General features: G+C 44.3%; 1 protein-coding gene and 1 pseudogene across 4 annotated transcripts; both read left to right on the forward strand.

Annotated features, from left to right (window-relative positions):
* Positions 1-4,826: 4,826 nt before the first annotated feature.
* On the forward strand, positions 4,827-5,679 carry LOC124529403 (F-actin-capping protein subunit alpha-1-like; annotated as a pseudogene).
* Positions 5,680-23,750: 18,071 nt separating this feature from the next.
* On the forward strand, positions 23,751-107,378 carry GCNT2 (glucosaminyl (N-acetyl) transferase 2 (I blood group)). 4 transcript variants are annotated; one of them, XM_047101733.1, is made up of 4 exons: positions 23,751-25,667; positions 50,942-51,700; positions 99,608-99,700; positions 105,042-107,378. In XM_047101733.1, the coding sequence occupies exons 1-4, from the start codon at positions 24,743-24,745 to the stop codon at positions 105,230-105,232; spliced, it is 1,968 nt and encodes a 655-aa protein (XP_046957689.1). In that variant the 5' UTR covers positions 23,751-24,742; the 3' UTR covers positions 105,233-107,378. The 4 variants fall into 4 exon arrangements, with proteins under 4 accessions (XP_046957689.1, XP_046957692.1, XP_046957690.1 ...); XM_047101734.1 differs by lacking the exon at positions 50,942-51,700 and having other exon boundaries at positions 23,977-25,667; XM_047101735.1 differs by lacking the exons at positions 23,751-25,667; positions 50,942-51,700 and adding an exon at positions 74,334-75,960.
* The last annotated feature ends 34,504 nt before the right edge of the window (positions 107,379-141,882 follow it).

Here is a 141,882-nt window from a genome sequence, read left to right on the forward strand (position 1 = left end):
TTGGGTGCCATATATATATATATATATATACGTATATGTGTGTGTGTATACGTGTATATATGTATATATACATCAGGTGTTTATTTGGCTCTCCACATGAAAGCGTCAGTCGTGGAATAGGAAGTTTAATTGAATGAAATGAAATGGTAACTCAGTTTACAGTAGCTTCTCCTAGGAGCGTCTTGATTATCATTAAGGTCTCTGGCCAGCCTTAGAAAGTGCCCACGGAGCAGCAGTCACCTATTTGTGAAGTCACGTCCTGGCAGCTGAAAGCCAGGCGGCTCCTCACATTTGTTCATTACTTGGCTGCTTTCGGATCACCATACACATGGCTCGAGTCCTGTGATCTCATCGCCGGGGCTAGTTGGCTCCATCAGGCTGGTACCAAACGTGTTAGGCTAGCGCTAATGAATTCTCGCAGGCGACGTTCGCCAGTAGCAATCACTTGCGCTTTCTGGCAATGAAAGCAAGAAATATCTGGAATCCTTAGACTATGAAAAAGCCATGTTTTCTCCAGAGCATGCATACATACATATTTCTCTGTCTCTGTGTGTGCTATGAGGTGCATATGATCTGCTCCAGAGCCTGGTCTGAAGTGGGTTGTTTTTGTCATTGTATTGCACGCTTTTGAGATGAATTACATCTCCACGGCATCGGACAGGGAGCCCACCCCCAAGCACACACAGCCCTCATTGACCTACTCACCCAAACTTACGTTTATTTGGAGCTCTACAACCTGTCTCCTGTTCTGAGAAGGACAACTGTTATTAGCATAGAATAATGCCGCTTACATTTTTTTTTTAAGTTTATTCATTCATTTTGAGAGAGAGAGAGAAAGAGAGCATGAGTAGGGGAGAGGCAGAAAGAGAGGGAGGGAGAGAGAATCCCAAGCAGGCTCCACACTGTCAGCGCGGAGCCTTCGCAGGGCTTGAACCCACAAATGTGAGATCTTGATCTGAGCCAAAAATCAAGAGTCAGACGCTTCATCTACTGAGTTACCCAGGCACCCCAGAACTCTGCCCTTCTTACGAGAGCAGCAACCCCATAAAGCCGAGACAGTTTTTTTGTACTTTATTCCAAACTTTTCTAGAATGTTATCAAATCAGATTATCAATGGATTCCACGATTAATGAAAGAACACCCACCCTTATTCTCTTTATGGACTCAAAAGACCTCACGACAATTTTCTACTTAGAAGCTGTCAATGTTTAAGCTGCCCCAACAGAATGTTAAATGTCAGCCAATTGGCATTCTCTGGACTTGGGGCTTGACCTTGGAGACCTGAGTGCGGGACCAGAGGATCTGTCAGCGGTGCTGGATTGTGTCTGAAAGCCAGGCTGCATCCACAGTGCCCCTAAATATCTCACTGTGCAACAAGGGTCCGAGCTCTGCTTTTGCCTGAATAAGAGCTACTAATCCAATTTTTTAAAAAAATAAATTCTATTTTGGAATGACCTTAAATTTACAGAATAGTTATAAAGAAAGTACAGAGAGTTCCTATATACCGGTCACCTGGTTTTAGTTTTCCACTAATGTTACAATCGCACGTTACTTTGGTAGTACCTTTGTCAAAACTAAGAAATTAACACTGATACATTGCTACCGAACTCCAGACTTTATTTGATTCCACCCAGAGTCCCACCCATCATACCTTCATCGCATTGAGTTGTCCGTGTCTCCTTGGTCCCCTCTGGTCTCAGAGTTACTGTTCTGCCATGTTTTCGTGACCTTGATAATTTTGAGGAATACTGGCCGGGTATTTTCTAGAATGTCCCTCAATTTGGATTTGTCTGATGTATCGTCTCTAAATTATCCCGCAATTCTGAGTTTTGGGGGGAAGGTTCAAGTGAAACGCCCTTCTCATCACAGCTTATCAGGGAGTCCCCGACATCCATACAATGACACTGAGGTGTTAATTTTGATCACTTGGCCAAGGTAATGTTTGCCAGATTTCTCCACAGTAATGATTTTTCTCTTTCCATACTCCGTAATTTGGAAATGAGTTACTCAATCCAGCTTACCCTCGGGAATGGGGTTTTGAACTTAAGCTCCTGAGGTGGGAATAATTAGATTGGGTTTTTTTTCGAGAAGTGGGGATCACTCTCCTCAATCCTACTCTCCGTATAATTTGCCACTTATCTGTATTACGTGACAGAGGATGTGTCTAATATAACACAGCTGATTTAGGGAAGAAATTGGGCCTGTAGGACATGAAGGAGAACAGGAAATAGACTAGTGAGCATTCGTATTATATCCACTTTTTTTTTGCTGTTACAACTAAAGATGCCCTGCTCAGCCATACCCTGAACAGACTATGCATGAAGATATGCTTTGATTTCTCTTCATTATTTTTTTTTAATGTTCATTTATTTTTGAGAGAGAGAGAGAGAGAGAGAAAGAGAGAGAGAGACAGCACAAGTAGGGGAAGGGCAGAGGGAGAAGGAGACACAGAGTCCGAAGCAGGTTCCGGGCTCCAAGCTGTCAGCACAGAGGCCGACACGGGGCTCGAACCCATGAACCGTGAGATCATGACCCGAGCCAAAGTCGGACGCTTAACTGACTGAGCCACTCAGGCGCCCCTGATTTCTCTTCCTTATTAATGGGTTTGATACTTGCAAATTCACCTACTCACTAACATTTGTAACCCCAAATCAGTACCCGTGGTCATCTGCCCACATGTGCAGAGCAAAAAAAAAAACGAGTTTCCAGACTTGCATATTCCCAGCCAGAGTCAAACAAGACAACACTCTGTCTGATGCTCTGCCTTCTTGTTTCTTCTGTCAGAGATGACCAGACCGTTCAGAGGTGTACGTAAAGCTCCAGACCCTGGGGTCAGTTGAATAGGGATTGAATCCCCACTCGGGCACCTGTTAGGGGGGTAGCCTCAGTCCGTTCACTTAACATTTCTGAACTTCGTTTTCTTTTTTGTAAAATAAAATAGAACCTACTGGGATGAGTTGTCTTTAAGATTTAAGACAATAATCTATGTGACATATATATATACACATATGATATGTATCTCTTTATATCTTTTATGTATGATATATGTATCTCTTCGAGGAGCAGTGATTCACTGTTAGCTAATTCAGACTTGGTTGTGCCTTTATAGAAATAACTCCCTCCAATAATTAGAATCTGCTGTATGGTACTACTGGAATGGGTGGGTCTTACAGATGTTATATATTTAACATTTGAAGAAACTCCCAGGGCGCCTGACGGGCTCAGTGTGATCAGTTTTGTTTTGTTTTTTTTTTTTTTTAACAAAACGAGACTCTGACGTCAATGATTTTTTTTTTTTTCTATTTTCCCATAGACCTCCTCTGTTTTCGTTTTCTGTTTCTACTTTAGTGGTTTCTGCAGGTATTGTTGACAATAGGCAAAAGTTTGAAACAACCCAAGTGTCTATCAACAGATGAATGAAGAGACAAAACATGTAACATACATACAACGCAATACTATTGTGCCAAAATAGAGTGAGATTCTGACACATGCCTCAACATGGATGAGCTTTGAAAACATTATGCAGAGTGAAAGAAGCCAACCCCCAAAGGACAAAGATCATTTGGTTGCACTCATATGAGGTATCTAGAATGGGCAAATTCATAAAGACAGAAAGCAGAATAGAGGTTAGCAGGGGCTTGGATGGAGATGGGGAGATATTGTTTAAGAGTACAGAATTTCTGTTCGGGATGATCAGAAAGTTCTGGAAATGGTGGTGATGGTTGAACAACATTTTGAGTGTATTTAATGCCATCGGATTATACATTTTAATCTTATGTATATTTTACACAATAAAATAAAAACTAGATTGGTAAAAAAAAATGAGGTTGGACAACACTGAATCGAATACCACATGGCATCTCAGAATCTTTTTTTATTTTATTTTCTCTTTATTTAGAGAGACAAAGTGTGAGCAGGGGAAGGGCAGAGACAGAGAGGGAGACACAGAATCAGAAGCAGGCTCCAGGCTCTGAGCTGTGGGCACAGAGCCGGATACAGGGCTTGAACTCACAAACCACGAGGCCATGACCTGAGGACGTTTAATCAACTGAGCCACGCAGGACCCCTGGCATCTCAGAATTCGTTAGAATTGTCAGTCTTGGAGAAGGGGAGTTAGCACGTCTCAAATCACCTGTTTTTGCAGAAGTAATCCACAATAAAAGTTGATAAATAACTTTTAGGCATTTAAATTTGAAATATAAGACAGCAGAACAAAATAGAACAAGCATTGATCTTGAGCACTGTTTTCATTAATCAGTCCAGGGTTCCACTCTATAAGCATTTGGCCAGGAAGGATATAACAGGCGGCCTGCGTGCCGCACTCTGTGGCCCAGAGGTCAAAGTCAAGGAGAGGGCAGATGGAAGAACTAAAGGAAATGAATGCTTCTACCCACCCTCCCCCACCCCAGCAATCTTTCTCGGCTCTGGAAAGACTATGTAGAAAGAAAGACAGTGTTTTATTTCTTCCTGACTAATCTCTTAATTTCATTAAACTGAATCAAATTATCCAGGACACAGAAAAGAGCTTAATAAAAAAATCAGATACTATTTCTTTTTCTTCTCATTGATATATGCCACCAGAAGTCTCTGGGCAGTTCTCTTAGGAATTTCAGATCCACAGTCATTTTGAAACAGGAGGCCCACACTTAGTGCTCCGCGAAACTCACCTCCACTTTGATATTTCTGGATTCCAGTATTTACCTCTTAAAGACGAGACGAAACAAAATGCTCCCCCCCCTGAATAAAAGCAACGCATACTCTGGAATAGAGTGAAAGTAACAAAAATAATCCATAATCCTGGCCTGGCTGGGCCAGAGCAGTCCAAAATGGCCGACTTCGAGGATCAGACGTTGGATGTGGAGAAGGTACTCATAGCTGCTAAATTCATCACTCATGCACCACCAGGGGAATTTAATGAAGTGTTCAACGATATCCGGCTACTACCTAATAATGACAATCTCCTCAGGGAAGGGGCAGCGCATGCATTTGCTCGGTATAACATGGATCAGTTCACAAATGTGAAGATAGAAGGGTATGAAGATCAGGTCTTAATTACAGAACATGGTGAGCTGGGTAATAGCAGATTTTTAGACCCGAGAACCAAAATTTCCTTTAAGCTCGATCATTTACAGAAAGAAGCAAGTGACCTCCCAGCCAGAGGACACGGACGGAGGTCTGCAGTCTTGGAGAGAACCCTCTGACGGTGCTTTCAGGGCCTAAGTGAAAGATCGTTACCCCAACGGCTTCCGTACTGCTTGTGCTAAAACTATAGATGGGCAACAGACCATTATTGCCTGTATTGAAAGCCACCAGTTGCAGCCTAAAAACTTCCGGAATGGTCGTTGGAGATCAGAGCGGAAGTTCACCACCACACCACCTACAGCCCAGGTGGTCGGAGTACTTAAGATTCAGGTTCACTGTGACCAAGATGGCAATGTTCAGTCGGTTAGTCAGGAAGATGTACAGGATGCAGGAACTGTTTCGAATGCAGTCCGAACTGCCAAGGGGTTTCTTCACATCACAGAGCATGCAGAAAATGAACGTCAGACAGCAATTAGTGAAAACTATCAAAACAACATCAGACGCCGCATTCAAGGCCTTGAGCCGGCTACCCGCACCGAAATCGACTGGAACGAGATCCTTAGCTACAGGACTGGCAAAGAAATGCAGAATGCTTAAAGGCTGAATGTAGGATTCTTCAGTCTGTGGAAAGAAAGGATTCAACATGCAGTCCTAGGATAATAAGTGATTTATAAAAGAGAATGATATTTTGCTAGGGTTTTCAAAGTTAACAGGTTTTCTAGCTTCCTGGAATACTGTTGAACGTTATAGCATCATCTTGATTCTTTTGTGTTCTCTGCCTTGTAATTTTCAGTTTTCACTATACCCACTTGTACTTGTTTTTTTTTTAATTCTGTCACGTTTAACAATGGAGAGAGAGAGAGCTATACTGGAGTCATTTTACTGTTTAGAAAATTTTCCTAGCCATGAAGCCCTGTTATTGAAGTCGACAGTTAACAAGCTCGCTACTTTTCTACCCCTATCCTTCAAAGCAATTCCGGTACTTTAGTGCTTTCTCCTGATCCACCAACAGCTAAAGAGGTTATGCTACAGGGGCTCCTGAGTGGCTCAGTCGGTTGAGAGTCCGACTTCAGCTCAGGTCACGATCTCGCAGTTTGTGAGTTCAAGCCCCGAGTGCTCTGTGCTGATGGCTCACAGCCTGGAGCCTGCTTTGGATTCTGTGTCTCCCTGTCTCTCTGCCCCTCCCACGCTCATTCTCTGTCTCTCTCTGTCTCTCAACAATAAACATTAAAAAAAAAATTTTTTTTAAAGGCTATGCTACAATGGAAGACACATTCATCCTTCTCCCTCTGACTGCTTTGATCATCATTTACAGCATCTCATAACTACTTTTCAATAGTTTGGATTGGGCTTTTCAGGTCCTTTTGTGGGGGCAGAGGAAGTTTTCTGGAAATTCCATTATAGCCAGCTTCTCTGGAGAAGTTGTTTTAAATCCAAGGACTTGAACCACATTCCCTGCGCGTGAACGTGTTTGCTTTTTTCTCTTCCCTCATTGTCTCCTTCCCACCTGGTACCATCATAGTTATAGACATCTGCATTTTTAGAAGAGTTTTACCCATTTATTATTATTATTATTATTATTTTATTATTCAAGAGCTGCTGACATACTAGGGATGTAGTACAGTATAAAACTTGAAAAATGCAGATGTTGAAGCGCTGACAGTATCTTGTGCTTTAATACTTTGTGGCGGGATTGTACTACAGGCAGATGCTTCAAACAACTACGTAAATCACAAAAACCAAAAACAAAGCCAAGTGAAAAGGATACGCTCCAGGCTTTCTCTTGTAACCTGTTATTTAAGGGAATACAAGTGATTTGTTCTAAAGAGGATGTAAAACTTGTTCCAAGTTACTCTTCCTCCTTCCTGCCCTGCCAAGAACTTAAATGTAACTGTGATACAGCAACCCTTCCCGGGTATATTGGCAGGTGTATGTGTGATCTCAGAATACACAGGTGACATAGATATGCTATGACAGCTGGTCATGGTGGATTCATTTACATTGTTTACACTTCTATGACCCGGCCTTAAGGGAAGCTGAGTTTTTTAAAAAAACAAGCAGTGGCTTACCTACTTATCCAAATACATGTCAAAAAAGAAGGGTGTTTGTGTTTCAGCTTTGTTTTTGCTCAGTAATACAGTCAAACAAGTTTGTTTCCAAGGGACCTGGTGAGCTGTGTAAGCATTTTTGTTTATTTCAAATAAACTATGTTTGTATATTGAAAAAAACCTGTAATCCTATAACTTAGAGATGACCACTATTCACAAACCAATGTACATGTGTGTGTGTGTGTGTGTGTCTAGAAAGAATCTATCACTCACCCCTGTCTCCCAAGCACTGAGAACCTATTGAGCTCAATCCCTGTTGTGCAGAAGTTATCCAATAAATCGAACTAAATATTCCTGCAGAAATGATCGTAAAATTATACACGTTCAATTTTATATCATACTCCCTTTGTATGACACCTTGAGAATAAGCAAATCTATAGAATCAGGAAGTAGATTAGTGGTTGCTGGGCTCTGAGTTGGGGGAAGGTTAGAGCAGTGACTGTTAACAGGCATATGATTTCTCTGGGAGATAATAAAAATGTTATCGAATCAGATAGCGGTGATGGTTGTACACTTCAAATGGGGGGATTCTATGGTGTGCGCACAACATCGCCTTAAAAACATTACAAAAAACACATCGTAATGGCAATGACCTGTATTTGTAGTAAGTTTAAACTTTCAAAGTCCCTTCCTTTTCGTATATAATTTTAATCTCATTATAATCTTATGAAGGACACGGGGCAAGTTTATCTAATCTCCTTAACAGGAGGTGGGATTGAGACCCAGAGGGACTGACTCAGTGATTTTGCCAACATCACACAGCAAATTAGAAATAGAGCCCAATTAGATGTAGAATAAAAATATGGCAGTTCCCGTCCAGTGAACTTCTATTGTCCAATGTCATAGTAATGAGTCATAATCAATATCCGGCTAATCATTTTTATCTCTTTTATATAACATTGTTATTAAATGATGACTCATTTCTTAGGTGTTTGCTGCTGGCCAGGTGGCTTCATTCAGTATTGACTAGTCATTATACGAATCTCGTGAAGTAGGTAACAGCTCCATTTCATGGCTTTTAGAAATTAGCTTACTGGGGGTGCCTGGGTGGCTCGGTCGGTTGAGCGTCCAACTTCGGCTCAGGTCATAATTTCACAGCTGGTGAGTTCGAGCCCCAGGTTGGGCTCTGTGCTGATGGCTCGGAGCCTGGAGCCTGCTTCGGATTCTGTGTCTCCCTCTCTCTCTGCCCCTCCCCGACTTGCACTCTCTCTCTCTCCCTCTCTCCCCCTCTCAAAAATGAATAAATATTACAAAAAAAAAAAAAAGAAAGAAATTAGCATACTTGTCCAAGGTGCCTCACAGAGGACATTTGACAATGTCCGGGAATATCTTTGGTTATCACAGCTGGGGGTGTGCTACTTGTATCTAGTGGATGGGCCAGAATTAAAAAAAAAAAAAAATGTTTTTTAAATGTTTATTTATTTTTGAGAGACAGAGAGAGACAGAGAATGAGCAGGGGAGGAACAGAGAGAGAGATACAGAATCTGAAGCAGGGCTCCAGGCTCTGAGCCGTCAGCACAGAGCCCGACGTGGGGCTTAACCCACGAACCATGAGATCGTGACCTGAGCCAAAGTCGTTTGCTTAACCGACTGAGCCACCTGGGTGGCTCTTCTTTTTTCTTTTTTCTTTTTTTCCTAATGTTTATTTATTTTTGAGAGACAGAGACAGAGAATGAGCAGGGGAGGCACAGAGAGAGAGGGAGATACAGAATGGATGGGCCGGAATTTTTATGCTAAACTTCCTGCAGTGTATAGGACAGCCCCCCACAACATAGAATTATCCAGCCCCAAACATCAACAGAGCTGAGACCGAGATACCCTGCTTGAAATGATACAATGGCATAATATATGTGAAAACACTGTATAAATACAAACTACTCTGTTTGTTGTTTTACTCTCTAGTATGATAGTAATTCCCGGGAACATTCGCCAACACCAGGCCCTCACCTGGTGATTGCTGGATAGAGCGGTGCCTGCTAAAACGTTTTGGCGAACATTACCTGATCAAAAAAAGTCAGTCACAAGAAGACAGAGACTGCGAGATATCACTTAAATGCGGTATCTAAAGTAGTCACATTCATAGAAACAAAAAGCAGAATGTGGTTACCAGAGGCGGTGGGGGGGGGGGGCGATTTGGAAAGTGTTCCGTGGGTACAGAGTTTCAGTTACGTAAGATGAAAGTTCTAGACCTTTGTTGCACAATAGATGTATGGTTCACGCTCTGTACTGTGCGCTTAAAGGTGGTGAAGAAAGGAAGTTTTATGTTGTGTGTTTTTATATCGCAAAGGAAAATGATTTGGCGAGTCGTCAACGTCAGTGACTAGGGACAGAATTTGAATCTTACAGGTTTCGGACCTCAGTACTAGGGGTTAGAAAACGATTCTGTGTCAGATTTTCCCGGGGCAGTAGGCACACCTGTTCCAGCCAATCAGACAGAAATGCAAGCATTTGTCAGCCGTGGAAGGACGGAGTGCTGGTGACGGAGGGAAGAGGGGTGAAAAGATCCGCAGTGGGACCTCATGGTGGAGACATCAAACGTATGCTTGGAAGTGGGCTCGTGTGCTGGGTTCGTTCTTGTTTTTACCAGAAATATTCTACTGACAAGATTGGGCACCTGGGTGGCTCGGTCGGTTGAGTGCCGGACTTCGGCTCGGGTCATGATCTCGCAGTTCGTTGATTCAAGCCCCATGTCGGGCTCTGTGCTGACAGCTCGGAGCCTGGAGCCTGTTTCAGATTCCGTGTCTCCCTCTCTCTGACCCTCCCCTGTCCATGCTCTGTCTCTCTCTGTCTCAAAAATAAATAAACGTTAAAAAAAAAAATTAAAAAAAAAAATAAAAGCACAAATGTTACCTTTGGCTTGGGTTCTGAAGATAGAAACTGAATATAAGAACAAATCTTATGAAGATCATCTCAGCCCTTGTTCAATTGTCTTTCCGTTGGGGGGTGAGCTGGGATAGGCAAGCGCTTGTGAAATGTTGTTTTCTGAAGTCTTCTCTGTCGGACAGAGGAAGGAAACACTTTGGAAAGTGGCTGACTGCATTGGCCAGCTGGTACTCTTGGGGCCGGCATTCGATAGCCCTGTGAATTGAGGCAGGTCCCTTTCTTTCTCAGGACGGCACCTTGCTTTCCCGTGTAAAGCGGCAGCATGGGATAAGATGACCCTGCCTTCCTTCTTATTCTCTTCTGTAGCCGTTTAACTTTCCTAGAAAGGACTAGAATTGAAAATGTAATAGTCAAACGACACGAAAATAATTACGACCAAACTTGAATTTCGAGGCGAGCGGGCCTAGGACGTTAGGGGAAGACTGCATGTTTAAGGCATCTCTAATTCCGAACATGATAACATAAGTGATGGTGCATGACCCCAGACTTCATCTTCCTGCTTTCGTATTCCCTCCTGACTTCCCTTCCTGCCAGCACACTATGAAGGATGCCCGATAGCACCCCACACCCCAGAGCTCGCTTGCTTTTCTTCCAGCTAAGCCAAACTGCCACTCGTCCCATTTTCTCAGACCCTCTGTTGAGTGGCATTGGTTGCTAATGGCTTAATGAGATGGAGAAAGGGAAGCTGTGTCACCCTTCTTGGCGAAATCACTTAAATCATGGGCTTCCTAATGAGACCTCTTCAATAGCATTCTGGACCCCTTGGCTGGCTGGTGGGACTGAGACCTTGAGGGAGACACGCTTTCCAGAGCCCCGCTGATGCCCCATTGAGCACTGTTCCTATGTCTTTGAAGACATGTTCTTTCCTCCAAGTTATGCCCACTCTAAGGGGGAACGCAATGCTATAATGGCCTGAATATTCTTTTGTCCTCTCATTCACGAGATTTTCAACAACGGAGAGGAAAGGAAAGACATGTCAAGCTACATGGTACAGGGCCATTGTGTGGCAACACCACATCTTGTCGATGTCTGTGAACGACAGAGTCAGGCAGAGTGCTGTCCTATGAATTTCCCATTCCCTAGGGGTGCTGGGAGACTTTAAAAGTGACCATATGCAGATAATAATAACCAGTAGTTGGAGAATATTTTCCATGTGTCAGAGTCTGCACAAAGTGCATGCCACTTATGAACTCATTAACTCACAAAAAACCCCTACTGGTATCGTCTTTATTTTACAGAGGCTAAAACTGAAACAGAAAGGTAAAGCAGCTTGCTCAAGGTCACCCAGCGAGGAACCAGCACAGCCACATAAGCCTCTCTTGAAAACCCGTGCCCTGCTATTAAATATGATGTTATTCTAGCATTCACAAGGAAAAAGAGTAAAGCAAGGGAAGTAATCCAAAAGTTGTAAAATTGTACGAAGTCCACAACAATCATCTTGACGTGAAAAAAATACGACTTCTAGAGACGTCAGTAATTAACAGGGGAGGGATCAGCAAACTTTTTCTGGTCAAAAGCCAGAGAGTAAGTGTCTTAGGCATTGGTGGTCAGATGGCTTGTGTTACAACCAGTCAACTCTGCGCTTGCAACGGGAAGGCAGCCAGAGCCGATTTGTGAACAAACGAGTATGTATGAGTTCCAATAAAACTCTGCTGATGGACCCTAAAAGGTGAACTTCCCATCATGTCCATCCATCACAAAGCAGTTTTTTCTTCAGATTTTCTTGCAACAGCTTAAGAATGTAAAACCATTCTTAGCTCACGGGCTGTAAAAAAGCACATGGAAGCCTGCATTGAGGCCCCGTCCCCACCCCCTGCCATAGTCTGTGTAGAGGGAAAAGGAGACACCAGACTTAATTCAATGATGAGTGTCTACTATAAGGTAGGTGCTGAAAATACAGTGATCGGTAGACAGAAGGACCTTCCATGGGCTAATGGTGGAGCAAACAAGCAATTAGAAGGATACAAAGTCCTATACGGAAGGTGGAAGTTCTTCTAACCCAGACTGGGGAGAATAGGGAAGGGACACCAGGGAAGTAGAGCCCCACGGGGACCTGATGGGTGGGTAGGACTCAACAGGAAAAGGTAGGGGAAGAGAATATTCCTGGAAGAAGACCCATGTAGTCAGAAGAGTTAGACTTGAGAATCGATGCTACCATTAACTCATTATTGGCTACCAGGCAAGTCAATGTACATGTGGGCTTCCATTGGTGCCTACTGGTGTGCCAAATGGGTATAATGTCGATGCTTACCTCACCAGTTGTCAGTGAGAAAATGGAGACCAGAGTGTGAAAGAATATTAGCTACAGTTCATTGTCAGTGTTCCCCGTGAATTGAATGAGTTGGTCTGAATAATCTGCAACACTCCCTCCAGTCCGGAAGTTCTATGAATTCCTGATTTTTATTTCTTATTTTTATTTATTTTTTTAGTGTTTATTTATTTGAGAGAGAGAGAGCGCGCGAGAGAGAGCGCATGAGTGGGGGAGGGGCCGAGAAAGAGGGAAACAGAATCTGAAGCGGGCTCCAGGCTCTGAACTGACAACACAGAGCCCGTTGTGGGGCTCAGACTCACGAACCGTGAGATCATGACCTGAGCTGAAGTCGGATGCATCCAGGTAACCCCTTGATGTTTATTTATTTATTTAAAAAAAAATTTTTTTTAATGTTTATTCATTTTTGAGAGAGAGACAGAGCAGAGACAGAGCATGAGCGGGGGAAGGGCAGAGAGAGAGGGAGACACAGAATGTGAAGCAGGCTCCAGGCTCCAAACTGTCAGCACAGAGCCTGAGGTGGGGCTCGAACTCACGGACCACGAGATCATGACCTGAGCCGAAGTAAGACCGACTGAGCCACCCAGGCACCCCCTCCTTGATATTTATTTTTAAATAAAGATAAACGCTGCTATTGAGCAATTCTGGATGCCGTCAATGTTAATGTCAATAGTGACCTGCCTTACCACAGCTGAAACTGCCCAAAGTTGAAGAAATATACTGTCCCTTGTATTCAGAGATGACATCAGTGATTGTGATGGTGGCCCTCTCTGGAGTAAAAGGGCTGCAAGATGGAGAAACGACCCCCCACATGGGAAGACCCCCTGGAATGGGCAGCTGTGACAGATTCGTCAGGGTCTTCACTGGAGGTTGACCTGGACGAAGGTAGTCAACACTGCCCCGCTCTTGCTCTGTCGGCCCCAGTGGCTCATGTTCTCAGATCTGCTCCCCACCTTCCTTGTAAGAGAGGAGCTGCAGACTTGCGGTTGATCCCCTTCAGTGAGTGGCACCATTTCTCCTCTTGCTCAAAATCACAAGTGGGAGTAGATTTCCCAACAATCTCAGGATAAACGTGAAGACTGACGTCAGCAGCGGTATGAAGTCCAGCAAGGGAAAAATAAAAAGAGATGATGGGGAAAATGAAGGTGAAGGTGTTTGGGTTTGTTGAAGGGCTTCTAGCCATTTCTGTAACTGTTGTGTTCCTGTATGCCAATTTAGTTTCACAAAAATACCCGCGAATGAGGAAAACCTCAAACTTCAAAATTTCTCTAGTGTTTGCAGAAGTCCATGACAGGATGGTGACAGGAAAGGAAAACTTCTGGGATGAAACTATACCAGCGACACTGCAGGGGAGAGGAAAACTTTCCCCTCTTCCCTTCTAGGTGCTTTGGCTGGTCTAATAATTAAATTGACGTAAGAGAGATGAACAAGGAGAAAAACAAATTTAATTTCAGAGGTGCGGGAGCTCATAGAAATTTGATACTCAAAGAAGTGACCCACGGAGGCAGCTTTTATATCTTTTAGACAAAGAAATAATGAATGCGTGAAGAATTCAGAAGATGACGTTTGGGCTGGGGTAGTAAATTAGTGACAAAGATACAAGGTTTGCTTATATGGCCTTCCTTCTTGGCCCTCAATTCCTTATCTCTGGTGATAAGAATGTCTCCCCTTCTCCTGGTACAAGGAGGGTAACTTTCGCATGAGAGATTTATCTTCTGCTTTCAGGGGAAAAAGGAGAGCCAGTGCATTCCTCTTGAACTACCTTTTTTCAATCTTAATTCAAAATAATCAATATGCCCAAGAGGCATATTTGGGGCAGGCTGTTCTGAATCCCATCAACACCACTGAGAAACGTAACTTGTCAACAATACTGGATCCCAAATCACTACCTACTGAAGCCTCTGCCTGAAGGTGAAGCTGAGTTCTCTTTGGTATAGGTCGTGGTTATCCCCAAAGGCTTGAATATATTTGAAAGGCTCTTTGAGAGTATTTGCACACCTCAAAATTTCTACTATGTTCATGCAGATGAGAAAGTCATCTCCACTTTCAAAGATGCAGTGGGAAGGCTATCGAGCTCTGCTAACCGTGGATATTCCTGTGTGTTTCTTTTTAAAAGCTATTTGAATTAGGGGCGCCTGGGTGGCTCAGTCATTTAAGCGTCCGACTTCGGCTCAGGTCGTGATCTCACTGTCCGTGAGTTCAAGCCCCACATCGGGCTCTGTGCTGACAGCTCAGAGCCTGGAGCCTGCTTCCCATTCTGTGTCTCCCTCTCTCTCTGCCCCTCCCCTGCTCGCACACTGTCTCCCTCTCTCTCTCTCTCTCAAAAATAAACAAACATTAAAACAAAAATTTTTTAAGCTATTTGAATTAAAGACCAAAGGAGTTGCATTATTGTTTTTCTTTGCAATTCAGCGGAGGTGAATTTTTAATGCATATTAGCCATTTTTCTGTGTCTGTCAGTTACCAGTTTTCTCCATGGTGGGCGTGGAATTTAAATGTTGTCTTGCTAATTATGGAGAAAAGTAGGTTAGGTGGGTCCCTAGAAGAAATGATAAGGGTATTTAGAGGAGAGAATGCAGCTCCTAACGAGCAGGGAAGGCCTGAAGTTATTTGAATGGGCGGGACCTGTTAAGGAGTATGGTGAAGTAATTAGGTCATCGCCAAGGAATGGAAAATCCATTTGGCTGACATCATTTGGCTTGACTGGCTCTTTAAAATGAGAGGACCCAATCCTTAGCCCTCAGAAGAGCGACTTCTTCCCCTCTTCCATCTTCATAGGCTGGAAGGGTCTGAAAAACTCCGATGTATACAAATACAGATATCTGGTGACTTTAATCCTTTGTTGGTAAAAGATGTAGACTCCCATAAAGCATTTTATTTACCTCTGGAGCAAGAGTCCTACGGAGTGGGCTCTGTTTTTTATACTTTTGCAAGTGGTACAGAATGCCAGGCTGTGAAGAAGTTAATGAGGAAGTTGAATACAAATAAGGAAGTTGAACTGTAGATCTGTGTCTACACAGAGCACAGTGTAGGATGAGGGAAAAGATAACCAGCCAAAGCAGTTACAATTTTTCTCTTCAGATTAGAAAAATAATCCATGACTATAAACATGGAAAACAGGAATAAGTATATAAGGACAATAATTTCTCATTATCCTTACACTCAAGAGAAAATTCTATTAAAACAGTTGGGCTTCTTGGGGCATCTGGGAGGCTCAGTCGGTTCAGCATCTGACTTCGGCTCAGGCCATGATCTCCCAGTTCCTGGATTCGAGTCTCATGTCAGGCTTTGTGCTGACAGCTCAGAGCCTGGAGCCTGCTTCCCATTCTGTGTCCCCCTCTCTCTCTGCCCCTCCCCCTCTCATTCTCCCTCCCTCTTTCTCTCTCTCTCTCTCTTTCTCTTTCTCTCTCTCTCTCTCTCTGTCAAAAATAAATAAACATTAAACACACACACACATACACACACAGTTGGGCTGCTTTTAGTCTTTTCAGGAGAAAGTTGTTTTAAGAATTGCTGGGGCCCCTGGGTGACTCAGTGGGTCAAGCATCTGACCCTTGATTTCAGCTCAGGTCATGATCTCACAGTTTGAGATTGAGCCCCGAGTCAGGCACGGAGCCTGCTTGGGATTCTCACTCTCCCTCGCTCTCTGCCCCTCCCCCAACTCCCCCTCTCAAAATAAATAAATACACTTAAAAAAAAGAAAGAATTGCTGATTTGCTATTCCTTTAGCTTCTGTTGACTCTACTACAAATTTTGAGTTTGAAAACCTATTGGATTTTATAAGTTGCTTCTACCCATTAATGGGAAAAGAGGAACTTGGGTAAAAGCGTAATAGCACCTAGCCTGTTCCCTGGAACGTGAATCATAATTCATTCCTGGAAGAGTACCTTAAGAGCACTTAGGCCCTCCTGTTTGCCTGGCCTGAGGCTCGGAGTGAAGAAGTAACTTGTTCAGGTACAATTTGCATTGTGGATGGTAGAATCTTCCCTCCTAATTCCTAATCTGGGGCATTTCCTATGAATTGCCTCCTTGTGATTCCCCTTCCTTCAGTGGGCTGATGTGTGTGAGGAGAACGGATCTAAATTCCTTAGAACTCACTCTGGATCTGAGACTATAGGATTTCCCAACGGAACTAAATTTAAGGGGGAATCTTCAGCACAAATGATCTGTGAAGAGAACCCCAAAATCCCTTCTCTGGCAAAAGCGAACTTTGAGTGGGGGAAATGGAGGGTAGTCTCTGAAAAATACCAGAGAATAATGCTTATGCATCCTACCTCAGGGAGCCCTCGTGGGAGCTCCGGTTATATCAAGGACGACTATTTCCGTATGCAACTTCTTATAACCTCTCTCGGGTTGGAAGCCTTAGATTCAAAGCCCTTCGGGATTCTGTAGGGAAGGGATCAGCTGGTAGTAACCCGATTACAGTAACTTGAGACATCAAAACTCCAGCCACAGTTCCTTCTTGTGTTCCCAGGCCAGCCCTTTGAGGGTGGGACTAAAGGCGAGCAAAACTTTGTGCAGCCACGTTCCAGCTTTTATTATTCTACTTCTAAACACCAAGGGTAATTTGGTTAGGCTGCCTTTACCTTAAAGAGAACAGGTATTTTCTGTAGGGTGTTTCTGGGCAACTTTATCCTCCTGGGAAGGAGTGAGAGAGAGAGAGAGAGATTAATTTGGGGAAAATGACCAGAGAGAGGAGATTGAAGGAAGAGGCACACTGCACTACCTCTATTTAAATTTTTTCAAATATTTTTTTAATTATTTATTTCTGGGAGAGAGAGCATGAGTGGGGGCGGGGGATAGGGACAGAGGCAGGGGCAGGGGGAAGAGAAGGTCCAAAGCAACTCTACGCTGAGCAGCAAGCCCGACAAAGGGCTCGAACTCACAACCCACGAGGTCGTGATCTGAGCCGAAGTCTAAGCGCAACCGACCGAGCCACCCAGGAGCCCCGAGTTACCTCGATTTAATCCTGAGAGCCGTGTACGATCCCATACGATTGTACTCGTGTGGGCTGCCTTTACGTTGTAAATTTCCAGAACCTAGCATCCTGCCTGGCCTAAAGGAAATCCACAAAACATGTTGAACAAGTGAATGAGCCCTTTGATAGTGGTACATGGGATTTCCATGCCTCAGGGTTTCTCAAAGAACAGCTCGGGTTAGCGTGGTGTTTCATTATGTGATGTTCTTCCTGGGGACTGTGATTTTTCATTTGTCTTGGTAAATCGTTGGTGTCCATATATGTTTAATTACAACTTTAAAGTTTTTATTAAAGGACAACATTCATTTCTAATTTAATGGTTTACATTATGTTCCCCGGTTTCCTTGAGGCAAGGGGAAAGTGTTTCCAGAATTTAATAAAATGCTTGGCACCGTCTGGTGGTTAAAACGTACTTTACTTAATCAGTCCCCACAACATTCCTGTGAGGTATGAACTTCAGCTGAGAATAAGGATCACTGAAATGGAACGCTGGACCAGCTAGAAAAAGAACGTAGTTTTGCAAGTGATTTCTACGACAATCCATCTCGCAGAACTACAGACGGATCCACTCAGTAAGTTGGGGTTTTGCCAAACGGGGAGCTACTGTTCTATTTTTCTTATTTTTGCAAGCTGGGCCCGTGGCGAGCGCGTTAGGAAGGCGCGTCCTGAGGTTGTCGTCTTTCTACAACGTTGGCTTTATTCAATCCTGAGTCGAGGTGAACATACTTGTAAAGCAGGTTGGGGATTCTAAACTCCCGGACGTTTCACCGCGCATTTGACTTGGCTTCCACCCCAGCACACGAAACAAAGCACAGTACAAAGTCACGCAACAAACAGGATGCAATACGGAATACGACGCGAACGAACCACACGCGAAGTCAATCCGCGGGCGCGCCGTTGGGGTGACCCCTTGGTCTGGTCTGGGTCAGCTCTCGGTGTGTACCACAGCGGAGGATCTCTGTCGTGTTCAGAGATCGACCAGGCACATAGCCTGTGGTGGCAGTTGCCTTTCAAACGCGGTCAGACGTGTAAGAGCCGACGTGTGGAGCATTGGGCAATTTGCCGCGAGAGTCCTTCCTTTTTAAGAGTTTAATCAGGCCTTTGCAGGCCTCTTCTGATCCTATTGATGATCAGCTCTGGTTCTTCCAGGTTCGTGTAGCCTTACAAATTAACCGTCCTTCGTCCTGTCAGTCTGTGCTGCACGGGGGGGGGGGGGGGGTATCTGGTCTTAGCTGCAGCACCCTTGGCTGCTTTCCTGATCGCCTCACTACTTGACATGAGTGACTCCATCTTGCTCTCTACAAAGCCTTTGACCTCTTGTAAAGAAGGTTTTTGTTTTTCGAGCGAGAGCACGCACACGAGCGGGGGAGAGGGGCAAAGAGAGAGAGGGAGAGAATCATAAGCAGGTTCCACGCTCAGCGCGGAGCCCGACGCAGGGCTCAATCCCCCGACCTGGAATCATGACCCGAGCGGAAATCAGGAGTCAGATGCTCAACCGACTGAGCCACTCAGATGCCCCAAGAAGGTTTTTCCCATCCAGTGGGGTATTGGCCAAAGAGGGAATAGGCATTAAGAGTTTCTTGTAGACTGTGGGCTTTGGGAATTAAAAATGGGGACCCTGTAACTCCAGTGTCCGGGCGTCCTACAGATGAGGGGCTCACTTCTTTGCACTCTGTTCTGATCGAACAGCATATTGCAGTCGGAAGAAGGGAGGCTATGCTCTTTCAGCCTGTTATTCTCAGTGATCAGAAGCACAGGGTCTCCCCTGTCGTAGGATCACTTGCTGCAGCAGAGGCCTTACGTTCCTCTAACTTCAAAATCAAATTGACGACTTTCTGAGGAATAGAGCAGAAAAGAGAAAGCAGAGAAATCTAGAAAGGCACCAGGATTGGACGGAGCCCTGTTCTATTTTCTCTCCTGACACCCAACCTCTAAAATCCAACCAGAACCCAAACCTGAGGATTTTCTGAACTGGGGGGAGGTCCGCTGTTCAAACATCCGAAGTCCGTGGGCTCAGACTCCTCCGTTGGCCCTTGGCATTGAAACTGAGGGTTGCCCATTATCTCTTCGTGTGTAAATGAGCTGGAAAGTGTTTGGGCTCAGAGACTCAACTTGACACTATTGAAGTGCTGTTCACTTTTCAACATGTTTCCTCAGCTCTGCATCGTCCCAGTGATGTTTAATTTTTTTTTTCAACGTTTTTATTTATTTTTGGGACAGAGACAGAGCATGAACGGGGGAGGGGCAGAGAGAGAGGGAGACACAGAATCGGAAACAGGCTCCAGGCTCCGAGCCATCAGCCCAGAGCCTGATGCGGGGCTCGAACTCACAGACTGTGAGATCGTGACCTGGCCGAAGTCGGACGCTTAACCGACTGCGCCACCCAGGCGCCCCTCGTCCCAGTGATGTTTAATTGAGTGCTTGAAAAGAACCAGCTTTTCCGTGCCTTTCCACACTATCCTATGTCCAGTTATTCTGTGTTAAACTACCACAGCCTTCCTCATTTCCTCTCTGCACCCTGCTTTTCCAAGCCTTTCCCTCAAGGTCTGACTCCTCCGGCCAGCCCCGAGCTCGGTGCTGTATTCCTTCTAGAATCCTCTCAGCTCCACCAGGAGGTTGATGTTGCCTAGATTTGGGATATGAAAAACCAAGACTCGGAGGTGCGGGTGACATGGCTAGGAAGGAAACAGCCGTTGGGAGTTAGAACAGCTACAAGGGTGTTTTCTCAAATTTACCCACAAGGAAGCTGTGAAGTGTGAGACTAAATGTGTCGTTCAGGGGCTCCAAGCTGTCCACGTTGGCGTTGGTCCAACTGGAGACTTTCTGACACGCGAACCCGGGCTCTTTTTGTCTATTTAAAGCCCTGTTGCTTCAGGCTATTTCCTGTGGTTAGAAAAAAGCACCGATGAGGATTAAACAGGGTCCTGAATTTAACGATAGTAAATACAGAAATAAATAGAGGAAGACAGAAGAGGAAGAGAGGAGAGCCAAGGCAGGGCAAGAGCTGGAAGAGTGAAAAAGGGCAAAATGTCAACTGCATGTAAAACCAACTTAATCCAAGACGCTTGTTTCCTGCGACCTCACCCAGGCTTTCGTAGATTCCGAGCAAGTCTCCATGTGGCTTCCCTGGTTTTGCTCACTTGGGCGCAGAGGTGATGTCACGACGATACTACGCAGAAAGCGCTTTGGGCATCATGTGGCCCCCAAAACAAGTAAGGTGAAGATCACGACAGCTTATCCACCTCCGTAGAAACGAAGCCCTTCTGCTCCCTTCTACAGACAGTTGTTGAGATTACACTCTAAGTGCAGTTTTCTTAGAGGAACAGAAATTCATTGATGTCCAGGGGTGAGAATTTATAGTATGTGTAATACTAACAAAGCAAGCATAGGTTGAACTGTGGGACATAAATATGCACCCTGCAATTTATTGAGTGACCAAGCCACAGGTCTGTACTGGTTCCCATGTTTTTCAGAACTCCATCCCACCCAGTCGCTGCCTCCAACTTAGAATTTGGGACACGAACGTCGATCTAATGCTCAAGCTGGGATGGAGAATCATCTGTTCTTTTTGGTCACCCATTACCACTCCCTTCTATTATTTCGCACAAACGCAAATGCATCAGAGCTCAGGACTTAAGAGAATGAATGGTGCACAAGAGAGAGTATGTGAACGAGAGGGGAAGGGGCAGAGAGCGGGAGAGAGCGAATCCCGAGCAGGCTCTGTGCTGGAAGCACAGAGTCCCACACGGGGCCCAAACTCACAAACCATGAGATCATGACCTGAGCCGAAATCAAGAGGCGGATGCTTCGCCAACTGAGCCACCCAGGAGCCCTGATACTAGTCTTTAAAAATGTTGGGGCGCCTGGGTGGCGCAGTCGGTTAAGTATCCGACTTCAGCCAGGTCACGATCTCGCGGTTCGTGAGTTCGAGCCCCGCGTCAGGCTCTGGGCTGATGGCTCAGAGCCTGGAGCCTGTTTCTGATTCTGTGTCTCCCTCTCTCTCTGCCCCTCCCCCGTTCATGCTCTGTCTCTCTCTGTCCCAAAAAAAAAAAAAAAAAAAAATGTTTAGCGTTGTTGAAGATTCTATTTGACATAACTGTGAATGCTTCTCTGGCGTCAGCGGGCTTTGTAACAGTGCCAAAAAGTTCAGGTGAGGTGCAATTAAGGATTCAACTGCAGCAAAGCACTAAATTATAAATGGTCTTCGCTCTGCAACTATAAATTCAGGGAGCTGTAGATTCAGAGAAAAGTCAGCCAGCCGTTAGAGATGCATTTCCGTACAAATCCAAACCACAATGAGATACCACCTCACCCCTGTCAGAATGGCTAACATTAACAACTCCGGCAACAACAGATGTCAGTGAGAATGCAGAGGAAGGGTCTCTTTTGCACTGCTGGTGGGAATGCAAGCTGGTGCAGCCACTCCGGAAAACAGTATGGAGGTTGCTCAAAAAATTAAAAATAGAACTACCCTACGACCCAGCAATTGCACTGCTAGGCATTTATCCACGGGATACAGGTGTGCTGTTTCGAAGGGACACCTGCACCCCCATGTTTATAGCAGCACTATCAACAATAGCCAAAGTATGGAAAGAGCCCAAATGTCTATCAATGGATGAATGGATAAAGAAAATGTGGTATATATATATATACCATGGAGTATTACTCAGCAATCAAAAAGAATGAAATCTTGCCATTTGCAACTATGTGGATAGACCTGGAGGGTATTATGTTAAGTGAAATTAGTCAGAGAAAGACAAAAATCATATGACTTCACTCATAGGAGGACTTTAAGAGACAAAACAGGTGAACACAAGGGAAGGGAAACAAAAATAATATAAAAACAGGGAGGGGGACACAACAGAAGAGACTCATAAATATGGAGAACAAACAGAGGGTTGCTGGAGGGGTTGTGGGCTAAACAGATAAGGGGTATTCTCGAATCTACTCCTGAAATCATTGTTGCACTGTATGCTAACTAACTTGGATGTAAATTAAACAATAAAGTAATTAATAAAAAAAAACCATTTTTTCATACAAGTTTTCAGTGAATAAAACTTAAAAGGGCACATCGAAGGAAACACAAGCCAATAAAATTTTTGAAGAACAGAAAAGAAAAAACAAAAGGAAAGAAAAGACATGCATTTCCCGGGGCGGTGCCTGGGTGGCTTAGGCCATTAAGCACACAAGAAATATTATGTAAACAGGTATTTGGGTTGATCCAATTCTATTTTGGGTCCTATTGACAAGACTGTATGCATCTGAATCATGCTCTAGAACTGGATTTAGAAAACAAGTAAGACTTGACTCACCTAGTTCTGGAGAATTTCCACAAGAATGGCCCTATCATCGTTTCCTGCTCCTGAGGCTTACAAAATAAAATTGACAATCACCTCACCAACGCGTCAGCTTTCAACTGGGGTGGGAAAAACTACACGAGATACTAACTCCAGTCTTGTGTTCTAAGGTGATGATTGGGAAGACAATGCCCGATGAGGACCCGGTGGCCCCGTGGCAATGATAATAAACGCAAGACACGGGCTGCACACGGGCATCGCCCTGGTGTTCTCGGGAAAAGTCAGAACGTGTCTGTCTATGGGCAAGAGGTAAATAGATTTCCCAACATGAAAACACTGTGTTTACAAAGTAGTCTAAAATATTATGTTGTCTTTTAGAAAAAAAAATTTTTTTTAATGTTTATTTATTTTTAAGAGACAGAGAGGGAGATACAGAACCCAAAGCAGGCTCCAGGCTCTGAGCTGTCAGCACAGAGCCCGATGCGGGGCTTGAACCCACCGGCAGTGCGATCGTGACCCGAGCCGAAGTTGGGCGCTTAACCGACTGAGCCACCCAGGCGCCCCTATTATGTGGTATTTATAACGAAGATGCATTGAGAAAATAGAGACGTCGGCTGTACCCACGTGTACATACACAAAGATGAGAAATCCTTAATACTTGGAATCTCACACTAATGTGATCAGGGAAACAAGGGAAATGAAAACTAGAGCTCTCTCGATCAATAAATATTTGATCGTCTAGCCCGGGCAGACAATGGTGGGAGCCAGAAACAGACAAGAGAGATGTGAGTGCAGCGCTAACTTCTGTGAGTGGGCGCAGCATGCTCTCACCGCCACATGCATCAAGCTACCAAATAAAGTAAAAGTGATCCATGCTGTCTTTGACAGATCATCTAGCTGGCATAGACTCACGGAGCAAAGAATAAGGGAAGTGTAAAAAAGGTTGCAAAGGAGAAGTGATGATTGTGTCATTTTCTTGACTCATGACGGGGGAGGGGGCTTTTGTTCCCTCTCCTCTCTGCAGCCCTGGGTGTCGCTGGGCGTGGCCATGAACTCTTTATATGTTATCTCATGACTGATCTATGAAGGCGGTAAAATTCATTTTTTTTACGCAGGGATATTCCTTTGGAAGCGCTCGTACGTTTGTAAAGCCTCTCTCCTTGAGTTCTGGAACCTCCCAGACCGAGACAACCTTTCTCTCCTACCTCTCGGGGTCAGTCTACTCCAAGGGTACCCAACTTGGGCCGGGTGTGAAATCAACCTGACATTTCACTAACTTCAGTTTTAGCCTTTACACAATTTCTGGGTGACCACAGCTGTTCCTTTTGGGGGTGGCTTTTTTTTTCTTAATTAACCTTTATTCACCAAGTCCCCCCAGTCGCTTTGTGTAGTAAGTTAGGCGGTGACGTAAGTTTGCTAATGTACCTTTTAAAGGACCTCACCTCGCCGCAGAGAAAATTAAGCCCTGGAAAGAATTTGGCTCAGCAGCCGGCCAATATAGGGAGGAGGGTGTGTGTGTGGAAAAAGACAGGGTTAAGCAATTAATTTTTAAGCACTAAATATTTATTGACAGAGCGTCTCTCCAGGCAGTGTTCACATGCTTAGAGCTGAAGCTTTTAACTTGGCAGTGCTGTTTAAGCAAACAAAGTCAGTCAGTTGAACGCAATGATTAACAGGAAGTTGGGGAGCTGACATAGTGGGCAACCTTTGGCCGGGAGAAGAAGCTACGGTAGAAATCTTAGAGGGATCACTTGCAGAATGGTGACCTCACCCTTCGGTGATTTTAATGTGGGGACGGGGGGACACATCAGAATCAGAATCTTCCCGAGGCGGCTGGTTTTCGTGTGGTAACAGGTGGCAGGTTCACCGGAGAGAGAGCAGAGCAGATGTCCCCAGGAGCTACTTCAGAAATGTGTCATAGAGAGGTTGAAATGAAACACAGCCGCGAATGAGCCGGAAAGGAAGAAAGAAAAAGGACAAAACCGTCGCCTGGAAGGGCCCAGAGCAGTCGATCAGAATTGCGAGTCCCCAGAGGATGATTTATGGATTCCGGAGGCAATGTAAGTTAAATATATCTACACTCTGATCCGATCTCAAGAGGCGTTTACTCACTTTCTGGCTTTGAATGATGGTCTCTTCGAAGCATTGTCTTTTTAGTGTGTCTCTTATCATGGCCCTGATCTTTGTATTTGTTTATAAGAACGAGTTAAGGGAGGATAAGCGTTTTCTGAGGGCATCTCTGTCCAATGCCTCGCTGTTAGCAGAAGTCTGTCATCAGATTTTTAAGGGGAAGGTTTTTTACCCAACAGAGAATGCCCTGAAAACTACCCTCCGTGAATCTACCTGCTATGACTACGTGGCTCAAAGTCACTATATAACAGAAACGCTCTCTAAGGAAGAAGCGGGGTTCCCTTTGGCTTACACAGTGACCATCCACAAAGACTTTGGCACTTTTGAGAGACTCTTTAGGGCGATTTACATGCCCCAAAACGTCTACTGTGTTCACGTGGATGAAAAGGCGACGGACACATTTAAAAATGCGGTGAAGCAATTACTAAACTGCTTCCCAAATGCTTTTCTGGCTTCTAAAATGGAGCCAGTGGTCTATGGGGGGATTTCCAGGCTCCAGGCCGATCTGAACTGCATCAAAGATCTTGCGGCCTCCGAGGTGCCATGGAGGTACGCCATCAACATGTGTGGGCAAGATTTCCCCCTGAAAACCAACAAGGAGATAGTTCAGTATCTGAAAGGATTTAAAGGGAAAAACATTACCCCGGGGGTGCTGCCCCCCAGTCATGCTATCGGACGGACTAAATATGTCCACCAAGAGCTATTACACCAAAAAAACTCCTACGTGATTAAAACGACAAAATTAAAACCTCCACCTCCCCACAACATGACCATTTACTTCGGCACTGCCTATGTGGCCCTCACGAGGGAATTCGCCAACTTTGTCCTCCAAGATCAGCACGCACTCGACTTGCTTTCCTGGTCCAAGGACACCTATAGCCCCGATGAACATTTCTGGGTGACGCTCAATAGGATTCCAGGTACGTATGTGTCTCTTAACTTTTGTTCTTGTGAGTAAACGTTGCACGATCCGTACTGAATAAACCGCTTTCAAAAATAGTAAAAAAAAAAAAACCAAAAATGTTGAATGGGGAAGACCGTTACCGTTTTAAATGTTAATCAAAAAATCTTTCCAGCAGTTCTGCTCCCAGATGTAACTCATGATCCGACTCATCTCCATGCCACAGTTGAGGAAACTGAGACACAGTGATGAGCAGGGCAGAGCTAGAGCTCAACCGTCTGACTTGATTTTGCTGCTATGCCTCGCTGCCTTTTTGGATCCGTAGACTCACTTCAAATGTGTGTGGCAGTCTCGAGACAGGGCAAAGGGTTGAGGGGAAAGCTGGCTGTGCCTATAAAAGATCAAACCCAATTCTCCTTTAAGGGTGATGTTATTTACAATCGGGAGTAAAGCTCATAAAGTAAATTTGAATGGCAGTTCGGACACTTTTTTTTTTTTTTTAATTTTTAACGTGTATTTATTATTGACAGACAGACACGGAGTGTGAGCAGGGGAGGGGGCAGAGAGAGGGGGAGACACAGAATCCGAAGCAGGCTCCAGGCTCTGAGCTGTCGGCACAGAGCCCGACGCGGGGCTGGAACTCACAAACTGTGAGATCGTGACCTGAGCCGAAGTCAGTCGCCTAACCAACTGAGCCACCCAGGCGCCCTCGGACATTTTAATAATACTTTTGCTCCTGTTGCAAATTCCCATCCTTTCAACATGGGAGCAGGGGACGACTTCAAAAATTTTTATTTGCAAGTTCTTTCCTGGAATCAAACCAGACATTTAGAGGGCCTTAAAGGAATGTGATTGCATGAATGTGCTCAAGGTACCCAGCTAGCACGCGATCCTGCCAATTGTATAAACCAGGTCTCGTAAGCCTGGTATTCCTTTAACTTGATTTCAATTAGCTCTCCGTGGTTACTAAATTAACGGTACCTTCCCTTTGGTCCACGTTCTAAATGAGTTGAATGATCTTAAGTTGTTTACACTGAACTGATTCAGTCCTGCTAGTTCAAATCAAAATAGGAATTCAGATTCACAGCCAAGGGAAAAGCAACTGGAATCAATATGATGATCAGATTCACGGTTTCTTGAGCTTGTTGCTTCATTAAGGCCAAGTACCATTTCCCAAAGGGCCTGACCACCTGGGTGGACCTTGCCTTAAGTGTTCATTCATTCCGTGTCCAGGTAATTCTCAGAGATGCCCAGGGCTGCGAACCAGGTGCCTGTTTTAGATGTTGTTATACAAAACTTCATAGACCTAGAAACCTGTTTTTTCTCCCCAACCACTTGAAAACAACCTCTTTATTTATTTTTAAGATTTTTTAAAATTTTTATTTAAAAGAAAAATTTTTTTCAATGTTTATTTAGTTTTGAGAGACAGAGACAGAGTGTGAGCGGGGGAGGGGCAGAGAGAGAAGGAGACACAGAGTCCGAAGCAGGCTCCAGGCTCTGAGCTGTCGGCACAGAGCCTGATGTGGGGTTTGAACTCACGAACCGTGAGATCACGACCTGAGCCGAAGTCAGACACTTAACCAACTGAGCCACCCAGGTGCCCCTAAGATTTATTTTTAATTGAGGTATAATTGATATATAACCTATTAGTTTCGGCTGTAAAGCATGGCTTACTGTTTGTAGATATTGCAAAATGGTTACCACTATAAATTTTATTTTTCCCATGATGAGAACTTGTTTGTATGTGTGATGAGAACTTTTAAGAGCTTTCTGAATAGCAATTTTCAAATATATTGTCAGAGAGGAAAAAATTTACCTCTTCTCTTCGAAGTTCTTCTGGCTGGTCTAAAAATTCATTTGACATGAGAGGAATTAATGGGAAGGGGGGAAAAAAAACCCAAAATTTAATTACGGCATGAAGAGACCCAGTAATGAAAGTGAGACCCAGAGAAATGACGAGGGCATCCAGCTTTTATCCATTTTAGACAAAGAGACAATAAATCTGTGAGGAATTGACAGGACAAATAAAACTTATTTTGGGGAGCTTCAATCAGTAAGAAATTCTAAACAGGATTTGGGCTGAGGTAGTGAATTAATAGAAGTACCAAGGTTTGTTTATGTATTCTTCTCAGCTCTGAATTTCCTACCTCTGTTGATAAGGATGTGTCTTCATCTCCTGATACAGGGAAAGTAGCTTTCACATGGGAGATTTACTTCCTGCTTTCTGGACACAAAGGGGAGAGGGGAGGGTCAGGATGTTGTTTTTGCACTGACTCTTTCTTAAGTAACTTTTATTCAAAATAATCAAAATGCCAAAATGGCACATTTTGAAGTGGACTGTCCTTGGCCCCCACAATACAAAATGCTGTCATTAACCACAGTCACCATGCTGAACACGCTCCAAACTTATTTATTTTAAAACTGGAAGTTTGCAACTTTTGACCACCTTTACCCATTTTGCCTACCCGCCCCCCCGCCCCCATCTCTGGAAACCATAAATCTGGTCTCTGTATCTGTGACTGTTGTCTTGGTGGGGGTGGTGTTGTTTTTTCCAGATTCCACATATAAGTAAGATTATATGGTATTTGTCTTTCTTTGTCTGACTTACTTCATTTAGCATAATGTCTTCAAGGTCCATCCATGTTGTCAAGAATGGCAAGATTTCTTTCTTTTCTATTTTTTTTATGGCTGAGTAACATTTATATATAAAAAAATACTAATATATATAAAAATTTAAATATATATTTAAAAATATGTTATTTATATTTTTATATAATATATAAATATATATAAGTAATAACTATATTGTTTATATATTATTCATATATTTACATAAAAATATAACGTATATTTAAATATATTAATATATAAATATAATCTATGTATTATAAATATATTTTATATACATTAAATATATATTTAAATATATATTTTTATATGTAAATGTTACTCAGCCATAAAAAAATAGAAAAGAATGACATCTTGCCATTCGTGACAACATGGATGGACCTCGACGACATTTATTTATTTGTCCATGCACCCACTTACGGATACTTAGGTTGTTTCCATGTCTTGGCTATCGTAAATAATGCTGCAGTGAACATGGACTGCCATATCTTTTTCATTTAGTGTTTTTGTTTTTTTCAGATAAATATCTAGAAGTGGATTGCTGGATCATAGGATAGTTTTATTTTTAATTTTTGGAGGAACCTCCATATTGTTTTCCCTGGTGGCTGCACCAACTTACAGTCTTACCGACAGTACAAGAAGGTTCCCTTTTCTCCACATCCTCGTCAAGACTTGGTATTTCTTGTCCTTTGATAAACAGCCATTCTAGCAGGTGTGAGGTGATATCACATAGAATGCTTTTTAAAATGTGGTTTTCCAAAAGCTGGAAGACGTGACGTTGTAGAGATAAAAGAAATCAGGACTCAAGAAAGTGTGGTGGGGGAGTCATGACCATATAGTTGTCTATGTGGAATTCAGTGTCCAGAATGAAGGAGGTAAAAGCCCCACTTCTCTCTTACATGTTGCTAGGATCAAGTATGATGCAGACTGTTCAGGTGTAATCACCATGCTTTAAGGGAGGCATTGACAAAGCAGCTTCCAAAGATAGCTTTGGAAAGAGGCCAAACCCCATTTTTTCTCTACAGAGGACCGAGACAAACAAAAAGCATATTCGATCTGAAAAAGATTTGAAGAAGAATCGCTATCCTCACATAATGAAAAGATTTGTGCATTTGGGAGAAGAATCCAGGGTTAGTGGTGGGAGATATAAAAACCCATTGGTCTGGGATTAGAATAGGTAGTTTCCTCAGTGGTGCACAAGCCCAAGGGACATGGAGACACAGAGAAGGAGAAATGCTGTAAAGGCGCCTCATTTATCAAGTGTTAGACAAGATGGCTTGTCTTTTCCACTCCGAGGGTCTGCGATTCTAAAGGAGGATTCTAATCAGACGCCCCAGCTTCTCAACCTGATTTATCTGTTGGAAATGGACTTTTACGCCTCTGGTTAGCAGTTACAGATCAGTGAAACAATGGAAAACAAATGTGCTGCTCCATGCTTTTCAAAAATGTAGAGGAGTGAGCCCTTGAAGTCGTTTCTGTCTTATGTGTATGTCGGATCCTTTCTGGAAGCCAGTGTCCCTTCCCTGGGGCGGGCCTGAGTATAGTGCTTGGTCATGAGGAGGGAAGGGAACCAAAAACTTAAGTGGCTGTCTTGTTTAACTACTGCTCTTGCTGTGTGGAAATCTGAGTCCGTTCTATTTTGAGGGCACTTCTAGTTGACATACGAATTGGTGGTTGGTTGTTTGGGACATTTTAAGATTATTGTAGTTGACTGTAGCGATTGGGGGCTTATTAGGCTTCTCAAAGGAGTCATAGGTCAGGGGAAAGAAATCTCACAGACAAAATGGCCTCATGGGGAACTAGAGCAACGCCACCCAGTAGAAATATACTGTGAGCCATAAATGTAATTTTATTTTATTTTTATTTTTTAATGTTTATTTTTAAGAGAGAGAGAGAGAGAGCGAGGAGGGGAGAGGCAGAGAGAGACGGGAGATGTAGAATCCGAAGCAGGCTCCAGGCTCCGAGCTGTCAGCACAGAGCCCGATGGGAGGGGTGGCTCGAACCCACGAACCGTGAGATCATGACCTGAGCCGAAGTCGGACGCCTAACTGACTGAGCCAGCTAGGTGCCCCCATAAATGTAGTTTTAGATTTTCCAGCAGCCACATTAGAGAGCAAGAAAAATCAACAGGTGCCATTAATTTAAGTAATATATTCTATTTAACCCCGTATACCCCAAATATCATTTGGACACGTGGCTGGGAGCTACGGTAACGGGTGTACATGTACCAGGCGCCCTCCCCACTCTGGGTAAAATGGTCGGATGATAGCAACGCCATCGCAGCAACGTTGAGAAGTCAGCCATGCTTGTGTCCCAGCGTCTTCATCCCTGTTCCCTTCCTTTGCTTTGCCTGCTTCTTTTTCCTTATCTGAAATTCCTACCCCTGCCTCAGAGCTTCCACTCGTCTCTGGTGCCCCCTGCCCCATGGCTTATACTTTCTGCGTCTTTCCACTCTGCTGCCAGAGTCTGTGCCGTTCTGTTTACACCAATTTCTCGCTGTGTCCCCTTCAGATACACCCAGAGTCTCGCTTTGCGTCACGTGGGAACGGCACGGGTGAGCATCTTTGTTCTCATTTCGCGTCACTTCGTAGGGTGCCCCGGCCTTCTCTATAGATGACTGACCTTCATCTGGGTCCCAAGTTGCTGCAGTCATCGTGACCAGGGTGGCCGGGTCATGTGGCTTAAAGCACAAAACGAGACGTGGCCCCCCCCCTGTCCATATAGTAAGTTTCCTCTGGAAAGCCTCAGAAGGGAAGAACTTGTGCCTCGTCCAGAGGAGAAGGTGCTCAGGAGGACAAAAGGGGCACAGAAAGGGGGTTCGCGTGTGGTCTTGAAGTGATTGCTCCCCACCCGCCACCCCCAATAAATAGAAATTTAAAAAAATAAAGAAGTTGCCTAATAAATTTCACAAGCTGTTGTGAAGTCAGGGCTTCCTGCCCTTCCTGCTTCCTCTCTCTACCTCCATCTCCCGCCCCCCTCTAAACTCTCTCCTCCCCCACCTCTTCTCTTTATTCCAGTCCGCAACAAGATGGCACCCTCTTAATCCTCTGACATAGCTGGGCATGGTTTCCAGTTGCGGAAAAGATCCATCTGTAGACACCTCCACTTTCCTTCTGAATTACTTCTGAGTTGCTCACCTGGGTTGCGTGGTTTTGCCTGGGTTAGGGACTTTCAGGGGGTGTTGCGCTGGTCGAACGTTCCCTGGATTTAAAGATTTAAAAACTGACCAATGATTTCTGCCTCACTTGCTACAAAGGAGCATTCGTAATATGATTCCGTGGGAGTTTCTTTGGAATTCACATTAAAATCTGAATGAGTGAAAAAAAGAAACCTGACAGCAGGTTTTGTTGGAGATGGGGTGGGGGGTGGGGGTAGGAAAGGAATGTCATGGTGCCTGGGGGGATGAAACAGAGAAAGGAAGAAAACTGGAGATCATGGACCTGGAAGGCAGACTCCCTGCTTCTCATTTTTCTCTCCCCCTGGAGCCAGCCTATGGACCAGAGCTGATGGTTTTCTGTGCCATCCATGTACCCCAATGCCCTTGGTAGGGGAGGTCTGTTGCTGTAGATTCCATACTAGCTTGACTCTACCATTATCTGAGATTGACTGATCTCTTTAGTTCCAGTCTTGATAGAAATGCGATGTTGAGATGCCAAGCTCTTGAGTCAGGGAAGAGCGGATCTGAGTCACAATGGTCCTGGGAACTCATGCTTGTGGCCCCAGTGACTGGGCTGATATCTTCTAGACCCAGACCGAATTCATGTTCCTCAAACGCATTATGTTCACGGAGCTTCCAAGATCCACTGGGCGTAAGGGGTGGGCTTTCAGGGGGAGGAAAGTTTGGGGAGGTAAGCCTTACAGGTAGCTTGAACAATCTCTTCATGTATCTGTTAGAAAATACCAATTTTTGTCAGCTTCCAGGAAAGGGAATCGGTGAATGGGGAATCGGTTCTTTTCAAGGAAATGTGGTCTCTTGAGAAGAGGATAAATGGTGTGACAGACTTCACCTTTATGTAGATAATCAAGGAAATGCTAGTATTAGGGTTTTTTTTTCTCCAGAAGAGATGGGGGCACGTCAGGGGGAAGTAGTTTGTAACCTGTGAGTGGTCCCATCTGTGCTGCATTTTTGTCTGCCCTCCTTCCCTGATCAATGGATTTGTTCTTGGGGTGTTCTGTGGTTCATATTCTCTCCTGAATTTTCTATTTATCCTTCCTCATGAAGTTAGGCTATTTTTTCCCGGTTCTTTTCTCTGAAAAGGATAATTCAGACCTGTGTCATCTTGCCAATTTCACCCTGATAGGAACAGGGCACCTAGAAATACAGTGTCTTCTATGTTATAAGTTATGGAATAACAAGCTTACTTGCTTCTGATGACCCAACGGAACCAAGGACCGCTGGAGATTTTGACTGGCTTTTTTTTTTTTTGAGTTTTTAAAAAGATTATAATTTCTGCAAATCAGAAATTGCCCTACGATGTAGTTTAGTTGATTAATGTGCATTTTACATAGCCCCAAGTATTACTCTCAAAAATGGTTGGCCTAATAATGATGATGTACATGAACAAGTTTGCTTTGTTAATTATGCCATCTTCTGGGATTTCTGAGGAAGAACCAGAGACATGACCCTAACTTCATTAAATTAAGATACTAATATTTGGACTTAATCAATGTAATGAAAATATTATGGATACTTAATGTTCAGAAATGACATCTCTTTCTTCGGCGACTCATCTCAATTTTATACCGAGGAAGATCAAAGTCGATTGAAGAGAAAGAAAAAGTAAGGGCCATCAGGCCTCACGGAACTGGAGTCAGGGGTCAATTAGAATGCATTCCAGACTGAAGAGGTCTGTGAAGTGCGTTGAATAAATGATCTAAAGATCTGTTTACCCCGGGGAGTCAGAGGTGGCTGCTATTTGCTGGTGGGATTTAAAGCAGACATCTTGGCTCCTTGTCAGCCTGTTGGAAGGATCTGGCACATTGTAGGAACTCGGTGTTCAAAAAGAGGGGACACAGACTAACTTCTTAGATACTGATTTTTTGAAGGTTGAGTGTTACTATTCCAAAACTTCTGTGTGTGACAACAAACAAAGAAGCAAATTAAAAAAAAAAAAAAAACAAAAACCATGAACGTTTGGTTTGGAAGGTGCAGGGATATTTTGCTAGAAATGGGGTCTGTGGCCCACGCGGTGACCCTCCCGCTCCCCCAGCTGTAGCTTTTCTTAGCCATGTCAAATGTGTAGAGCCTTAAGAAGTTGGTCTCTCTTTCCTCTTATTAGGAAGGAGGGTTCCGTGACTGGTTGAAAGCCTCCCACTCTGCTAGGCTTCTGTCATCCAGATTGGTCCAAAGACAAATGGTCTCTCCACCCTTGCTGGGTACCATCCGCTTGTTCTAGAATGTTCTTCACTCTCCCTGTTCGTGCTCGGCACTTCTTAAGATTCAGCTGATATGTCACTTCCTCAGAGAAGTTTCCCTTCTCCTTTCCTCCCCCACCGAGGCAGTCACCCTCCCCACCAACTCTACTCCTGGGTGGATTCTAATGTCTCCTCCCTGCATTTTAACTAAATGTGTGGATCTCAGGCTCCCACCTACCACACGTGCCCCAGATGCGAGAACGTGAACTCAATGATCGGCACCAGGACTGAGACATGTGCCTAGCCTTATCATTCTGCGGAGTTCCCGTATAATGTTGACTGAGGAGCGGATGAGTCGGACAGAGGAGCCCTGTTGAGCTTGTCTAATACAAGATTTTCTACAGATGAGGACAATCCTTTTTTTTTTTCACATTTTTTTTCCGTTTCTTAATTTAATTTTATTTTTTAAATTTACATCCAAATTAGTTAGCATCTAGTGCAACAATGATTTCAGGAGTAGATTCCTTAGTGCCCCTTAGTGTCCCCTTTAGCCCATCCCCTTTCCCACTCCCCCCACCCGCCGCCAGTAACCCTCTGTTTGTTCTCCATATTTACGAGTCTCTTCTGTTTTGTCCCCCTCCCTGTTTTTGTATTATTTTTGCTTCCCTTCCCTTATGTTCATCTGTTTAGTCTCTTAAAGTCCTCATATGAGTGAAGCCGTAGGATACTTGTCTTTCTCTGACTTAATTTCACTGAGCATAATACCCTCCAGTTCCATCCACGTAGTTGCAAATGGCAAGATTTCATTCTTTTTGCTTGCCGAGTAATACTCCATTGTACATATGTACCACACCTTTATCCATTCATCCACCGATGGACATCTGGGCTCTTTCCATACTTTGGCTATTGTCGATAGTGCTGCTATAAATATGGGGTGCATGTGTCCCTTCGAAACAGCACACCTGTGTCCCGTGGACAAATGCTTAGTAGTGCAATTGCTGGGTCGTAGGGTAGTTCTATTTTTAGTTTTTTGAGGAACCTCCACACTGTTTCCCAGAGTGGCTGCCCCAGCTTGCATCACCACCAACAACGCAAAAGAGATCCTCTTTCTCTGCATCCACACCAACATCTGTTGTTGCCTGAGTTGTTAATGGTAGCCATAAAAGGTATAATGTGGTATCAGATGACGACAATTCTTAAGCTTTGCAGAAAGTTTATTTTCTTTTCACTTCTGGTTCAGCTGTTAAGCGGTCCACAAGGCAAGGGTCCTGTCCCCCAACTTCCCATCTCCTTTTCCAAAGGACAAGCCTATGCTGAATCCGCTGGAAAACACTCTTGGGAGTGCAGTTGGCCTGTGGGAGTTCTCAGCCATTGGATTGCTAAGGTCAGCATAATTTACCCTCTTTATGCATTTTGGAGATGGAAGTTGTACCTTTCAGTTTGGGTCTGGAAAAGTGAAATCAACAATGAAGGGAATTCGCCAGACTCATTTTGGCCTTGAGAGGCTTTGTTTTAAAATATCCAGAAAATAAGGGCGCCTGGGTGGCTTAGCCGGTTAAGCTTCTGACTTCGGCTCAGGCCGTAATCTCCGGGTTTGTGAGTTCGAGTCCTGCATTGTGCTCTGTGCTGTCAGTGTGGAGCCCACTTGGGATCCTCTCTCCTCCTCTCTCTCTGCCCCTCCTGTGCTCTCTCTCTTAAAAATAAACTTTATATAAAAAATAAATAAAATATCCAGAAAATATAGTCAAAGATATTTGACTACAACTTGAATTCTCTGTGTAATTGTAAGGCCCCAAACAGGCCCCTTGGCCTTTATGCCAGATCTTCCCCTGGGCCCTTCTTTGCCTGGAAAAATCCTGATTTTCTTTGAAGGGTGGAGCTGAGTTGTACGGTCGCTGTGAACCTTTGACAAGCCCCAGCCCCAGGCCGAATCCACCTTTGTCCTCTGTGCCCCGGCTGCTCTGTTTTTGCCAAATAGATAGCCCTTATCTTTGGTTTTGTCATTTTAGCAGCTGCCTGGCCTCATGGAATGCAGGCGTGGAGGGTCCTGAGGGCTTTACCTTTTTGCCAGCCTCAACCCACACAAAGCTGGGTGTCAGATTGAATTTAATTCACCTTATGTTGTCACTACGAAATAAATAGGGTGTTGCTTTCAGGCAAATCCAGAAGTTTCCTACTGTCCATGTCTGGACAGCCTACAAGAGGCTGATGGAAATTGCCAGCTGCTTTGTCAACCCTGGGTTTAGGTGCTGTAAAGCCTTTCCAGAAGCCATGAGTCCTGACAATGTCAGGCACTGGACAGATAACCTTTTCTCTTCCCCTAAATTCACAGCTTCTTTGAGGCAGTGTTTACATATCGCAAAATTGAGGTATGCAATTCAGCCATCGGGTTCACGCACCTCGAAGCACCAAATTCCCCCATTTCAAGTCTTCAACTCAATGAGTTTTAGGATATTTATAGAGAAGTGCAACCATGACCCCAGCCTAATTTAAATCATTTTCGTCACCTCGTGTGCATTTACGGCCACTTTCTATTTCCACACCCAAACCCCACTTTTCTGTCTGCCTGGGTGTGCCTTTTTTGGACATTAAATATAAATCAAATGATATGTGTTTTGTCATGTCTGGCCCTTTCTACTTTGTGTGCTATTTTGAATCAGTACTTTACTCCTTTATATGGACGACCTACTATTCCATAATATGGTTATAACACATTCTGTGTATTCATCCGTTGATAGAACATTTGGGTTGTGTCCACCCTTTGGCCCCTAGGAATGATGCTACTGTGAACATTCCCGAACGAGTCTTTGTATAGACACGTGCTTTCTTTTCTCCTGGATAGATTCCAAGAGTGAGATTGCTGATCCATATGGTAACTCTCTGGCACTTTGAGGAGCTGTCAAGCTGGTTTCCAAAGCAGGTGCAACCTCTCACGTTCCCAAGGGCGGTCGGTGAGGGTTCCAATTACTCCAAAGCGTCACCAGCCCTTGTTACCGCCTGTCTTTTTTATTTACACCATTCTAGAGGGTGTGAAATTATATCTGCGGTGTAGGTTTGCCCCACTCAAACGAACAACAACGTTGAACGCCTTTACACGTGCTTGGTGGCCTTTGGTGTATCTTCTTCGGAGAGGATGAACTCCCTTTTGGACATTATTTCTTTGAATCTTGGTATTATTGCAATCCTATTTTATAGACAGAGAAACAGAGGTATGGAGAATTTGCAGTACTTGCCCAAGGACACCTGGCGTGGAAGTACCAGAGCCAAGATGGTTAAATTCATTTTGAAGATGGTGTGGATTAAGAGATGAATTTGTCCAACACTGAGTTAAGGACACATTGCATGGCCAGAGAGTTAGGGTTTCTGCCTCTTGAATCCTCTGACTAAGCAATCGGCTAAGACTCTTTTAAAAAATAAATATGGCGGGGGACCTGGCTGGCTCCACTGGTGGAGTCATGTTGATCCCCTGGTCGTGAGTTCGAGCCCCATGTTGGGTGTAGAGACTGCTTAAATAAATACGCTTAAAAAAAAGAAAATCTTTAAAAAGTAAGTAAAGCAACCCTTGTAATTGAGACGCTCTTCGAATACGTGGTTGCGGTGATATGACCCTTTTTCTCTGGGTTTATGCATACCATAATTCCTCCTCTTTTTAAGAACTGAATGGCTGCAATTCCTTCCTTTCTAATAAAACCCTGTTGGCTATTTCAGTCCATGTCCTTATCTTTGCTCTTCTCTAGAAATGAGAAGAAGGGTTTTTGCGGGAGTCCTGGTTAGAGTTTCTACAGCTTTGAGTCTTTGTTCCTTTCATTTCTCAAGAGTCACCCGATGGCTGTGGTCTCCATTTTGGGGTGTGTTCACTGTCATTCGAACACCAAGAAAAGCAGGAGGGGGGTTTGTTTAAAGCCACATCGGTCTACTGCTTCCAATACTAATTCTTGTGTTACTGAGCTTGACAAATTTAGGGCAGTGTCTGACAGGGTTTCGTAACCATTTTTTACCTCCGAGGATTTGTAAATGTGTCTCTGTGTGTAGTTTTCTCCTTATTAGGAACGAAGTGAACTTCAGATTCCTGCAATGCATACAATCCTGCCTCACCCCCTTCTTGCCTTGGTGAAAGATCGTAACAATTTTTATGGAAGGTAAAGCCACCCTTGTAGAATTTTCCATTCACATGCTGAGCCGTGTGCAGCTGTTTTTAGCAGCTCTTGGGACTTTACAGGGCTCAGTCCTGTTTTGTCTGACTCCAGTGTCTTCGGTCTCATGAATCAGGCAAAAGCCAGGCGAGGGATGAGGCTTGAGGCTCTGGTTGTTTACTCTCTCTGAAGCCATAAAAGGGAAGGTTGAGACAGGAGGGGAAAGGAAATCAATGACAAAGCAGCACTGGGGATGAAAGAACTCGCAATGATAGGTCGCTATTGACAAAATGAGAGAGTAGAGACCTTGACTTGTTCTGAAGGTCATAGTACCCAGCACAGCCGAATGCACAGTGCAGCTGGAAACAGCTGGGCCTTTTTCCAAAGTGTGAGCGTGCTTTAGCTTCTTCCCGAACTGTCTCCTGTAACAGCAACCTCGTTCCTGGTTATGGTTTGTGCTCGCAGCTGTGCCTGTGTGTGCCAGTGGGCTGGCGGTTGTCACAGACAAGCTGCATGTTGATATATATATATATATATATATATATATATGTGTGTGTGTGTGTGTGTATATACACATATATTTTTAAACTGGTGCCAGACAAATCATTGTTTTCAATATATGTCATGGGGTAAAAACTGCGGAAAAGTATTCCCTTAATAAAGAGTCCCGCAGTAGATCCTACATTTCAGAATCTCAGAGGGGCAACATTTCCAGTTGCTCGTAAAATGTAGGGAAGAACTGAATCCAGTAACGGAGCGTCGATCTTCAGGTAGCATCATTATCCTCTGTTAATTCCACAAAATGGGGATATTTCCACATTCTGGACAGCCCCAACATTGGCAGTTTTGTTGGCGTCAGTAATGCACATTGTATCAAAGAAGAAATTCTGTAGACCAAATGCTTTCTCAAGGAGAAAGCAGAAAGACTTGACATTGAGGCTTCATTGAGGGAGTCATTTAAGTGCCACAAAAATCCTCTGAGGGAGGTAGATATCATTACTTGCAACTTGCAGATGTGGAAACTGAGGCCTCGGAAGGTAAAGTGATTTAATCTAGGTTTGTTTGACTTTTAATTCAGGATCGGTCTAATCCGCCATGCTGCCCTGTAAGAGCTCCCACAGCTGAAGCAGGGTATTTAAAATTTGTTTTTTTAACGTTTATGTATTATTGAGAGAGACAGAGCGTGAGCAGGGGAGGGGCAGAGGGAGAGGGAGACACTGAATCCGAAGCAGGCTCCAGGCTCTGAGCTGTCAGCACAGAGCCCGACGCGGGGCTCGAACTCACAAACCGCGAGATCATGACCTGAGCTGAAGTCGGATGCTTAACCGACTGAGCCACCCAGGCGCCCCTGAAGCAGGGTATTTAATGGAAACATGACTGGGGGAAAAAAAGAGAGAGAGAGAGAGAGAGAGAGAGAGAGAGAGAGGAACCAAAAACCAAACTCTTAATTAAAGAGAACTGATGGTCACCAGAGGGAAGGTGGATGGGAGAATGGGTGAAACGGGTGATGGGGATTAAGGAGTGCACCTGCGATGAGCACTGGGTAAAACCGTTGAATCGTTGAATCGCTCTATTGTGCACCTGAAACTAATACAACACTGTATGTGAACTCTACTGGAATTAAAACCTTTTTTAAAAAAAAAACAAAACCTAACCAAAAGATACTCTCCTACGTGCTCTAGCACAATGATCCAATGACACATCACCACTCTTTCAACCAACCACAGACCCTATTCCAGTCTTACTGGTTATCCTAAAAATGTCCTTCATAAACCTGGCATCTGATCAACACTCTCAAGCTGCCCTAGCGGTCCTACCTCTTTAGTCTCCTCAAATTTGAAACAATTTCTCCGTCTGTCGGTGTCCTCTCACATCTTTCATTTTCCAAGAGTGCAGTCCTGATGTTTCCTCATGATTAGATTCAAGTTATGCCTCTTGGGTAGAGATACCAAAGAAACGATGCTGTGGAAACACGTTAGTTGACATTCATCTATAAGGTAGAGCCTTCTCTTCTTCCCGTGTGTTTGTTTGTTCATATCCCTGTAAACATGGATTCCCATTTCACTCACTGGGTTCCAATCCATTACAACTTGTAGTTATCTTTCTGCTGAAATTATCCCAGGCTTAGCCAACGGGGGCTCCTTCAAGCTGGCTGTTGTGTCCCTTCAACACCGTGATTCTTTGAGAACTTCCTTCCTTGCATTTAACCTGTCTTGGAACCAGTCATTTTCTTCAAGGAACCCAGTTCCATTTCACAGAGAACGATATTTAGAAGCCACGGTCTGGGCCCTCAAGCGCATGATTACTTCTACGTCCTTTCAGGGCTCTGAGCTAGAAAAAAATACACATGTGTGTGTAGGCATAACATCTGTCTCCGCACATGACACACACTCATGCGTGTGCATTCTCGAACAGGTACTCCAAGTCATTCACATATTCACACACACATGCCCGTCTGTAGTTTAGGTTTCCAAATACATATTACAACCATAAGTTCACACTGAGATCTCCAGTTCCAATCCAACAACACGGGGTTTCTTCCCTCCACTTCCTTCCCTGGCAGTGAGGAACCCAGCCCTGGTTCGCCTCAGTGCCTTCACGGATTTCCTTGCTCCCGCCCTGTGAGATCAGTCCTCCTCAGGGTGCTTAGCTGAAATGCCCACCCCACAACGTGCTCCCAGGATCCTCCTCCCCCTGGCTGTAGCTTTAGCCCCTGGGAGAGACCGGGAGCTCGGAATGAGTTTTGATACTTTCATAAACTTAGTTGTGTTGGGAGGCCGTTCAGTACGTCGACATGTAAAATACAAAGTTTGGCTCCAACTCTACCTGACATCATGAGCTTTGGTAATATGTTGGGCCTCTCTGAGTCTCACTTGCTCATCTGTAAAATGGGGCTAATAACGGTGCTTACTTTGCAGAGTTGCTGTGAGCCTTGAATGATGCTCTCTGTGAAATGCTGACTGACGACTTGGCACCTGCCGAGTATCATCTCAAGAGTTATCTTTATCAGTGTTGTATGGGTCAGAGACCCAGCAGGAAACCCACAGCGTACTTAGAAATTAGGCTAAGCAAGAAAGACTTACCACAGGGACTATTTCTGAAGGTGTGGGCAGAGTGGAGGGAAACTCTAAGGGGTATTACAAAACCGAGGGCCAGTAATAGTGGAACTATTACCATTTCTCGACCTGAAAGGAGTGGTTGGAAAAAAGTGCTGTGGCCAGGGGCCCTTTGAGAAGAACTTCAGTCAAAGGAGGCAGCTCTCCTGATGAGGATGGCAAGAAAAGAGCTGGGGAGCCAGCCACTTGAGCCTGTCTTGTGCCCTCATTGGCAAACCCAATGGGAGCCAGAGCTGCTTGATCCACTCCCTATATGTCAGCCCTCTTACAGGGTGGAGAACAGAGGGAGGCATCTGCAAGGGCCAAATGGAGGGGTGTCTGGCTGGCTCAGTCCGGAGAGCATGTGACTCTTGATCTCAGGGCTGGGAATTCGAGCCCCACATTGGGTGTAGAGGTTACTTACGAATAAAATCTTTAAAAATATATCAATGGGGGTGCCTGGGTGGCTCAGTCAGTTGACCGTCCAACTTCGGTTCAGGTCATGATCTCGCGGTTCATGAGTTCAAGCCCCACATCGGGTTCCCTGCTGTCAGCCTGTCCGTGCGGAGCCCACTTCAGATCCTCTGTCCCTCTCTCTCTGCCCCCTCCCCTGCTTGTGTTCTCCTCCCCCCCACTAAATAAATAAATAAATAAATATATATATATATATATATATATATATATATATATATATAAAGGGGCGCCTGGGTGGCTCAGTGGGTTAAGCATCTGACTCTTGATTTTGGCCTAGGTCATGATCTCATGGTTCATGAGATCAAGCCCCATGTCAGGCTTTGCACTGTCAGCACAGAGCCTGCTTGGGATTCTCTCTCTCCCCCCTCTCTCTGCCCCTCCCCTGTGCTCTCTGTCTCTCAAAATAAAAAAGAAAAAATTAAAAAAAAAATATATATGGGCCAATAACAATAAAAGGGCCAAATGAAAGCTGTTCAACTCCATTATTCAAGTTGTGGAGCAGGGGCATGTTTTGCAAACTGGTGACTGATTCTGGCAGAATTCTTGCAATAGTGTATCAAACCCCTGTCAATATACCAATCATGTGGATGGCCTCAGACTTAGTCTTCCTGTGAAAGGAAAGCTTAAATAAAAAAAAAAAAAAAAAAGAAAGAAACTTGGCAAAAGTCTCCGGGACAGCAGGTGTCTGAGAACTGCGAAGGGCTGGGGATCCAGGAAGCCTGAGACAAGATCTGAGCACCTGGTGTCCCCAAGTCAGAACGGAGGAGGAAGAAGCGATTGGGCACATCCGGGTACTGATGCCATTCCGGGGCCTGCGTGCAGAGGCGCAGGATGGCACAATGACTCACATTCCAGCCCTGGGTCACCCCTCCTCACCGAGTGACCCCAGACCGGGAGGTTCTTGAGTGTCAATTCCACGTCGGGCAGGTGGGCTGGTGTCAGGAGCCAGAGGGGGAACCCCCTTAACAGGTTGCTTAAGGAACAAGTAAGGGGGCTCCAGTACGTGCTACTGGAGAGTATTTGGCCGCAGGCGATGATAACTCGTGAGCGTTCGTTATTCCAGGACTCCTGATCCCCAGTCACCTGGAAGGTTCGCCTGGCAGAGTTTTTCTGGCAGAAGGACCAAGACTCATTTCATTCGTTCATTCATTCATTCTTGGTGAAGAATTTTATAACATAGGAAAGCGCACAGGTCAGTAAGGAGTGTTGGGCTCAGCGCGGTGTCACTGACAAAACACACCCAAGTAACAACCATCTAAACACAGAACGTGACCAGTATCCCAGTCACTACCCTGATGTCTAACACCATAGATTACTTTCACCTTTGTTTGTCCTTCATTAACATGGAAATAACGACATGTACTCTTTTTCTGTCTGGCTTTTTTTGCTCGGTGTTGTGTCTGTGAGATTCACGTTTTGTGTGGCAGGCAGTTATATATATATATATTTTTTTTTTTTTTTTCAGGCAGTTATATTTTTTCATTCTCATTGCTGTGTAGACAAAAGGAGGTGCATGAGGTGAGGAGGGATGATTTTGCCCCCCAGGGACCATTTGGCGATACCTGGAACTATTTTTGGTTGTCACCACTTGCGGTGGGGTGGGAGGGGGGCAAGGAGGCTACCGGCACTTAGTGCGTAGAGGCCAGAGATACCGCTAAACATCCTACAATGCAAGGGACAGCCCCCACAACAAGGCACGTTCAACCTAAAGTGCCAGTAGTCCCAAGGCTGAGAAACCCTGATGGCATTTGGGTTGGTGGGCCTTAGGGTCTACTGTGAATATGGCTGCAGCGAATATTGACTTGCACTTCCTTTGATAAACGTGTATGCACTTCTATTGACGAAATCCCCGGGAAAGGCATCACTGGGTCGTAGGACCTGCCTGTGCTCAACTTAGGTAGATTTTTTGCATTTTCCAGAGTTGTGTTCATTCCCACTTTGACCAGCAGTACATGAGGTTCGGGGTGTTTCACACCTGCACCAAGATTTGGTATTTTCTGCCTTTTTTTCTCTCTTTCTCTCTCTCTTTTTTTTTTTTCCTCTTGGTTGTATTTTCTTTTTCTTTTTTTTTTTTAGTTTATTTATTTATTTAGAGAGAGAGAGAGAGAGCATGTGTGAGCAGGAGAGAGGCAGAGAGAGAGAGGGAGAGAGAGAATCCCGATCAAGCTCAGAATAGAACCCAACGCAGAGTTCGAGCCCACGAACCATGAGATCGTGACTTGAGCCGAAATCAAGAGTCGGATGCTGAGCCACCCAGGCGCCCCTCGTTCTTGTTTTTTAATCTCTCTCCTACACCCCTCCTCTAATTCAACTTATGGCATATTAGATGCCCAAAACATCAGCTTTTGTCAGTAAATAATCCTGTTCCATATTTTGTGGGAGACTGGGATTATGCACAGGTGTGCTTGCTGTATATGTTGGTCCCAAGAGCCTGCTAGAAATGCAGATTGTTAAATTCCACCTGGAAGTTACTACCTCTTGCCTGCAACCTGTATTTTAACAACCCCTCCAGGTGATGGGATGCTTGACAGAAGTTTGCATACTTTTGATCTGGATGATTCTTATCCCCAAGCCACGAGAACACCTAGTTTGGGCTGAACACTTTTATTTATTTATTTTTTTTTTAATTTTTTTTTCAACGTTTTTTATTTATTTTTGGGACAGAGAGAGACAGAGCATGAACGGGGGAGGGGCAGAGAGAGAGGGAGACACAGAATCGGAAGCGGGCTCCGGGCTCCGAGCCGTCAGCCCAGAGCCCGACGCGGGGCTCGAACTCCCGGACCGCGAGATCGCGACCTGGCTGAAGTCGGACGCTTAACCGACTGCGCCCCCCAGGCGTCCATGGGCTGAACACTTTTAGAAACAGATGTTTTAGTTCTTCCAGGGTTAAAGAATTCACTTCCACATGTACATTCAGTGGTAAGTTTCATCAGTGGTAATTGGCCGTGACTTCTTTGGGGTCATTTGTTTTTCATTTTCTAAGCCTCCAGCTACGGGGAGATTGCCTCCTATCTGCACATGCTTGGACATTTGCCTATTTGAATGTGTGTAGACTGTGTTTTGCAAGTATTTGCTTAGCACTCTTTAGCATCCAGGAAGTGTTTCCATGATCCCTTCACTCCATCAAAATCGGAGGCAGATCACTTCACCTCACACTGCTGTGATGTGACCCATCTAGCTGGACCATGCTCTGGACCTGCTCTCTAGGTTTTAAGATTCTGCACGTTAAACTTCTTCCTGCCTCCAAAATGAGAGTTTTAATAATGCTTTGGGTTCCACCATCTAGAAAACAGCTTCTTCTGTTGCTAATTAGATGAAGGGTATAGAAAGCAAAATGATTGTGTCTCAGGAGAAGGTGGATTTTCCCCAGTGAACCCCAGGACTCCCCAGTTATGGGAGAATTGTTGTTTTAAAGATGTGCTTTGGAAATGTCTCCTTTCTTCTCTTTAACATCATGATCATTATCATGAAAAACACAAACAAAAACCTCCATTGACAAACTATCTGGTCTCCCAGAACAGAGTTATGTAGTTGGCCATCCAAAGGGAATTAGATTGTCTGCATTCTCTACTTGCCTGTGAATTCCTGTGAATTCCTGTGAATTTCCTGTGAATTGCATTCAAGGGAAAAACATAAATCCCTATGTTTTATTTTTTTAAGTTTAGTTATTTATTTTGAGAGACGGGGGTGGGGGGTGGTGCAGAGAGAGAGGAAAAGAGAATCCCATGAATCATGAGATCATGACCTGAGCCGAAATGGACGCTTAACTGCTTAACCTGAGCCAAGTTGGATGCTTAACGGACTGAGCCCCCCGGGTGCCCCCCACCTACATTTTATAATTAAAAATGAATCCCTGAGTCATTTGGCCTGCTTCAATAACAAAGGAAACTACACAAAAATGACCTTCCAAAGGACAGCCATCAGCAAACCCAAGAAATGATATAATCTCACCTCATTCACCCAACCATTTCTGCCAGCGTGTGACTTATGCTCTCAATGCTCCTTCAACAAACTTCATTCTGCTGTTATTTAACATTTTAAATGTAGTATGCCTGCTGAAGCCTGTATCCCCTCAATGTCTCTCCCAACTAAAGGACAACAGTTAATTGGGAGTGGAAAAACAAGTCCCAGAACAATGATGAAAGTGTAATGAAGTTTACATGAGTACACGCGATTAAACAAAGAAAAGGTACAGGAGGAAATGCAAACGCAGTTCAGTGCTGATGTGGGACATTCATAGTTAGGTCTCTCTAGGTGTATGCTGAAACAGGAGAGTGAAAAAAGGACTATCGGGACAGTAAAATCACACATCTAGAACTAGACGTTAACTAGAACATCCACTTAAGAGAAAAAATCATGAAGGGCTCTCCTCGCATAGCTCTCCTATGCTATTCCAATATGTAAAATAAAACGGTGGGTATAAATTAAAATAGAAACAGAAATAGAAATTTATATTATAGGTTTTAACACTCCTTCCCCATCGCTAAATTCTGGACCTCTTAAACAAGCATCGAACGCAGTGTGTGCCCAATGGCCCGCCGGCTGTAACACAAGGGAAGACTCTTGGAGTTGCTGGACCACGGTAGGAACAGGGGGGAGATGTCCCTGCCGTCCTACAGGTCACCTTCTAGCTAGGCCTGGTACTCTGAGGTCACGGCTCACTGATAGGAAGGTTTTATGTGCTGCTCAGCCCGTGAGGTTCTAGATTCACAACTCTGCCTGGGAAATTTCTCCACATTGGGCTTTCTTGTTTTTGCGTTCTTGCTCCCTCCCGTAACGTCTCCAACTGGAATGAATGCCTTCTCCAGATTCTGAGTGTAGGAACACACACGTTGGAGGTGCTTTCTCACCATCCCAGCTTCTAGGGAGCTTTTTCTCCTCTGAGCACCCCCTACGTTTAGTGGCTACCCTCTTGTTTGGAACGGATCCATAGTCTTCTATGTTTCATTGGTTATGCATTTTCAGCTAAATGTATTTTGAAGCCTAGGGAGGAGACGATCTCCTGCGGGACGGTGGCCATACTTCACATTTCCTGGATTCGTCAGTGCTGCTTTGTGGACTCACCTTTCACATTCTGAATTACAGCTCAAAGGGCCATAATTTTAGCCAAAAGGGACCATAGAGAACATCTTTTTTTTTAAGTTTATTTATTTTGAGAGAGAGAGAGAGAGAACGCACACAAGCACAAGAGTAGGGGAGGGGCAGACAGAGAAAAAGGGAGAGAGACACAGGCTCTGTGCTGTCAGTGCTGAGCCCCATGGGGGGCTTGATCTCACGAACCATGAGATCGTGACTTGAGCCAAAACCAGGAGGCAGACGCTTAACTGACTGGGCCACCCAGGCACCCCAGGAGCATCTTTTTTTAAAGATGAAGCAAGTGGGGGCCCAAGATCACATAATCAGTTAAAGGTGGAACAGTAACTAGAACCCAGGTGTCCTGAGTTTTGCACCATGACCTGTTAGCAATATTGTGGGGGTGAGTGGGCACCCCTTCTTGATATTCAAATGAAAACACATCTTGCATGGTTTCCCACAGAAATTTGATTGAAAGTTGTGGGTTTTTAAATATCGTTTCATCTATCTGGTCAATCAATCTGGTCAGTTTTTGTGTGTCAAAATAAAAGACACCAGTTGTTCTGTTCCCAGTTCCAGCTAAGAGCGCATTTACCCATGAGCACCTGGAACCATTGGGGGGGGGGGTGTGTGGTCTTTCATTCATTCATTCAGCACATACAAACAGGTAAATAGTATAAATAAGGTAACATACAAATTTCTACATTACAACGTTGAGGGAGTGAAAAAGCAAGTCTAGACTTTCCACTAATTTCTTAGCGACCCTGGGACTTTAAATCCTTCTATCTGCATTTCTTTATCTAAGGAAAAACTCAAAAGATGCCATATCTGATGTTCTGGTTCATTAAAGCCTTGGACTTGTTTCTAGAAGACACGTAATTAGGGTGTAGTCAGCACCTTTATCTTATACTTTCAGAGGCTTTATTTACATTTATTATTTTTTAAACACTTTATTTTTTTAATGTTTTATTTATTTCTTTTAAGACAGAGAGAGCACGTGTGCATGCGCACAAGCAGGGGAGGGGCAGAGAGAGGGGGGAGAGAGAGAATCCCAAGCAGGCCCCACACCTTCGGCACACAGCCAGACGCAGGGTTCGAACCCACGAGCCCTGAGATCGTGACCTGAGCCGAAATCAAGAGTCAGACACTTAACCCACTGAGCCACCCAGGTGCTCTGATTATTATCGTTATTAACGTGATTATATTATCATTATAAACGTAAGCGTTTATGGGCTGACGTAAACTTCTCACCGTGGATTATTTTGCTCTCGCCCTTCCTCCTGTTCTCCTATTGGCACGTGTTGCCTGGGAATGCTCCTCCACCTAAAAATGTCTTTGGTGGTGTTCCTTTGCAGCAAGATGAAGGCCAAGTGCTTCATGCAAGGTCTTTTACGACTGCCTGGTTAGCCACAATTTCGGTTGTGCCACTGCCTTCAGCTCAGCCCTCTTTAGGTCTCCCCCTTCACATGGGAAGCCGATCAGTGCTGGGATGTCAGAGGATACTCTTTCTCCTCTTTGATTATTTAAAAAAATTTTTTTAAAAATATTTATATTTATTTTTGAGACAGAGAGAGAGAGAGAGAGCATGAGCAGGGGAGGGGCAGAGAGAGAGGGAGACACAGAGCAGGCTCTGAAGGTGGCCCCAGGGGAGAGTCAACACGTCTAGCCTGATTAATTGGCTGGTTCGGGAATAACTGCTTCCAAAGGAGCCCCGAGGTTTGGTTGCTAGGACTGCAGGTGCCAAACCGGTCCCTGCCTGTAGTCAAAGGCGTGTAGGGAAGGAAGGCTGAGCTGTTCAGTCTCAGTAGTGAAAACACACGCCGTGGTGTGTGTTCTGAGCAAGCAGGTCTTCTGGCCTATTAGGAGGGAAAGGTAACAGGTACAGCCTTTCTCTATTGCAACATGAAGTTTCTTAAAAGGTTCTCCTGTGAGCTTTTTTTTTTTTTTTTTCTAAATACCAGAATCTGGGGGGAGGGGGGCAAATTGGCCCAAGGACAGCCGAAAGGGCAGAGAGGAAAAACAGCTATATGTTTAACACGCAAACAATGCCATTCGAGGTAATAGATTGAATATAGAAACATTAGGATCGCTCCTAATTGGGCTGGTGTGTGTTTATTTCTTAATATAATGGCATTATAATGTCTGTCCCCTAAGCCTGTGTAGATCTGAAACCCTGTGTTGTCGGCCAGTTGGAAACAGCAATGTAAACAGACTCGGTTGGCCTGATTAAGTTATGCGTCTGTACCCTGAACACTTTGTCAGACTGCAGATGCATTAATATTCACTCTAAGCCAAAAGGCTTTGCCAAACGAGATGCTGAAGTTAGTCTCTGTTGTTTTGAAATAAAATATACAATAAGCTAATCTTTAAAGGTATTATTTGGAAGAAGAGAAGCTCGGCGCTGAGCTTTCCATTAGCACGCGCTCTCCATCATTTTCTTTGCTCTATTCCGTGGAAGACACTGAGAATTAGACTCATCTGCTTTACCCGCATAAGGGTTACCTTTTCTCTTTTCCACTTGGCCTAAAAATCTGAAGGTGGGTTCTACATGGAGTTTATCTGTGGCGGGTCTTAAAGAACGGGGAGGATTTAGTAAAGGAGAGAGGAAAATAAGGTATAAGTTGGAAGAATAAAAAATGGGAACAATGGACACTGGCAGAAAGAAAAACTACAGGGCTCGGTTGATGGAGCGTGTAACTCTTGGGCTCTGGGGTTGTGAGTTTGAGCCCGGCGTTGGGCATCGAGTTGACTTGAAAACAAAAACAAAAACAAAAAAACCACTGTGTTCAGGAAATGATGTGGCATTTACTTGGAGCAGGGTGGTTTCGGATCGCGGGGGCTCACATTTGTTTTCCTATCCGGGCCAAAGCAAGGAATCAGCATATTGTCCTATTAGTTTCATTAATAGCAGTGCAGAGGCTTTTCCAAAGGAAGGAGAGAAAGCACCTTGGAGGGCATCATTTCTTCACGGGGAGGGGGCTCAATCTGCATTGTGAGTTAATGCCACAGGGTGGAGGGACTGGGGTTCTGAATTCAGAGAGCGAGGAGAGATGGGAAGGCATTCAGTGGTTGAACTGGCATTTTCGAAGTCATTTTAAATAAAATATATTCATCTATATTAAAAAAAAAAAAAAACAGCTGGTGGGAAAGTGAAGGGTTGAAGACAAGAAACTTCTAAGTCGAAGAGCTTGATATTCTTTACCCAAAACACTGCTATTTACAGGTTGGGGGAAATCGCGTCCATCCTAGGTGGTCAGTATCCGACTGAGCCGATATAAAGGATGTATCTGAGTATTAGACGATGTTCTCTGGGTGTTTAAAACCCGAGTGACCCCTCCCCCCGCCCCGGGGTCCCCGAATCTGAACGTCACTTGTGGCCAGGATTCAAGTTCTTTCCGGTGGAGCTCTAGGGCCTTAAGGAAATCAGGGGGTGCAGCTGGGGACTTGTTCTGTGACCCCAACATTCTGTGACAAGCCCGCAGTGGATGCGTAAGCCGGTGGGGGCGGGGGTGGGGGGTGGGGTGAGGGGGTGCGGCTGGCACCTCATGGCACCTCACCTATGAGTCACAAGACCAGGAGCCTGCGCTGTCTGATTCCCCCCAGGACTGGAAGTCCTGTGATCTCTGGTTTTAGAAAAGGGTAGGGCGGGGCCGGAAAGCCAGGATGGATGATGTTGTTTTTTTTTTCATTTTAGATCTCTGTCACCTCAGTCACTTTTGTCATTAAAGCATTGGTTGTATTCCTTAAAGCATTTGAGCATGGAGGCCGCGTCACCTGGAAGAGTGGGGGGACCCCTGGAAGGGGGGATTGCCACGAGCCACAGGAGGGGATAACCCCGCAGCCCGTGGATGGCCAGCAGGAAACGGCACGCCTGCCAGAACACATTTCAGCTTTGCCTTTCACTGTGCTAATTCCCTGAATGGCAATAACAAGCGGGGGAGGGGGGAGGGGGAGGGGGGAGGCTGGGGGGGGGCGTGGTGCGGGAAACACATGGGAACTGAAAGAAAAGAGATCTGAGAAACGAAATCCGCAGGGGAAAGGAGTTGCCGGTGTTTTAGGGCCACAGCCAGCAGATGCGGGCAGGGAAGCGGAGGGAGGGGGAAGGCCGGGCTTCTGGAACCTGCTGCTGGGCTTTAGACAAAGGCGGTTTGAGAAGCCGAGACCGCGAGGCGGGACCGGTTGCTCGTATCAGCACGGGGGGCCGGAGCCAGCAGCGGGACTCCCGGGCCTGAAAGGGGATCGATTCCCAGCGCGTCCTTCAGGCCAGGAGTTCCCGGAGGATGTGTCAGAACAAGAACGCACAGGGAGAAGTAAGCTTGGGGGAGGCCTGGCAGATTTTGCCCGTCGTGGACAACCTGCTCCTCCGGGAGGCATGCTGCCTTCATCCATGCGTTACCTCTTCGTAGTTTCTGTTTCCTGCGTCGTCCTTCTTATCGTGCTCTACGTGTTTGGGTTCGGGGGAGCGCCGGGCTTCCAGAGGCTAAATAATTCAGACACTTGGATGCTGACTCAGGTTTGCACATCCTTTATCAAAGGCAGAACGCCTTTCCTGTGGAGAAACAAACTGAGGATTCAAGACAAGTCTTCTTGCCGGGAATACCTGACCCAAAGCCACTACATCACAGCCCCTCTGTCTAAAGAAGAAGCCGAATTTCCTTTGGCGTATATAATGGTCATCCATCACCATTTCGATACCTTCGCAAGGCTCTTTAGAGCGATTTACATGCCTCAGAACGTCTACTGTGTTCACGTGGATGAAAAGGCGACGGTGGAATTTAAAGGCGCGGTGGAACAATTACTGAGCTGCTTCCCAAATGCTTTTCTGGCTTCTAGAATGGAGCCAGTGGTCTATGGGGGGATTTCCAGGCTCCAGGCCGACCTGAACTGCGTCAAAGATCTCGCGGCCTCCAAGGTCCCATGGAGGTACGCCATCAACACGTGTGGGCAAGATTTCCCCCTGAAAACCAACAAGGAGATAGTCCGGTATCTGAAAGGATTTAAAGGGAAAAACATTACCCCCGGGGTGCTGCCCCCAGCCCACGCCATTGGACGGACTAAATACGTCCACCGGGAGCACCTGGGCAAAGAGCTTTCCTATGTGATCAGAACCACAGCGTTGAAATCACCTCCTCCCCATAACCTCACCATTTACTTCGGCTCTGCCTACGTGGCTCTATCAAGAGAGTTTACCGACTTTGTCCTCCGTGACCCGCGGGCGGTCGACTTGCTCCGGTGGTCCAAAGATACTTTCAGTCCTGATGAGCATTTCTGGGTGACGCTCAACAGGATCCCAGGTATGTGCGACGCCGTGTTTCAGGGGACAGCAGCGTGCCGTTACTTGGAAAGGCCGTTCGAGAGCCTGCTCCCTTTTAGTAGACGTGCAAGATGAAAGGGAACATCTGTAGTTCTCTCTGATCCTTTCTGGATGCAGAATCAGGTTCTAGCACGGCCAAGGAATACCTTTCAGAGGTATGGCTTTACAACTGATCGTGTTCTTTTGCGTTCAGCTTACTAAATCTTTACCACAATGGGTATTACTGTTGTCAGTCCATAGTGGTCTTTCTTTCCCCCAAATTTGCCAGACCCTCTCTTGCCAGCGCTTCTCCTTCCTACCCCATCCATCAGCCAGATATCTACAGCTCAGCGGAGCTGAGCTGACCCCTCCCCTTATTCTTCCTTCAAAGGGTGTATCACCCCTTGGGATAATCACATTGACGTCTTTGTATGAGGTTGTTCTTGGCCTCCTCTGCATTATTAGCTGTGCGAAGTTGGGGTCATTTTCCTATCTTGTTAACTGCTAAGCATCCTCAGTGCTTAGAACAGATAGTAAATGGTCAATAAATATATATTAGATAAGTGAGTGAGTGAATGAACGAATGGCCAAGCATGAAGCTTTCCACCAGAGTTGTTTCCCTCAGACCCGGCGAGTTGAGAAATGGTTGGACTCGTGTGTATACCGTATCACACGGGTAGGGTTTTTTTTTTTTTTTTTTTTTTGGAAAAGAAAATACATTTTGCTTTAGCTCAAGAATGAGATTCTAGGAACAGCTCCTTCTTTTCTCATCAGAACATTTCCACCTTTACTAATGGACCAGATGGATTCTTTTTAAAACTACATGAAACATGAGAGAATCTCTTCTGCAGGAAATCTCAAGCTTTGGTCTCCATGAAAAATACAAAATGGACCTCTGATGAACTCAACAGCATTATTATAGCAGGAGAAAAACAATCATTGTTCTGGTTTTGGGGGCCTGCCAAGTTGGAAACACTGGTAGTTCCTCTCAGGCTGCAGGGCAGGGCCTGCTGGGCAATAAACATGCCAGCATTCTCTGGAAAATACCACGTTTGGGCTCTGAATCTCAGGGCGACTGGCTTGGGGAACAGGGTTTGCTCTTGTACTGTGCCCTCTGCCTTTCCTGGCCTCCCTCTCCGTATGGCCGCCATCTTCCCACCTTCTGTCTGTGGTTTCCATCATTGTCATATAATTTGGGAGGGACTCAGTACTTAGAGGCTGGTTTTCACATTTCAATATTTATCCCTTCCTTTTTTCACTATTCCCTTTTGATTTATAACATTTGGTACCCGCCATGCGGTTCCTTACATCTGGTCTGAGATGAAGGCATTTCTTAGCAAAAGCCTGAATCGTCACATCTTGAAAGAAGAAAAACACATATTTAGGCTGGGGTTAAATGTCTGGTTACTGTGACAGATGGATGATCAGTCTTCTCAATGTCAAATCAATATAAGAAAACCAAGGAGGGTCGCCTGAGTGGCTCAGTCAGTTGAGTGCCCGTCTCTTGGTTTCAGCTCAGGTCATGATCTCACAGTTCCTGGGATTGAGCCACGAGTGAGACCCCGCATTGAGTTGGGCTCCTCGCTGTCAGAGCAGGGCCTGCTTGGAATTCTCTCTGTCTGTCTGTCTGTCTCTCTCTCTGCCCCTCCTGCACTCTCTCTCTCCCTCCCTCTCAAAGTAAATAAATAAAGAGAAAACCAAAGGAAAAAAGAATCTTCCACCCCCCCCCCCATTTTCCAGCCCTAGAAAAATAGACAAGATAGGAGACCAAGACTGATATGTAGACAGGCAGAGGAAAGGAAACCATTTTTGCTATAGGCTGTGGTATGGTATGCTGGCTTCTGCCTTCTCAGAGAGACAGTATGGCTCCATGTAAATCACATAATCTCTTGGAGCCTCAAATCTCCCCAACTACCAAACGAGAGCCCAGGTAAGAAGACCCCCTTCGTCTCTGCCTTTGCCTCTCCTTGCGGAAGACTCAATGCCCAGAACGACATGAACACTTCACATACAGCTATGAGGAATTTGTAGGAAGGTGGAAATGCTGGCGAGTCTAGATTCCCGGTTGCCCATTAGCCTTGGCAAATGCATTCCATCTCCTTCGGAGGTGAGAGCTCCACCAAGAGCATCCTCCAGGGAGAAAAGCAAGCATGGTCCAGGGTCAGTGGTCTGTCAGATCTGATTCTACAAGGGATGCTTTTCAGGATAATGTGACGTCTCCTGTGGCTTTGCTTCCTTCCTTTCTTTCACGCGGGATGGCATTCTGGTTTAGGGAGAAAGCAGAAGGATATCCTGCTTGTACGTGGGGCCTTCATGAATTGCAAGGTATTAAAAAAAAAAAAATCATCGGGTGCCTGGGTGGCTCAGTTGGTTAAGCATCTGACTCTTGGTTTCAGCCCAGGTCATGATCTCATGGGTCCATGAGTTCGAGCTCCAGGTAGGGCTCCTTGCTGACAGTGCAGAGCCTGCTTGGGACTCTCTCTCTTTCCTTTTCTCTCTGCCCCTCCCTTGCTCATGCTCTCTCTTTCTCTCTCTAAATAAATAAATTAAATAAAATAAGTATCATCAAATGCTCTAGCCCGTGTTGGATATCTCCATCTTCAAAGGCAATGTAAAATCCAATCACACCCTCAAGTAACTCCAGGATTTTATGCTTGAGTCTCCTTTGGGACTTAAGATTTGGGATGTGAGTCTGGTCCTTCATTACCAGATAGCTTTTAACCATATCAGCTCTTTTTTTTTTTTTTTTTTTGAGAGAGAGAGAAAGAGTGCATGTGAGCAGGGGAGGGACGGAGGGAGAGAGAGACTCTTAAGCAGTCTCCACGAGAACGGAGCCCCACGCAGGGCTCAGTCTCACAACCCTGGGATCATGACCTGAGCCAAAATCAAGAGTCGGACTCTTAACCAAATGAGCCACCCAGATGCCCCAGCTCTTCTATGTTCGATGTCATGTTATAAGAGGAAAAGTCCTTCAGTAAGTATAGCGTCAACATCGTTTTTGCAAAACGTGCAAGTACAAACAGTGTTGTTCCTTTCCTGTCTCAAAAGTTCCTTCTCTCTTCTGCCTAACACCCTAACTTAAAGTGGTTGTGTTAGAAATACCATGCACAGGTACATCAGCTTCCCCAAATCACCCACAGTTGTCATAGGACCAAGGAAATGACTAGTACCCTACAGTTACATGACATCAGAAAACCAAGTGAAAATAGTTTATGAGACTCAATAGAAAGAATATTCGCAGAGGTAGCACTGAATTACGTAGCTTCACCTGGCATTTTTTTTTTTCAAGTTGTGTTTCTATTGAGAAAATGATTTCTTTCTTGGTCTTCAACCCTTAGGCTTGTTCCAATCTGCATTAGAATTAGAAATGGTGCTATGGGCGCCTGGGTGGCTCAGTGGGTTGAGCGTCCCACTTCGGCTCAGGTCATGATCTCACAGTTCGTGATTTCGAGCCCCGCGTCGGGCTCTGTGCTGACAGCTCAGAGCCTGGAACCTGCTTTGCATTCTTCCTCTCTGTCTGTCTCTCTCTCTGCTCCTTCCCTGCTCACACACTGTCTCTCAAAAAGAATAAAGATTAAAAAAAAAAAAAAGAAGTGGTGCTAAAACAGGCCAAAAAGAGTCTCTCGGGGTAAGAGGGCCAGTCTCACATCCTTCTTCACGGGAGGCCAGGCGGAGTGGTTACCAGCCCATTCCATGTGGCTCTTGGAGAGACAGATGGTCTAGACCTCTCCCTTCTGGCCATATTCTCAAAGGAAACCCTCCAGGAGCACAAACAGAGAGCCAATAGTCCACCTTGAATTCTGGTGCATGGTTAGATTTTCTAACTCATCAGATCTTTGTAATCATTTGTGTCACCTCAAGAAACCACCATTTTCTCTAGCTTTTCTGGTTATTCCTATAGCATTGTCTTTGGCCTCCCCGCCCCATGGTGGAATGTTAGAGGCCATTTTGATTTTTGCTTTAAATCTTGCGGAATTGCTCAGTACCCACAGAAACAGCCGCTAGGCTTGTTTCTTACAGTCCATTCCCATGGCTAAATTGTCTTCTGGTCGCACTTCAGGGCCAGTCCATCCCTAATGGAAAAGGCAAAACTTACTTTTTTTTCAGCTATACTTTCCCCCCCTTCTCACTGTGTAAGTTTATTCTTTTGACTTTTTGCTCGTGCATTCATCACTCTGACCTTTCTCATGCCGTGAGGTTTTTCCTCCATAAGAATGTTTTCGTTTGCCTCTCTTCCTTTTTCCATCTGTATACATTTTTTTTTTCAGAGCCCCTTCTTCAAATAAATTATCTCAACCTCAGCAGTGACCACATGATCGCATTTCCTCATTTTTCAAACCTAAAAATAGCGTGTTTCCTACTTCGATTTATTTTGCTTTTTTAACGCTGAGTTTTATTTATATGTGCACATTCTTTGGGAATGTGCTATGACTCTTTAAGTGGCAAGCGACAGAAACACAACTCAAAGTTGCTTAAATAGACGCAAGAGCCTACCGGGTCACAGAATTGAGATGCCCAAGAAAGGACTCCAAAAAATCTGGATCAAGAGTGGAAACAACATATTCAGGAATTCAGGACTCTGTCTGCCAGATGGTCTCTCTGTGGTGTGAAAAACTGTCTCTTTGTCCAGAGCTAAAGGTGGGGAGGCGGGGTCCCAGGTATGGGACTCCCAGTGCTACAACCAGGAAAGCCCCAGGTGAATTGGGCCAAGTTGGTCACTCTCCCTGCCTGTGGTGGCCCCATTCAGACAGACTCCCCCCACCTGCTGTCAGAGATGGCCACAAGTAGCTGTCGTTTCTTGGTTCTGACAGTTGGCACTCTTAGGGGACAAGAGAGTCTTTTTCCTGAGAGTTCTAGCAACAAGTTTAGGGGAGACCTCGTATTTGTCCTGCTTGGTGCAAATCACTATCCCTAACCAAATCAAGGGGGTGAAGGATACTGACGAACCTTTGTTGGGTCACTTTCCCAAGGGGCAGCCTACAGTTGAAGATGGTTCCTTAGGGTGACGCTGGTCAGACTAAAGGACGCTCCCCACTGCAAAATCGTTCCTTGTCTTGTAGGTAGAGTGTTAATGAACATCTCCATCTGGTATTAGAAGGGCAAGATTCAGGTTAAGACCTAAAGCTTTAAGCCCTTGAACAATCGTAACTTGGAGAATACTAATTAAATTACTTCTGTGGAAGTGGTGTCATCTCAATAAACATACCCCTTCTGTCTCATAAAAACATTTTTAATAATGTTTCTTTGTTATGTTTGGATAGTACTTATTTTGCAAAAGCACTTACATATGATCTCGTCTAATCCTTACAAGACCCCTGTAAAAGGAAGGCTACCATCCCCATTTTGCAGAAGAGAAACTAAGATGAAAATATGTGACTTACCCAAAGACAAGTATTTCATATAACTTAGCAAGAAATTCAAAAAAAAAAAAAAGAAAAAGAAATTTCTAGAGGAAGGAGAGATAAGATCTGTATTACACATTTAGATTAAATTATACCTGGTTTTATGAATCCTTCATTAATTATTATAAAAACTGCAAGTGTCCAGAAGATGAACCTTAGGGGATTCGGAGTCTTGTCGAGCTTGAGGAATGATGTATAATGGGACCCACCCAAAAATATTCTCTCTTGTTCCCTAAGTCATCTGGATGGTTAGCCCCTCTTTCTGGAACTCGGGGCTTTTTTGTGTGAGCAGGAGGTCCAGGAAAGAGGAGGGGACTGCCCATCTGCCCCATCTGGGTCCGCATTATCTCAGCTTAATCTTCTCAAGAATCTCGTCTAGTCAGTATTGAAACGCACATTTTGCCATTTTACCGAGAGGTGAAGAGGGAATCGGAAGGGTTGAGGAACGTGCTCTGCTCCAAAAGCAGGAGGCACAGTGAAGGATAGAGTGGATACAAGGAGCACCGCAAATCCAACGCACTCAGAACACAACTTACACAGTCGCCTTTGTGTGTCCTCTTCTAGCTCTTCCCTGCAGGCTGGGTTCTCTCTCTCCGTCGTTCTCACTGACCCATCCTGGGGGATCTGGCTTTCCCTGGAGCTTGGGTTCCAAGAGTTGGGGAGAGCCAGGCTGGAATCCTAGCTGCCCCATCCCAGCCACATGACCCGGTGTTTATACAAAAGCCCAGTCTTCAAGTAGCAAGGCCAAGGTGGTGAAAGCGTGGAGCCTGGGGCCAAACTGCCTGCATTTGAATCCCTGCTTTGCCGTTTACAAGCTGTGTGACCTCGGACCAGTGACCTGAATTTGGGGACCTCAGTTTCCCATCTGTAACGCGGAAAATAATAATTTTGTATCAAATACGTGAGGCTTCAATGAGTCGGACTATTGCCCAGCCCATATTTTAAGCGTTACTTTTTATCGTTGTTATTGTTGTGATTCTGGCCTTCGCCTCTAAAAGGTCGTCTGGGGGCGCCTGGGTGGCGCAGTCGGTTAAGCGTCCGACTTCAGCCAGGTCGCGATCTCACGGTCCGTGAGTTCGAGCCCCGCGTCGGGCTCTGGGCTGATGGCTCAGAGCCTGGAGCCTGTTTCCGATTCTGTGTCTCCCTCTCTCTGCCCCTCCCTCGTTCATGCTCTGTCTCTCTCTGTCCCAAAAATAAATAAACGTTGAAAAAAAAAATTAAAAGGTCGTCTGTAATAAATATCTATAAAATGTCATCATTTAATAAATGTTGAGCACCTAGATACCGTGCTAAGTACTGGGATACAGTAGTGCATGAAACAAATAAGACCCCTGCTCTCGTGGAGTGTATGTTCTAGACGTGGGACACGGATAAAAAAAAGCAGACAGATGAGATAATTAGAGATTCTGTTCAGTGCTCTGCAGAGAACACAGGCTGATACGGAAAAGGACCTGCTTTGAATGGGGTGAGTCGGGGAAGCCTTCTTAGTGGACGTGGTACATGAACTGAGGTGGGCACCTCGTATGACGGCCACGGGGACGATGTGACCTGGCCACCCCACCTTCATAGGTGTTACTGGCAGAAGAAGCAAGGCGATGGGTGTAAGTTTTTGGCATAGCGCTGACTACAGACTGAACAGTCAATAAACTGAACCTGGCTGTCAGCCTCCTCTCTGTTTCTGGTGCCGCCATCTGTCTTCTCTTGTCTCCTACAATAGTCTTGTCTCTTTCTTTCTTTCTTTCTTTCTTTCTGTCTTTCTGTCTTTCTGTCTTTCTGTCTTTCTGTCTTTCTGTCTTTCTTCTTTTTTAAAGTTTATCGGTTTATTTTGAGAGAGGGAGAGAGAGCACACACAAGCAGGGGAGGGGCAGAGAGGGAGGGAGACACGGAATCCCAAGCGGGCTCTACACCGTCAGCGCAGAGCCCAACGCGGGGCTTGAACTCGCGAACCGCAGGATCATGACCTGAGTCGAGATCAAGAGTCGGATGCCTAACCGACTACACCCTCCGCCAGGTGCCCTTCGTCTCGTTTCTAATTACATCAAACCCGTGAACCACACGGGTTTGAACTGCGTGGGTCCAGTTACAGGTGTGTGTTTTTTTTTTTTTTTTACAATAGAGCCCTATAAATGTATTTTCTCTTCTTTATGATTTTCTTCCTAACATTTTCTTTTGTCTAGCTTACTTCATTGTCACAACACAGTCCATGATACATATGATATACAACATATGTGTTCATTGGCTGTTTGCCATTGGTAAGGCTTCCAGTCAACAGTAGGCTACTGGTACTTATGTTCTGGGGGAGTCAAGGGTTATGTGGGGCGCGCCTGGGTGACTCAGTCAGTTAAGCGTCCGACTTCAGCTCAGGTCATGATCTCGCGGTTCGTGAGTTGGAGCCCCGTGTCGGGTTCTGTGCTGACAGCTCAGAGCCTGGAGCCTGCTTTGGATTCTGTGTCTCCCTCTCTCTCTGCCTGTCCCCCACTCATCCTCTCTCTCTCTCTCTCTCTCTGTCTCAAAAAATAAATAAACATTAAAAAAAGTGTTATGTGTGGATTTTCTCCTGCACAGGGGGTTGGCACCTCTAACACCTGCCATTATTCAAGGGTCAACATATTTTTCCCGACTGTATTCTCAGCCTGCTTTCATTCATCTCCATAGTGACAAGGATGACATTTATAAAAATTGATCATGTGATCATCTCTCTCCTTGAAGACCTTCAAGCAGATCCTCATCACCTCCAGCATGATGTCCTAGCCCCTTCACTGGGCGCAGGGCACTCATTGCCGTCTGGTCTCTTAGGCTTTCCATCACCTTCTCTCGCTATGTGCCCCATCCCATGCTGTACTCCAGCTCTACCTGGGTGACTTGTGAGTCCCAAATGTGCCACTTCCACCGTCCCTGCCTCGACTCATGCCAGTTGTCCTGCCACGACCTTCTGGGCTTTTTCTCCTTCTCCCTCACTTGACTGACATGGGCCTTTCTTGTAAGAGTCAACTTACGGTCACTCTCTGAAAAGACTTTCCTAATTCTCACTGCCACGGACTCACTCCTCCCGTATCACACTGTACTATTATTAGTCTTGCAGTGCTGTGTTTGTGTTCCCAGCAGACTTCGAGACTGAGCTTCAAAGGTAGAAGCTACACCTGTTAATTTTTGTTTCCTTTACGCCTAACACAACCCCTGATACGTGAGCAATGCTCAACACAACGGAGTCTCAACTTTTATTCATTCAACTTGCACAAACTCAACTGTATGCACGCACACATGCGCACACACAGGCCCACAAGTTGTGTAAATTTAAATGGTTTGGGCCATCCCACCCTGCCTTCCATTCCATGCAATTTGTCTGGGGTTTCGAGTGAGCCCGAGGTGGATTCTGTTTATTCCCATGACGGGTCTTCGTTCCCATGGCTCTCTAATGTTAATGATACCGTGTACATCTCATAACACATAGTTCCTCAGTTCCAGCCAACTTCTTCGTCTGGGGCTCGTTAGAAGAAACTACCATCTAGGTCAAGATTAGAGGGAAAATCGGCCATGTTGGAATTAGGGAGACTCTGTGTCGTCTTAATGTGGCACATCCCCAAGGGATTTCTCCAGAGGAGTTTTGACTGTATGTCGTCTCCTCTTTACACCCTGACTTTGCAACCTAGACTCCCTATAAGATGTGTACAGTTCTTTGAATTGAATTTATTGTACGTTTATTGTATAAATATGTACATTTATTGTATATGTGTACATTTATACAATACATTTAGGTAAATGCATCGTATACGTTCATTGTATAAATGTATATATTTCTCTCTCCCAACACTTCCCTACAGCAGCTGGTGCTTGTCACAACAAATGCCCTCCTTAATCCCTATCACCTATTTCACCCATCCCCCCACCACCTCCCCTCTGGTAACCACCAATTTGTTCTCTATGGGTAAGAGTCTGTTTCTTGCTTTCCCTCTCTCTCTCTCTTTCTTTTCCCCCTTTGCTCATTTGTTTTGTTTCTTAAATTCCACATATGAGTGAAATCATACGGTATTTATCTTTCTTTGACTGACTTATTTTGTTTAGCATAATACTCTCTAGCTCCACCCATGTCATTGCAAACGGCGAGAGTTCATTCTTGTTTATAGCTGATTCATATTCCGTTGTATCTAGACACAACTTCTTCTCTACCCATTCATCTGTTGATGGATGCTTGGGCTGTTTTCATAATTTGGCTATTGTAGATACTGCTGCTATAAACATCACGGCGGGTGCATGTATCCCTTTGAATTAGTATTTTTGTATTCTTTGGGTAAATACCTAGCAGTGCAATTTGGGGATCAGAGGGTGGTTCTGTTTTTAACTTTTCTGAGCTACGATTTCAACACTATGTAAAGGTTGTCATGTTGCCAAATGTGTGAAAGGGCATTGCTTTTACAATCCCTCTTTGAGGAACTTGGATAACGGATATTATCCATCCAACTATGGATAATACTGTTCTTTTCAGATGCTTGGTCGCCGACTATTGAGCCTTGGTTAATAGTTGATTTTAGAGTCACTACTCTCAGAGAAATTCAGAATGACGGGGAAATTTTAATTTGCAGTGACTGTCCCCCTTGAATCTTTCCTCAGCTTGCTTTTTGGCTCTTAATGTTCTTTGTTACTTGGTGATTCAAATCACTGTTTGGGTTCTGATGAATCATAACACTGTATCATGCCCCCCACATTTCCCTCTTTTTTGGATATCTCTTCCTGAGGCTCCCACTGGCAACTGCTGATATGTTCCCCCTCCCACCTCCCTACTCCCCACAAATCCACTTCTCCAGAGTCTCCGTGACTGGCGCTGCCATTCTTTCCTGGGAGCCGACTGCTTTGTGCCCCATATCTAATCAGCACATTCTGTACATTCTGTCTGGGATGGTTTCTAGCGAGTATTACCCAACTTGTTCCTATCACGGCCACTCTAACTCCAGCCCGTCATGCCTCTCAAATGGTTTGTTAGACCCGTCCAAGTGCCCTCTCTAGCCCGGGTCTCTCTCTCTTCAAACCATTCTAACACTCGACATATTTTTCTAATTAAGGCATGGCTCTAAGAATAACTTCTCAATCTCACATGCTGCAGGGAGTTCCCACAGCTTATTGATTTGCTCACTATAAACATCTCATGGGATGTCGGATATCAACATACTCCTAATAGATACCACCTCATTATCACCAATACCACCTCACTGTCAATTCTCACTGCTGCTTTCTCTGAAAAGAATATTCCCGAAAAACCACCTTCCTTGTGTTCCTGCCTTTGGCACTTTTCTTCAGCTCATTCTCTCTCTACCGGGGCCACTCTTCTCCATCTCTCCCATTTAAATAATGGCCTTAATATGTCTGCTTTTAATAGCCTGTCATTTGGGAAGCTTTTCCTGATCTTTTTTTTTTTTATGGCGAAAAATTTTAGATTTAGATGTAGCCAGCTGGACTCAGTTTAGACGGTCCCAATTTTGTTGCCAATATCCAAAAGCATCATAATTAGGAGCCAGTCAAACATATGCCTTCTTCTTTCCATCAGGCCTGATCTGGGTGTTGACCTTGGCCACGTCAAGGTAATAGGGTTTCTTCACAGTGTCTTTAATCTGGTACTTGTTGGCCTTGACATCCACAGTGAACACAAGTGTGTTGTCCTCTATGCTCTTCATGGCCGACTGGGTAGTAAGGGAGAACTTGATGATGCACAGTGGTCCAGCTTGTGTCTTCTGGGGGCATTCTTTCAAGGATATTTGGGCTGCCTTCAGAGGCATTTGGGTCATCAGAAGGTAGATGACCTGCAGATCTTCCTTTTGTGTGTGTGTGTGTGTGTGTGTGACTGTGAACATCTTTCAGCACCATTTTCTTGGACTTCAAAGCCTTTGCTTTGCCTTTGCCTTTGGGAAGGACAGGAACTTCCTTCTTCACCTTCAGCACCATCTTTGTGAAAGGCAGAAATAAATTTTTTTATTCAAGTGTAATTAACATGCAATGTTATATTAGTTTCGGGTGTACAATGTAATGATTCAACAATTCTGTACGTGACCCAGTGCTTGTCAAAGTGTGCTCTCAGGCGCCTGGGTGGCTCAGCCGGTTGGGCATCTGCTCAGGTCGTGATCTCACGGTTCGTGAGCTCGAGTTCCCCATCAGGCTCTGTGCTGAGTGTGGCGCCTGCTTGAGATTCTTTCTCTGCCCCTCCACCGTGTGTGCACGTGCTGTCTCTCTCTCTCAAAAGAAATACATTAATTAATTAAAAAAAATAAGTAGATTCTTGATTCCTTTTATCTATGTCACCCGCCCCACTCACCCACTTTCCCCCGGCAACCCCTAGTTTGTCCTGTGCATTGAAGAGTCTGGGTTTTTGGCTTTTCTTCTTTCTTTCTTTCTTTCTTTGTTTTTTTTTTTTCTTTCTTAAATCCCATATATGAATGAAATCATTTGGTATTTGTCTTTCTCTGGATGACTTATTTTACAAAGCATTATAACCTGTAGGTCTGTCCATGTTTTCACAAATGCAAGATTTCATTCTTTTTTATGGCTGAGTAATATCGCATTATATATGTATACCATATCCTCTTTATCGATCCGTCTAGAGATGCACACTTGGGCTGCATCTGTATCTTGGTTCTTGTAAATAATGCTGCAGTAAACATAGGGGTGCATATGTCTTTTCAGATTAGTGTTTTCTTTTTTAGGAAACTCCATACTGTTTCCCACAGTGGCTGCACTAATTTGTGTTCCCATCAACAGTGTACATGGGTTCTTTTTTTCTACATATCCTCGCCAACATTTGTTATTTCTTGTGTTTTTGATTTTGGCCATTCTGACAGATGTGAGGTGATACCTCATTGTGGTTTTCCCTTTATTTTTTAATTTTTTCATTTCATTTTTTTTTTTTTTTAATTTGGGAGAGAGAGAGAGGGCGGTGGGGGAGAAGGGCAGTAGAAGAGGGAGAGAGAATCCCAAGCCCAGTGGGATCTATGCCCTGTGCAGAGCCCAGTGTGGGGCTTGATCCCACGATCCTGAGACCATGACCCGGGCCAAAATCAAGAGTCGGACCCTCAACCGACTGAGCCACCCAGGTGCCCTCATTGTGGTTTTGATTTGTATTTTCCTGATGATTAGTGATGTTGAGCATCTTTTCATGTGTTTATTGACCATCTGTATATCTTCTTTGAAAAAAAGTATATCTCTTTAGGTCCTCTGCCCATTTTCTGATCAGATTGCTTGGGGTTTCTTTTTCTTTTTGTTTCTTTCTTTTGTTTTGTTTTGTTTTGTTTTGTTTTGTTTTGGTGTTGAATTGTATGTGTTCTTTATATATTTTGGATATTAACTCTTATCAGATATATCATTTGCAAATATCTCCTCCCATTCAATATGTTGTCTTTTGTTTTGTTGGTTTCCTGCACCATACAAAAGCTTTTCATTTTGGTGCAGTTCTAATAGTGTAATTTTGTTTTTGTTTCCCTTGTTTAAGGAGGCATAGCTAGAATTGATGTTTCTACAGCTGACGTCAAAGAAATTACTGCCTATGTTTCATTCTAGGAATGCTACTGTTTCAGGTCTAACATGTAGGTATTTAATCCATTTTGAGTTTATTTTTGTATATGGTGTAAGAAAGTTGTCCAGTTTCATTCTCTTACACGTAACTGTCCAGTTTTCCCAACACCACTTGTTGAACAGGCTGTCTTTTCCGCACTGTACATTATTGCCTCCTTTGTCATGAATTAACCGACCATATGAGGGTGGGTTTATTTCTGGACTCTCTGCTCTGGTCCATTGATCTGTGTGTCTATTTTTGTGCCAGTACCTGCTGTCTTGATTACTACAGATTTGTGGTATATCTTGAAATCTGGAATTGTGATACCTTCAGCACTGTTTTTCCTAAATGGAAATAGTTTTTAATATGCCCCTCAGCCTGCTGCCCAGTCAGTTGCAAATCATCACCCCTTCCACCTCCACCCCCATCATACACACACACACACACACACACACACACACACGCTAGATTACTTTGCCGTGTCCTGAGGGATCAGTTTCAGACAGCATTTTCTAGCCATGTTCAGTCCTTCTGGGACATTTCGGACATTTCCTTTCTACTCCTGGTCAATATCAATGGTACTGTTCTCTCTCCTTGTGTTTCCAAAGCATCTTGCTCACCTTGGGAATACTTCACAGTGCCAACCTTATTTGGGGAGCAGTGCTGGCCCTAGCCAGACTATGCTTCAATCCGAGGTCGACCATCCCTGATCTTACCAAACTGGTGCCTTACTCCACACCATAGAAGTAAAAAAAGAACAGCCCAACAGCAGAAGCCCCTGCTTTAAAGGACGTATCTGGGTTTTCATAAGGCTACTTATTTGATGAAATTAACTCATCAGTTGGTGAACAACCTTAGAAAGTTATATCCAGGGGCACCTGGGTGGCTCAGTCAGTTGAGCGTCTGACTCTTGATTTCAACTCAGGTCATGATCTCACGGTTCGTGAGTTTGAGCCTGTGGTGAGCTTGGAGCTTGGAGCGTGGAGCCTGCTTGCGATTCTCTCTCTCTCCCTCTCTCTCCACCCCTCCCCTGCTCTCTCTTTCTCTCTCTCTCAAAATAAATAAACTTAAAAAATTTTTAAAGAAAAAAAGAAAGTTACGTCCAAAGCAGTAAATGTATTAGTCACTTTCTGAACTAACCTTGTGTTAATGTGGTTTCTCATTGCCACAGCTGCTTACAAGCCCATCTTTTGAAATCTCATCTCCTGACCTGCAGAGTATATCGTATTCTTTCTTGAGCTGCTTTTGGTCAAAGCCATGAGCATCAGAAGGTTTTCCCCAAAGTATATTTACCCCATATCCACGTCAGTGCCATGTTTTCTGAGAATAGGTGGATGATATTCCTTCCCCATAATTTTTCTTTTCAAGCCAGGTTTAAAGATCAGAACTTAACTGTGAACATATTGAAGGCTGATGCTACCATTTTTTTTTTTTTTTTTTTTTACTAAGCAAACCAAAGATATTCAGATCATCCTAACGTAATTAGCTTCCCGCCATCATTAGTCTCTTCTCTTGAGCCATCCCCTTCCTTAGCCCCACTCCTCACAGGATTCCTCCTTCATGAAAATCTAGGATTCTGTCCTCAATTCAAATCAGAGCTCCTTGGGGGTCTACAGAAGGAAAGCCCTCCTGCCCGGGACCCCAAACACTCTCCTACATCCCACGTGAAAACTGCCCAGTTTAGACCCTGAAGTCCTGCTGGGGTGTTCAGTGGGGGGGCCTCCCGGAAAGGCTGCTTACCCCTCCCCCCATGTGGTTTCTCCTCTCCAAGGACTTTGGTCTGTCTGAGCCAAGCGCCCTCCACCCCACCTCCAAGTCTTCTTGGATTTTATCTCTGGTCAGTTACCCTACCACGTTTTGGACTTTCCCCTGCACTTTAAGTGAATTTAAACAAAACTCCCCAGTGCAGTTTTCCTGTAAAAACAGCCTCCTCTTTATTCTGGGAAGAATCTAGAATAATCACAGCATTTAGAGCTGAAAGAAGCCTGAGGGAGCATCTAGTTCCAATTTGTGCTAAGCTTGCACAAATCTGGAAATTGAGAGTCGGAGAGATCAAACGGCTGGTTGACTCTGCTGCTGTTAAATGAGTTAACGTTTCCTGGCTTTACTGGCCATTTCTTACACATGTTAAAATAAGTGCTTCCATTCATAAGACCTTCGTACTTTTCTATTCGTCTCCCCTTAACAGAAAGAAGACCACTCGAGTCACATGTGATGTGGAGGGGAGGGGACTTCAGACACAGTCAACACTGCGATAGCTGCTATCTTCCTTTTAGGTTCTCCCTGCATTATATAGGTTGTTCCTAAGACATTCTCCAACCCCCTGGGGAACATCTGTGTAGTTAGAATAATGTATGTGGGTTCTTTTCAGCTCACTGTAAAGCTGTCCAACAAACGCTGATCATTTGGTGATTTGGGATAGGTAAGGAAGGGCTATGTGGGTTTTACGCACTACAGTTTGCAGACTTTTGATGATCTGCATCTCTACTCTGCATTCCCTCTACTCCCTCCACCCGGATCAATGGTTTAAACATTTCTTTTCCTTCCACACTCATCCAGTTATTGAATACTCTTTTTTTTTTAATTTTGCTTAACATTTTTATTTGTTTTTGAGATGAGAGATAGAGACAGAGCATGAATGGGGGAGGGGAAGAGAGAGAGGGAGACACAGAATCTGAAGCAGGCTCCAGGCTCTGAGCTGTCAGCACAGAGCCCGACGTGGGGCTCGAACTCACGAACTGTGAGATCATGACCTGAGCCGAAGTTGGACGCTCAACCAACTGAGCCACCCAGGCGCCCCGAATACTCTTTTGTCAACTATCTTGCAGCTGTGAGTGGGTAGGACAGCTGGTGTCTAGGGTGATTAATTCATCCTGGTATGCCCAGGACTTTCCTAGTTTTAGCACTGGTAATCCCACATCCCGAGAAATCCCTCAGTCCTGGGCAAACTGGGATAGACGGTCACCCTAAGTGCTGCCCCAACACATTCCTGCTTGCTTCCCAATGCCCAGGTCATCTTGGGATCAAGAATTAATGCCTTAGATATTTGTGTTCCACAGAACAGCACCGATCAGTAAATTGGAAAACTGTTATCATCAAAAGCACTCAGTTCTGCAGATTCCAAAACACTGAAGACACATCGAAGGGTAGTGATTGAAACTACACTATCATTCACGAGGGCCCTAACCAAAGCAGACTGGGGCCACACCTCCTCTATTTATAAGAAATTTTCCTTTTCTTTTCTTTTTTCCTTTTCTCTTTCTTTTTTTTTTTTTTTTTTTTTGAGGAGAAAGGATAGAGTTTAAGGAAATCATTTCAAAGGATAAATTGGTAAACATAAAATCTGAATCGAAAACCACTTTAACCAGTGGGAGAATCAAATACAAAGATCTTCTTCAGTTACGCGCAAACACAGGACATATCCTGGAGACAAATTTGTTTGGCTTTAACGTCTAGGAAAGAAGAAATGTCTGCTTCTTTGGGATTGATCCAAGCCCTCTGCCCTAATACACTGTCTAAGCTCAAGTTAATGACAGGTTCTGTGGGAAAGAAGCTAGTAGGAGAGTGGATTAAATAAACTGAACTCAAGTCAAGAATTTAATAGGGCTATTAAAAGTAGAAGTTGGAGGAAGCCACACCCTATTTCTATTTTAAAACTGTTTTGTTTCCACTTATTTGAAAATGTTCAAAAGATAAAGAGTATCTTCAAGATACAGATCTCCCGCAGCTGCTGAATGGTAAAACACTGGGTCTTAGTAGAAATACCAACCCCTTGCAACATCAGTTCAACTTTCAAAAATATGCAGGTGGAGGAGTTTGGAGGCAGTTGGTACGAGAAGGGTAGCAGAAGCATATCCCAGATTTGGACAGACCTTGAACGTGCAAATTCACTTCATGAATCTGCCATCTTTTTTCTCAAAGGAGACATTTGGAAACCGACACGTTGCATAGAAAGACAACCGTCACTATTCTGTTCCTTGAAGTTGAGCAGAATATAACCAAAGATAACATTTTTGTTTGTGTTTCTTGTCTGGTTTTCGCTTTTGTTTTTGTTTGGGCAATTGACCCCGGAAGGGAAAGAGCTTTGCTACCCCAAGAAGGCCTCTAGGGAAGTAGAAAATGGAGTGCGACCCCAGAAGAGTGAGGTAAGCTAGGGTGACCGTCTGTGGAAGATCAGGAGAAGATTCAGAAGAAGGCTTCATAGCCAGATTGACTTTCCACCACTTAGAAAGACTATTCCTTTTTAACAATTGGGAAACTAAGGGACAGTGATCCCCAAAGACTTTTCCAAGGTCACGTAGGAGGCAGTAGAGCTTTGTTTAAACCCTGCTCCAGGGGCACCTGGGTGGCTCCGTCCATTAAGTGTCCCACTCTTGACTTGGGCTCAGGTCATAATCTCATGGTTTGTGAGTTTAAGCCCCACATTGGGCCCTACGCTGACAGCGTGGAGCCTGCTTGGGATTCTCTCTCTCTCTCTCTCTCTCTCTCTCTCTCTCTCCCCCTCTCCCTCACTGGTGCACGTGCTCTCTCTCTCTCAATATAAATAGTGTTAAAAAACAATAAAATAAAGTCTTAAAAAATATATAACGCTGCTCCAAAGCCTTGGTCTTCCCCCACTATGCTGTGTATTTGTCTCTGTGGTAACCTTTTTGTGGGGTGACCCAGCAGGCTGGCTCTCTGAAGAGGTAACCATTTGGAAATGGTTTGGAAATACAGGCTGAAGAAACCTGAAGTGTAGTTGCCCCACTTTGGGGCGGGGGCACAGGGCAGAAGAGGCCAATGCCACCCATGATAACAGTGACCTTGAGGGCTCCCACCTATCCTTTGGGATCTTTCAGGCGGCAGAATGACCCCTCAAACACAGGTGTTCTGCTTCACTGTTTAGTATCTAGGAAGTAGACGGGGCAGGTATGTTCCTGGGTGAGCCAAGATTGGCAACAGAGAGATGCCTTAAGACTTGTTGAGTAATTCTTACGTGCAAGGCATTGTTCTAAGCTCTTTTTATATCTTGAACCTATTTAAATCTCCTTAAAGCCCCATAAGGTCAGTCCTCTTAATACCTCCATTTTATAGAAGAAGGAAGGAAACTGAGGCATACAGTCCAGTGCTGTGCACTATAACCCAGATGATGGATGTAAAGGGGCTTCAGGCAGGTGTAATTGGCCCCATTTCACATTTCTTTGTCTGGAAAGATACAGAATCTATAGGTGATTGCAAAGATTCCAGTATTGCAAAATATAGGCCTGGAGGAACCCGATTGCAGTCTAGAACAGGGATCGCCAAATGACACACAGCCCATGGGCTAAGTCTCACCCGTTTCTGTACTCTCCACAAGCTGAGAATGACTTTACATTTTTAAGTGGTTGGAAAAAACCAAACAAAGACTATTTAGTGACATAGGTGTTATATGAACTTGAGATATCGGTGTCCACAAATAAAGACTTCACAGGACACAGGCACATATTACGGCTACTTTCGAGCTGCGGTAGCAGACGTGAGTGGTTATTACATCAGAAACCAAATGTCTCACAAACCTAAAATATTTACTATGGGGCCCTTTATAGAAAAAAAAAATGCTGACGTAGAATCATGTGGTCAACATAATTGCCTAATACTTTCAGGGAAAAATTTTTGTCGTAATTGTGATTGCTAAATAATTAAAAGCCTCCCCTTTTGTGCAGAAACTGGTTACTTAAAAAGAAATTCTGAATAAACATCCTTCACAAATGACTTTTTAAATAGAATGTGCAGCAGGTATGCATAAGATAGATAAATACGTTTATATATCTTCTCACTAAATGTTAGCGCTCTGCTTGTTTTCAGAGACGGTCTGCTTGGCCCAATGTTTGCACTGATCTTTATGATTGTCAAACCCTTTCATAGACATTAACTTATTTGATAATTTACAAGTGCTGGGGGTACTGATCGGCAGTAATAAAATGGTCCCTGAGCTGAACGGATGGCAGCCATCCTTGAACTGAATGGTCTTGCAAGTGCTCTGCTTCTGGATTTTTTCTTGAACCTTCTCACCCGCAGCCCATCACCTTGCTGACAACAGGGTGCCTGGGTGTCCCCGTGCCACATCCCTCTGTTAATTTGTGACTTTTTAAAACGGTAAAATTCAGATTTCTCACTTCTGAAAATATTTGAAGAGTGGGGCGCCGGGGTGGCTCAGTCAGTTCATGATCTCACGGTTCATGGATTCGATCCCTGCGTCGGGCTCTGTGCTGATGTCTCAGGGCCTGGAGCCTGCTTCAGATTCCGTGTCTCCCTCTCTCTCTGCCCCTCCCCCACGCATGCTCCTTTTCTGTCGCTCAATAATAAACATTAAAAAAAATTACAGGCCCCGTGGCCAGCGTGGCATTATTGGCCAGCGTTGAGAGGGAGCTGCTTGCTTTAGGTGGGACATAGGCTCTTCGCTGCGGTCGCCACCCTCCCTCTGTGTCCATGACACCTCGCCCAATGTGAGCTGCCACTTGTGAACTTACCAGCCCTGTCTTTCCCTTCCTCCTCCAGCTTCACCTACTATTTTCATTTCTCTTCCCCGACACATTCACGTGTGTGAATCCAGCCCACAAATTTGTGATCGTTGGTTGCTGGGAGATGCTTTCTTGTTTATTTTCTGTGTCTCCCGCGTAGCCAAAGCATTTGGGGTTGCCAGACTGACACAGCATGGTATACATTTGGCGGAAATGAGGGGACCCGTCAAAAAGCGTTGTCGTGAGCCAGCAGCAATAATTAAGCTGAGAGGAGTGATCTGTGGTAGAGAGGTATGAGCACTTGGAAAGGAGTCAGGCCCGGATTCCAAGCCTGCCCCTGCCGAGAACCAAACCAGCTTCCACGTTTACCCCTCATGGCTCAGCTGGGGCAGACACATGGCTCCTAAGTTACTAAGAACCCAGTGACTGTAAGGGAGAAAAGATCCGCCGTGTTCTCAGAAACCTTTAGGTAGCCTCGCCTCGTGTGTTCATGCAGAGCTGAGCTGATGATGTGTTGTTAGCTGCCTCCTGTGCTATCTCCTCGTTTGTGATGTTAAAGATTATCCTGGGGTACGGAGAGGCAGGGGAAGGTCATACAAAATGCCCGCTTGATGACAGTTTGCAGTAGGTTAAGCCAACTGCAGTGACCAGAGCAGAAATAATGTACTGGTTGGAAGTTAACAGCTTAGCCCGCCCCAATTATTTGCTAGAAGAAAATGCCTGAGCAGTTGCCACAGATACCAAGCAAAACAAACCTACCCGCTGGGCTAACTGCTTAGCAGGGCATCACCTCGCAATCTCACGTTGTTCATCTAAACCATTGTACATAAGGCAGGACAGACCAGAGAGGCATCTCCCGGGTCGTGCTGTTTGGAGCTGTAAATCACATCGCGCCTCTCTCGCAGCCCCGCTTGCAATCTGCGTTGAATAAATCCTGATGAAAGATTTGTTGAGTTTGCTTTGTATTGGCATTCCATTGGGGCTCTACTGTAGGGTCAAGGCTCAAGGCAAAAAGAGGGGAAAACCACCCCGAACCTACAATGAGAGCCCAGAATTCCCTCCCCCCCCCCCCCCAGCCCTCCCCTACTCCTGCTCTCCTCGAAAGTTCTGCCAAGGACGTATTTTACAGAAAAGGGCGTGGCTCTACTAAGAGTGAAGGGAAGTGAAGGCATCCACATGGGCTATTCAATTCTTCCCTTCCTATAGCATATTACTATTTTGTGTCTGGGGCGAAGGGGGAGAGTGATGGGGAAGGATAAGAGTGGAATTTAACCTCCTGTCTGTTTCAGTAGAAATAAAGCAACCCACTGGAAAGCCTTAAGAGGGTAAAAATTTCTCTTTGCCATTACTAAGAACAGAAGTCAAAATATCAGTTCATTAACAAGGTCAGGAGATGTTGGATATTTTTCTAAAGAGAAACAATAACAATAGTTGGTAATGCTTATTGAACATGTATGATCATAAACATAAACCCTCAACAAGAGTCATCTCTATTTTTTTCTTAATTTTTTTTAATGTTCATTTATTTCTGAGACAGAGAGAGACAGAGCATGAGTGGGGGAGGGGCAGAGAGAGAGGGAGACACAGAATCAGAAGCAGGCTCCAGGCTCCGAGCTGTCAGCACAGAGCCCGACACGGGGCTTGAACTCATGGACTGTGAGATCATGACCTGAGCCGAAGTCGGTCGCAGGTCCGACTGAGCCATCCAGGTGCCCCCAGAGTCATCTCTTTTTATGTTCTTCCCAGCCATGTGAAACGGAAACCACTGTGACTGTCCATCTCACAGATGAAGAAGCTGGGGCTCAGAGAGGTTCAGTAACTTTACCCTGGTCTCACAGCTGGTCAGCGACCAGCAGGGATTTGAGGCTCAAATGGACTGGCTCCGGCATCTGGACTAGGGAGCTGCAGAGTGAAGCTTGCTGGCTTCTCTCCAGCTGAATGACTTGGGAAAAGAATGTTCTTCTTGGCCTCGGTTTTCTCATCTGTGAGATAAAGGGTTGTATTAATTAGATATCTTTAAGGTCCCTGCCAACTCTTCGGGTCTGTGTCCAAATCCGTATCCATCACATCCGTGACACTGTTGTCATTCATTAGCTCAGCCCATTACAGTAAGCTGGGGAGTCAGGGGGGAAGGGGAGAGGGGTGGGACAGGAAGGGGGCAAGGAGATCGCTGCATTATACCCCAAACACTTTCCTTTTTTTTTTTTTAATTTTTTTTCAACATTTATTTATTTTTGGGACAGAGACAGAGCATGAACGGGGGAGGGGCAGAGAGAGAGGGAGACACAGAATCGGAAACAGGCTCCAGGCTCCGAGCCATCAGCCCAGAGCCTGACGCGGGGCTCGAACTCACGGACCGCGAGATCGTGACCTGGCTGAAGTCGGACGCTTAACCGACTGCGCCACCCAGGCGCCCCCACCAAACACTTTCCTAACAGAGGCAGCTGATCCTGCCCAGACAGGTGGGACGGGAGATGGGCGCAGGCATTTTTAGCATACCACTGGGACTGTCACAATGGATTTTGTAGTTGGACCGGTCCCTTTTCCCCACAAGCGTCCTTACCGCCCTCATAGGTCTACAAGGCACTCCACATTTGCTGAGTGCTCCAGGCACCTGGCACAGGTGAGCTGTGACAACCCCTGTGTAATGTGACCGGACCTGCTGGGCTTCTCTTTCTTCCTGCCTCCCTTGAATTACACTGAGTGATACTTCCAGGAATTTTGCAGCGGCCCCGAAGCCTTTGTTCTTTCTTCAGAATAAGGAAGTGGGAGAGGTGGCTTGGTGGGAAGGAGACTTCTTTGAGTTCTGTGAAATGAACTCAAATCTGAAGCTGTCAGACTTTTCAAAAGACCCAGTGGCTAGTCACTCCACATTTCGTAGATAAATACCGTGTTGACAGCTCAAGTTATCTGAAGCTCTGTGTGAAAGGGGAACCAACTTTTCTCTCTGGGAACGAGGACTCTCACGTTTCGGTCTGGTGTGCAAACTAACGTGTGTTTGTTTCATTTACGATTTGTGTCATCCACACGGACCCTTCAATGTTACAAGTCAGTCACCGCTAGGTTCCTTCTGCCATACCCCAAGAGGGTGATGCTTTTTTCCCTCTTCCCATAGCCTCCACAGACTCGGTGGCATATAACACCATGGGAAACTGGCTGATTTAATCCGGGGAACACGTACCTCACCAGTCTTTTTTCTTTTTCTTTCTTTTTTTTTCTTTCCTTTTTTTTTTTTTTTTTTGCAGCTGATAATCTGCTGAACACGTGTTACAAGTGCATTTTTTTCTTATCTGTGTCTGCATGTCCAGAGGTAGAAACAACACTGACAAGCAAAAAAGAGGGGCAGAGAAGCAAATAAACCCGAGGGGCAGAGGTCCTCAACCTTGTGGTTTCCCCGGGGCGGCTAGCAGGTCGCGGGGCTCCCTGGGGGGGCAAAGTGGGAGCATTTACTCTGCCAGGCGAGGAGGGGGGGGAGCCTGGGAAGAGAAGGGAGATGGTATCGGAATAGATTGGATGGGAGGGGGGCGGGGTGAAGCCGGGGAGACTCAGCCCCGGCGAAAAGGACCCGTCCTTCCAATGCAATGCAGTAGGTAATTTGCAAGGATCCGCCACTCGCATTCCGTATGCAAATGAGGAGGGCCTCTGGGCGGGGCGGAGCGCGGCCGGGATTCAGCACCGAGGGTCGGAAGAGCACGCCGAGCCCGGGGAGCATCGCTTCTTCTCCGGCCGGCGCCCCGGAGGAGGGACGCCGCGCTCCGGGAGACAGTAGACGAGGCTTGAAGCGCTCACGGCCCGCTGCGAAGCTGTCGAAATCCCAGACTGCGAAGAGCCGTCAGTTCAGCCTCTTCGCGCCCGAGGTTTCAGGGGCCGGTCATTTCTCCATCCCTGGAGAGAGATCCCTTCCCCGAGGAAGTGAAAATAATGAACTTTTGGAGGTATTGGTGTTTTGCTTTCATCCTGCTCTGTGTGGTTATTTTGGTGATCCTTTACAGCAGCCAGTTAAACGTGCCAAAGAGTTTCGGGAAGGTGAACGGTTCCAGTCCCAGGTATTCTCCAGTGCAAGCCTGTGATGACGCCTTAGGAGCTAAGTCAGCCTTTCTGTGGGGGCAGACCTTACCATCCCCTTTGGGAAGCGTCCCTTGTAAGGACTACCTGATCCAGAATCACTACATCACAAGCCCCCTGTCGGAAGAAGAAGTCGCTTTCCCTTTGGCTTATGTCATGGTCATCCATAAGGACTTTGACACTTTTGAAAGGCTCTTCAGGGCTATCTATATGCCCCAGAACGTCTACTGTGTTCATGTGGATGAGAAAGCCCCGGCTGAGTTTAAGGAATCTGTATGGCGGTTACTGAGTTGCTTCCAAAACGCTTTTGTCGCGTCAAAGAGAGAACCTGTGGTCTACGCAGGCATTTCCAGGCTCCAGGCTGACCTGAATTGCCTAAAAGACCTTGCGGCCTCCAAGGTCCCATGGAGGTACGCCATCAACACGTGTGGGCAAGATTTTCCCCTGAAAACCAACAAGGAGATAGTCCGGTATCTGAAAGGATTTAAAGGGAAAAACATTACCCCGGGGGTACTGCCTCCGGATCACGCAATTAAACGGACTAAGTATGTCCACCAGGAGCACATAGGCAAGGATGGCTCTTTTGTGAAAAATACTAATATTTTGAAAACCTCGCCTCCACATCAGCTGACCATCTACTTTGGCACCGCCTATGTGGCCCTTACGAGAGAGTTTGTCAACTTTGTCTTCCATGACAAAAGGGCCATTGATCTACTACACTGGTCAAAAGATACTTACAGCCCCGACGAACATTTCTGGGTGACACTTAACAGGATTCCAGGTAGGTGCCGGTTGCCGTTCCAACGTTTTCTTATTCATAGATTGAGTCCACTAACGTGGAACGCTCCTAAGAGAACAGACCCATTTGAAATTATTTGGGAAAAAATGTTAGCCCTTAGAAAACTCTTAGTCTGGTTGATTTTTAGTGACAGTTTAGTGCCAGCTCTGTCGTCTTGTAACTATGTGCAATATGGTGATCTAAGAAGTATGCAGACTATGGGAGGTCTGGTCTGTTTTGATCATGTATCACATAGTAACTGACTTGTAGCTCAGTGTTTTGTTGTTGCTTTTGTTTTAACTGAGGTATAATCGACATGTGCTAGCTCAGTCTTGTGAATGAATGCTTTTCATGCTTTTCTGGATAAGCACAGCTACAACGTGTTGGAATTGATTTTTCATAAGCAGTCTAGAATGTATGAGTTCTAATAGGTAGTGTTTCTTTCAGAGCGTGTTACGGGGTGTTAACACTGATCCTCAAAGTCAATGCTCCAAGTCGATGGGCTGTTTTTCGAATCTTAGAATCTTTGGATGTTGATAAATGATCTCTTCAGTGAAATGTCTCTAGTCTGAGATCTGATCAAGTGCCCAGGTCTCGACTGACTGGGTTCAACACGAGCGGTCTGGTACGGTGTTGCCTAGAAGAACCGGGTAAAATGAGTTGGAATAGACAGAGTTGATCAACAGCGGGGGTCGATCCAAAGTAAATTCTCAATTTCGAAGCCACAGATTATTAGAAATTCCAGTTTGCAGCCGCTTGGCTTTATATACTGTTAAGTCTTTTCCATTGTTTATGATAATCTGGAAAGGGGTCCAAGGGGTGCCAGGCGACTGAAGGCAGAAGACAGAACACAATTCCCTCTTTGATTCAGGACTGAGTATCTTTTCGAAGTTCTGTTCTCCGTATGCTGCCTGAGAACACCTGTGTGGCCTGCACCACCTGTTCCTGGTGATGCCTCCATCGACTAGTTTCCACTGTTGTGCCAGCCTGGCTATGGGTACCAGCCCTGTGCGAGGGTGGCCCGGTGCCTGCTGTGTGTGAAATCACTCCCTGCGCTTACATGTAGGACTGCCGGTGACACATTGGAACGTGGTTGGAAGCCACCTTCATCTCTGAAGTAGATTGATATGGTTGCTCCTTTCTCAATCACTCCGCATTCCTCAGAGCCGGACTGGAGTCATGGTCTCAAAAGTCTACTCAGGGCAGAAAGAGGACTGGCAAGGGGACTGGGAACAGAGACATATGCTATCCAATGAGCTGCTAAATTGTCAGATCACACAGACTTGTAGGAGCAGGAGTAAACCAACAGTATCATAGTGTAGTGAGTGTTCATCCTGATTATTTACAAACGACTGTCTTAAACACACGTAAACAGGGACGCCTGGGTGGCTCGGTGGGTGAAGCGTCCGGCTCCGGCTCGGGTCATGATCTCGCGGTTCATGAGTTCGAGCCCCGCGTTGGGCTGTGTGCTGACAGCTCAGAGCCTGGAGCCTGCTTCCGATTCTGTGTCTCTCCCCGTCCCCTGCTCATGCTCTGTCTCTATCTCTCAAGAGTAAATAAACTTAAAAAATTAAAAAAAAATGTGTAAATATATGATACGTGGTGTCTAATATTGTTTTCTGTTGGTATAGTCTGCTGCAGAGGTATGTATTTCATCATTTCTTTCTTTTTAATTTTTAAATATTTATTTTTTGGAGACAGGGGTTGATTTAACCCTAAATAAATAGGGTTATTTATTTTTTGCAAGCAGGGGAGGGGCATAGAGAGAGAGAGAGAGAGAGAGAGATACAGAATCTGAAGCAGGTTCCAAGCTCTGAGCTGTCAGCAGGGCTCGAACCCACGAAGCGCGGGGTCATGAGCTGGACTGAAGTCGGTTGCTTAACCTACTGAGCCACCCAGGTGCCCCCATCATTTCTTTTAATTAGGAGAAATGATCATTGTAATCCTCACGAGCAGAGGAAGAAAAGGAGGTTTAGAGAGACTGAAGTAATATGCTCATCTTTACACGGCTTGTCCAAGCAAAGCTGGGATCTAATCCTGGATTTGTGTGACCTGAAGTTTGAACTTGCACCAGCAAAGGAGGGAATAGTCATTTCATCTTTCCTGTATATCTGAAGCAAATTCCCTGCAGAATCCCAGAAGGGAGACAGGACAGGGGAAGGGTGGGGAAAAAAATGAGGGGCCATGGAGGTAAGTTCCAGCTGACCACTTTAAGCTGGAAATAAGGTTAACAGGAATAGAGAGAGAGAGAGAGAGTCTGTGTGTGTGTGTGTGCGCGCGCGTGTTGGAACACGGTGAACACGCTGAGGCTTAGCAGGGCCGCTGTGCTAACTGGAGTCATGGGAAGGTGTCCTTGTTGGAACTGATGGCCAACCCCACACAGGCTTCTGTGACAGCTTCCCCAGTCCCCATCTGGAACAGGCTTTGGTCTGGCTCTTCCTTCTGTGAGCCAGTGGAAATGGCCAGTGTTCTTACAAAAGGCTGGGGTGGGGGGGGGGGGTGGGGGAGGAACAAGCAGGCTGAGACTTTGAACCTAGTCCCTGTGAAGTGTATCGAGACTTTGTCTTCACAGTGAATAGAAGTCTTCAAAAATTAGTAGAACATTTTGACATTTATATTTTTAGCAGTCAACAAATATTTATTTAGCCCTTAGTTGTACCAACTACTGTTCCATGGACCAAGAGTGCCTTTTGTAAGAAGACAGACATGACCTCAAGGAGTTTGTTTCCGGATTTAGAATTTTAGTATATTGGACTCATTTCCCCCCACTCCACCACTCAAAAAATGTGTTGTTGTTGTAGTTGTTTTTTTTCTTTTTCTGAATATCTGCCCCTGTTTTTAAAACATTTTTTTTTAAGTTAGCTTTCTAAAAAACAGGAAATATATTCAAAAGGTGCCAGATCTCTTTATTTTGCACTCCGTCAGTTCCTGATAGATTGCTTCCTTCTGTATCCTTCCAGAGATATTTTACTACGTTTACAGACAATAAAATTAATGAAACATCATGCGTGGAGAACGGTACACATCCTTTTTCTCTTTAATTGAGGTAAAATTGGCATAGGATTAGTTGCAGGTGTACAACATAATCATTTGATTTATGGTCACACTACGAGGTGACCACCATAAGAAGTCTGGTTACCACCTGTCGTTATGCAATGAACCCCCTTCACCCGTTTTACCCACCCCCAGACCCCTTCCCTTCTGATAACCACCCATCTCTGTATTCTATGAGTTTTGTTTTGTCTGTTCATTTTTTTAAAATAGTATTTTGTCCATTTATTTATTTATTTATGTATTTACAAGAAATCCCTACACCCAATGTGGGGCTCGAACTTACAAGCCCGAGATCAAGTCACATGCTCTACCGACTGAACCACCCCAGGCGCCCCCACATATACTCTTTTTCTCCCACAAATACACAGATGAAGGAAAATGATCTTTATAGCAGGTCCCCTACTGTCTGTAAGCGAGAAACAAAGGACGACACAATGCGTTCTTTATTTGCACAGATCATCGGCCGACATTTAGGAAGCTGCTTTTGACTTAAACGCTTTAGTTTTCCTTATTTTTTTTCAACGTTTTTATTTATTTTTGGGACAGAGAGAGACAGAGCATGAACGGGGGAGGGGCAGAGAGAGAGGGAGACACAGAATCGGAAGCAGGCTCCAGGCTCTGAGCCATCGGCCCAGAGCCCGACGCGGGGCTCGAACTCCCGGACCGCGAGATCGTGACCTGGCTGAAGTCGGACGCTTAACCGACTGCGCCACCCAGGCGCCCCAAGTTTCCTTATTTTGAAGCGATTTGTCACCTGGATCCAAACAAGGGGTGGCGTAATTTTTGATAGTAAGGGTTAGAGAAATGGCAGGTAAGATACCGCATGGAGGTATAATTCCACAAGAGCTAGGCCAACACGTGGTATCAGTGAAGAAGATAAAAGTATCAGAAAGACCTTGTAGAACTGGCAAGCCTCGGAGTTCCAGTCAGAATGTCATAGGGCAAAGTTCCTCCGTAAGAAATCTGGTTTCCGGGTAGCCACCCCGGGCCCATCATGCAGTCGCATCTGATTCCAAGAGAAAGCACCTGCTCCCTACCTGGACGCCCGCAGTTCGTTTCCATCTTACGTGCGCCTGCTTGGAGTTTCTCCCCCAACTTGGCGCCCCTCCAGCCCCGCTGTTAGTATTGCTGTTAGATTCCTGGCCTGCTCCCCTTTCGTGCAGTGGGCTTCTCCTGTCTTCATTTGATCTGGGCTGCTCCTTCGCTACTGGATTAGGGGGAAAGAAACACGGGTATAAGGAAATGAAAGGTTAAGAAAAGACAACAGTAGAAAGAACTTGAAGCATTTCTCCAGGTGTCGCTCCCAGCAGATGTAAACACTGAGCTATTTAGAAGGTAGGTGTTCTCTACCCGAAAGGTTACCTACCGGGCCCTTAAATCTGGGCGTGGCTGGATCAGTCCCAGTGTTTTTCAAAGTGTGCATTGTGTTCTCTGTACATCAGCCTAAGTTTAGAAATCAGTTTCTAGAGCCACAAAGGATGCATTCAGTCATGCCGGTGACCGACCGAGAATTATAAATATTGATGGACTGTTAGGATCATGTCTTAAAAATGTCATTAGAACAGTCAGCTCTACCATACAGCTATTTGTGTGTGTCTGCGGCCAGATGAAAATCCACACTGACACTTATTTGATCAATATGGAGGTAAATTCTGGTTGAAGGAAAAATTGTATAAATCAGAAACTTCCATGGGTTCCTATCCATATAACAGAATTTTAAAACGATACTACGTTTGTATAGCCAGATCATAATATTAAATACGCGTAATAAATTTGGACATGATTTTTAAAATATTGTGTTGGTGGTTTGGGCCTTCTGGCTTGTGTTTCCTCATGGAGGAAACCTAGACCCTTTGGGGACCAGAAATTTGGGGGAAGATTGAAAATTTACAATTCACTCTGGCTCTTGAGTACCTAGACTGATGGATGAGTCTGCATCACAACGTGCTGAGTTCCTAGTAGAGAAACTTTAGACAGGTTGCATACAATCTACATAGTTGAGCTATGCCGAAGCTGTAGGCAGTTGAAGGATCATTTATGATGCTTCCGGTCATTGGTGATGCTATAATATTTGGATCATCTTTACTGGGGAATCTGTGCCCAAACATACTTTGCTCCCCACCCCCGTGAAGGAAAGAATGCAGAAACACTGCTCTCGGTTAGCTTTTAATTCCTAATCTCTAGAACAACATTCTGCAAGACAAAAGCAATTGGATTAAAGTATATATGAAGATTTAATTAAGTACAAATACCGTTATGATTGGTAAACATTCACTAAGCTGAACTTAATGTGACTTTATTCGAGCACAAAGGATTAATACAGCATCCATTTTAGAAGTGGCAAGACCATTTTTTCCAATTTTCAACCTGGCATCATCTCGACCAAGACAAATATTTTCTAGAAGCAGCAGTTGCCTTTTTTTTTTTTTAAAAAACAAAAACATAGTATTGCATTTCAATGACCCTTTAAGCAATAAAATAAGCTATTTTGTGTATCAAAGCCATAATAGATGTATAATCAATGTCAAAATTATCTTCTTAACCTAAATGTCTCAACTCCATTTCTCTGAACCACTACAACGGCATCTCCTTCCATCCCCCTTTGAGTCGAGGTGATACTCTGAAAAGCCTTTGGAGCCAGACAAACAGAGTTTAAGCCCTGGCTGCCCTTATTTGCTAACTATGTGCTGCTGGTTTTAGTGTCTGCTGACCCTCAGTTTACCCATCTGCGATGACGGGAATGACGTATAGCACTTAGTTCCCAGAGCAGTTATGAGTATTAAATAAGATAATGTATACAGTGCAGTGGTTCTCAGACGGACTCCCAGGATCTGCCTGTTGGAACACAGATAGCGGAGCCCTACGCATAGACTTTCTGATTCAGGAGGCCTGGGGCAAGCCCCAGAATCTGTATTTCCAACAAACTCCCAGGTGACTTGTTGCTTCTTGTCTAGGAAGCGCACTTTGAGAACCACTGGTGGAGGCCATCTTTTACAGACACTGGCCCCTTTTTAGATTGGCAGCAAATGTTGGTTCTGTTCATTTCCGTCAGAGGTTCTCCTTGACTGTGAAAAAAAGGCAGTCACCAGGGAAAAGGAAAGCGAGCCTATGTAAGGAAAAGCGTGATGCCGGTTGCATTATAGTGGCTGTTATAAAAGTGATGTGCAAATAACTGACGTTTGGGAAGTATTCGTATTGAGCAAATATCCCCTGGGCTCGGGACGAGGCAAAACTGCTGATGAATTTTAGCTTTGCCCTTGTTAGCTTGGTGATCATGGGTAACCCTAACCTCAAACTTCTCATCTCTACAGTCATGGTAACAGCAGCTACTTCTTAGCCGTTCTGAGAAGGAAATGAAAAACTTGAGTGTAAAGTGAGAGGTTAAGAATTTGTCCACTGAGGGACGCCTGGGTGGCTCAGTGAATTGGGTATTCGACCCTGGATTTCGGCTCAGGTCACGATCCCGGGGTCGTGGGATCCAGCCCCATGTTGGGCTGTGCACTGAGTGAGGAGCCTGCTTGGGATTCCCTCTCTCTCCCTCTCCCTCTGCCCCTCTTCCTCACTCCCATGCTCTCTCTCCAAAATAAAAAAATTATAACAATAAAAAAAAAAGTTTGTCTACGTAGGAACAAGAGGATCCTCAATAAGATAAAATTTAAATATATTCTTACCAGGGTCTACACTACAGTTCCACCACCATGTACCAGCTTAATTTGCTGGGATGGGTACTCATTCTTTCTAACTTTGATTTCCCTTAATGTTACTGGGTGTAATTTTTGAAACTAACACCGCTTACTTCATCCTCCCACCAACACTGTGAAGTATCCTCCGTGAGAAGCATTTCCTCGAAAATTCAAAGGATGTCGATAGTGTCTTCAGGACTTTATTTTTGCAATCACATCATGGGAAAGAAACGGGGATTGGGATTCATAGGTTGTTTTGTTTTCTTAAGCCATACCGTGAACCCGAAGGGACTTAAGGCAGTATTTATGTGGAACATAATATAATTTCTCAGGAAAGGAAATCAGCATGGCAAGGACCTGAAAGAAATGAGAGCTTTTTCACAATCACTCTGTGCAGGTTTTTGCTGGCCCAGCCACATCCTTCCCATTTTGGGCGTTCAACTTCCTCAAAGTTAAAACAGACGTCGTCCCTCCTAGCTGCTTACACCGGGATAATTTATAAACTCTAACATGAAATTCACCAACACACACCACCATAACCCTCTCGTGCCCACTGACCAGCTTTGACAACTACCACACAAACTCAAAGCAAGAAAACACGATTTATAGAAAATCATGGAGTAGACTCCAGTTTTCAGAAATGAGTAAGCTGCTTCTTTTCAAAGGAAATATAACATTCCAGTAGTCCAGGCTAAGGCTTTCTATGTATCCCATAATAATGATTTGCTGAGAAGTGAAACTCTTTGTATCCAACTTAAACTTTTAGGATATGTTACATCAACCAGACTACGTTTTCTTCCTCCTCCTCCTCCTCCTCCTCTTTTCCTTCATCTTCTTCTGTTTCTTCTCCTTCTTCTTTTGTTTCTTCTTCTTCTTCTTCTTCTTCTTCTTCTTCTGTTTCTTTTTCTTCTGTTTCTTCTTCTTCTTTAATTTTTTTTAATGGACAAAGCTGAATCTACAAATTCTGTAAGCATTAGAAGCAAGAGTCAGAATAATGATTGCTAACAATGTCCATTCTCTTGGCCTCCCTCTTTCTGTAGGGAAGATGGGTAGAGAATGTTACTAAGAGTAGTAAGCTGATTGGTGACATAGACTGTTCATGGGCAGTGTTTAGAGATGCTTTTTTTCATCTCTTGTTGCTACTGTATACTGCTTCCTCTATTTAGGAAAAAAAAAAAAAAGGCCAAGTTGACCGTCTTTCTATTTTATGAGTCCCTGTATGTTTGACTTTGGAAATGACAGAAGGAAAAATTTTGCCTTCAGCTAAATCTTAATGTATTTTCCATCACAAGTCCTCGTAGAGCCTTCTCTGTTGGGTTTAATTATCTTGTTAATTTTTCACATATATCATTTAATCTGAGATTCCCCAGGTTTCAAGCTTCTGAGCTTTGTGCGAGGTTTCTCTCATCTTGCAGGACAGTGTGGAGGGGAGAATACAGACTTAGGCATCCCAGCCTTGTCAGCTTGTAGGACACTAGCCGAATGACTTAACCAAACTGAGCCTCAGTTAATTTTGGTTTTAGGACATTGGAGACAGTTGGGAAGGTGTTTGGGAATTTATTAAAAAGTAAGAATTGTATATTGGGCAGTTCTGATTCAATTTCCCTCCCCCAAATACATAATACATATATATACGTATGTATGTATTCTCCAGATATATACATCTGTGTGTGTATATATATATGTATATATACATACGTATGTATATATATGTATATACACATACAGATGTATATATCTGGAGAATAATGCATTTCACAGCATTGGCTGTGACTTGCTAGTATTTCTCTTCAAAGATGTTTGTAGAAGAGCTGGAAGAATCTCTGATGGCCTCTAAGGATGAGGTCTTGGATGACCCCAAAAGACACTCAAGGATTAGAACACATAGGTTCTTCAGACTCCAGCCACTGAACCATCTAAGAAAGGCCAGTGACCTACATATGCACATTACAAAATTATCTTCTAGGTTCTAGCCTCTTGTCCTTGATTAGCTGTTTGACCCTAGACAAGTCACTTCATCTCTTAGAGCCTCGGTTTCCTTCTCTATAAAATGAGGAAATTGAACTGGGTGATCTCAAAAAAGTTTTCCTGCATTATTTTGCTTTAACTCTGGAGCATGCAATGGAAGGAGCAAACATTTTAGAGGCAGACAGGCTTAGGTTTCAGGTACCTGGTGTATGACCTTGAGCAGTTACGTTATCCTATGTGGGCTTCAATTTACTCATATGTAAAATGGAGACAATGCCGATGATTTACAAGATAATGGAGAATGTAGCTCCCAGCTTGGCCATTGGTGATTCTATGACCAATTCCATCCCTCCCCGCCCCCTTCCAGTGGGATTACTGGAACAATGGCCTCTGGGCAGTGAATTTCTCTCCTTGTCACAGTCACTGTGTTCTTGTCTAGATGCCAGCTACCACTCCTGCCATGACTTAATGAAACTCAGGCCAATCGCCTTAGGCAGTGGGGAGAAGTGATTTTTGTACCATAAAATTCTGACCACATGAGGATATTGGGTACTGAGTACTAACACAATATCCCCATTTGCCTGGCTGTTTTAGTATAGCACATTTCTCCTTGTTTCTGGAGGGTATTTGGGGGGCGTGCCTATAAATGCTGAGCGAGACAGAGGCTGGATCGTGTATGAACTGTGGGGGAGGGGAAGAGGCTCTCTGGAACCAGACTGCTTGGCTTCGAGTGCAGCTTTGCAGATTCCTAGTGTATACAATGTGAGGCAAATTATGTAATCACTCTGAATTTCAGTTTCTGTATTTGTAAAATGGGGACGCTAATAGTACTACTGTTATAAGTAAATTACGTGTCATAATATCAGTTGCTGAAAATGCCGCATGGTGCCTAGTAAGTATTAAAAACTGTCATGGTTTTTTTGTTTTGTTTTGTTTTTTGATTCCACCCAATTGTCCGCATTAAGAGACAACAGGCTCTGGGAGAAGGCAGTTTCCCAAGATGCAGAGGCTTCTGAGATTACTACCAAAGATCTGGAAGATTTTCTAGAACTCAGACAAAGTGCGAGCAGGGGAGAGGCAGAGAGAGAGGGAGACACAGAATCTGAAGCAGGCTCCAGGCTCCAGGCTCCAAGCTGTCAGCACAGAGCCCGATGTGGGGCTGGAACTCACCAGCCGTGAGATCGTGAGCTGAGCTGAAGTTGGACGCTCAACCGACTGAGCCACCCAGGTGCCCCACAACCATTCTGTTTTTCACTTTCCATACAGTACTCGATCAATTACATGAGAGAGTCGACACTGTATTACGAATAAGTTTTGTGTTAGATGATCTTGCCCAACCGTAGGCAATATGAGCATTCTAAGCATATTTAAGGTAGTCTAGGGTAGGCTTTGAAGTCCCATAGGTTAGGTGTATTAAATGTATTTTCAACTGGATATTTTCAATTTACAGTGAGTTTATTGGGACTTAACCCCATTGTAAGTCAAGGATGATCTTTAAATAGCGGGAATGTCACAAACTTAATTGGAAGAATAACCAAAACTGAATTCCACTTTTATTCCAGAAACACATATGACCGACTCACAAAACTTCCATTGTGAGTCCTTTCAGTCAGTCATACAAAAGCAGCCTAATGAGCACGTCACAACATCCCAATATGATCTCTTATCAGAACTCATTCAGGGGGCACCTGGCTGGCTCAGTCAGTGGAGGATGGGATCCTTAATCCAGGTTATGAGTTCAAGCCCCACATTGGGCGTGGAGCCTACTGAAAGTCAAACAAAAAAACTCATACAGAAGAGGATTTGTCTGGATTTGTAAATGACTTTAGAGTTTATCTTTTACTGGGCTCCTGGGTGGCTCAGTCGGTTGAGAGTCTGACTTTGGCTCACGGTTTGTGGGTTCGAGCCCAACACTGGGCTCTATGCTGACAGCAGAGAGGCCGCCTTGGATGCTCTGCCTCCCTCTCTCTCTGCCCCTCCCCCACTCACTCACACACACTCTCTATCTCTCAAAAATAAATAAACATTAAAACAAAGAGTTTGGGGCAGCTGGGTGGCTCAGTCGGTTAAGCATCCGGCTTCGGGTCAGATCGTGATCTCACGGTTCGTGAATTTGAGTCCTGAGTCAGGTTCTGTGCTGACAGCTCCGAGCCTCGAGCCTGCTTCGGATTCTGTCCCCCTCTCTCTCTGCCCCTCCCCCGCTCATGCTCTGTCTCTCTCTGTCTCTCAAAAAATAAATAAACATTAAAAAAAAAAAGAGTGTATCTCTTACTATGAATTAAGGATATTAGTTATTGGTCTTGATCTAAATATGTCCATAATTCAGAGTTTCTAAAATACTGAAAATAACGACCGCACAAATGAAAACACCAGTATCGAGTCCTTAAGAATAGAGGCCTCAAAACCTCACAGCTGGATAACTCAAAACTGGCACTTCCATTCCTAAAACGACTCTGGGCGGAGGACGAGAGTCAAGGGCAAGGAACTGAAGGGGCCAACGTTTCTTTGGCTCACGTTTTATTTTATCACCTTCGTACACATTCTATAACTTTCTTAAACTGAAAAAAACTTGTTTAATGTTTTATTTATTTTTGAGAGGGAGAGACAGAGCACAAGCAGGGGTGGGGCAGAGAGAGAGGGAGACACAGAATCCGAAGCAGGTTCCAGGCTCCGAGCTGTCAGGACAGAGCCCGACGCGGGGCTCAAACCCACAAATCGCGAGATCATGACCTGAGCCTAAGTCAGACGCTTAACCAACTGAGTCACCCAGGCGCCCCACTTTCTTAAACTTTTTATTGAACTTTTGCATATAGACAAAACTGCACTTATTAGAATTGACCACTGAACTCTCAAACTGATCCTTACCTGAGTAACCATCACAAGAACCCATGTTAGGCTAGTACTCCAAAAAACCCCGGTCACTTCCAAAAGTGACAACCATCCCCACCCCCATAAATTACTTCTGCCTTTCTTTGGGTTGCTGTGTAACTTCTAATTGCAGCCCAGTGCTTTTTAGCCAAATGTTCAGCTTCAGGAGATGTTTCCAGAAGAAATGCTAGGCCTACTCTGTGGCTTTCTGTATTTCTAAAAACAGCTGTAAACTCCATGGGGTGAGGGGGTGGCAGGGTAGGGGTGGGGGGGGAGGTCCTCCCCCATGTATCCGGGGCACATCCCAAGACTCTTCCTCCCGTGTTCGTTCTCTTTTGAAAGTTTGTTTAGATGTTTCTCATTTTTGCAGAAGAATACTGTAAACAGAAGAACTACTTGTCCCGTTCTGTATAAAAGATTAGGCTTGCTATAGATAGGCACTTAATTCCCAGAATTGGCAACCTGTATATACACCCCAGTACGTGCAGCAACAAATGCAACTTATCAGGGACCTTCAGCTCCTCTGGACCTGTCTTGGGTTGAAAATAGGGATTAAAATCAGACAAGAGTCCTAAACAGGCATGGTTTTTATCTGGCTGCTTTTACAAGGAATTGGAGGAAACGTTCTACCACTTGCAAATGAATTCTTGATGTACATCCAACTGGGTGTAGCCTGGTGCCTTGTTTTGAAGGTGAAGAAGGCCCTGTGTCCTGGGCAAGACGAAAATTCGTCTAATGGATTTGCCGAGAACCTCTTCCCAGACAACACAGCAATACAGGGCATGCTATACTCAGTTGATTCCAATAGCAAATGGCCCTGACGAGAAATCTTTATCATGTAAGGGAACGGAGCTCTAAACAAACACATCTAAACAAATAGATCACAGAGAAAATTACTGTACTTAATGTTCACATGCTGCAAATAACAGAATCTCTCAAGTTTCTAGAATCTAATAAAACTTCAGTCCTAAGGTAACCATTTTTTGAATTGATAAACCTTAGAAAGCAGTAAACACGTGCGTAGGGAATGCCTAGACTCATTTAAGGAAACCCAACCCATATATCTCAATGGTAAAAGCCACTTGTGTGGGGTTATTTGCAATCATTATCCAATATAGGTTAGTCAACTAGTTAATAGGTATGTTGAAGTCTTTTTTTTTTTTTTAATGTTTTTACTTATTTTTGAGAGAGAGACTGAGCACGAGCAGGGGAGGGGCAGAGAGAGAGGGAGACACCATCTGGAGCAGGCTCCAGGTTCTGAGCTGTCAGCACAGAGTCCGATGTGGGGCTCGAACTCATGAACCACGAGATCATGACCTGAGCCACCCAGGTGCCCCGCTATGTTGAAATCTTAAGGTGACATGGAAATATTTATTTGTATAAGAAGATGCTTTACGAAATAATGTTTTCTTTTTCTTTTAAAAAAAAAATCCCATGGTTAACATACATTGCTACATTAGTCTCAGGTGTACAACATAGTGATTCAACACTTCCATACATCATCTGATGCTCATCCCAAGTGCCCTCCTTAATCCCCATCCCCTATTTAATTCAACCCCCCCAAGCCCTGCTCCTCTGGTGACCATCACTTTGTTCTCAATAGTGAAGAGTCTGCTTCTTGATTTCTCTCTCTCTCTCTCTCTCTTTTTTTCCCTTGGCGCATTTGTTCTGTTTCTTAAATTCCCCATGAGTGAAATCATTCAGTATTGGTCTTCCTCTGATTGACTTATTTCACTCAGTATTTCACCCTCCAGTTCCACCTTTGTCATGGCATATGGTAAGATTTCATTCTTTTTTATGACTGAGTAATAATCCTTCATATGTAGATATACCCGTTCATCAACTGATGGACGTTTGGACTGCTTCTGTAATTTGGCTTTATAAATAATGCTGCTATAAACACTGGGGTGCATAAATTAACGTGTTTGCATTTGGGGGGTAAATACCCGGTAGCAGAATTGCCAGATCATAAGGTAGTTCCATTTTTAAACCTTTGAGGACACTGTGCCAGTGTGCTTTCCCACCAACAGTGCAAGGGGGTTCCTTTTTCTCCATATCCTCACCAACGCTTGTTGTTTCTTGTGAAATAATGTTTTCGTAATGGTTGTTACCAGTAGGTGTAGGATGGTGTGGTGTTGGGTTTTGTGTTAACTTTTCAGTTTTGTTCTTTGTGCTTTTACGCATTATATGGATCCATTCCCATAACCAGGGTTCAATTTTTCACCAACGATAGGATAATATTTTTAAGAGGACAAGAAGGAAATATTCACAAGGCAAAGGTGCCACGATGACTAATTTTGGGCAGGTGGAACATAACTGGTCCCTTTGCAGTGTTCTGTACTTTTAGAGCCTCTAAAACTTTAACTTGCGGGGCGCCTGGGTGGCGCAGTCGGTTAAGCGTCCGACTTCAGCCAGGTCACGATCTCGCGGTCCGGGAGTTCGAGCCCCGCGTCGGGCTCTGGGCTGATGGCTCAGAGCCTGGAGCCTGTTTCCGATTCTGCGTCTCCCTCTCTCTCTGCCCCTCCCCCGTTCATGCTCTGTCTCTCTCTGTCCCAAAAATAAATAAATGTTGAAAAAAAAAAATTAAAAAAAATAAATAAATAAATAAAACTTTAACTTGCTTTCTCTGGTGAAAAAGAAAATCTCTCCTTACTGAGGCACAACGCGTGGCGTTTTAGAAGCTAAAAAGTCTGACCCCTATGAAGGGATGTTCAATAAAACATTCTGTGAAAAACAGGTGCTCTCAACCCTGGCTACACCTTAAGATTAGGGGGACGTGTTGAAAAACATTAATGTCTGAGCCTTACCCCTGACCGCTGAAAATGGGAGACCAATTTAGGAATTCCCCCGAGGGTGGCGGGACCGCCAGGTGTGCGTGGACAGCGATGCATGATGAGGTGGGCAATGTGAAAGACGAGGTCTGGGAACCCACTTTTACAAACTACGCGTTGACAGGGCCAGCTAGACAATATGAGTGAGTGAAGCATGGTGGGGAACAGGGCAGTAGGAGAATCCCTGGCTTCTCAAAGCCCCAGTGAATTGTTGTCGAGGGACACTGGCAATCTAAACTTCCGTGGGGAATTTTTTTTTTCTTTTTCAGTGTTCAACCCACACTTCTGTGAGGGTCGAACCAAACAGGCCTACGATCGATCGCATGTGGCCTGTGAGCGGCCAGTTTGCTGTTAGTAGTCTGGGGACAAGATGGCAACAGTCCTTCCGCGTCATGGTCAGTATTCTGGCATCGCCCTGGCCTGAATGTGACCTATAATGTGGTCCGAGTGGCCTGAATGTGATCTATAATTTCGGTTCTGGGGAGCTCGCTGGGGCGAGCTGCTTGATTAGCGACCATCCAAAGCAGGAAATTAAAAATGCTAGTTGAGAGTCAAGCTTTTGGGAGAGGAGATAAATGTTAAACTGGGTCCAGGGGGAGCAGAAGCAGCGGTAAAATGAGAAACGGAGCAAGGAGACAGAATTCTAGTAAGGGGTAGAATGGGCACCCACAGGAGAGGTTTGGGATGATGGCCAAGTGTGAATTTGCTTTCGTTTGTCGGGGATGAGTGGTTGGTGGGTTTAGCATCTCCAAGTGGCTTGAAAAAACAGACACAGGGCAGACAGTTCAAAGTAATCCGACACCTCCCCTCTTGAGGGGAGGGTTTGGGCTACTCAGAAAAATATTAATAAATATATAATTTCTGAATACTCTAGGCCAACAGCTCCAAGGACATCTCGTTCATAGCTCTACCCTCAGCATCTATTCTAGAGCATAGGAAGCATTCGGGAAAACTGAATAATTGGGTGAATTATCTTGAAACAAAATCAACAAGGTATTTAGCACATCCACACTCCTGGGCAATTCACTTAAATTTCCTAGGCTCTAGTTTACACGGCATGCCAATGAGAAGGAATATATTAAAATATTGAAACATACTAAAATTTCTAAAAGCCTTTTGAGTCTAAGATTCCGGTTTTTTTAAGGGCACCTGGGTGGCTCAGTCGGTTGAGCATCTGACTCTTGATTTTGGCTGAGGTCATGATCCCAGGGTCCTGGGATCGAGTCCAGTGTAGGGCTGTGATAGCACAGAGCCTGCTTGGGATTCTCTTTCTCTCTCTCTCTCTCTCTCTCTCTCTATCTCTCTCTCTCTCCCTCCCTCTCCCCCTCCCCCTCTCTCTCTCTCTGCCCTTCCCTCCGGTTTTTTCTCTCTCTCAGGATGGATAAATAAACATTAAAAAAAAATAAAATACAATTCTGGGTTTTTTTTTTCCTTTACTCATTTCATCTTTTCCTTTTACAACCAAAGATGAGTCAGTTTGTTGGCAATTATCTGAGCTGAATGCGGTGATGTTGTTTTAAGGATACTATGCCATTGTCTCAGACTGCAGAGCTCTAGAAAACATCCACCTGAAACAAAGCAGGATCTCTTTTAGTAAGTTTGTGTGTTACAGATCCTAAGTGATTAATGAACAACAACCAAAATTGTATCTTTTTATGGCTAAATATGACCGTAATTAACAATGAGACAAAAAGGCTACAAGTTACTTAACGGTACATTTCCTGCTTCCTAGATAATTTTCCATTTTGTTGTTGTTGTTGTTGTGAAAGCGAATCACCACTGAACACTGTGCATCTTTTTCTTTTGTTGCTTTATTCTTAAAATATTCACAAGTACAATTCCTAGGTCAGCAAAGCAGTTAAGTCTCAGAGGTATGTAAATAAACTCATTAAAAATATAAAAGCAGTACCATCGAAGAAAGTTTTATAAACTAAAAACTATATGGTCATTTTACATGTAAATATTTGTTCGTGATTTTATTAATAGTGGACAATTTTGTGCTCTCAGTCAGGGGCAGTTTTGCCCTCTGGGGGACATTTGGCAACATCTGGAGACGTTTTGGGTCGTCACGGGGGTGGGGGGTGAGGAGTGGGGAGTAGGAGGCACAGGGATGGGGACTGCTTTGTAGCACCCAGTGGGTAAAGGCCAGGGATGCTGGTATATATACATCCTCCAGTGCTCAGGAAAGTCCCCAGAGCCCAAATTATCCAGCCCAAATGTCAGTAGCGCCGAAGTTGGTAAACTTGCTTCCGGTTATAGTAAAGAAGCCATCTCTGCCACAGCTACCCTGTCCCCATGATTTTAATAGGTTATGTTTTCAACCATTTATTTCGTTAAGTATGCCAGGCACTGTGCTAAGCACAACACATACATTATTTTATTTAACATTAACAAAACCCCGTGAGGTTTTGAAGATTAGTGTGTGATGTCTTATAGAGATTGCCCAACTGTTCAAGGTCACCCGGCCAGTAATAGCAGAGATAAGGATTTGAAATGTTGACTCTGACCTGAGAGCCTGTGATGTTAATCGTTATGTATAAATAATGTCAAAATAAACACCTTCATATATAAACACTTAAAAAATGATTTCCTTAGCTTATTGTGAAGCTATTGGTTTAAAGGGCCAAAGGGAATTGAGGGCGATGGTGACTTTCCCCACGTATTTCCAAAGTGATTTTCCAGAGTCATGCCGATTTACAGCACTACCATTAACTTGTGAGAAAACCCTTGTCTGTACATTGGCATTAGCATTGACTTTTGACACGTAAAAACAAAATTTGGTAAGTTGAAAAGTACATATCTGAGCTTAAGGAGTAAGCAGTTGCTGGAATTGTTACCACATGGAGGTCTCGCAAAATGAGGCCCGCACTGCCTAAGAACAATAAGGAGAAAGTCAAGTCAATATAAATAAAGTTTGCATTTCAAAGAACCATGTTCATTTATTCAACAAAGGCACTTATTTGACTAATAATGGCTAAGCTCCAAGAAAAACAGTCTTGGTTACTCTATAAACTTATCTCAAATCTTTTGTTTACATTAGCCTATGAAGAGCAAATCAGAGAATTGGATTTTATAGTTTAAGATGGTTCCTCTGATAATATCGGTGTATTCTGTTTGCCCCTTCCTAGAAATAATGCAAAATAGACCCTTCCTTGGACGCTTAGGAATGGAGGGTAGACTTTATCCATAATACCTCATAACTACCCTCCCAGAATCCTGCACAATAATAATCATAATCATAACAGCAGTAATAATGACACAGTCATCAAGTAAAGTATTTTTATTTATGTTTTTTTTTTTAAATTTAAGGTTTATTATTTATTTTGAGAGAGACAGAGACAGCAAGAATGGGGGAGGGACAGAGAGAAAGCGAGACAGAAAATCCCAAGCAGCTTCCGCACTGTCATTATGGAGCCTGATGTGGGGCCCAGACTCATGAAACTGTGAGAAAGTGACGTGAGCTGAAACCAAGAGTTGGATGCTTAACCGACTGAGCCACCCAGGTTCCCCCAGTACAGTATTTTTAAAACAGCACTATTTCCCATTTAGTGGTTCCAGAAATCACTTGAGTCGGTTTTGACCAGAATTTTATTATGAAAAAATAACATAAAATAAACAAGTGCCTTACTTACATGTCATAAGCCTGAGTAATTTGCGAAACTTTCATTTACTTTACATATGTGTCTGTGCATATGATGATATATGATTGTTTTGGGGTGCCTGGGTGGCTTAGTCGATTAAGCATTTGACTCCTGATTTCTGCTCGTCACGATCTCACAGTTGTGAGTTCGAGCCCCACTTTGAGTTCTGCGCTGACATCTTGGAGTGTGCTTGGGATTCTCTCTCCTCCCCCCCACCCCCCGGCTTGTGCTCTCTCTTTCTCTGAAAATAAAATAAAATAAATTGTTTTTCTGTAGATTGCAATCTAAAAGGTTGAAAAATCAGAGCGCCTGGGTGGCTCAGTGGGCTAAGTGTCCCACCTCTTGATTTTGGCTCAGGTCATGATCTCATGGTTGTGAGATCAAGCCTGGAGTCAGGCTCCGCACTGAGCCTGCTTGGGATTCTCTCTCTCCTTCTCCCTCTGTCCCTCCTGTGCTTGCATGTGTGTGTTCTCTCTCTCTCTCAAAAAAATTAAATAGGGGCGCCTGGGTGGCGCAGTCGGTTAAGCGTCCAACTTCAGCCAGGTCACGATCTCGCGGTCCGTGAGTTCGAGCCCCGCGTCGGGCTCTGGGCTGATGGCTCAGAGCCTGGAGCCTGTTTCCGATTCTGTGTCTCCCTCTCTCTCTGCCCCTCCCCCGTTCATGCTCTGTCTCTCTCTGTCCCAAAAATAAATAAACGTTGAAAAAAAAAAATTAAAAAAAAAAAATTAAATAAAATAAAATTTTAAAAAATGTGTGTAAAAGGTTGAACAACCACTGATGTGATCTATGCTTCATCTGAAAGAGAGACTGTGTGATGTTAAATGGTGTTCCAGCATACATAGCTGGTTAGCAACAAAGCTGGGATAATAATTAAGTTCCCCAATCCCAGCGGGAAGGCCAGTGTGTTCCATGGGGAGGGGGGTGGTAGATGATTCTGCCTTGGGTCAATCTCTGGGAGAAAAACAGGAAATAGTTATGCTTAGTGGACACTTTTAGAAGAGAAGGAGCATCTGGACGTTGGCCCAAGTGATGGGATCAGTAGCTTTGGGGTCTCCAGGTATGTTTTAACCCAAGGCACCTTCAGTTACTGAATAGTGGTCACATGGCACATTTAGACCATTCAATCTCTTGCTTGCCATTATCTCCTCAAAATAATAATCAAGCGATGCCTGCAAAGTATTCACATTGAGCTGATATTCGAGCTGTGACCAGAAGTCTTGTTGAGGGTCTTATCACTTCCCGACGCTAGTTGCACCAGTAGGACGGATGTGGAGAATAAGTGATTGGTGGCCACTTAAACAATTGCTGGAAGGCAAACTGAAGCTGGTTGGCCTTGGCTGAGAGAATTGAATAAGTACTTTTTGATATCAAGAGGTAGAACATGATTACACCTTAAAGTACAGTGGCCTGTTGGAAAACCAAGGCGGCAAGCAGGCCTGTCCTGTCGACACCCAAGCTAAGCGGTCCTACCGCCATCCCTGAAGACCGAGTTGAGGGGCAACCCTTGACCATGGGCACTCATTGACCCCTTTAACATTGACTGAAAATCCCCGGTGGGCCAAATGCTGTGAGGTCAAGGCACAGTGCAGACTGGTCTTCTGTTCAACATGGCTTCTCCTCACACGGAGGAGGCTGATAGTCTCCAAGGAAGTGACTTGAGAGGTCTTCTCAAACACACGTATCCCTGGCAACGGGGACGAGTTTGTTAAATTAACCAAAGGATGGAAGGTACACAGTATGGGATTCCTTCCCAAGGGCAAAGTGTGAGGAAAGGGGAGAGAGAAGCTAACTGGAAACCTGCTGAAGGCTGAGGGAGGGACTTCAAGGCGAGGAGACACAGGAGCTCTGTCCTCTTTGCAATGTCGGTGATAGCCCAGGGCTTCTCAGACTTCCTTGTGTGCCAGGCTCCTCTGGGGATCTTGTGAAGATGCCGATTCTGGTGCAGGATGTCTGGGTGGGGCCTGGTAGTCTGCGTTTCTAACAAGCACCAAGGGGGCGCCCAGTCCGACAACCACCACACTTGCAACGCTAGGGGCTCTGCCCACTCCTGCCAGTTATTCCTGTGCCTCAGGAAGGATTCTTTGCAAGAAAAGACAAAATAGAATTTGACTTTGTCCGTCTCCTTGGTTCTACTTTTTTCCTTTCAATTTTTTTTTTCATTTTATGTATTTGAGGGAGAGAGCGCGTGCGCGTGAGCAGGGGAGGGGCAGAAAGAGAGAGTGAAAGAGAGAAGCCCAAGCAGGCTCCACACTCAGTGCAGTGCCTGACTCGGGGCTCGATCCCACAACCCTGGGATGATGACCTGAGCCGAAATCAAGAGTCTGACACTCAACCAGCCGAAGCACTCAGGCGCCCCTCTCCGATTCTGTTTTTCAAACTGTAATTTTTGTAGGCACGAATATGAGTAGTATTTAAACAGGCATGTTGGAGATTTGTCATTAAACAGAAAGTATAGAAGTTGAGGTTTATAATTTCATGAGCAGGAGGTTCACACGTGCCATGTGTTTAAAGACATTAAAGCAGCCATTATGGGGCGCCCGGTGGCTCGGTTGGTTAAGCATCTGACTTCAGCTCAGGTCATGATTTCACAGCTTGTGGGTTTGAGCCCCGTGTCGGGCTCTGTGCTGACAGCTCAGAGCCTGGAGCCTGCTTCCCATTCTGTGTCTCCCATTCTCTCAGCCCCTGCCCTGCTCACCCTCTGTCTCTCTCTCAAAAATAAATAAACATTAAGAAAAAAAAAAAAAAAGACAGCAGTCATTAATTGTAAATGTCACCACCTTATCTCTAGAATAAGGAATGTGTTTCTGAGGAAGAGTCAGTTTTTGGTGAACAGTATTAACGAAAAGGAGAGGGAAAAAAATATCTTGTTTTGTAAAAAAAAAATGTAATGTAAAGGAGGGTAGGGACTTTTTCTCATGGCAATGCGTTCTTCACCCTCTTCTGCTGTAGTTATTTAATCAAAATAGACTCATAAAAATCACATCCATGTAGGGGCACCTGGGTGGCTCAGTCGGTTGAACATTCAACTTTGGCTTGGGTCATGATCTTGTGTTTCGTGAGTTCAAGCCCAGGTCAGGCTGTGGGCTGACAGCTCGGAGCCTGGAGCCTGCTTCAGTTTCTGTCTCCCTCTCTCTCTGCCCCTCCCCCCCTAAAAAAAAAGTTAATAAAAACAAATAAACAAACAAATAATCATAAAAAAAATCACGTCCAGGTCAGCTAATCTTGCTGACACAATTAAATATACCAAATTATCTCTTTGTTTTCTGGACGGCCCTCCCCCCAACCCCCAACTCAACCAAGGCAAGTTTTATTCTGAATTCTTTTAAAATGTGTACTAAGAACAAAATAAAGAAGTTTCTTTTGGGAAAGGCAAATGCTAAAGTAGTTTTTAAAGTAATAAATGCAAATCAAAGCAATAGGAAAAATTATTGCTTAATAAATACTGTTTTTCTTCACTACTCAAGATTTATAAGCAAACTTTTCAAGTTTGGCAACAAGAAAAAAAGAATCAGTCTTAGAGTGAGCCCTTGGGGGTAAGGATTCATGCTATTTACAGGAAAGGCTTGCATAATTTAATTTTGGTTGGGAGACCTTGGTACAATTCTTGATTCAGAGCATCATATAATTATCATGTGACATCAGGGCAGAAGAACAGAGCTTTTTTCTTCTGAAAATGCACATTTTTATTAATGTTTTTAAAGAGGAAACATGTTTATGTGCCCATCCACTTAAACTTCTTGAAAATTATTGGTTTTGCCCAGTTTCGTTTTTCTTATGAAAAAATACTTATCATCTTGAGTAAGTTTTTGCCTAGTTAGTATGTGTATTAGTTTTCTATTTGCCATTGTAACAATCTACCACGGACTTAGCAGCTTAAATAACATAAATGTATTATGATACAGTTCTGTAGGACAGAATTCTGACACGGTCTCACCAGACTAAAACCAAAACGTTGGCTGGTCTCTGTTCCTTTCTGTAGGGTCTGGGCCTTTTTCAGCTTCTAATGACCGTGGTCCTTACCCCATTCCTCTACGTTTAAATAGTAAAAAAAAGACTAACTCTTTACCTCCCTCTTCCACTGTTAAAGACCCTTGTGATTGCATTGCACTGACCTTGATAATTCAAAATAATCTCCCTATTTTAAGGTCAGCTGATCAGCAAACTGAATTCTCTTTCACCTGTAACATAACATATTATCAGGTTCCAGAGATTAGGATTCGGACTTCTTTGAGCGTATGTCGAGGGGAGTGGTATTATTCAGCCTACCAGATCTTGTAGGAAGGGACTGTTACCGTTTGGGTACACATGTCATACCTGTGTCCATACATTAGAATCACATTCAGATTGCATTGCGCACTGGTGAAAATTGCCGGAGCTCTTATGAAGCAAAATATTTCTTCTTTTGTTGTATTTGCATTTGATTCCCACGTACTTATTTTCCAATGATGGGAACCTTGGGGTAAAACTATTCGATAGGAGTAGGCAAAAGTTACTGAGATAGAGAGGGTTATTTAAAATAGTTTAGCACAGTGTTTCTCAAATGGGGCAGTTCTGCCCCCCACCCCCGACCCCGGGGACATTTGGCAACACCGGAAGATGTTTTTAATGGTCACAACTGGGGGGCGTGTACTACTGGCATCTGGTGGGTGGAATCCAGGGATGTTGCTATATTACAATACCCGGGAGAGGCCCTACAACAATGAATTATCCAGCCTAAAGTGTCAATAATGCCAAGGAGGAAAAGCCCTGCTTAGCAAGATGGAGACCTCTAGAGCTGTCCTCTCCTCTTTTCAAGGCTTCCTACTTTTCAAAGGTGAATCCGGTAACTAATTGGGTACTGGGTCGGCAACTAAACGTCTGGCCAAAAGAACACCTGAAAGAAATAGAGAAGTTGGGGAGGTCAGGGCACACCAGTCTTCCTAGGAAAAGCTCAAAGCTCACAACTTCCTGCTTGGGGTCAACTGTTCATCTTCTTTGGGTGACCGGCAATCACGTCTTGTCTCCTCTCTCTCTGTTCCCAGGGCCTCACACAATGCTCGGCAACACCAAATGCTCAAGAAGCACTTTAACAAATAAAGAAGGATCGTGTGTTAAGGGATTTGTTTGAGTTTATATGTAGTAAGCAAGATATTTCCCTTCTGTATGCCTCGTACTGCAAGTTCACTTAATTAGTGCTTAGCACCTAGGGTAGCCTGTTTCCTGAGCTTTCATTTTAAGATCGAGGTCACATGGAAAATCCGAAACAGCTGTAATATTAGGATTGAAAGTGAATTCAGCTCAAGGCCATTGAGAGATGACCCAAAACTCCTCAACTTGTCCATCTGCATTACGGTTTCCTGCTACGGTATTTCTTAACCTCTCTTTTGCAGGCTTGGGCACACATTATGAAAAACCAACTATATGTGCGTATGTATTTTTACTGGTAGCAAGGCAGAGCTCATAACCATCGGCTACTCACACCACGAGCTTTCCACCAGTGATGGAAAATCTAACGCGAAAGATAACGTAGTGAAAAAGTGAACATGACGTGGAGGCTTCACTGATGCAATCGACACCCTTCTGTCTTGGTTCTCATGTCTGCTTTTCTCCCTTATCAATGTTGCAGGTGTCCCGGGCTCCATGCCAAATGCATCGTGGACCGGTAATCTCAGGGCTATAAAGTGGATCGACATGGAAGATAAACACGGCGGCTGCCATGGTGAGGCACTCACTTCACTCTTTGAGGCCTCACTGCTTGTTGGTGTTGGCATGGACGTAGCTGTGGAATACAGGGGTTCTCGCAGACAGAACTGCTTGTGTATTTAAAACAATCCGAGTTCCCGGAGTAGCTAGAGGCTCTAAGACATGGGCCTTGAAAAGGAGACTTCGGGGTCTCGCCGACATGCTCCAGCTCATGATTCCTGAGGGGGTTGAGAGGTGGGCTCGACTTATAATGGTATTTTCTTGCTAGTTTCTGCTGTCTTCACATGATTTATTTCTCTTTCTTTTGGGAGTGCGGTGGTTAGGAGGGGAAGTGGTCAGGATGAGAAGTGACGTCATGGTCTCACCACAGACCCAAGCAGGCTCCACACTGCCAACGCAGGGCTCCAACCCGAGAACCGTGAGATCGCGACCTGGGCCAAAACGCAGAGTCGGGCGCTTAACCGACCGTGCCACCCAGGCGACCCTGCGATAGAACTTTCTAAAGAAGGGTTTTTATCAGCCCTGGCATACGTTCCATTCACCCTGTCTGGTACCTACCCAGCATGGTATTCATTCACTAGGATGAATGACCGGATGGCTTAAATAACAGGAACTTATTCCCTCCCAGTTCTGCAGGCTCGAAGTTCGAGATCAAGGTGGCTGTAAATTTGGTTTCTTCTGAGAGGCTTAGAGATACCGCCTTCTTCCCGAGTCCTCACGTGGTCTTCTTTCTGTGTGCGTCTCTGTCCCAATCTCTTTTTATACTGACACCACCCATATTGAATCAGGTCCCATCCTGTGTGACCTCATTTTCACCTGATTTCCTCTTTAAAGGCTCTGTCTCAGATTTACACCGCACCCCCTTCTCGTGTCTTCCTGAGGTCCCCATCCACTGAAGATGGCAACACCCTCACGTCCCATACACCCTGCTCTCCAACATCTTCGTCTTAATCAGCCAACATTTTCCCCACAGGACATCTCCCGCCCCCTGCCTGCATTCTCATCACAGCCTGCCCTCCTTGGAGCAGGAAGAGAGTGGAGAGAAGGTTGCTTTGCTCTTTCATCTCTGGGGGACTTCTTTAGAAAAGAGACCATCGCCATTAGTCGAGGTCCCAATACTTGAGATGTCTTGCCTTTTCCACAGTCCTCCTGTAACCCTGTCATCCTCCCTGTGGGACTGCTGTGGTCACCTGATCTGCTTCTCCACCTCCTCTCCAGCTGTAACACTGGAAGACTTCAGCCGCCATGGCAGGGACCCCTGTGACGTCATTACTTTGCGCCTCTGGCCTCTACCACGGAAGCTTCTGTTCTGTGTGTCAGCACCAAGCCCTGCCCCTCCCTAGAACCTTACTCTCATTCTCCTTGTCCTCACCTGTATCCAGGCCCTACCCCATAGACAAGGTACAAGCTAGTCAGGTTTCCATTTTTATAGGGACCTTTACTTATCACACGACAGGTGGGCCCATGAGAGTAGCTCCAAGCCAGGAACCTGCAGAGGGTACACAGCTTGGGTAGCCCAAGCCTCTGAGACAAATGTCTCATTTTCTTCTCTTAGTGCCTGTGATGCCGGTGAACATCTGAAAGCCTGATATGGTTCCGGACCTAAAAATAGTTTGTCCCCCAAACCACTAGATGGGGAAAAGAAAAGACATAACCCAGAGGAGGCAGAACAGTGCCTGCGAGTCTGGAGTACAATCCGGACCTTTCCCCCTTGGTCGTGAGTGGTGGATTTGTTCCAAACCCGTGGATGCGCACCTACTTCATAGGCCCTTAGAATCACAGAGACTACTCTAGCTCTACGGTCTTGAACTTGGAGTTCCCATCTCTGGTTACAATTTCTTGTTACTCGGCTGGTTTTCTTCACTGACTTACAGACTTTATATCTTTACTGTCTTTCTCCCCAGAAGTGAAGCCCCAAGAGGGTTAGGATTTTTGACCAGTTTGTTTATTGCTATATCCCACACCTAAAATGCGTTGTTGTTTGAAATGCGTTTGCTTTATTGTTATTATTATTATATTTTAAGTTTACATATTTATTTTGAGAGGAGGGGGAAAGAGCAGAGGGAGAGGGAGAGAGAGAATCCCAAGCAGTGTGGGGCCGGACGCGGGGCTCAACCCACGAACCTTGAGGTCATGACCTGAGTCGAAATCAAGAGTCGGTTGCTTAACCGACAGAGCCACCTAAGTCCCCCATGTGTTTGCTTTTTTAAAATTGGGATTGGGGCGCCTGGGTGGCTCAGTCGGTTAAGCGGCCGACTTCGGCTCAGGTCATGATCTTGCGGTCTGTGAGTTCGAGCCCCGCGTCGGGCTCTGTGCTGACAGCTCAGAGCCTGGAGCCTGTTTTGGATTCTGTGTCTCCCTCTCTCTGACCCTCCCCCATTCATGCTCTGTTTCTCTCTGTCTCAAAAATAAATAAACGTTAAAAAAAATAATAATAGGGGCGCCTGGGTGGCGCAGTCGGTTAAGCGTCCGACTTCAGCCAGGTCACGATCTCGCGGTCCGTGAGTTCGAGCCCCGCGTCGGGCTCTGGGCTGATGGCTCGGAGCCTGGAGCCTGTTTCAGATTCTGTCTCCCTCTCTCTCTGCCCCTCCCCCGTTCATGCTCTGTCTCTCTCTGTCCCAAAAATAAATAAACGTTAAAAAAAAAAAATTAAAAAAATAATAATAATAATAAAATAAAATAAAATTGGGATTGCCAGAGTTTCAACGGTCCCAGCTTCCTCCTTCTGCCAGCATCCTTCTGAGGACTCCTTATCCGGCCTGTATACTGGATCATCCGTCCCCTGCTGTTCTCACGAACAAACCAGGCTCCCCTGCCATTTGACCCTACAAGGCCAACTCACACATGGAATCACTTCCACCATCTGCTTTTGGCCATTTGTGTTTCCCTGACCAGAGCATTGCTGGGGACTGTTCCAGAACTGTCCCGGTGCCCTTCCCGACGCACTTCTTTTCATCTTTCCTGCTTGCTTTGAACTCTCAATCCTATGCCCAAACGGCCTTTCGGACCCCAAAAGGTAACAGTTTCAACCTGAGGAAGAACTTTCAAGACACGTGACCCAAATCCCCTTACCGGATTGTCACGCCGTCCCCTTCCGCCATCTCAGGGTATTTTGGACACACGCTTCTCATTGTTCCTTCCTGTCCCGAGAAGGAGAAGTCACCCGTCCCCACAACCAGGGTCCCCATCCGGGGTCTCGGTTATGTGCGGGTTTCCCTTAAGGGATCCCCTTGTTTTCTTGCGTCCCAGTGGTGCCCTCGTGCTGGCCCTTTTCCTTCTCCTTCAGTGTCATGATCGCCTGTAGCCTGAAGACCCCGTTGTCTGTGAGCCTCTAGTTCACGTGCCCTGAAATGGTCTCTCCACTTTGTTTTCTTATGCATGGGTGTGCTTATGCACCTGCATTCCGTTCTCACTCCCCGGTTATCTCCGACTGTCCACAACTCTGGCTTCTGTCCCCCATCCATTTCCCCTCTCTATTGTGCTTCCTGCCAGCCGTGTTAAATGAATCACGATTAATGACATTAATCCTGTCAGCCTCTCTCTGTTCTGTTTCGAATACCCTTCCTTTTCCGCTCATGGCAACGCCATGAACTTGGAACCAGCTCTCTGGTTTACATTAAGTTATTACTGCGGCCTTGTGGTGGATTTCTAACTGTACCCTGCAAAGCTCTGTAAAATTAATGCTGCTAAAGCCCAATTTACCCTCTGATTCTTCCATTCAAAACTCTTCAAAGACTCTCCCTATTTATGGGATTACAAAAGGCCCAGCCCTTGAGTTTAAGTCAGTCAACCGTAGTCTTTCCAGTGCACGCCAAGAAACCTCTAGAAAAGGGGTTCAACTTCCTCCCATTCCTTTTCTAACCCCCTTGCCAACCAAATTCTCTCTTGTAGAGAAAATCCCCCCCCTGCACATTTTCCCCAAATGAAGCCACCATCCATGTCCCTGATGCCACCCCCCCCAACCCGGCCAAGTTCTGTCCTTCCACTAACTCTCCACTCATTCGTCTCCATCCTTTCATTCAACAGCTATTAATTCAACACCTAATACTTCCCAGGAACTGTCCCGGATGCAGGTTGGGACAGAGAGGACAGCAAAAGGGCCTCCGGTTCCAGCTCTTCGGACCTTCCATCCCAGGCCAGGGAGAAATTCAATAAGCCAAATATTTGCGTTCGTGGCCCTGACACACCAATCTATCCGTTGGTAGCGAGAGCCAAGAGAAAAATGAATTGGGGAAGGCGGAAGGGGGTCAGAGGAGGCCTCCCTGAGAACTCGGCCTTGAGGCAGATACCTGGGGTGGTGAGAGAGGGAGCCTGCAGGAGGTCTGGTGGAAGCTGGCGGAAGGGGGCTGCCTGGGGAGGAAGAACTATGTGGATTCTCAGGTAGAACATGCCTGGTGTGCGGTGGGGGGGGTTGGGGGGCGGCCAGCAAGGAGGCCACTGCAGCCAGAGTGAATGAGCAGTGTTGGGAAGCATTGTAATCAGGTGAGCAAGGGGCCGGAGGTCAAAGGCCAGACTCAGGAGCTTTCGATGCCATTGCTGGGATTTTGGCTGTGCGTGCACGTGAGATGAGGAGACATCATGGTGTGCTTGCAAGCAGAACAATCCCCGTGGCCGTGGTGCTGAGAACATACCAACAGGCGGAGGTGGGGACAGTAGAACCCAGCTGTTATTGTGACAGTTCTGGCGGGAAGGTAGAGGTGGCACGGGCCGGGATGGGAGTAGCGGACGTGGTGCGAAGCGATCAGATTCTGTGACGATCTTGAAGGTGCAGCTGTCAGAGTTGCTACCGGAGGTGGGGGCTGTGAGAGAAAGGGGGAGAAATGCCCAGGGCGCTGAAAAAATAGGAGTGGTGTGGGTGTCACGGGAAAGACGCGGCGGGGATTGGGAGGGGAGTCAAGCTGGCGTGTGGAGACATGTCACATCAGTGGGGTTGATTCTCCTCTAAGAGGAGACGAACGTAGGCACTTGGAGAGACTGAGACTAAGCCCGGGCTCAAAGAAGAGGTCTGACCGGTGCCTCCCAGCAAGACCTCTCCCACCCGTCCGCTTCTGGAACTTCCTACCCATAACCCTCAGGCCAGAACACATGAATCGTCTCACGATGCCTGTGGCCGCTCTTGCCTCATATCATTGAACCCTCCTGTTGTTCAAGCACGGATGTGTCCCCCTTAGCTTTCCAGAAGGGGTTTCACTTCCTTGTGGGCCGGGCCGACACGACCCTGTGTCATACGGAGTCCCAGAGCACCGGGCACAGCGTTAGCTACTCAGTAGACAGGCCCCACTCTCCCGCTGCGCCCCTTCACCACCCCCAGCTTTCCAGACCAGACATGTTCTGACGGTTTCTTCTCCCCTCTGCAGGCCGCTACGTACATGGCATTTGTATCTATGGAAACGGGGACTTGAAGTGGTTGATCAATTCGCCCAGCCTCTTTGCTAACAAGTTTGAGCTGACTACGTACCCCCTCACTGTGGAATGCCTGGAACTGAGGCTTCGAGAAAGAACCCTGAATCAGAGCGAAACCGTGATCCAACCCAGCTGGTACTTCTGAGCCACCGTAACCCGCGATCGGAGGGCAGCCGCGGCCTTTTCTTCATGAGAGAACCCGGCCTCGCTTATGGTAACGGTTGTAGCCGCGAGGTCACGGCTGCAGGACCTGGCCGGGTTATTATGTGTTACAAACCCGCCGGGCACTGGGAACTGTGCAATCAGGAGCACTGGGACGATGCTGGCACGTTCGGCATCCTGGCCTTCTCTTGACGGTCGTTCCACGTCGGGCTCGTGATCGGATCCGTGGCCAGTGGAACTGGCGTCAGACCTTTGCACCAGATACTCATCAGAGCGAGATGCTCTCACGGAAAGGAGAGCTATAGATAATACTGTTTAGGAAAATAGGAACTGTGTTTCTCCGGAGAAGGAATCTCTTATGCCAGACCCGTAGCCTCGCGTTCATGGATACCCCTCCTCTTTGCTCAGCGGACCCCCGGGCATAGAAACAGCTTCCTGGGCACCTCAGCAATCTCCTTTAAAACCTGAGCTGCTAGAATGGAGAACTAGATCGTGTTTCCTGAGTTTCAACACGAGCACGGTGAGCTTACCGTGTCTGAAGGTCTGTACAGAATGTAAAGTCGTTAACAAGAGGCGGGATATGCTATCAGACAGCAGTCACTGGCGGCTGCTTCAGCAAAGGGACCCCAGGGAAACGGGACCTTTCTTGTGGGTCAGAACGTACTCTCGTCCCTCTTCCATTGTTTTCCGTGGCGAATGCTAAAAAGTTCCCACAGAATGAAGATATTTCTAGAACTGAGGTGCTGTTGCATGGCTCTCATCCCAAGTCTCTAACCCTCAGGAATGAATCACTCGCCTCTTGGATCACCACCCTCCACCTCCCACCAAAGTGATCTTACCTGCAAAATGGAATCCAGACTCTATGCCACGACACTTTAAGGACTCCAGAGTATTTTCTGAGTAGCTTTACAATGCTTGGTGCTGATAAGAGTGCCTAGATTTTTAAGAGCTTTCAGCTGTGAGTGAGCTTCTCTGTCGCTTATCCCTTGTCCCGTCCTCTTACCCAATTCGTTCCCTCAGCACACAGTAAATATTTCTTGAGCGTCTGTTATACACCAGATATGTGCTTGAGACAAGGAGAAAAGTAAGACAGAAGCTACTTGCGTCTGAAATTCTTGATAATAGCATCTATGTGGGGAAGGCTGCTCTAGAGAATCTCACAGACTGCTTGTATTTCAACGCATTCACATCCAGGGTCGTAGTTTGGGCTGTCCGCCCAGGGATCTGAGTAGTCAGAAATGAGGGTCTAAATCAGAGACCATTCCAAAGAAAGAAGGGAAGGAATAGACCGAAGCTGAGGCCTGTTAGCGGGCTCATTGCGTTAAAACCTTACAAACACTCTTGGGAGGCTCACACGATTACCCCCATTTTGCAGATAAATTAAGCAAGGCTTAGAGAGGTTGTTGATAAGCATTAGGAAACAAGTTCTCTGAGGATTAGGATGTTCTTACTGGTCTCCTTAGTTCAGTTTCCCGAGAAGGTGAAATAAAGCCGTAGTTAGTATACCAGAGAGGGTAGGTTTTAAGAGCAGTGTCAGTGTTAATATGAGAAAATGTCCTGTCACGTCAGAAAAATGTGAAGTCTACTTTTGTATTCCTACATCCACTGAGTTCCTTAATATTTATTTATTCTCACCAAAAAAAAGTTAACTACAGCTAATGATACCCTTAACACGGTTTTGCCCTTTTTCCTCTCACTGTGTCTGTTGAATGTTCGTTGTATTTAAGGGAATGCCTTTGAAGTAAAGCCTTATTTTTGTCCAGCTACCGAAAAAGACGGAACTGTGCAAAGTGGTAAAGGGTTGAAGCATAAGGAACCCATCTGGAGCTAATGAGTCTAAAAATCATCTTTTCTTTCAACTCCTTTAAATGACCCCACCTGAGAAGAAGACACGTTTTACACTGGATCGTTCTCCTCTAGAACGAGAAGACTTTGGGAATAGAAGATGTTTACATGTCTGTTGTTGGTCCATCTCTGTGTCTTAAAAACCTTAATATTGGAAGATTGTAGTGTTTGGGCAAGTGGATTTCCACTAGCCTCCAGGGATGGCTGAAACTTCTAAACCCATCCTTGTTTTTCATGATGTTCCATGTTGTTGTCTTGGAAATAAATTAATATATTGTTTTCCACCTTTGGGGCTATGGTGTATCTTTATTCGATAGTTGGGTAATATGCACTAAAGACCAAGCTTCACAAGATAATTCTTCTAGCATTTTTTTTTAATTAAAAAAAAATTTTTTTTTCAACGTTTATTTATTTTTTTTGGGACAGAGAGAGACAGAGCATGAACGGGGGAGGGGCAGAGAGAGAGGGAGACACAGAATCGGAAACAGGCTCCAGGCTCCGAGCCATCAGCCCAGAGCCCGACGCGGGGCTCGAACTCACGGACCGCGAGATCGTGACCTGGCTGAAGTCGGACGCTTAACCGACTGCGCCACCCAGGCGCCCCTAGATATTCATTTTAAACTTCAGGTTATAATCCAATACTCCTCCCTTCTTTTTTTTTTTTTTTCCTCCAATTGTTTCAGCTTTGGCCAGAGGTAATTCTTTTCACGTCGTTCCCACCTCTCTTCGACACACTCCCATCACTGTTGGGCTTTTTCCTTGAACGCTTTCTTATTTTCTGGCACTGCAGAATGTGCAAGCATCTATGTCCCTTATTCGGTTTTGAGGACAAATGAATACAATAGCCATGGCATGAAAAGTCATAGTGATCAGGGGCACCTGGGCGGCTCAGTCGGTTAAGCGTCCGACTTCGGCTCAGGTCACGATCTCGCAGTTCGTGAGTTCGAGCCCCGCGTCGGGCACTGTGCTGGCAGCTCTGAGCCTGGAGCCTGCTTCCGATTCTGTGTTTCCCTCTCCCTCTGCTCCTCCCCCACTTGTGCTCTGTCTCGAAAATAAATAAACGTTAAAAAAATTTTTTTTAATTAAAAAAAAGAAGTGCATAGTGATCAGAGGCTCGGACCCTCAGATGAGGGTCTGGCTCACCTCACCAAGTAAGCCATCCAGACTCGCTGGGGTTCTAGTGAAGGACACAGGGAATCTGGACTGGGAAAGAGAAGAAGGAGACACTGAGTATCAGTTATGGCTTCAAGACCAGCGGCAGCGGAAGCTGTAAGTCATTCTACTAATCTTCCCTTTGTAAGTTTTCCCTAAGAAAAGATACTTGTGGGATCTTGGAGGAGCTGCTGCCTAAATGTACAAGAAGAAATTGATCCACGCTGTTCAAGTGTGGATTGTGCACTGCACAAACGAGATCTCCTCGGGACTGAAGCTGGCAGCCCTCTCTGAAGGTCACTCTCAGCCTAAGAGAGCGACCCCGCATCCCCGGTCACCTCCCCCATGGGGGTCAGCCTGCACCCAGTGCCTGGATGAGGCTTCATTGTAATTGTATCTCAGCCCGGCTTCTTTACCTAATCCTGATCCCTTCTCTTCCCCCACAAGTACTGAATCTGAAGAGCTCCCTTGCACACAAATTTCCATTTCAGAGCCTGGTTTTGGGAGAACCTCACCTATAACATGTTCCCCACACAAAAGATACGAAAATTTTCCTGTATTTTTTTTTCTTTCGTAGTTATTTTTCCCTCTATGTTTAACTCTTCAGGATTTCAGCCATCTGTAATTTATTTTGTGGCACCTAAGTGTGTGTGTGTGTGTGTGTGTGTGTGTGTACATCTAATATCTATAACTTATTTCAGGTAGGCACCTAAGTTTTTACTCTGCTAAGGAAAGCCAGTTATCCCAATACCATCTTTTCCCCCATTGCTTTGAAATGCCAATATGATTATGTACTAAATTCTCAATATTTGGGGGTCTTTTTCTTGAATCTACTCTGTTCTATTGATGTTTGGGGCTATTCATGTGCCAAAACCGTATTTCAAAAATTACAGTAGATCTCTGCTCTGCACAGGACAAAGAATCCCTTACAACATTTTCATGGCAATCTTTGCTCATTCACTTTCAGGCAAATGCTAGAAACAGTTTATCAGATCCCTTGAAACATCCTGTTAGGATTTTGATGGAATTTGCACAGAATTCATATTGATTAATTTGGGGGTAATTATACCTTGACAACATCAATCTGTAATACATCTATTTATTCAGGTCCTCATTTATGTATTTCACTAGTATTTTTTAAATTTTTTTAAATGTTTATTTTTGAGAGACAGAGAGAGACAGAGCGTGAGTGGGGGAGGGGCAGAGAGCGAGGGAGACCCAGAATCCGAAGCAGGCTCCAGGCTCTAAGCCATCACCACAGAGCCTGACGCAAGGCTGGAACTCATCGACTGCAAAATCATGACCTGAGCCAAAGTCGGACGCTCAACTGACTGAGCCACCCAGGCGCCCCTATTTCACTAATATATTTTTCTTAAGGTTTATTTATTTTTGAGAGAGAGAGAGAGAGAGCACAAGAGGGGAAGGGACAGAGACAGGGAGAGGATTCAAAGCGGGGCTCCTGCTGACAGCAGCAAGCTGGATGTGGGGCTCCAACTTACGAACCATGGGATCAGTTGGACGGTCAACCAACTAAGCCACCCAAGTGTCCCTATTTCACTAATACAGGTGTTTCTTAAGTAAGTCTTGCACATATCATGTTATGTTTATTGTCCTGTATTTTAAAGAGTTCTTTGTGCTTACTGGGAATGGGATTTTTTTTTTCCTTTCCTTTATGATTTTTATTTGGCTGGGGAAACAAACTGGTAAACAAATATAGAAATAAGATAATTTTTACAAGTTACATGAGCTACAAAAGAAACAACTCAAGGCAATGTGATTCAGTGTGTAGTTGTTGGGAGTAGAGTTACTTTATTGTTTTTAATTTTATTTTTTATTTTTTAAAAATTTACATCCAAGTTAGTTAGCATATAGTGCAGCAATGACTTCAGGAGTAGATTCCTTAGCGCTCCTTACCCATTTAGCCCATCCCCCCTCCCAGAACCCCTCCAGTAACCCTCAGTTTGTTCTCCATATTTATGAGTCTCTTCTGTTTTGTCCCCCTCCCTGTTTTTATATTATTTTTGTTTCCCTTCCCTTATGTTCATCTGTTTTGTCTCTTAAAGGCCTCCTAGGAGTGAAGTCATATGATATTTGTCTTTCTCTGACTAATTTCACTTAGCATAATACCCTCCAGTTCCATCCACTTGGTTGCAAATGGCAGGGATTTTTAAAGTGTATTTCTGTGTTGTTGTTGATAGTATAAAAGAAAACAATGATTTTGATCATGTATATGGATTTTCTTAAACTTTTTCATTATTCCTAGTAGTTTTGCAGTGTATTATACCTCGCATTTTGTGGTAATTATCTATAAATAACAGTTTTGTCTTTTCCTTCCCAGTATTAAGTCTATCTGTTTCTTCTTCTTCTTCTTCTTCTTCTTCTTCTTCTTTGTCTTCTTACATTGGCAGACATTTGTGATGCAATTTTAAATGGTAGCAGTGATAGCAATATCCTTGAGTTGTTCCCAACATTAGAGAGCACGTTAACTACTGTGCACGATGTTGGAGGTCTGATGTAGGTCTTTCTGGTAGATACTCTTTATTGAGTTAAGAATCAAAATGCCAGAAAACAAATATACATTGAAATATATGATGATTCTAATTAAATACACACACACACACACACACACACACACCTCGGTTGCCATATATATATATATATATATATGGCGGTTGCTATCCCAGTTGCTATCTCTTTTTCGTTGCTTGATGCAATTAAGAGACGCTTTGGTCTTTAAAATTTTTTTCTTTGCACATATTGTTTCAAAAAATGAGAGGAAAAGGTCCTAATCTTTTTAAACAGTAAGAATTTAGTACAGCAGTCTACGCCAAGTGAGAAACAGGAGCAGGGATCCTTTTGAACAGACTAGTAGGCAAACAATTGGAGTTGGGAAAACTAATGACTAAGCTGGAAGGTTCCTTATTGTAACTACTCCCTCTTCTGGTCAGGGTGGCTTAGGGCTTAAGCGCCAATGGGAAACATACCAGAGGTCAACCTCTCAGAGCCAAGTTCTGACTGGTGAAGGAGGACTGTCAGCAACGTCTCTGAGAGGAGGGTGAGAGGCGAGGCTGTCCATGTTCATTCTTCCGTGAGGGACACCTAGAAACTTAAAAGTGATGGGCACCCACGGTAGCTATCTGGAAGACGAGAGTCCTGTTGTGAGCCCCGGGAAGCCTGATCTACATCTTGGGAAGGATCCCAGGAGCTATATCAGATAAGTGGGCTCCAAAAGTAAAGGGTGCTTGGGAAAAGAAGACAAAATTCGGAAAGTGATGGCCAGCATCTAGTGTCAAACTGTAGAGGTGAATCTCGGGCATAATGTGATCAGGAGCTGAGACTATTAAGAGAAACAGGTGAGAAAGTGCAAGATTAAAGTGATTTTTTTTATGAACTTCGGGCCATTTATTTCAGTTAAAGTGAATTCTTAGCGAACTTCAGGTCGGGTGCGCAAAGCAAAAAGGTAGGGTTTTCGAGGGCTTTCTTAAAAATTTCTATTTTGAAATAACTTTAAATCTGGAAAAAAGTTACAAAAATTACAAAGAGTTTTTGTATATCCTTCAGCTCACTACTTCCAATGTTAACATCTTACAGAACCAAAGCTGAATTATCGAAACCAGTTTGTTTGGTTTTTAATTCCGCGTTGGCTGTGTATTGAGAGCTGTGGCCAGCTGCCTCTTACCTTTGCCCAGGACAGAGCAGACAGTATGTGAGTCCCAAGAACATGTAGTGCCATCACATTAGACCAAATGAAAGCAAGGGCCCGGTCTCAAGTGATTTTTTTTTTCCTGATGAAAATTTTACTACAAAAAAGAAAACTCTGTAGTTCTCTATTCCAGACTATGGAAGTGAGATAAAAGATGAAGACAAAAGAGCAGATCCATAGTTATATCACTAAGAAAACGCGGAGGAGAAAACGGGTGCATGGTGGTTAAAGTGCATCTTGCATCTCATGGATCACTGGCTGGAAAACTATCATTTAGATTCATTTTCTCAGGATTTCACTAAGCAGATTTCCTGGGTCATGAAGAGCTCGGAGGAAAAGCACTGATTACTGCCACGTCTACACGTTTAAACTCTGGTGCTCAACACCTTTGGTGATCCCTTTCCGCATACCTCGGAGTGGTCCAGGCATGGAGACTCCACAATTAGCATTCATGTGGTGGCCTTTACAGAGGAGTTCACAGGAAGTGTTTAAATTAGACTTTCCACTTGCATGGCTGCGTATCAGAGATGACCCAGTGGAAGAAGAATGGTTTAAAGAGTAACCACAGTAATAGCATGAGATTGATGGGGGATACGGTTACAAAAAGCAACAGTGTGACTTGACTACATTGTAGACTGGTAGGCAAAGATATGAAAAATGTAGGAAATTTACTAAAACCCTAACGGGGTAGTCATTACCGTGCATCCAAATTTTCCTATCTGGATATGTAGTTGAGAAACTTTTCTAAGCAATGGTGGGACTCTGGGCAAATGCCTTTGGAAAAACAGTCATAAATGTAAAATAAGGGTAAAGAAATAGGTTGTGTTTTCATGGGATTTTTAAGCAAGAAGGTTCCACTTATTCACTTATATATTTCACAAAGAAATTGTGCCAGTTTCACGCGCTGGCAATATTCCTGTGTATTTAAACAGATAGATCTTTTATAGTCACGGTGAAGAGATAGAAAAATTATAAGAATATATCAGCAAGCAAGACAATTTTAGACTGTGATTCAGTTCTGGGAAGAGAATAAAACAAAGTGAGGTGACAGAGATCAACAGACAAAGAGGAAGACAGGGTCCTTTAGATTAGGCCGTTCATCCTAAAAGAAAACACAGGCCATGAACTCTTACACATGGGTCTTAGCAATATATATATATATATTTTTTATCATCTCCTCAGGCAAGGGCATCAAAAGCAAAAGTAAACAGTTGGGACTACATCAAAGTCAAAAACGTTTGCACAGCTAAGGAAACCTTCGGTAAAACGTGCAACCTACTGAACGGGAGAAGATATTTGCAAATGACATATCCAATAAGGAGTTAACATCCAAAATACATAAAGAACACCAGCACCAGAAACAAACAAACAACCCTCCCCCACTCTAACTTGAAAATGGGCAGAGGACCTGAATAGACATTTTTCCAAAGAAGACATCCAGATGGCCAACAGATACACGAAAAGATGCCCATCGTCGCTAATCACCAGGGAAATGCAAACCAAAACCACGTGAGATACCACCTCACGCCAGTCAGAATGACTAGTATCAAAAAGACAAGAAATCACAAATATTGGTGAGGATGTGGAGAGGAGGGAACCCTTGGGCACTGTCGGTGGGAATGTAAGTTGGGTCAGACTCCATAGGAAACAGTATGGAGTTTCCTCAAAACACTAAAAATAGAACCATTACTGTCAGCATGGAGCCTCGAGATTCCCCCCCTCTCTCTGACTCTCTCTCTCTCTCTCTCTCTCTCTCTCTCTCTCTCAAATAAACATTTGAAAAAGAGATACAAACTTCCAGTTATAAAATAAATGAGTCACAGGGATATAAAGTATAAAGTATACCATAGGGAATATAGGCAAAATATTGTAACAACTTTGTATGCTGACAGGAGGTAAGTGGACTTATCACGGTGATCATGGTGCTTTATATGTTCAAAGATTAGGCTGTCAAGGGGACGCCTGGGTGGCTCAGTTGGGTGAGCGTCCGGCTTCGGATCAGGTCATGATCTCGCGGTTTCGGGCTCTGTGCTGACAGCTCGGAGCCTGGAGCCTGCCTCGGATTCTGTATCTCTCTCTCTGCCCCTCCCCTGCTCATGCTCTGTCTCTCTCTGTCTCAAAAATAAATATCAACATTAAAAAAATTAAAAAAAAAAAGATGAGGCTGTCAGGCAAGGCTTATTTTGAGATTAGAGTCTTGCTATCTGCAATTGAGCACAAAGACTGTAGCTGGATGTTAAGACTTGCTTGTACCAATGTGTTCCTGGGCTTTGCTAACATTTCAGCTAATCTAGAGCTCCTTGGAGGAAAGACCAGTTCCAGAGCTTGGGCAGGGAAAGTGTAAGATGAGTCTGCAAAACGAGGTGGCACGGAAAGTTGGGTAGTGCTCCAAGAAGGATGAGAACCTTTCAAAGGCACCAGAGTCACCTTGAAGGGCCTCTACTGGCTAACATGGGACGCTCTGAGCATCAAAATAAAAATTTAGAGGGGCTCCTGTGTGACTCAGTGGGTTAAGCATCCAACTTCAGCTCAGGTCATGACCTCACAGTTCATGGGTTCGAGCCCCACATCGGGCTCTGTGCCGACAGCTCAGAGCCTGGAGCCTGCTTCGGATTCTGTGCCTCCCTCTCTTTCTGCCCCTCCCCTACTCGCGCTCTGTCTCTGCCTCTCTCTCTCAAAGATTATGAATAAACATTAAAAAAAAAATTCCCAGAAACTGATTCCGGTTGATTTAAAGGGAAAAAGAATTTATTAAAAGCTGCTAGAGCTGACTTGTACTTTTTTAATGGACTGTGCAATTCAGACCAGCCCTTCTACTGAAAACAACCAAGAAGCTGGATGAAATATAAATGCATCCTTTCTAACAGCATGAAAGACACAGCAAGATGTTGAGGCATTAGTAAGCCAAGATACCAGAGAAATGGACATCCAGAGATTTGTGATTTGAGAAAAACAGCTGAGAGGCTTACTGGCCTAAGACCAGGGGTCTGGAAACTTTTCTTAAGGGGCCAGATATTAAGGGGTGCCTGGGTGGCTCAGTCAGTTAAGCGTCTGACTTCGGCTCAGGTCACGATCTCAGGGTTTGTGAGTTCGAGCCCCGCGTCGGGCTCTGTGCTGACAGCTCAGAGCCTGGAGCCTGCTTCGGATTCTGTGTCTCCCTCTCTCTCTGCCCCTCCCCCACTCACACTCTGTCTGTCTCTCTCTCAAAATAAACATTAAAACATTAAAAAAAAAAGAAGTCCAGATGTTAAATATTTTAGGGTTGCAGACCATATAGTCTCTGGTTCTCTGTCATAATTATTCAATTCCACCATTGCAGTACAAAAGCAGTTTATGGTTAGAGATGCTTGCACCCCCATGTTAATACTAGCACTACTCCTAATAGCGAAGACATGAAAGAAACTCAAATGCCCAGTGACAGATAAGTGGATGAGAAAATTCGGCCTTGAAAAGGAAGGAAAGTCATAGACATAGAAGGTGACTCTGTGGGGCTGGGGAAGGGGGGAAAAGGTAAATTGCTATTTAATGAATATAGAATTTCAGGCTAATAAGGTGAAAAAGGTCTGGTGATCTATTTTACAACCATGTGAACATATTTCACACTATTGAATTATACACTAAAAATAGTCAAGAGGGTAAATTTTATGTCATTATTTTTTTTTTAACCGCAATAAAGAATGTATGCAGGGGCGCGCGGTGGCTCAGTCAGTTGAGCATCCGCCAGTTGATTTCAGCTCAGGTCATGATCACAGTGTTGTGGGATTGAGCCCTGAGTCTTGCTCCGCACTGACTATGGCACTTAAGATTCTCTCTCTCCCTCTGCCCTTCTCTCCTGTTTGCACTCCTTCTATCTATCAAGAAAGAAAGAAAGAAAGAAAGAAAGAAAGGATGGAAGGAAGGAAGGAAGGAAGGAAGGAAGGAAAGCAGTAATAACAGAAAAGAATATCAATGAGGTTGTTAATGTAGCTCAAAATATTCAAAAAAAAGGTTTTTAAAGAAGTGGTCATAGACTCTCAAAAAACTGAGAATAAACTGAGGGATGATGGGGGGTAGGAGGGAGGGGAGGGTGGGTGGTGGGCATTGAGGAGGGCACCTGTTGGGATGAGCCCTGGGTGTTGTATGGAAACCAATTTGACAATAAATTTCATATTAAAAAAAAAAAGAAGTGGTCATAAAAAATATGTAAACAAATAAGCGTGGCTGTGTTCCAATAAAATTTTACAACGTTTTTTACAGTTTGCTTGTACAAAAACAGGTCCAATAAAACTTTACAGTGTTTTGTACAGTTTGCCTACAAAAATAGGCAGCCAGCCTGTGAACCACAGTTTGCTGAAGCCTGGGCTGGGGGACAAAAGTCAAAGTCCAAAGAGATTGGTTATGGAAGCCCTGAAGTCATCCAAGCTTAACCCATGCTTGCCCATGTGGCAATGACAATCATACCATGATGGCTGTCTGACCAGCAGCTTATTGTAAAAGGCCTTTAGTTGTAAGATGCATCCTGATTTCAGAAATATTAAAACATGAAAGAAAAAAGTGAACTTTAAAGTTCACTTAAAATTTGCCAAATTAAAATTTGGCAAATAGTATTCTACACCCAGAGACACCATAGCTAAGCTGCAGAAAACCCCAAACAAAACCAAAATAAAAAATCTTAAATAGGAACTGCATGAGGGTCCTGGACTCATCCTTAAAAGCAAGAGTTCAGGGGCGCCTGGGTGGCTCAGTTGGTTAAGCTCTCTGCTCTTGATTTTGGCTCAGGTCATGATCTCACGGTTCATGAATCCAAGCCCTGTATAGGGTTCTGTGTTGACAATACAGAGCCTACTTGGGATTCTCTTTCTCTGTCTGCCTCTCTCTCTCTCTCTCAAAATAAATAAATAGAACTAAAAAAAAAAAAAAAAAAAGGAAGTAGACAATGAACACCGAATAAACCCAAGAAAGTAGAAAAACAAATTACAAAGGTAGCAGAAATTAATTAAATAGGAAACACTATACTGTAAAGAAAATCAACAAAGTCAGGGGCTAGCTAATTCTTTGTTATTCAGAGATCTCAAACATAAGTTTCTTGAGGGATAGAGTAAGAAATAATTCTATTTCTCTCTGTCTCTGAAAGTCACATTGAACCTTGGCTATAAATAATTCAACTAGGGGAGCCTGGCTGGCTCTGTTGGTAGAGCATGTGACTCTTGATCTCAGGGTTGTGAGTTTGAGTCCACAATGGGTGCAGAGATTACTTAAAAATTAAATCTTAAAAAAAATTCAAGTAATATTATTTGGTGACTTTAAGTCTATGTTCCAAAGACTAAAGTATCAAGCAAAGAGTCAAACTTCAAATGGGGAATGTGTGTTTGTGTGTGTACGTGTGTGTGTCTAAGCAATTGTAACAAAATATTAAATAGGATTAGGCTCTTGTCCATGGAATGGAGAGAGGTCAAAGGGGTGTTAAGTTTCATACAATTAGGGTCATAAATCTCCATAGGAGATTCTTAAGAGATGGCAAAAACAGTCTTTTTCTTTTTTTTAGTGTTCATTTTTCTTAAAAAAAATTTTTTTTTTAATGTTATTTTTGAGAGAGAGACAGAGAGACAGAGCGTGAGCTGGGGAGGGGCAGAGAGAGAGGTAGATAGAATCAGAAGCAGGCTCCAGGCTCTGAGTCATCAGCACAGAGCCTGATGTGGGGCTCAAACTCACGAACTGTGAAATCATGACCTGAGCCCAAGTGGGACACTTAACTGACTCAGCCACCCAGACGCTCCTAACATGTTTATTTCTTTTTCTAAAACGTTTATTTTTATTTTATTTTATTTTTTTGAGAGAGAGCTCCAGTGCGCATGAGAGCGGGGGAGGGGCAGAGAGAGAGAGAGAGAGAGAGAGAGGGAAAGAGAGAATCCCAAGCAGGCTCCACATTCAGCTTGGAGCCTGATGCGGGGCTCAATCTCACAACTGAGAGATCACGACCTGAGCCGAAATCAAGAGTTCGGATGCTTAGCCGACTGAGCCACCCAGGTGCCCAGCGAAATTAGTCTTACTACAATCAACCGTGATTCTCTAACCCAGAGGTCAGTAATCTTTTTCTGTGAAGAGCAAGAGAGTTAATAGTTTAGGCTTTGTGGGTATGGTTTCTGTAAAAAATACTCAACTCTGCCTTGTAGTGCAGAAGCAACCATAGACAATAGATGAATGTGGCTGTGTTCCAATAAAACTTTATTTACAGAAAAAGGCGGTGGGCCTGATTTGTCCCATGGGCTGTAATTTGTGGACTCCGGATATACACATTCCCTCCACCCTAGTATCAGGCTAAGACTGATGAGGGAGAAAGAGTAGCATCATAAATGTGAATTATCAGCCCGACGGGACTGCTGTGGTTGCCCCCCACCTCCTACTCCCACGCAAAATGAGGAAGAGAAGAGAATCACTTGAAAATACAAGGTGTGCACAAAGGGAAGACTGGCATCTCCTACTCTAGTTAGATCTTTGCCCAAGGAGTGAACTTATGGCTCTGCACTTCAGGAATGAAAGGAAAAGAAGGAAGAGAAGGAAACGAGGAAAAGAACGGGAGAGAATTGGCAGGGCAGCAAGAGATAGTGAAACCGAGGAATGAGCAACCATCTGGTGACAAAGACATGTAAAATTCCCTTAGTTCCAGGGGTCGTTATGGAACGAAACTGAGCTTGATTGGTTTTGCCCTAATTTTATCTAAGAGGATTTGCATCTTTGCCCAAAGACTCCTTTTGAGGAGGGACCAGACCTCTCAGATCAGAGAACCCGGTCAATAGGCAGGCTTGTAGGCTTTCCCAAGAATACACACGATGCTGCAGAGATAGAGTGTCTGGTGACCCGCCATGAAGTAGGGTATCCATAACCAGTTAGAATGAAAAACAGAGAGAGCCGCAGCCAACAAAAGGCCGCATCAGCAGGAAGATCAGTACAAGACGCTCATCTGTTCCCAAGAGACAGGCAAGATGACGTGTCCTCTCATCCCCATCAAACCACACACTCAGAGGTGACGAAGAGTGAAGGGGGCTCAAAGAACAAGACCTTACCTCCCACCATGCTTCAGCCTCCCTCGATCCAAGAGTTTGGTCAGTGACAAGGTAAGGAAAGCTTTAGATTGGAATGAGGTTACAGCTTTAAAGGGAATGGAGTTTTCTTTTTCTTTCTTTCTTTTTTTTTTAAGTTTTATTTTATTTTATTTATTTTTTAATTAATTAATTTTTAAATTTATGTCCAAGTTAGTTAGCATATAGTGCAACAGTGACTTCGGGAGTAGATTCCAGTGATTCATCCCCTATGTATAACACCCAGAGCTCATCCCAAACAAGTGCCTTCCTCAACGCCCCTTACCCATGTAGCCCAACCCCCTCCCATAACCCCTCCAGCAACCCTCTGTTTGTTCTCTATATTTTTTTTATTTTTATTTAAAAAAAATTTTTTTTTAACGTTTACTTTTTTGAGATAGAGAGAGACAGAGCATGAACGGGGGAGGGTCAGAGAGAGGGAGACACAGAATCCGAAACAGGCTCCAGGCTCTGAGCTGTCAGCACAGAGCCCGACGCGGGGCTCGAACTCACGGACCGCGAGATCATGACCTGAGCCGAAGTCCGCCACTTAACCGACTGAGCCACCCAGGTGCCCCTGTTTGTTCTCTATATTTAAAAGTCTCTTCTGTTTTGTCCCCCTCCTAGTTTTTATATTATTTTTACTTCCCTTCCCTTATGTTCACATGTTTTGTCTCTTAAAGTCCTCATATGACTGAAGTCATAGGATATTTGTCTTTCTCTGACTAACTTCGCTTAGCACAATACCTAGTTTTTTGAGAAACCTCCGTACTGTTTTCCAGAGTGGCTGCACCAGTTTTCATGGAATGGATTTTTCAATAACCGAAGGTGACCTGGAAGTTCTGGAATCTGCTCAAGGTGCTATTTATTAAGGAATCTGCTACGGAGAAGAAAGGGAGGTTTATTTTATTTTATTTTATTTTATTTTATTTTATTTTATTTTATAGTTTATTTAAGTAATCTCTACATCTAATGTGGGGCTCGAACTCATGACTACGTGATCAAAAGTTGCATGCTCTCCCAACTGAGCCAGCCAGGTGCCCCAGAAAGGGAAATTTAAAGTGGTACATTATGCGATTTCACTCGTGTAGAATCTGAGAAACACAATAGATGAACATAGTGGAAGAGAAGGAAAAAATAAGATAAAAACAGAGAGGGAGGCAAACCATAAGAGACTCTTAAATGCGGAGAACAAACTGGGGGTTGCTGGAGGGGAGGCGGGTGGGGGGATGGGCTGAAAGGGTGATTGGCATTGAGGAGGGCACTTTTCAGGGTGAGCCTTGGGTGTCAATGTAAGAGATGAATCACTTGGTTCTACTCCTGAAGCCAGGGCTACACGGCGTGTCAACTAACTTGATTTTAAATTAAAAAAAAAAAAAAAGAATATTTCCAACTATAGCTTGTTAGTTCTCAATCACGTGATTAAAATGGCCGGTGTACATTCCTTGATAGCTTGTATAAAGATGTATACACTAAGTTGTGATTATTTTCCTTTGTTAACAATATCCTGGGGCACCTGGTGACTCAGTCCGTTGAGCAACCGACTTCAGCTCAGGTCACGATCTCGAGTCGTGTGAGTTCGAGCCCCACTTCAGGCTCACTGCTGTCAGCGCAGAGCATGTTTTGGATCCTCTGTCCCTCTCTCCCTCTGCCCCTCTCCTGCTTGTGCTCTGTCAAAAATAAATAAAAAGACATTAAAAATATCCTGTTTAGTTCTGCAGGTATTTTTTGTATGTATTCAAGGGATGATTTGTGTATTGTTAATAAATGTAAACAACAATACTTAAAATGAAGCAGTGCATTTAGGGGCCATGACTGCTGGGAGGAGAAGCTTTAGTGTCTATATCACTGGGTGGAGACCGAAAACTCACTGTCGATGTATAGTAACACTTCACTCATCCGGAGCCCATCTGTTTAGTCTTTCTGGCTATACGTGCCAGTGTTAACGGATTGGAACACACCCTCATACACACACACACACACACACACATCTATGAAGGAAAACGTCCTTTATACTCTTATGTGAATCACTCAAGTCTTCACTTATTGCTGAATTAGCTAAATGATAAGAGAAAATGAGGTTCCAGTTCCAGCATCAAAAAGGATACATTTGGAGCTTAGAGGTAATTTTTTTCTACACACGTTTGAACTTCTCCATGCAACAAAACAACTCTATGTTTTCACCCAACAAGATCTGGCTACCCTTTGGGTAAGTAAGAGGACCTCACGCTTCTCCAAAATTGGGAGACGCAAAGTCAAAACAGCTATTGTATCCATCAGTGGCTCCATTCACATTGCACTGAATATTCCACTGCCTAAGGAAAACATTGTGAAGTTGACCTTCAATGACTTGTATGTATAAAAATATATACCTAATAGGGGCGCCTGGGTGGCTCAGTCGGTTGAGCATCCGACTTCGGCTCAGGTCACAATCTCACACTCCATGAGTTTGAGCCCCGCGTCGGGCTCTGTGCTGACAGCTCGGAGCCTGGAGCCTGTTTCAGATTCTGTGTCTCCCTCTCTCTGACCCTCCCCCGTTCATGCTCTGTCTCTCTCTGTCTCAAAAATAAATAAACATTAAAAAAATTTAAATATATATATATACATAATAATAATAATGGGAAGAATGAGGAAAAAATGGTTAATATATACAGATCAACATAAGCAATGGGAAAACATGCAAAGCTACCATAGTCCTCAATGTTTCTATCATTTATTTAAATTACGTTTAAAAACACATAACATAAAATTTACCATCCTAACCATTTTTAAGCGTACAGTTCGATTGTGTTAAGTATATTCACAGTATTGTGAAACCGAGCTCTAGAACTTTTTCACCCCGTAAAACTGAAACTCTATACCCATTGAACAACAACTCTCCGTTTTCCCTCCTGCTAGCTCCTGGCAACCAACATTCTATTTTCTGTTTCTATGAGTTGACTATTTGGAGATACCTCATCTAAGTAGAATAATACAGTGTTTGCCCTTTTGTGACTGGCTTATTTCACTTAGCATAATGCCCTCATGTTCCATCCATGTTGTAGCGTGTGACAGGATCTGCTTTTCAAAGACCATATAATATTCCACTGTATGTATAGACCACGTTCTCTTTATCCATTCCTCCATTGATGGAAATGCGAATTGCCTCCACCTTTTGGCTAGTAAGAATAATAATGCTGAAAAAACAACGGTATGGAAATACATCTTTAAGGTCCTACTTTTAATTATTTTGAATGTGTACCCACAGTTGGGATTGCTGGATTATACAATAATTCTGTTTTTAACATTTTTGAGGAAACTCCATATTCTTTTCCATAGTGACTATACCATTTTACATTCATCCTCAACTACAATCCTCACTTTTTAATCAGTCACCAGTTTACACATTATAGCTATGACTTTCTCCTTCCACTACCGATTCTATATCTCTCGTGCTTTCAGCTAGAACTTCAGGTGCTCAGGGTTCTTTACCTGGTGGAGTGATCCAAATCTTCCATCCTGAAATTTTATCATCTTGTTTTTTTTTTTTTTTTTGGTTGCTGTAGTTTTCCATTAACATTTATTATTGGGCATGGAAACGTTAAGAGGTGATCCCCAGAGAACTGCCTTGGTTCCCAGAAGTGTCCACCTTGCCCACACTGCATAGTGCAATGCAATTACCTTTGAAAATGGTAATCATCCCCCCCCCCAGTAGAGTGATGCTTTTTTTTTTCTTTTAGAGTGATTTTTTTCTTCCTATTGGTTCAGTGGCATAAGGAGTTCGGAAAGACCAAGTTGAAATCTCCTCTCTGAATTCAATGGAACCATTGTTGTGTCCCTTAGAGGGAGCATTCTGCCTTAGAAACCAAGACTTCCAAATCACAGAAGTCAAAGTTGTCAGGATAAGAAGTGAAAATACTGTGGGATTCAGTCCTCGATTTCCCAAACCCACGTATTCCGGCTAAGGAGAAGACCGCCATGTAAATAGTCTCTGATTCAAAGTATATATGGCATCTTCTATGAGAGAACCCTATTCAGAGAGAAATCTTCCAGGATTTTGCGTCTCAAGAGGAGCTGGCACTGAGTTTTCAGAAAGCCGTTACAAATTTGAATTAGGCCAGCCACTTGGACTTGAGGAGGTATGTGGCAAGACCAGTTAATTCCATGGACATAAGCAAATTGCCAAACTTCCTTTGCTCCGAAATGAGTTCCTTGATCTTTGTACAAAATGACATGGTGATGGAGAAGTCATCCTATGAGTTCGGGGATTGTGGTGCTAGAAGAAGCATTATGGGCAGGGAAGGCAAATCCATATTCCATATTCAGAATGTAGGTTTATTCTGATGAGGGCATATCTCTACGCCCAGTGATGAAAGAGGTCCAGTGCAATCAACCTGACACCTGATAGCTGACTGGCCCCATAGACAATAGTACCATTTCAGGGCTCCGTGTTGGTCCCTGCCGTCAGTAGATTAGGCATTCAGGTCAGCCTTGGTAATGGAAAGTCCGTATTGTTGAGCCCATACTTAGCTCCCATCCCCACCACCAGCGCCACTCTTTTCGTGGGCCCAATGAGAAAGGATTGGGTGATGGGGGAAAGTGGCTGGCTAATGTACACAGAATATATCATTTGCTTCACCTGATAATTGAGAGCCTCCTCTGCAGTGCATGCGGTTTGGTGAGCATTCACAGAAGACACAAATGTCTTCATAGTCTTTTCCCATTCTGACAGACCCATCCATTCGTCCCCAGACTTCTTTGTCACCAATCTTCAATCCTATTTCTCCCAAGTCCCTAACATCCAGCCCAGCTATGCTGCTGCCCACGTAGTGAGTACAGATCCATACTTCCGGCCATCTCTCCTTTCAGACAAAGCAAACTACCAAATGTACTCCAAGTTCTGCCTGTTGGAGAATTTCCCATTAGCGCTACCCTTCAGAGTCGCCCCTGACTGCTACTATAACACTGTAGCTGTTCACTCTAATTGGTGTAACCCTACTCTGTATTTCTTTTTAATGTTTATCTATTTTTGAGAGACAGAGACAGACAGAGCGGGAGCGGGAGAGGGGAAGAGAGAGGGAGACACTGAATCTAAAGCAGGCTCCAGGCTCTGAGCTGTCAGCACGGAGCCCTATTCGGGCCTAGAACTCACAAACAGTGAGATCTTGACCTGAGCTGAAGTTGGACGCTTAACCGACTGAGCCACCCAGGCGCTCCCTCCCCCACACCCTGTGTTTCTATGACTAGCCCCACCTCTCCCCTCAGCTCCATATCCAGCCTTTTTTCTGGTGTAATTTATTTTTAATGTTTCAATAGGAAAGTGTCCCAATGGGGGCACCTGGTGGCTCAGTCGGTTAAGCGTCCAACTTTGGCTCAGGTCATGATCTTATGGTTCGTGAGTTCAAGCCCCATGTTGGGCTCTGTGTTGACAGCTCAGAGCCTGGAACCTGCTTCGGATTCTGTGTGTGTGTATGTGTGTGTGTGTGTGTCTGCCCCTTCCTCTCTCTCTCTCTCTCTCTCTCTCTCTCTTAAAAATTAACATTAAAAAAAAGAGAAAAGTGTCCAAACATACTTTGAATATAGAGTATGACAAACCCCAGAATCCTATCAATCAGCTTTAAGAATCATCCATATGATGCTATCTATACTTGATTCAATTACTGCCCACCACAATTTTCTTTAACTTCCATATTTGGAAGCAAATCCCAAGCTAGTATGTCTTTTGCAACCCTAAAAATTTCAGTGTGCTTCTTAAAAGAAAAAAGAGACCGTTTTCTTACTCAAGAGAACACCATTAACACATATAACAAAATTAGTACTAATTCTCTAGTGTAATTGAATACCCAATTCAAAGTCAAATTTCCTGTCTAAAAAAAATTTATACTATTAGTTTGTTTGTTGAAATAAGGATCTGAACAAGTTTCACTCTCTGAATTGAATTTATGATGTCTCAAAGCTCTTTTAAGTTACTTTTTTCTAGAACAGATCTTCAGTCATGTAGAACATCCCACATTCTAGATTTGACTGATTACTTCCTTGTTTCATTTTTAATTTGTCTATCCCATGCATTTCTTACAGACTGGAAATTAGATCTAAAATCTTGATTAAATTATGATTTGATCGGCTGGGAGGGCAAGGGGTGCCTCTTGCACGGAATCAGGATATATACAATGTCTGAATATCTCCACTTTAGGGGTGTAAAAATACACAAGTGACTTCAGGAAGATTCACTTCCTTTAACTGCCCCATAAACGTATCCCCAGGAGAATCCACCCACACTCCTCCCCCCCCAAATTGCTCTTCCTTATTTATTCATCTTCCAGACAATATGTTCTGAGATATTTCACATTCTTCCCTTTTCACTGATTCCCACATTCCAGTTGGTTTCTAAACAAGGAGCATTTCTTGTATCAGATTCTTCTCTGTGCATAGCACACTGCCCTAGCCAGAGAAGGTTCCAGAATGGAGAATGTTGAGTAGGCTTGAAACAAATGGAACTAGGAACACAGGTTCATCCCTCTGACTCTCCCAGAGAGTCAGAATACTCATCAGCTTTTGTTATTCCTCTGCGATTGGATTTATCCCATTATATACTTATTATTTCTCTTCATATTCAGGGTGGAAATCTTTCTAGAAGAAACTAAGTTTTATTCGCTGCCCTGAATTCCTTACATCTGACTGCGTTAGATGCTCACTGTTGAATGACTGTTTCCCTTACAGACAATACTAACATGTGAATGAGGAGGATAAGAATTTGAATAAGTAGTGTATTTCTAGCTCTTCTTTATTAGTGATTGGATTATATTTAATATATTTATGTATTGAATATAGCTAATATAATAAAATGTTTAAAATCTTAAATTCAGTATGTGCTAGTAACCTTAATCTGATGTAAGACGTAGGAAAAAATTTACACGGCAATATTTCACAACTAGAACAAGGCAGACTAGAACAAGGATGCTTGGGAAGATGTGAGGCCACATTTGTAATAAGCGTGAATGCGGTGTGGGTCCCAGCCTGTTGATCATGACGTTCTTGGCTGGCAATGCCTCAGGCACTTGCTCTACTGTATTACCCACAGGGCCAATGTTATGGCTGGACTGGCCCTTGTGATTCTTCTGATTGCAGGACGCACTTCAGAAAAAAAAAAAAAAATCATTGGGGAACGTGGAGGAACAAGATTTTTCTTAAGTTTTTATTTTAATTCCAGTCAGTGACATACAGTGTTATATTAGTTTCAGGTGGACAATATAGTGAATGCATATACATCGCGTGGCATTATACTCTCTAGCTCCATCCGTGTCCCCGCAAATGGTGAAGAACAAGATTTATCACTCACAGGTTCTGGAGGGTGCCTGGTACATCTGAGCAAGGTCATGGAAAGAGAAAGAGAGACATACACACACACGCGGAGGACGCAGGTGCTGCGTTTCCTAGGGTTTTGTGGGTTCCGTCTTTATTAGCTAATTTAAAGTTATAGGAGCAGGAATTAGGGTACAGGAAGGGAGAAGCAGGGTGACTCAGGAGGTCAGTTATCTAGGTTATCCAGGGCTTTCTGAAAGAAGGAACTTCATGAACGGGGGCAGCCAGTTTCCTCATCTGGTTGTTTTGCCATTAATTGTGTCATGCAACTGGCAATATATGGCAATATCCGATATGGACGCCTTTTGAAATGGATGTCCCAGGAATAAAAGCTTAGTGTCAGCCACTTACTTCACAATCAAAAAGCTTATGTCAGGCTCTTACACTACAGTTAACTACAAGGTCCATAGGACTCCACAAAGTTCCTGATCATATTCAGAGAGACACAAGAGTTACTCTAGATCAGCCGCATATAATGGCCAGTGGGTACATGAAAAGGCACTCAACATCACTGCTCCTCAGGGCAATGCAAATCAAAACCACAATGGGATATCACCTCCCACCTGTCAGAATGGCTATTATGAGCAAGAGGAGCTTAGTGCTCGGGAGGATGTGGAGAAAAGGAAACCCATCTACACTGCTGATGGGAATGTAAATTTGTTCAACCATTATGGAAATCAATATGGAGGTTCTTCAAAAAATTAAAAATACATCTACCATATGATCCAGGAATTCCACATCTGGGTATACGTTCAGAAGCAATGAAAACGGGGCATCACAGAGATATCTGCCCTCCCATGTTTACGGTAGCATTATTCATAGTAGCTAAGATATGGAAACAACCTAAGTGTTCATTGATGGATGAATAGATAATGAAGATGTGACGTATGTAGCCTAAGAATCTGCCAAGAAAAAAAACCTTTTTGGATCCATAGGCAACATCAGTAATTTGTTGGATATAAAAGCATTACGTGTAAGTGAATGGTGTTCATATATACAAGCAAAGAATATTCAGAGCGATGATAAAACACTAAGGCATTAAGGATAAATCTAACAAAAAATGTGCAAGGCCTTAATAGATAAATTTATACATTTTATTAAAAACTTTATATTTTAAAAAGTTTATTTAGTTATCTTGAGAGGGGAGAGGGATTAGGGGAGGGCAGAGAGAGAGAGAACCCAAGCGGGGCTCAAACCCACAAGCTGCAAGATCATGACCTGAGCCAAAACCAAGAGTCGGACGCTCAACCAACTGAGCCACCCAGGTGTGCCACATTTTATTAAAAACTTTAAAATGGAGTGATACACAATTTTCATGGATTGAAAGACTCCATATTTTTTTTAAATTTTTTTTCAACGTTTTTTATTTATTTTTGGGACAGAGAGAGACAGAGCATGAACGGGGGAGGGGCAGAGAGAGAGGGAGACACAGAATCGGAAACAGGCTCCAGGCTCCGAGCCATCAGCCCAGAGCCTGACGCGGGGCTCGAACTCACGGACCGCGAGATCGTGACCTGGCTGAAGTCGGACGCTTAACCGACTGCGCCACCCAGGCGCCCCAAAAGACTCCATATTTTAAGGATGGCAACTCTCCCCGATTAATTTCTAAATTCTATGCAGTTCCAATAAAAACCACAGCAGGATTCTTTTTTAAAATTTTTTAAACATTTATTTATGGGGCGCCTGGGTGGCGCAGTCGGTTAAGCGTCCGACCTCAGCCAGGTCACGATCTCGCGGTCCGGGAGTTCGAGCCCCGCGTCAGGCTCTGGGCTGATGGCTCGGAGCCTGGAGCCTGTTTCCGATTCTGTGTCTCCCTCTCTCTCTGCCCCTCCCCCGTTCATGCTCTGTCTCTCTCTGTCCCAAAAATAAATAAACGTTGAAAAAAAAAAAAAATTAAAAAAAAAAAAAAAACATTTATTTATTATTGAAAGAGAGAGTCAGAGCGTGAGCAGGGAGGGGCAGGCACAGAATGGGAAGCAGGCTCCAGGGTCTGAGCTGTCAGCACAGAGCCAGATGCGGGGCTCGAACTCATGAACTGCGAGATCAAGACCCGAGCCGAAGTCGGACGCTTAACCCACTGAGCCACCTAGACAGACGCCCCACAGTGGCATTCTTATCAGAACTTTAAAGCTGCCCCTAGTACTAATTTGCAAGTAGAAGAACCCCAAACTGGATGTCTGTATTTTAGTTCTATTTTAGTTGTCTTTTCTTTACTAACTGCTTTTCTTAGGTGTTAGTGCTTCTGTTTATTCAATCTGGGGATTCTCCTTCGTGTGTCTGTTTTCTTTAATTTTTTTTTGATATTCGTTAGTATGTCTGCTTCTTTATTTTTAAGATTTCTTGTTCTCCTGCCTCCTACTCCCCCTAAGCACCACGGGTTATTCAAATACAGCACAACTTCCTTTTCCCGGACATTTACACCAAAGGCCAACAAACTTTTTCTGTAAAGTTGCCGGTAGTAAATATTTTAGGCTTTGCAGGCTGGATATGGTCTCTGCCATGTATTCTTTGCTTAAAAAAAAAAAAAAATGTTTTAAATATAAAAACGTAAAATGTAAAAAAAAACAAAAAACCAAAAAAACCGAAAAAACAAAACCACCATAGCGAGCGCACAGCAAATACAAGATAGCCACAGGAGGGTTTGGTCATGGACCATGGTTTGCCGACTCTTTTTCCGATTGTCCCCTCGTTCCTCTAACCTGAGGCAAATGCCCCTTTCCCGTTGCTTAGCATAGGTGGAAGGTGAAAGAGAGGACTTACTTCTCAGTTTCCTCATAGTTTTCCAGCCAGTGACACTGACATTTGCCCAGAGCCCTACCTTCTTCCTCTTGGGCACTCCTGCTGTTTCTGTGCCTGGCCGTCCCAGGACCCTTCCTACCCCGACCAGAACGCATGGCTTCTATAAGCTTTGAACACGATTTACCGCTCTCTGTCTTCCAGAGGACGCCCTGATGTTACTCCTATTGTTTTCCAGTGTTGTCAATAACTGATTAAGTCTAAAAGTACGGGTCTTTTCTAAGAAAGAGAGAGATCTTTTCTATCATGGGTAGGATTCAGGGCGGGAAGGGAGTGTCCGCAATGTTTATCCAATCTCTACTATTTTCTAGGAACATTTTCTTCCCAATTGCCCCGAGCCTCAAAGCAGTGTCCTCAACAGCGACTTAGACTTAACTGTGAGTGTAACTAATTTCTCTGCTATTTTTCCTTATATGCTATTTCTCTCTTATTTTTTCAAGTGGATTAATCTCTTTACTTTTAGTAATCTCTACGCCCAAGCTGGGGCTTGAACTCACGACCCTGAGACCAAGAATTGCACGCTCCTCTGGCTGGGCCAGCCAGGGCCCCCATTTTTGTCTTAGATTAATGTTTTATTGAATTGGAGTATATCCTTGGATAACTTTTAAATAAAAGTTCTGAAAGTGGTATAAACTGTCTGAGTTACTGGGCTGATTTCACTCTTGAATGATAGATTAGTTGCATAGATAATTCTGAATTTAAAATAAGTCCCCTTGGAGCTTTGCTTTGATCACCTTCAGCAGCAAGTGTCAATAAAGAGGAATGTGTTACCAATGAGACCTTTATCTTTATAGGTAATCTGTCCTCTCTCCTTCTCTATATAGGATCTTTTAGGATTTGGGGGCACCTGGGTGGCTGAGTCAGCTGAGCGTCCAACTTCAGCTCAAGTCATGATCTCATGGTTCGTGGGTTCGAGCCTGGTGTCGGGCTCCATGCTGACAGCTCAGAGCCTGGAGACTGCTTCCGATTCTGTGTCTCCCTCTCTCCCTGCCCCTTGCCGGCTCGTGCTCTGTCTGTTTTTTTTTTCTCTCTCTCTCTCTCAAAAATAAATAAACATTAAAAAAAAAAAAAGAATCTTTTGGATTTTGCCTTTGACCAGGAAGGTATAAAATATCGTTAGGAAATGACTTCATTTGTGTTAATGATGTGAGGCGAGAGTCTGAATTCAATTTTTTCCATGTAGATATTAGGTTATTCTAGTATCATTTGTAAAAAAAAAAAAAAAAAGATTATTACAGGGTGCCTGGGTGGCACAGTTGGTTAAGCGTCTGACTCTGGCTCAGGCCATAGTCTCGTGGTTTGTGGGTTCGAGCCCCGCGTCGGGCTCTGTGCCGACAGCTCGGAGCCCGGTGCCTGCTTCGGATTCTGTGTCTCCCCCTCTCTCTCTGCTCCTCCCCTGCTCATGCTCTGTCTCTCAATAATAAATAACTATTGAAAGAACATTTTCAAAAATTAAATAAAACAAGAATATTGCTTCCTATCAAGTTTTCACGGCAACCTCGTTGGAAATTAAATGACCACAATTATAAGGGTTGATTTCCAGACTGGTGATTCTTTTCTATTGATCTGTCTGCTCTGATATTGCCACAGAGTCTTGATTACTATCACTTTGTAGTAACTTTTGAAATAGGAAGTATAAGTCCTCTAATTTTTTTTCTTTTTCAAGATTGTGTTGGCTGTTCTGAAGTCATTGGCTTCTTAGGCTCAATCTACTCCTTTCTTTCTGTCCTTGAACTAAACATAATTAAAGACCTTTCTGGTTTTTTTTCAAATGTTTACAAGCCTTAGTTCATTCAGGATCACGATTTGTTTTCCCAGTGCGTACATGGGCTCACACAATTCATTTTTACTTGCACGTCCTTCTATAGCTATCATTTTTTTAAAATATTTGTACCCTTATTTATTCATTTTGAGATGGAGAGAACATGAGTGGGGGAGGGGCAGAGAGAGAGGGAGACAGAGAATCCCAAGCAGGCTTCGCGCTGACAGCGATGTGGGGCTCAAACTCACGAAACTGTGAGATCATGACCTGAGCCGAAATCCAGAGTCGGACACTTAACTGAGTGAGCCACCCAGGCACCCCTATATCTATCATTTTAGAACCAGGATCATCAAATGGTCTTCATATAAGTTTAATAAGCTACTTCTCACTTTTCTTCACGGGAGCGTTTCATGGCTGTGTTGTCCGATTTTTGTTCTCTACAACGTCCCCTCTCCTTTTGAATCATCTTTCCTTGGAGAGCTTCCGGTGATAAAATTAGATGCTTCTATTTTTTTTTTTCCTGAACTTTCTGAAATTTTCTATCCTAAAGTCGTGCCCCAGGGTTCTTTCCTTCATTGTCATGGGCCGCTGTTTGCTGAAAGGCCCCTGACTCTGCATGTTCCTGGTCATGCTTATGAGAATTCTCTCTCCTGTAACCCGTGGCCTAGAAAACAGACACAGGACAGTCGGTTATGAAGCCCAGATCTAGGCCCTTCCATTCTGGTAATGGTGGACACAAATGGTGACCACAAATGGAGGAGCCAATAAGAGACAAACTAATTTCATCTTCCCTAGACCTGGGGGCTGTGTAGCCTAGGGAGCTTTCAGAAAGACCAGGAATTCCTTCACCGACAGTGGTAACATGCAGGGACTAAATGCAGAAATGCTGTCAATAGCCTTCCTTCTAGTCAAACGTTAGTAAACTATCACAACACACCAGATACCATGATACAAATTCTCTCTTCTTCAAGGTCTTGGACTCCTTTACACACCATCTGCTGAATACTCATTTTTTTTTTTTTTTTCAATCAGAGCCGAGGCCGACCAAATGGTTATCTTGGAACTGATCAGAGGGCTGGGCAATCTCTGAGTTACCGGGAACCTACTGATTCCATCCCAACTTCATGTGACTTCCTAAAAAGATGGACATTAGTACATCTTACTTGGCTAAGTGAACTGCCTTCGAAATAAAAAGAGAGTTTGCAAAGTTGGCCAAATTAGCAAACAGAAACATAAGAAATTCACTTGCTTTCTTGGACTATTTCTAAGAAACATAATGGGGGACGGTCTTCCTAACCTGAAGTATCCATAAATCATCGGAACACGAAATGTTCACTATAAAAGGCAAGGTGGGAGGGGCACCTGGGTGGCTCAGTCAGTAAGCATCTGACTCTTGATTTCAGCTCAGGTCATGAGCTGAACCCACGGGTTTGTGGGATTGAGCCCCACATCGAGTTCCCTGCTGACAGTGCAGATCCCGCTTGGGATTCTCTCTCTCCCTCGCTCTCTGTTCCTCCCCCACAAAAAATAAATGAATAAACTTTAAAAAAAAAAGGCAAAGTGGGAAAAGTAGTTTCAGCATATGTGACTGACAAAGATTTAATATTCTCTGTTTATATGAAGAGGGCAGTTATGAATCAACGAGAGGACTGTCTCCATGGAAAATTGCACAAATGACATCAACAGGCAGTTTCCAAAAGAAGAGGAGGGTGTGAGGGGAGTTGAGTCCAGACCACTCCACAGATGCTGCCATGGAAATAACCAGGAGAGAGGAAGGAGACGGTCAAGTGGCAGATTTAGTATTTATGTGTGAAACTCTCTAGTTAAAAGGGAACCTGACAGGACCCAATCTCCCCAACTCCTTCTTTGTCTTCGAAAGATGATGTGTTTCCAGTTTGGGTGGGGGGAGTATTGTTGGGATCATTTCTTTTCCTCTACAGAATAAGCGTGTACAACATTTCTTTTCATGTATTTTCTTATAATACATGTGTACGACATGTATTATAAGAATTCATCGAGATGTAGGGTTTTTTGTACCTCAGCAATTCTTAGATTATGTATGGTCCCTGGAGAAGCATCGGCACCACCTGGGAACTTGCTGGAAATGCAAATTCTCAGGTTCGAGCCTAGATTTACACAATCAGAAGCCCTAAGGGGTATGAGGAAAGTCATGTGTGTTTAATTCGCTGGCCAGGTGATATTCTGATGCATGTTCACCTTCGAGAACTGCTGTCATTAAAATGCTAATGACATATTTCATTTAAAAAATGAAATCTCGGGGCACCTGGGTGACTCCGTTGGTTAAGCATCTGCCCTTTGATTTCTGCTCAGGTCATGATCTCACAGTTCATGAGTTCAAGCCCTGCATCAGGCTCCATGCCTGCTTGGGATTCTCTCTCTCCCTCTGTCTCTGCCCCACCCTCACTTGCACTCGTGCACGTACACTCTGTCTCTCTCTCAAAATAAATAAATAAGCTTTAAAAAATAATAAAAATTGAAATCTCTAATGTATTAAATTTCCATATCTCCTTAAGTAAAAGATGAACAGAGGTGGACCAGGAAGAGAGTGGTTCTGGGTTAGTTGGTTTGTCTGCTTTTTTTTTCTTTTAAAGTTTATTTTATTTTATTTTTTAAAAATTTTTCTTTAATGTTTTATTTATTTTTTTTATTTTTTTTATTTTTTTTTTAAAAATTTTTTTTTTCAACGTTTATTTATTTTTGGGACAGAGAGAGACAGAGCATGAACGGGGGAGGGGCAGAGAGAGACGGAGACACAGAATCGGAAACAGGCTCCAGGCTCCGAGCCATCAGCCCGGAGCCTGACGCGGGGCTCGAACTCACGGACCGCGAGATCGTGACCTGGCTGAAGTCGGACGCTTAACCGACTGCGCCACCCAGGCGCCCCAATATTTTATTTATTTTTAAGAGAGAGAGAGAGAGCATGAGTGGGGATGGGGCAGAGAGAGAGAGACACACAGAATCGGAAGCAGGTTCCAGGCTCCGAGCTGTCAGCACAGAGCCCAAAGCGGGGCTTGAACTCATGAACTACGAGATCACAAACTATGAGATCACGACCTGAGCCGAAGTCGGACGCTCAACCGACTGAGCCACCCAGGCGCCCCTAAGGTTTATTTCTTTATTTTGAGAGAGCACACGTGCTAGCGGGCAGAGGGGCAGAGAGGGAGGGGGAGAGAGAGAATCCCAAGCAGGTCCTGGGCTGTCGGTGCAGAGCCTGACTTCCGGGCTCGATCCCATGAACCCTGAGATCATGACCTGATCTGAAACCAAGAGTTGGACGCTTAAGCAACCGAGCCACACGGGCGCCCCACAGGGGATGTAAAGGCATTTAGAATGATAGACTCTAGCTAGAATAATTGTGTCTGGGTCACAGAGCAAGTGGTCAAGAATGAACAGCTCTGAAAACATGCCAGCAGATCCGCAGTAACTATTTCATCTTAGAGATTTATTTATGTTTTTTTAATATAATTTATTGTCAAATTGGCTAACCAACATCGAGTACAGGGGGCTCTTGGTTTGGGGGGTAGATTCTCGTGATTCATCACTTACATACAACACCCAGGGCTCATCCCAACAAGTGCCCATCCCCCATTTTCCCCTCTCTTATCTTAGAGCTTTAGAGTTTTAGGACTCTCAGGATCTTTGGAAATCCTCTAAACTTCCTCATTTTATCGATTTGGAAACCAAGAGACTAAATGACTCGCCGGTGAGAGGCGGAGCCAGGAACAGAACGTGGCCATCCTAACTTGGAGTGTAGGATTTTGTCACTATAACGTGCTTCCCCTAAAATCTAGGGTTTTTTTTGTAGTAATAACAACATAAACCCCAGAAATCCCTTGTACTAGGAGATCGGTGTAAATGCTAACATTTGACGAGCTTTCTCCACTCATGTACATGTTTGTTTGATGCAGGACCATTTATAAAATTCTTTGGTATATATAGTCTTCTCTGCTCGGGCATCCCCCTTAATGGCTATACAAATAGGAAAATGACCTCCTATTTGTGAAACACAATAGAGGTCCTCTCTGGTTTTGTTCTCAGTCACGTTCAAAGGAACAGTCTGTGGAAAGCCCTTCCTCCCTACACCCTTCCCCTTCCTCTCTGTGCCAGAACCCAATAACTCATTTTTCTCAGTCAGTGGTTTTCACAGCTGGGTGACAAAGTCTCACTGGTCCTTGGCAAAATAAGAAGAAAAACAAAGCGTATCTAGTTTTTTCTAAAGCTGGATTTCTTAGGTTTAAAGTGCTGTCCTTTCTTTGAAAGTAAGTTCTTCCTCTTTTGTTTTGACATTCAGATGCCATATTTAAAAATGAAATGATGGGAGTGGATGATGGAAATCACTGAAATAATAAAACCAAGAGTTGGCCATTATATACAGATTTCACTTAAACATTTTTGTTCTGATCCATGAAGTCAAAATGTCTGTGAGAACAACATCTCCAGCCATTGCTCCTTTAAAAGTGCTTCTTATAAAATTAAATTAAATTAAATTAAATTAAATTAAATTAAAAAATAAAATAAAATAAAATAAAATAAAATAAAATAATCTGTGATGAAAAGCCAGTTTTTTTCGCTCCAATCAGTTGCGGAGCGATGTCTTTGGAAAAGATAATGAATAAGTTATTAGAAATGCTGCAGCAATATTAGATTGCTATAAAAGTTTCTGTACCTGCTCAGTTTCTGGGTTAATCTTGCTGCAGATCGGCGAGGAGTCGGAGGACCAGCACAGGTCGGCAGAACACATTTTCAGTACACTAAATGTTTAATTTACAGCATAACACTCTTTACAACACCAGGCCCTGCAAAGGTGGGATGGGTAAAGGGGTTCTACGGTCCAATCCATTCAGGAAACGCTCAGAGCCTTTCACCTGCTGATATGCGGGGTAATATTACAGTATTTCTTGAACTTATCTGGCCACAGAACTACCGCTCCCTTCTTTGGTAGTTCATCTTTTTTTTTTTCTTTTAAGGTTTTATTTTTAAGCAGTCTACACCTAACGTGGGGCTCGACTCACAACCCTGAGACCCAGAGCCACGTACTCCACCAACTGAGCCAGCCAGATGCCTCGAGTAACTTTTTAATGTCTTTCTCTGAACTCTGGCGTTCCATAGATCACAGTTTGGGAAATAGCGCTCTGGAACATAGCATATGCCTGTCACTTGGAGGAGACAACTCATGTCACCTTCCTCATGCTAACTTTCCATTTGGGGCTCCGAAATGAGCCGTACCAGAAACGTGTGGATGTTTTGGTGTGCCCACACTTCTTCCCATGACTGCACCTCATTAAGAAGCAAAATTAACCCAGTGTTTTCCACTCCCTGTGCCAACTGATATCACTTGTGAACCTTGTTTCACTTCTATTACTACACCTGCTGTTCCAGTGAAACTCCTGAGCCTTGATAACCTTTCCCCTTTCTCTTAGCCCAACCAGTTCCTTCCTGTAGCCATTTTCCCTCATGCTTTTCTGTTGTGCCCGTGAATTCCCCACTTGGTCGTCAGGCAAAGCCATCTTTAGCCTTTAAATTCTTCCTTTACACTGTTGCCAGAGTCTTTTTAAAAGCCCCAAATCCAAGCATGGCATGCCTCTGCTTCCAATGCTTCCCTACCTTCTCGTTAGAGTCCTTTGACAAGGGACAAGAGCATCTGAGCCCCATGCCTCCCAACTCTGGACTATCTCCGCCTGCCATTGTGTGATCAGAACCTGGGAGCCCTTCAGGTGAGTTTCACCGCAGGGTAGGATGGCAGCTAAAGGAGTAAGAGAGATGAAAAAAGGCTAGAGGAGCACAGGACATTTTGAGATCAGACTTTCCAAGGGGCTAGCAGCATCACCTCTGGGATACCCTAGGTTTCTGTCAAGGTGGACAGTTGTGGGGAGGAAGAGAGCAATGTATGGCTTCTAAAGTTCTTCCAAAGTTCTACCTTGGACAGAGGAGGTACTTGACAAGAAGGGACTACAAGAAGAAGAGTAGCTTCTTTGGAAAGGATGTAATGACCTCAGATCCACTGGGAGAAGGGAAACCCTTCACTTCCGAAACTTCCAACTATACACACAGCATAACTATTGTGCCATCATAAAGCACGGTCGTAGGGGCCACAAAGCACTGATAACTTTAAGGAAGTCCCCTCACAATGAACATCGAATCACCCAAACCCTTGCTACCTGAACTATACAAAGATGGTTAGTTGAAACTAAGGTACAATCTGAGACAATAGAAAACAAAATAAGATCGACTACCTCCCATCGAGATTTATTTCTACACCTTGATCCCATTATAACTTCCACAGTACTCTGTACATCTCTGGGGCTTGCATTACATTTTATCTTATATTTTAGCCGTTTGGGAAGTTTCTTCAGCTGATGAGCCTTTCCAGGCATGATCAGATGCCTGACTCATCTTGCAAATCTAAAGTGTAATGTATAATAATACGTGCTTATTGAATAAATTAGTGCTATAAATTTCTGCGACTTCTCAATTTGAAACTTCCGTTCTCCACAGAATTCTATTTCAGATTCACCCCTGCTGCTCACGCAAACAAATGCAGTTGATAGATTCACTTGCAATGACCTGTTCATTGAAAATGAAGAAAAAGCATATCTTGTGTGATAAATTTACTCATTTTAGCGAGTCCAAAGAATCTAAAATGCCTTCTTTTTCAGAAATGTAAGATGTTTTTGTTTTGGTTATCATTTTACTGCGTGTGTCTTGATTTTGTGCTCATGCATGGTCACTGTTACCAAGATATGAGTGTCTACGGACCTGGTGACTTAAAGTGGATCTGTAAATCTTCCAGCAAGTTTGTTAACAAGTTTGGATTGGAGTCATATCCATAGGAATGCCTAGAAGTGAGGACTCAAGAGAGAGCCCTAAATCAAGTTGAAGTCCCAGTGGAGCCAGATTGGTATTTGCTCCCAAATTATGAGCTACTTTTTCAAAAATTTATTTCTTTAAATTCCAGTTAGTTAACATACAATGTAGCATTGGTTTCAGGAGTAGAACCCAGTGATTCATCGCTTATGTATAACAGCCAGTGCTCAGCCCAGCAAGTCCCTTCCTTAATGCCCACACCCATTTAGCCCATCCCCCCATGAACCTCCCCTCCAGCAACCCTCAGTTTTTTCTCTGTATTTAAGAGCCTCTTATGGTTTGCTTTCCTCTCTCTTTTTATCTTATTTTTTCCTTCCCTTTCCCTAGGTTCCTCTGTTTTTTTTCTTTTTTTAAATTTTTTAACGTTTATTTATTTTTTCAGAGACAGAGACAGAGCATTAGCAGGGGAGGGGCAGAGACAGGGAGACACAGAATCCGAAGCAGGCTCCAGGCTCCGAGCTGTCAGCATAGAGCCCGACTTGGGGCTCAAACCCACGAACCGCGAGATCATGACTTAGGCCGAAGTCGGACGCCCAACTGACTGAGCCACCCAGGTGCCCCGCATCTGTTTTGTTTCTTAAAGAATATGCTACAAATAATAATATACAGTAAAACCTTGAATTGTGAGTAACTTGTTCTATGAGCACTCTGCAAGACAAACATTTCTAACAAATTTTAACTTGATAAATGAGCGATGTCTTGCTATATGAGTAGTACATGATGCCGGGTGTCACATGATCACAATGTTTCTTGAAATTCGCTTTGATATACAAGTGCTTTAGATTACAAGCATGTTTCCCGAATGAATTATGCTCGCAAACCAAGGTTTTACTATATTGCAATTAGAAACAGTAACTCTCATTTTGGAATATGTGCTCTATTTTCATCATAGATCTTGCCTACGACGCATTGCAGACCTGTGGCCAGCCTGTGAACTTGCAGTAACAATATCCTCAAGGTCACTCCCAAGGCAGATAACATTACAACAAATTTCAATCTTCTGCACTTGGTACCTAGTCACAAGTGGCTCCTTCCTAGTGTTTAACTATAAATCTAACCCATTTAACCAAAGTCATTATGTATTTTGTGGGTTGTCCCAGTGAAGGAGATAAAATTGGGTGCCTTTTCCCATCTTCATGAGAGGAGGATCCAACTATTTCATACATGGATAGAAAGTCATTGTAAAGCAAAGCAGATCTTTCTGGTTGTGTCAAAAATCACTAGGTGACTGGATAGTCATAGAAGTACAGGCCAAGATGGGGTGCCTGGGTGGCTCAGTCGGTTGAGTGACCGACTTCGGCTCAGGTCATGATCTCACAGATTGTGAGTTCGAGCCCCACATTAGGCTCTGTGCTAACAGCTCAGAGCCTGGAGCCTGCTTCCGATTCTGTGTCTCCCTCTCTCTCTGCCCCTTCCCCACTCATGCTCTATCTCTCTCTGTCTCAGAAATAAATAAACATAAAAAAAATCTAAAGAAGAAGTATAGGCCAAGAGCCTTGTTATCCTAGGAGAAAGGTCCTAGGAGAATTTTGAGAGCTTTGTGAAAATTGGTCTTACTTCTTAGCAGAAGAATTGGTTACCAGGAAGAAAGAAGACAGTGGAACTGGCCCTTGAGGTGGTGATCCTCTGGGTCCTTCCATGGCCAGATGGCATTTGGGGAGTGTGCTAGTGAGCTGAGAACACCGATGGCCAAGAGCCCTATTACTCGGAGCTCAGACCTATTTCTCCCAAGTGTCATCATAAGAGAATGTAATTCCTAGACACTGCTTTGCCTTCAAAACCTGGGACATTCATATCAGCATTATTTGCAATGGCTGAAAGGTAGAAGCAAACCAAGAACGTCCACTGACGGATGAAGGGAGAAACAAACTGTGGTGTATACGCACAATGGAATATTGCACAGCCATAAAAAAAGGATGAGATCTTGCCATTTGCAACAACGTGGATGAACCTCGAGGGCATTATGCTAAGGAAAATAAGCCAGATACAAAAGGTCACATATTATATGATTCCATTTATATGAAATAGCCAGAAAAGGCAAATCCATAGAGACACAAAGTAGAATGGTGGTTGCCAGGAGTGGAGAAGCAAGAATTGTGGACGTAGTATTGACGTACTGAGTTTTAAGTTTTGCAGGTTGAAAAGAGTTCTGGAGACCAATGGTGGTAATGGTAGTGTGTCAAGGTGAATGTACTTAATATCACCTAATTGCACAGTTAAAAATGGGTATGGCAGTAAATTTTATGTTATGTGTATTTTACGCCCCCCCCCCCAAAAAAAAAGAAGAAAATTAAACCTGCTGCAAAAAGTGTTCTGTTCCAGCACCTGTGAGGGCAGCCACTGCAGAGAGGTCAGTTCCCACTCCCCAACCTGGGCCAGATCTTCACTAGAGTGGGTGGGAGCTTTGCCACCCCGTAACCCCAGTCTCTACCTTTCTCTAGAGCTGAAAGCCTGAAACTTACCCTCCAGTAACAGCAGTAAATTCATGAAGCCATCCATCTCCCCTCTCCCATGTCTAAATCCCTCCACGGGAAGTGCATGAGTGTAAGCACCGTTTGATTGAATGTGACGTTTCTTAACATGGGTAAAAGAACAATCCTTTACACATCTGGTCGTTTCAGCACACCTGTCGGCACACAAGGTGAGTAATCAAGTAAGCGGTAAGATGCACTTAATGTGAAGCTCAAAAGAAAGGTCTGTGCTGCAAACATATGTGTGGGCTTCTGGTACAGGAAGTGGATGAACACATCCTGAGAAAAATGTAGACAGAGCATGTGTCCTGGGAGGTTGTTAACTAGCAGAATGGAAATAGAGACCGCCACCCAAGTCTTTCTAACCTGCCCACATGGGATGACCAAATTAAGAACTTGATTAAATTCAGACACTTTGGGTTGCAATGAAGGAAGCTGAACCAACAAGGGAATTGCATCGGAAATGTAGGGATTCCTGAAAACGATAGTGTGCAAAAAAGAAAAGTGAGAGAATACACAGCACCTGACTCTCTTCTGCTAGCCCTTCTATCTGCTTCTCTCTGTAAATTCACCGTATCCCACAGTAGGATACATTGCTACAGCAGCTCCTGGGCCCTATCTCTCCTAACTTCACCACCAGAGAAGGACTGTCTTCAGAAATTCGAGGAAAGATCTGATGGATTGAACAGGGTCGTGAGATCACTCTGGCCAGTCAGCTGAGGCAGGTACTGTGGCTTAGGCTGCATTGGAGCCCGGGGATAGAACACTCATCAGTTGTGATCAAAAGGAAGGGTCACCAAGGACAGGAAAGACGTCACCAGAATCCCAGATTTGAGTCAGAAAAAGATTTCCGAGAAAAGATAAGTTGACTGACAAAACCAAGTGCCGACTGTACAACATGCAGATTATTGAGTCAGAAGCCTGTTTATAGAAGGTACAGTGGAGAAAGGAGGTAGTGAGGCCAGCCACATCCCCTCTCCCTCGGGTTCTGAAGACAGATCACATCTCGGTAACTACGGGACTCCTGCTGGGCTGTGGCTTCTGCTGCTGAAACCCTAACGGAGTTCACTCAGGGAAAGCCGAAGCATTCCATTGGGTCTCAAAGCACCCCACAACGATCAGCGTATACCGCCAGATGCCCACCCCCTAGTCAGCTCTCAGCACCTCCTCCCTCTTGCATCACAAGAAGGAGCCTAATCTTCCCAGTCCCCATCTCCATGAAGGCTACTTAATGAGAGGCAAGGGTCCGTAGGTCCACACAATCCTAACCTTGCCTCATCAGACACTGGGGGATTCCATCCCACCGGCCCCCTGGTTTTCTTGTTCTTCCTAGAGCAAAACATAGCAGCACCGGAAATTAAGACATTTTTCCAAGCAGTCATCTCTAAGAATGGAGCACAAGTTTCCATCTTTGGTTTTCTTATCTCTCTACTTGCAGCACGAAATATCGCCTACCCTTGCTCTCAGGGGCTCATCTGCTTGGACACAATAACCACGAACAGAACTGCAAAGTCCACTGTTGATTACCTATGGCCCACACTGATCCACAAAATAGGCCCAATGGGGGTTATCACAACCAGTTAGATGACTGACTGTTAACCCTCAGCAGAAGGACTGAAC

This window comes from Lynx rufus, unplaced genomic scaffold (genome assembly GCF_022079265.1).
Source record: "Lynx rufus isolate CCGP_SWC_20201006 ecotype Redwood Valley unplaced genomic scaffold, mLynRuf1.p SCAF_6, whole genome shotgun sequence".
NCBI lineage: Eukaryota > Metazoa > Chordata > Mammalia > Carnivora > Felidae > Lynx > Lynx rufus.

Coding starts and splice junctions, on each gene's coding strand:
- GCNT2 (XM_047101733.1), top strand. CDS start 24,743: ATGATGGTCTCTTCGAAGCATTGTCTTTTTAGTGTGTCTCTTATCATG. Junction 25,668..50,941: donor GACGCTCAATAGGATTCCAG/GTACGTATGTGT, acceptor CCTTTATCAAAG/GCAGAACGCCTTTCCTGTGG. Junction 99,701..105,041: donor TAAACACGGCGGCTGCCATG/GTGAGGCACTCA, acceptor TCCCCTCTGCAG/GCCGCTACGTACATGGCATT.